Genomic DNA, 144,179 nt, shown 5'->3' with positions numbered 1-144,179 from the left:
CAGTGTCCCGCGATCGTGTCACAAAGCTGCAGAACGGGGGAATGGCGGTGTAAGCAAGGCCTCTCCCTGTTATGCTTAGTGACAGGACACTGATCTACTGCTCCCTCTCATCAGGAGCAGTGATCACTGTTGTGTCAATTGTAGCCCAGCCCCCACACAGTTAGAATCACTCCCTAGGACACACTTAACCCCTCCTTCTACCCCATAGTGTTTAAACATTCCCCTGCCAGTGTCATTTACACAGTAATCAGTGACCCTGTCGCAAGCTCCGTGACCGTGCCCGCGGGACCTGCGGACTCGATGTCTGCCAGTGTCCCGCGGTCACAGAGCTGAAGAACAGGGAGCTGTCAGTGTAAACACAACATCTCCCCGTTCTTCCTAGTGACATGTCACTGATCGTCTGTTCCCTGTCATCAGGAACAGCGATCAGTGATGTGTCACTCATAGCCACACCCCATAACAGTTAGAATCAATCCCTGGGACACACTTAACCCCTTCACTGCCAGTGTCATTTTTACACTAATCAGGGCATTTTTATAGCACTGATCGCTGTATAAATGACAATGGTCCCAAAATAGCGTCAAAAGTGTCCGATGTGTCCGCCATAATGTCGCAGTCACGATAAAAATCGCTGATCGCCGCCATTTCTAATAAAAAGAAAAAATATATTAATAAAAATGCCATAAGACTATCCCCTATTTTGTAGACGCTATAACTTTTGCGTAAACCAATCAATAAACGTTTATTGCGATTTTTTTTACCAAAATAGGTAGAAGAATACGTATCGGCCTAAAATGAGGAAAAAAAACTTTTTTTTTATATATATATATATATATATTTTTTTTTGGGGGGGGGGATATTTATTATAGCAAAAAGTTAAAAATATTGCTTTTTTTTTTTAAAATTGTCGCTCTATTTTTATTTATAGCGCAAAAAATAGGGTTAGGGAAGTGAGCTGAGCTGTATGTAGAAGCGTTCGGCCACGTTACGTTAATTTGATTCCTTTTTTTATAGTTACAAATTAACGTCTTTGCTTTTTATGGATTTAGCCTAAATGAGCGAGGTTCGTTGGGGTTGGGTTAGAGGGTTAGGGTTAGGGTTGGGGTTAGGGTTGGGGTTGAGGTTGGAGTTAGGATTTAGGGTTAGCTAAGTGACCTAAGCTGTAATGTAGAAGACTATTCAGCGTTCGGCCACGTTACGTTCATTTGATTCCTTTTTATAGTTACAATCTTCTTACGGATTTAGCCTAAATGAGTGAGGTTCGTTAGGATTAGGGGTAGGGTTAGGGTTGGGGTGAGGGTTAGGGTTGGGTTAGGAGGTTAGGGTTGGGTTAGGAGGTTAGGGTTGGGGGTTAGGGTTAGGGTTGGGTTAGGAGGTTAGGGTTGGGGTTAGGGTTAGGGGTTAGGGTTGGGGTTAGGGTTAGGGGTTAAGGTTAGGGTTGGGGTTAGGGTTACGGTTAGGGGTTAGGGTTGGGGTTAGGGTTGGGTTAGGAGGTTAGGGTTGTGGTTGGGGGTTAGGGTTTAGGGTTAGGGGTTAGGGTTGGGGTTAGGGTTAGGGTTGGGTTAGGGTTGGGTTAGGAGGTTAGGGTTGTGGTTGGGGGTTAGGGTTAGCGAAGTGAGCTGAGCTGTAATGTAGAAGACTATTCAGCGTTCTGCCACATTACGTTCATTTGATTCCTTTTTATAGTTACAAATCAACGTCTTTATGGATTTAACCTTAACAAGTGAGGTTCGTTGGGGATGGGGTTAGGGTTAGGGTTGGGGTTAGGATTAGGGGTAGGGTTAGGGTTCGTGTGAGGGTTAGGGTTGGATTAGGAGGTTAGGGTTGGGGTTAGGGTTAGGGTTAGGGTTGGGTTAGGAGGTTAGGGTTGGGGTGAGGGTTAGGGTTGGGTTAGGAGGTTAGGGTTGTGGTTGGGGGTTAGGGTTAGGGGTTAGGGTTGGGGTTAGGGGTTAAGGTTAGGGTTAGGGGTTAGGGTTGGGGTTAGGATTGGGTTAGGAGGTTAGGGTTGTGGTTGGGGGTTAGGGTTAGGGGTTAGGGGTTAGGGTTGGGGTTAGGGTTAGGGTTGGGTTAGGGTTGGGTTAGGAGGTTAGGGTTGTGGTTGGGGGTTAGGGTTAGCAAAGTGAGCTGAGCTGTAATGTAGAAGACTATTCAGCGTTCTGCCACATTACGTTCATTTGATTCCTTTTTATAGTTACAAATCAACGTCTTTTTATGGATTTAGCCTTAACAAGTGAGGTTCGTTGGGGATGAGGTTAGGGTTAGGGGTTAGGATTAGGGGTAGGGTTAGGGTTCGTGTGAGGGTTAGGGTTGGATTAGGAGGTTAGGGTTGGGGTTAGGGTTGGGTTAGGAGGTTAGGGTTGGGGTGAGGGTTAGGGTTGGGTTAGGAGGTTGGGGTTGGGAGGTTAGGGTTAGCGAAGTGAGCTGAGCTGTATGTACAAGACTATTCAGCGTTCGGCCACATTACGTTCATTTGATTCCTTTTTATAGTTACAAATCAACGTCTTTACCGATTTAGCCTAAACTAGCGAGGTTCATTGGGGTTGGGGTTAGGGTTGGGGATAGGGTTGGAGTTGGGGATAGGGTTGGAGTTGGGGTTAGGGTTAGAGTTGGGGTTGGGGTTAGGTTTGATGTTAAGGGGTTAGGGTTAGGAGTTAAGGTTAGGAGTTGGGGTTAGGGTTGGGTTAGGGGGTTATGGTTAGGAGTTAGAGTTAGGGTTTAGCGAAGTGAGCTGTAATGTAGAAGACTATTCAGCGTTCTGCCACATTACGTTCATTTGATTCCTTTTTATAGTTACAAATCAACTTATTTTTATGGATTTAGCCTTAACGAGTGAGGTTCGTTGGGGTTGGGGTTAGGGTTAGGAGTTAGGGTTAGTGTTCAGTTAGGGGGTATAGGGTTGGGGTTAGGGTTGGGTTAGGGGGTTAGGGTTAGGGTTGGGGTTGGCGTTAGGGGTTAGGGTTAGTGTTCAATTAGGGGGGTTAGGGTTGGAGTTGGGGTTAGAGTTTGGGTTGGGGTTAGAGTTAGGGTTGGGTTAGGGGGTTAGGGGGTTAGGGTTAGAGTTAGGGTTTGGGTTAGGGTTGGGGGTTAGGGTTTGGGTTTAGGGTTGGGGGTTAGGGTTAGGGTTGGGTTAGGGGGTTAGGGTTAGAGTTAGGGTTAGGGTTGGGGTTAGGTTCTGGGGTTAGGGTTGGGGTTAGGGTTGGGGTTAGGGTTAGGGTTAGCAAAGTGAGCTGTAATGTAGAACATTATTCAGTGTTCGGTCACGTTACGTTCGTTTGATTCCTTTTAGGGTTAGGTTAGGGTTAGGGTTGAGTTAAGGGTTAGGCTTTCCCCTTGAAGAATAAGGCAAGGACTCAGGAATTTGAACAGGGACCTCCCCCAGAGGTCAACGGTCAGAAGGCCTAAACCTAACCCTAACCCCCTAACCTAACCTTAATCCTAACCCCCTAACCCAACCCTAACCCCCTAACCAAACCCTAACCCTAACCCCTAACCCCAACCAGAAGGCGGGTTCCCAAAGTTCAAAGGTCACAAGGCTGACCCACCCCCACCAAAGTGTATCGCCTATCCCAAGTCGGGAATAAAACATGTCGAGGAATGAACAAGTCGGGGGAAAGTGCCCAACGAACCTTCGCCAGAATTCACATTTCAAACAAATACTAATCAAAAATCACACAACGTCATTGGTCTGATCCATTAATTGGGTCAAAAAAAAAAAAAAAAGTATCCTTTTTCTTCCCCCCGTTGAAATGACTGATATTCTTGGCCGGTCTTCAAAACAAATCCCGTCTTACCGGAGAAAGCGGCGGACGCGATTATGAATCCTCGTGATGGGGAATAAAACGCTTGGCTGATTTTTAGAATTTCCAGATGTAATGCAGAAGTGTGTTCTTGTCGAGAGCGATTAAACATTTTTCCAGCGGATGAAAGTAGACGCGGAAATTATAAAAAAAAAAAAAAATCTATTTATTTTTGTAACTGATTCATTTTAAATGTTTTTTTTTTTTTTTTTTCATTTCCATGTAAAATGTTCACATTGGATGGAATTAGAGCGTCATCATCACTTGGGAGGGAAGGGGTTAACCTAAATCCAGATTTAAGGTCGCGGCTCAGACGCCGATCCGAAGTACAAAGAGGCCTCGTTGCGATCACTGAACCCGTTTTATAAATACCCGGTATGATTTAATTGATTTAATTAGGCGAGCGCGGTGAAATATTAGCTTTTCCTCTCCGCAACGCGCGGGGGGTGGAGGAGGGGGGGGGGCTCTTCGCACAGCAGAAAATGTAACGCGCTCGTTGGTTCGCATGGTTTCCCCGTCAAAGTTTTCATAATTAAGGTGACACGTTGTCTGCAGCTGTAGAGAACTTTTTGACGGATAGTTTAACATGAAAGACGGATTTTTTTTTTTTTTTTTACAACTTCAAAAAGATTTTTTTTTTTTTTCACAACCGCGATGAACAAATCTGTCACCTGCGCTTCAACAACAGCAAGTACGTACGTAGATGATGTGAGCTCAGAGATCTTATCAGCCATCGGAAGGGGGAGGGGGGCCTGCACTCTCCTCAACCTCTTCGGCAGCCAGAGGGCCGAGTCGTCCCGCCGCGGGCCTAGCCGGCAGCGAAGCTTCTTTTACGTAGGTGGGTGTGTGCGCCGTACAGGTGACGAGGTGGGAAGATTTACTCATCTTCAAGTTCCTCCTAATGACACCAATGATGAGGCACAATTCCTACAAATAACACAAATGATGGGGCACAATTGCTACCAATGATGGGGTACAATTCCTTTAACTGACATCAAAGATCGGACACAATTCCTACCAAAAACACAAATGATGGGGCACAATTCCTACAAATGACACCAATGACAACAACAATGGGGCACAATTCCTTCCAATGACACAAACAATTGGGCACAATTCCTACAAATGACTCCAATGGTGGGGCACAATTCCTACGAATGACAGCAATGATGGAGTACAGTTTCTACCATTGATGCCAATGATGGGGCACAATTCCTACAAATGACACCAATGAAGGGGTACAATTCCTACAAATGACACAAAACGATTGGGCACAATTGCTACCAATGATGCCAATGATGGAGCACAATTCCTCTCACTGACATCAAAGATGGGGCACAATTCATACAAATGACACCAACAATAGGGCCCAATGACAACAACAATGGGGCACAATTCCTCCCAATGACACCAATGATGAGGCACAATTCCTACCGATGACACCAATGATGGGGCACAATTCATACAAATGACACCAATGATGGGGCACAACTCCTACCCAATGGCACAAAGGATGGGGCACAATTCCTACAAATGACTCCAATGGTGGGGCACAATTTCTCCCAATGACACAAACAATTGGGCACAATTCCTACCAATGACACCAATGGTAGGGTACAATTCCTTATACTGACATTAAAGATGGGGCACAACTCCTACCAATAACACCAATGATGGGGGCCAATGACAACAACAATGGGGCACAATTCCTCCCAATGACACAAACAATTGGGCACAATTCCTACCAGTGACACCAATGATGGGGCACAATTCCTCTCACTGACATCAAAGATGGGGCATTGTTTACTCCAACTGATGCCGGGACATTTTCTGATCTAGATGGCCCCAGTCCGGCCCCCACTTAAGTCTGAAGGACAATAATCTGGCCCCTTTTTATAGAAAGTTTGGAGACAGCCGGAGGCAGCAGTAGTGCCTCCTGGATACCTGAAAGCTGCTGCAATCAGAGGCGTTGCTAGGGGGGTTCGGGGGGGTGTGGTCCGCACCGGGTGACACCCGCTAGAGGGGTGACACCATCCCATTTTTTATTTTTTTTTAGCTGTCATGCCCAGCCTGCCCTGTGCAAACCCAGCCTGCCCTGTAACACCCCAGCCTGCCCTGTACCACCCAGCCTGCCCTGTACCACCCCAAACAGCCCTGTACCACCCCAGCCTGCCCTGTACCACCCAGCCTGCCCTGGACCACCCAGCCTGCCTGTACCACCCCAAACTTTCCCATGCCACCCCAACTTGCCCTGTGCCACCCTAACTTGCCCTGTACCACCCCAATCTGCCCTATGCCACCATAACTTGCCCTATACCACCCCAATCTGCCCAATGCCACCCTAACTTGCCCTGTACCACCCCAACCTTTCCCATGCCATCCCAACTTGCCCTATGCCACCCTGACTTGCACTATACCACCCCAACCTGCCCTGTACCACCCTAACTTGCCCTATATCACCCCAACCTGCCCTATGCAAGCCTAACTTGCCCTATACCACCCCAAACTACCCTATATCACCCCAACATGCCCTATACCACCCCACTACACCAACCTCCAACTATACCACTTTATACTACCCTAACCTGCCACTATACCGCCCTATACTATCATTTACAGGGGCTGGTTTGGGGTGCGCCCCGTGCCCGTGCGCTGCCTGCTTGGTGCTGGGCAGCCTACACAGAGGGGGGTACACCATGTTTTACCGCACCGGGTGACACCAACCCTAGTGACGCCACTGGCTGCAATGGTGCCCTCTGAAAAGCAATCCACAGCGGATCGCTTTTCAAAGAGCGGTAAGCTTACTGCCTGTCTGAAAGAACCTAGCTTTACATTTTCCTGCCACGTGATTGGCTTTTCCTTTCCGAAGTGAATTTTTTCTCACCGGGTGAAAATTCTCCCGCAAAGCCCTTTTTGCTTTTAGTCCTCCACACCTGACCTCGTCTGCTCCCGGTGGTCCCACCTGTGGGGGGCGAGGGGGAGGCGATTCCCGGCCGCTTCAAGGCTTCTACAGTACAGTCACATCTACACGTCGGCACCTCTCATTTAAATCACCGCGATCTGTCACTGCGATCTGCTTACACGGCGTCCGCGACTCACATGAATCATTTGTAATAAAATTGACGGATGTGACATAAATGTCACACGAAAATTGCTATTGCATTTTAAATGGCGTTTCCTGTAGAAGCGACGAGAGCGCACGTTACCCTGCCGGGGTGAACGCGGCCCCCGGACCGCATTCTGCTTTCATTACTGCGACACGCCCGGCGCCGCGTGTGCTTTCCACCATTCTTCTCTGCTACGGTAATGCAAGTCAGATTGTCTGCGCCCCCCCTCCCCTCACCATGACACCCCCCTCCCCCATCCCGTCCCGTCTCTAATCCCTCTCATTTCCACGTCACTGACTTCCTTTCATTTTTCAAACCATTTTATTTCCCTCTGAATGATAAATGGATCTTCACTCAGCCTCAATATGACTAATTAACTTTGAAATATTACAGCCAGATGTGGGAGCCGGGGAGGTGTCTGAAATTGGGCCAAGAATTTTTTTTTTCTTTCTACTCATTCTCTCTGTTTATTGTTTCACAAATCCCTTTATTTGGAAGATGTTACATATTTAACCTCCAATGAGCCAACGGGGTCACAGTGAGATTTTTGGATTAAAACAAAAGCACTTGGTGATGGAGCACCTTGATTTCCAGATATCATCTCGTATTGAGGAATGCCAACCGAGAGAAGACTTTGTACTGAATGTCCTTCAGCCAATTCATCCAACGCTTCACCAACACCAACTGGGGACAAAACAGAACCCAACGGTCATAAAAAGATGGCAGCCCTTCATTTCCAGATATCATCTCGTATTGAGGAATGCCAACCGAGAGAAGACTTTGTACTGAATGCCCTTCAGCCAATTCATCCAATGCTTCACCAACACCAACTGGGGACAAAACAGAACCCAACGGTCATAAAAAGATGGCAGCCCTTCATTTCCAGATATCATCTCGTATTGAGGAATGCCAACCGAGAGAAGACTTTGTACTGAATGCCCTTCAGCCAATTCATCCAACGCTTCACCAACACCAACTGGAGACAAAACAGAACCCAACGGTCATAAAAAGATGGCAGCCCTTCATTTCCAGATATCATCTCGTATTGAGGAATGCCAACTGAGAAAAGACTTTGTACTAAACTTTCTTCACCCAACTCATTCAACTCTTCACCAACACCAACCGGAGACACAACAGAACACTACAGTCATATACAAAGATGGCAGCCCTTCCCTTCCAGATATCCTCTCGTATTGAGGAATGCCAACCGAGAGAAGACTTTGTACTGAATGCCCTCAACCCAACTCATTCAACTCTTCACCAACACCAACTGGAGACAAAACAGAACCCGACGGTCATAAAAAGATGGCAGCCCTTCATTTCCAGATATCATCTCGTATTGAGGAATGCCAACCAAGAGAAGACTTTGTACTGAATGTCCTTCAGCCAATTCATCCAACGCTTCACCAACACCAACTGGGGACAAAACAGAACCCAACGGTCATAAAAAGATGGAAGCCCTTCCATTCCAGATATCATCTCGTATTGAGGAATGCCAATGAGAGAAGACTTTGCACTGAATGTCCTCCACTCAATTCTTCCAATGCTTCACCAACACCAACTGGGGACAAAACAGAACCCGACGGTCATAAAAAGATGGCAGGCCTTCATTTCCAGATATCATCTCGTATTGAGGAATGCCAACTGAGAAAAGACTTTGTACTAAACTTTCTTCACCCAACTCATTCAACTCTTCACCAACACCAACCGGAGACAAAAGAGGACACTTCAGTCATATACAAAGATGGCAGCCTTTCCTTTCCAGATATCATCTCGTATTGAGGAATGCCAACCGAGAGAAGACTTTGTACTGAATGCCCTCAACCCAACTCATTCAACTCTTCACCAACACCAACTGGAGACAGAACAGAACCCTACTGTCATATTTAACCTCCAATGAGCAAACGGGGTCACAGTGAGCTTTTTGGATTAAAACAAAGGCACTTGGTGATGGAGCATCTTGATTTCCAGATATCATCTCGTATTGAGGAATGCCAACCAAGAGAAGACTTTGTACTGAATGTCCTTCAGCCAATTCATCCAACGCTTCACCAACACCAACTGGAAACAAAACAGAACCTGACGGTCATAAAAAGATGGCAGCCCTTCATTTCCAGATATCATCTCGTATTGAGGAATGCCAACTGAGAGAAGACTTCGTACTAAATGTCCTTCAGCCAATTCATCCAACGCTTCACCAACACCAACTGGAGACAAAACAGAACCAGACGGTCATAAAAAGATGGCAGCCCTTCCATTCCAGATATCATCTCGTATTGAGGAATGCCAACCGAGAGAAGACTTTGTACTGAATGTCCTTCAGCCAATTCATCCAATGCTTTACCAACACCAACTGTAGACAAAACAGAACCCTACTGTCATATAAAAAGATGGCAGACCTTCCCTTTCCAGATATCATCTCATATTGAGGAATGCCAACCGAGAGAAGACTTTGTATTGAATGCCCTCAACCCAACTCATTCAACTCTTCACCAACACCAACTGGAGACAGAACAGAACCCTACTGTCATATTTAACCTCCAATGAGCAAACAGGATCACAGTGAGCTTTTTGGATTAAAACAAAAGCACTTGGTGATGGAGCACCTTGATTTCCAGATATCATCTCGTATTGAGGAATGCCAACCGAGAGAAGACTTTGTACTGAATGCCCTCAACCCAACTCATTCAACTCTTCACCAACACCAACTGGAGACAAAACAGAACCCGACAGTCAGAAAAAGATGGCAGCCCTTCATTTCCAGATATCATCTCGTATTGAGGAATTCCAACCGAGAGAAGACTTTGTACTGAATGCCCTTCAGCCAATTCATCCAACGCTTCACCAACACCAACTGGAGACAAAACAGAACCCGACGGTCATAAAAAGATGGCAGCCCTTCATTTCCAGATATCATCTCGTATTGAGGAATGCCAACCGAGAGAAGACTTTGTACTGAATGTCCTTCAGCCAATTCATCCAACGCTTTACCAACACCAACTGGAGACAAAACAGAACCCAACGGTCATAAAAAGATGGCAGCCCTTCCTTTCCAGATATCATCTCGTATTGAGGAATGCCAACCGAGAGAAGACTTTGTACTGAATGCCCTTCAGCCAATTCATCCAACGCTTCACCAACAACTGGGGACAAAAGAGAACCCAACGGTCATAAAAAGATGGCAGCCCTTCCCTTCCAGATATCATCTCGTATTGAGGAATGCCAACTGAGAGAAGACTTTGTACTGAATGCCCTTCAGCCAATTCATCCAACGCTTCACCAACACCAACAGTAGACAAAACAGAACCCGACGGTCCTAAAAAGATGGCAGCCCTTCCATTCCAGATATCATCTCGTATTGAGGAATGCCAACTGAGAGAAGGCTTTGTGCTGAATTCCCTCAACCCAACTCATTCAACTCTTCACCAACACCAACCGGAGACAAAACAGAACCCAACGGTTATAAAAAGATGGAAGCCCTTCCATTCCAGATATCATCTCGTATTGAGGAATGCCAACCGAGAGAAGACTTTGTACTGAATTCCCTCAACCCAACTCATTCAACTCTTCACCAACACCAACTGGAGACAGAACAGAACCCTACTGTCATATTTAACCTCCGATGAGCCAACGGGGTCACAGTGAGCTTTTTGGATTAAAACAAAAGCACGTGGTGATGGAGCACCTTGATTTCCAGATATCATCTCGTTTTGAGGAATGCCAAACGAGAGAAGACTTTTTACTGAATGTCCTTCAGCCAATTCATCCAACGCTTCACCAACACCAACTGGAGACAAAACAGAACCCAACGGTCATAAAAAGATGGCAGCCCCTCATTTCCAGATATCATCTCGTATTGAGGAATGCCAACCGAGAGAAGACTTTGTACTGAATCTCCTTCAGCCAATTCATCCAATGCTTTACCAACACCAACTGGAGACAAAACAGAACCCAACGGTCATAAAAAGATGGCAGCCCTTCATTTCCAGATATCATCTCGTATTGAGGAATGCCAACTAAGAGAAGACTTTGTACTAAACTTTCTTCACCCGACTCATTCAACTCTTCACCAACACCAACCAGAGACAAAACAGAACACTACAGTCATATAAAAAGATGGCAGCCCTTCCTTTCCAGATATCATCTCGTATTGAGGAATGCCAACCGAGAGAAGACTTTGTACTGAATGCCCTCAACCCAACTCATTCAACTCTTCACCAACACCAACTGGAGACAGAACAGAACCCTACAACCATAAAAAGATGGCAGCCAGCCCTTCATTTCCAGATATTATCTCGTATTGAGGAATGCCAACTGAGAGAAGATTTTGTACTAAACTTTCTTCACCTAAAGAGGGCAGCCCTTTATTTCCAAATATCATCTCATATTGAGGAATGCCAACTGAAAGAAAATTTTGTACTAGACTTTCTTCACCCAACTCATTTAACTCTTCACCAACACGAACTGGAGAAAAAACAGAACCCTACGGTGATAAAAAAAATGTCAGCCCTTAATTTCCAGATATAATCTCGTATTGAGGAATGCCAACTGAGAGAAGATTTTATGCTAAACTTTCTTGTACTGAATGCCCTCCACCCAATTCATCCAATGCTTCACCAACACCAACTGGAGACACAACAGAACCCTATGGCCATAAAAAGATGACAGCCCTTCATTTCCAGATATCATCTCACATTGAGGAATGCCAACTGAGAGAAGATTTTATGCTAAACTTTCTTCACCCGACTCATTAAACTCTTCACCAATACTAACTGCAGACAGAACAGAACCCGACTGTCATATTTAACCTCCAATGAGCCAACAGGATCACAGTGAGATTTTTGGATTAACAAAAAAGCAATTGGTGATGGAGCGCCTTAATTTCTTAATTTCCAGATATCATCTCGTATTGAGGAATGCCAACTGAGAGTAGACTTTGTACTGAATGCCCCCCACCCAATTCATCCAACGCTTCACCAACACCAACTGGAGACAAAACAGAACCCTACAGCCATAAAAAGATGGCAGCCCTTCATTTCTCCTCCATGCTCTTGAGACTGTGCTGGGAGACACTGCAATCCTTCTGGCAATGACACGTATTGATGTGCCATCCTGGAGGAGTTGGACTGCCTGTGCAACCTTTACAGGGTCCAAGTATCGCCTCGTGCTACCAGTAGTGACACTGACTCTTGCCAAATGCAAAACTAGTAAAAAGCAGTCTGAAAAGATGAGTAGGGAAAAAAAATGTCAGACACCTCCACCTGAAAAACCCTTCCTGTTTTGGAGGTCGTCTAATTGTTGCAAAGCAGCTGAAACTGATTAAAAACCCCCTCTGTATACACCCCTCCCCCATCTGTATACACCCCTCCCCCCTCTGTATACACCCCTCCCCCTCTGTATACACCCTTCCCCCTCTGTATACACCCCTCCCCCTCTGCTACTTAACTGACCAGATCAATATCCCAGGAGTTCTGATTCAAAAGTGTTCCTTAAAGCGGAGGTTCACCCATAGAGAACACATTTTCCCCTTAGATTAATGCTCGTTTTGTCTAGGGGAATCGGCTAGTTGTTTTAAAATATGAGCCGTACTTACCGTTTTCGAGATGCATCATCTCCGTCGGCTTCCGGGTATGGGTCTTCGGGACTGGGCGTTCCTTCTTGATTGACAGTCTTCCGAGAGGCTTCCGACGGTCGCATCCATCGCGTCACGATTTTCCGAAAGAAGCCGAACGTCGGTGCGCAGGCACAGTATAGAGCCGGACCGATGTTCGGCTTCTTTCGGCTACGAGTGACGCGATGGATGCGACCGTCGGAAGCCTCTCGGAAGACTGTCAATCAAGAAGGAACGCCCGCTCCCGAAGACCCATACCCGGAAGCCGACGGAGAAGATGCATCTCGAAAACGGTAAGTACGGCTCATATTTTAAAACAAATAGCCGATTCCCCTAGACAAAACGAGCATGAAGCTAAGGGGAAAAGAGAAAAAAAAACGAATTGAGTGAACTCCCGCTTTAAATTTTTTTGAGCAGTGTATATATATATATATATATATATTTACAATCCAATGAGCCAAAAGGGTCACAGTGTGCTTTTCGGATTAAAGAAAAGCACTTGTTTATGGAACATCTTTATTTGCAGATGTCATCTAGTAATAAGGGGTTGCCAACTAAAAGTAGACTTTGTACTGAATGTCCTCCACCCAACTCCCCAAATGCTTTAAAAACCACAACTGGAGGTAATGACAAAGCACACGTGAAGTGTGCGAAACGCGTCTACCCAGCATTTTGATTCTTGTCGTTTTTGGGATGTCCAAATAAATTTTGATCTACAGTGGTGTGCGGCCAGTTCTTCTAATTTAATTGAAGAATGCTAACTGAAAAAAAAATTCTAAACTTCATTCACCTGACTCATTCAATGCTTTACCAACACTAACTGCAAACACAACATAATCCTACTGCCATATATATATATTTACCCTACAATGAGCCAACAGGGTCACAGTGTGCTTTTTGGATTAAAACAAAAGCACTTGATGATGGAGCACCTTTATTGGCAGATGACATCTAGTAATGAGGGGTTGCCAACTGAAAGTAGACTTTGTACTAAATGTTCTCCACCCAACTAATCCAACGCGTCAACAACAACCACAACTGGAGACACAACAGAATCACACTTTCATATAAAAGGATGGCAGCCCTTTCCAGGTATTATTAAATATTGAGGAATGCCAACTTAAAGAAGACTTTGTACTGAATGCCCTCCACCCAACTCATCCAATGCTTTACCAACACCAACTGGAGACACAACAGAACCTTACAGTCATATGCAAAGATGGCAGCCCTTCATTTCCAGATATCGTCTCATATTGAGGAATGCCAACAGAAAGAAGATTTTGTACTAAACTTTCTTCACCCAACGTATTCAATTCTTCACCAACACCAACTGGAGACAGAACCCTACTGTCATATTTAACCTCCAATGAGCCAACTGGGTCACAGTGAGCTTTTTGGATTGAAACAAAAGCACCTGGTGATGGAGCACCTTAATTTCCAGTTATCACCTCGTATTGAGGAATGCCAACTGAGAGAAGACTTTGTACTGAATGCCCTCCACCCAACTCATTCAATTCTTCACCAACACCAACTGGAGACAGAACAGAACCTACTGTCATATTTAACCTCCAATGAGCCAACGGGGCCACAGTGTGCTTTTTGGATTAAAACAAAAGCACTTGGTGATGGAGTGCCTTCATTTGCAGATGTCATCTAGTAATTAGTGGTTGCCAACTGAAGGTAGACTTTGTACTGAATGTTCTGTACTCAACTTCACCAACACCAACTGGAGATACAACAAAACCCTACAGTCATATAAAAATATAGCAAGCCTTAATTTACAGATATCATCTCATATTGAGGAATGCCAACTTAAAGTAGACTTGTTACAGAATATCATCCACCCAACTCATCCAATGCTTCACCAACCCTACTGGAAACACAACAGAACCCTACAGTCATATAAAAAAATGGCAGCCCTTCCTTTCCCGATATCACCTCGTATTGAGGAATGCCAACTGAAAGAAGATTTTGTACTAAACTTTCTTCACCCGACTCATTCAATTCTTTACCAACACCAACTAGAGACAAAACAGAACCCTACTCTCATATAAAAAGATGGCAGCCCTCTATTTTCAGATATAATCTCGTACTGAAGAATGCCAACTGAAATAAGATTTTGAATTGAACTTCCTCCACCCAAGTTATCCAAAGCTTTATCAACCACAACTGCAAGCACAACATATTCCTGCTCTCATATATAAAAAGGCAGCAGCCCTTCATTTCCAGATATCACCTAGTAATGAGGGATGCCAACTGAAAGTATACTTTGTACTGAACGTCCTCCACCCAACTAATCCAATGCTTCACCAACACCAACTGGAGACACAAGAGAACCCTACTGTCATATATAAAGATGGCAGCCCTTAATTTCCAGATATCATCTCGTATTGAGGAATGCCAACTGAAAGAAGACTTTGTACTGAATGTCCTCCACCCATCTCATCCACCGCTTCACTAACCCTACTGGAGACACAACAGAACCCTCCAGTCATATATAAAGATGGCAGCCCTTAATTTACAGATATCATCTCATATTGAGAAATGCCAACTGAAAGAAGACTTTGTACTGAATGTCCTCCACCCAACTCATCCACCGCTTCACTAACCCTACTGGAGACAGAGCAGAACCCCACAGTCATATATAAAGATGGCAGCCCTTCATTTCCAGATATCATCTCGTATTGAGGAATGCCAACTGAAAGTATACGTTGTACTGAACGTCCTCCACCCAACTAATCCAATGCTTCACCAACACCAACTGGAGACACAACAGAACCCTACTGTCATATATAAAGATGGCAGTCTTTAATTTCCAGATATCATCTCATATTGAGGAATGCCAACTGAAAGAAGACTTTGTACTGAATGTCCTCCACCCAACTCATCCACCGCTTCACTAACCCTACTGGAGACACAACAGAACCCTACAGTCATATATAAAAATGGCAGTCTTTAATTTCCAGATATCATCTCATATTGAGGAATGCCAACTGAAAAAAGACTTTGTACTGAATGTCCTCCACCCAACTCATCCACCGCTTCACTAACCCTACTGGAGACAGAGCAGAACCCCACAGTCATATAAAAAGATGGCAGCTCTTCATTTCCAGATATCATCTCGTATTGAGGAATGGCAACTGAAAGAAGACTTTGTACTAAACTTTCTTCACCCGACTAATTTAATGCTTCACCAACACCAACTGTAGATACGATAGAACTTACTGTCTTATAAAAATATGGCAGCCCTTCATTTCCATATATCATCTAGTATTGAGGAATACCAACTGAAAGCAAACCTCGTACTGAACCCCCTCCACCCAACTCATCCAATACTTCACCAAACCTACTGTAATTAATTATTTAAATAACAGACCTTTAAATAACTTGAAGTGCCACTTATCCTCTACTTTTCCGCAGGCCCTAATTTTCAATTATTTTTATTTCAGGAAAAGCATACCTTTTTTGACAGGTACCCATTCCCACTCCCTCAATCCTTGCCTAGGTGAGGATGACATCAGTTTGGCCCCTCCCTCCCCTTGCAGCCTCCTGGGACACACAATGTGTGTAGGCAGGTGGAACTTAGCGTTCCCCTTTAGCTAGTGGGCACTCCCTTAGTAGGCGGCGTCCTTTAGGGTTGGCCGTAGTGAGGGGGCTTGCTCTCTCCTTGGTGAATTTCTTATTTATTTTGTATCACGGTAAAGGGAACCCGGGTCAGAGACTTTTTGGGCCTGATCCTCAAAAGGCATACGCCGGCGTATCTACTGATACGCCGTCGTATCCCTGTTTCTATCTATGGAACTGATCCACAGAATCAGTTTCACATAGATAGGCAGAAGATCCAACATGTGTAAGGGACTTACACTGTCGGATCTTAGGATGCAGTACCGCAGCCGCCACTGGGGGCATTTCTCGTCGAAATCCAGCTTCGGGTATGCAAATTAGCACTTACGGAGATCCACAAAGCTTTTACCCTTCGTTTTTTCTCCGTAAGTATTAGTTTGCTGTCGCAAAATTAGGGCTACTTTTACAAGGCCTAAATTGTTTACACCTTGTAAAAGTAGACCCTTCTACCCCACGTCACTATCTTTTTTTTTTAAATTTTACCCGCCGCAACTCGTTTTTTTTTTTACGCCTGTCGCGATTCTCGAAACCCCGCGCAACGTAAAACCGTGCAAAGCACGTCGGGAAAAAGACGTCGGGAGCATGTGCAGTACGTCTGGCGCGGGAGCGCGCCTAATTTAAATGGGACTCGCCCCATTAAATTAGGAACGCCTTGCGCCGGATGGATTTAAGTTACACCGCTCAAAATTTCTAGGTAAGTGCTTTGTGGATCGGGCACTTAGGTAAAGATTTTGCGGCGGTGTAACTTAAATAGGAAAAAATATGTTGCGCCGGGTTTTTGTGGATTAGGCCCTTTGTCTTTATGTTTCTATACACATTATTAACGTGGCCTAATGTGACATTGATGTATCTTTCACACGGCTGTTGGAAACATCTTGACTCTTCTACAGCGTTGGCTTCAGGACACGTAGAAAGTATGAGGATTTCTTCATTTTATTTCAGGCCCAAAGGTATCATGACAAACACAAACTAGCACGAACATGCAACCCATCAGCAGACCAGTAGACGCACACTGGGGGTTATTTGCATATCATCAGAGTTTGTTATGTACAGCGTCGTTTAGAAATGTTGTGTTTACAAAGTGATGCCGCGATTTTCCACGTGTGGAACCCAGTAGAATGTATGGGAATAATCATGCCTAGTGATTGTGTCTTTGTGAGCAGAGCAAAAAAAAAAAATGATATCTGATGAAGATAATAAAGACACACATTGAAATAAAGACATTTAAAGTATGTGTAGACAGATTTTGGACAACATCAATATATAAAACAGGGGTGTCAAACTCAATTTCATCACGGGCCATATCAGCTTTATGGTGGCCTTCAAAGGGCCGGTTGTAAGGCTGTAAGACTAGATGTCTAGATGTCCCCAACACCCCTTCCCCCCCTACATCAGATGTCAAGAGCCCCCACCCCGCCACTATCAGAAGTCTGGAGTCCTCCACACTCCCTTATATCACAATGCACCCCCCTTACCTTGTGCTGCCGGGAAGAATCTGGGGGAAGGGTTGAAATTTAAGTGCCACGCCACTGCTAAGAGGTCCAGATACAACTTTATTCCATTTCTCTATATATCAGGGGTACAGTTTAAGAAATATCCAACGTGTTTCGAGGGTCCATGTACCCCCTTCATCAGGACCTGAAAGTACATAGATATAGAAAGAATGTCGAACCCTTGAAACGCGTTGGACATTTCTTGATATGGTATCCCTGACCTGTAAGGAAATAAAGTTGTATCTGGACCTCTTAGCAGTGGCGTGGCACTTCAATTTCAACCCTTATTACATTACTCTACTAACCAAGGACACTGTGGAGATCTTCTGGGGTGTAGAAACCGCTGTGCCCAGGAACCAGTTAATTTACACCAACATTAAAGGGGTTGTAAAGGTAAACGTTTTTTCACCTTAATGCATTCCATTCTCCCATTGCATGAATCCATCTGTTGTCGCCAGACTCGCCACTGCCACCCACTATTCAGGTGTCCGGCCCCTTGTTGAGCGCCGGCCATCTGAATAACAATGGTGGGGTGTTTTGGAAGTGCCTATTAGAGCCATAGGCTTCATTTGATGGGGCAAACTGGCATCCCTTGATGAGGCAAACTGGCATCATTTGATGGGGCAAACTGGCGGCTTTTGAGGGGGCAAACTGGCAGCGTTTGATGGGGCAAACTGGTATCATTTGATGGGAAAAACTGGCGGCTTTTGAGGGGGCAAACTGGCAGGGTTTTATGGGGCAAACTGGCATCCTTTGATGGGGCAAACTGGTGGCTTTTGATGGGGCAAATTGGCGGCATTTGATGAGGCAAACTAGCATCATTTGATTGGGCAAACTGGTGGCCTTTGAGGGGGCAAACTGGTGGCATTTAATGGGGCAAACTGGCATATTTTGATGGGGCAAACTGGCGGCATTTGATGGGGCAAACTAGCAGCATTTGATGGGGCAAACTGGCGGCATTTGATGTGGCAAACATGCATCATTTGATGGGGCAAACTGGCGGCGTTTGATGGGGCAAACTGGCGGCATTTAATGGGGCAATCTGGCATTGTTTGATGGGGAAAACTGGCGGCATTTGATGGGGAAAACTAGCATCATTTGATGGGGCAAACTGGCTGCGTTTGATGGGGCAAACTGGTGGCAATTGATGGGGAAAACTGGCGGCAATTGATGGGTACAGTGGCTGCATTTGATGGGTCAAACTGGTGGCAATTGATGGGCAAACTGGTGGCAATTGATGGGCAAACTGGCGGCAATTGATGGGGCAAACTGGCGGCAATTGATGGGGCAAACTGGCGGCAATTGATGGGGCAATCTGGCATTGTTTGATGGGGAAAACTGGCGGCATTTGATGGGGAAAACTAGCATCATTTGATGGGGCAAACTGGCTGCGTTTGATGGGGCAAACTGGTGGCAATTGATGGGGAAAACTGGCGGCAATTGATGGGTACAGTGGCTGCATTTGATGGGTCAAACTGGTGGCAATTGATGGGCAAACTGGCGGCAATTGATGGGGCAAACTGGCGGCATTTGATGGGGCAAACTGGTGTAATTTGATGGGAAAAACTGGCGGCAATTGATGGACACAGTGGCTGCATTTGATGCGGCAAACTGGTGGCAATTGATGCGGCAAACTGGTGGCAATTGATGGGGCAAACTGGCGGCAATTAATGGGCACAGTGGCTGCATTTGATGGGGCAAACTGGTGGCATTTAATAGTGCAAACTTGCGGCATTTGATGGGCACAGTGGCTGCATTTGATGGGTCAAACTGGTGGCAATTGATGGGCAAACTGGCAGCAATTGATGGGGCAAACTGAGGGCATTTGATGGCGCAAACTGGTGTCATTTGATGGGGCAAACACTGGTGGCAATTGATGGGCACAGTGGCTGCATTTGATGCGGCAAACTGGTGGCAATTGATGCGGCAAACTGGTGGCAATTGATGGGGCAAACTGGCGGCAATTAATGGGCACAGTGGGTGCATTTGATGGGGCAAACTGGTGGCATTTAATAGGGCAAACTCGCGGCATTTGATGGGCACAGTGGCTGCATTTGATGGGTCAAACTGGTGGCAATTGATGGGCAAACTGGCAGCAATTGATGGGGCAAACTGAGGGCATTTGATGGGGCAAACTAGCAGCATTTGATGGGGCAAACTGGCGGCATTTCATGTGGCAAACATGCATCATTTGATGGGGCAAACTGGCGGCGTTTGATGGGGCAAACTGGCGGCATTTAATGGGGCAATCTGGCATTGTTTGATGGGGAAAACTGGCGGCATTTGATGGGGAAAACTAGCATCATTTGATGGGGCAAACTGGCTGCGTTTGATGGGGCAAACTGGTGGCAATTGATGGGGCAAACTGGCGGAAATTGATGGGTACAGTGGCTGCATTTGATGGGTCAAACTGGTGGCAATTGATGGGCAAACTGGCGGCAATTGATGGGGCAAACTGGTGTAATTTGATGGGAAAAACTGGCGGCAATTGATGGACACAGTGGCTGCATTTGATGCGGCAAACTGGTGGCAATTGATGCGGCAAACTGGTGGCAATTGATGGGGCAAACTGGCGGCAATTAATGGGCACAGTGGCTGCATTTGATGGGGCAAACTGGTGGCATTTAATAGGGCAAACTTGCGGCATTTGATGGGCACAGTGGCTGCATTAGATGGGTCAAACTGGTGGCAATTGATGGGCAAACTGGCAGCAATTGATGGGGCAAACTGAGGGCATTTGATGGCGCAAACTGGTGTCATTTGATGGGGCAAACACTGGTGGCAATTGATGGGCACAGTGGCTGCATTTGATGCGGCAAACTGGTGGCAATTGATGCGGCAAACTGGTGGCAATTGATGGGGCAAACTGGCGGCAATTAATGGGCACAGTGGGTGCATTTGATGGGGCAAACTGGTGGCATTTAATAGGGCAAACTCGCGGCATTTGATGGGCACAGTGGCTGCATTTGATGGGTCAAACTGGTGGCAATTGATGGGCAAACTGGCAGCAATTGAAGGGGGAAACTGAGGGCATTTGATGGCGCAAACTGGTGTCATTTGATGGGGCAAACACTGGTGGCAATTGATGGGCACAGTGGCTGCATTTGATGCGGCAAACTGGTGGCAATTGATGCGGCAAACTGGTGGCAATTGATGGGGCAAACTGGCGGCAATTAATGGGCACAGTGGGTGCATTTGATGGGGCAAACTGGTGGCATTTAATAGGGCAAACTCGCAGCATTTGATGGGCACAGTGGCTGCATTTGATGGGTCAAACTGGTGGCAATTGATGGGCAAACTGGCAGCAATTGATGGGGCAAACTGAGGGCATTTGATGGGGCAAACTGGTGTCATTTGATGGGGCAAACACTGGCGGCAATTGATGGGCACAGTGGCTGCATTTGATGGGGCAAACTGGTGGCATTTGTTAGGGCAAACTGGCGGCATTTGATGGGGCAAACTGGCGGCAATTGATGGGCACAGTGGCTGCATTTGATGGGGCAAACTGGTGGCATTTGATAGGGCAAACTGGTGCCATTTGATGGGCAAACTGACCCGAGTAAGGTAAGTGCCGGGCGGGGGGGGGGGGAACTGGCAGCATTTGATGGGGCAAACTGGCATCATTTGATGGGGCAACCTGGCATCATTTAATAGGGGAAAATGGGCGCATTTGATGGGGCAATCTGGCAACATTTGATGGGGCAAACTGGCGGCGTTTGATGGGGCAAACTGGCGGCATTTGATGGGGCAAACTGGCATCATTTGATGGGGCAAACTGGCGGCATTTGATGGGGCAAAATGGCATCATTTGATGGGGCAAACTGGCGGCGTTTGATGGGGCAAACTGGTGGCAATTGATGGGGCACACTGGTGGCAATTGATGGGCACAGTGGCGACAATTATTGTCTGTTTGTTTTTTCAGTTTGTTTGCGCCCCCCCCCCCCCCCCCCAAAAAAAAAACTTTGAGCACCAGCCTCCACTGCCCTCCAATCTGAAGAATGTATCATAGATAATGGAAAGTAGAATTGCAGAATTTTCTTGGTTACGAGGAAATTGAATCATCTGTCTGTCTCCAGTTAATAATGGGCCAGCAAAATTGAGAAGTGGAGGTCAGACGTCGTTCGGTGAAGAACATTCGGCGAATGGAGGCAAAGCCTTCACATTGCGGTAATTAACACCACCTGTTGAGAGGTTTACAGGTTTATCTTGACAGGTATTAAAAGACTCCGTTTCTGTCAAAGATAAGCCCGACTCCCACCGCAGGTGCTGCTAATTTATCTGTGATGTGAAGGTCTGCTGGAGATGGTGTCACCATGTCTGGGGCCCATCAAACCCCCATTCCCTGGTAGAGTCACAGATCCTACACTCAGCTACTATGTAATCAGTCCCTCGGAGGGAACATTCTGCTTTGGTTTGGATGGAGGCCGAGCCGCGTCTGGCCTCTTTTTTTTTTGTGTGTCAGGAATTGTGGAGGAGGCCGGAGATTACACCCCTCAATACCACACTTCTCAAGGACGACTGACCCTGACCTCTGTGTGAGATAGTCAGCCACAAAAAGATTCCATTAGTCTTCTAAGGGCATCTGCATCCCATCACTCCACCGCCACATAAATCTCACTACGTCAGGCTGCGAGTGAGATAAATCTCAGCAAATTACACCGAGCCAATCAGACGAGACACGTCACCGCGATGTAGACCAAACATCAGACTCGGTCAGACATACAATGGGGGGAAAATAAAGTTTTGCTTCCCTACAGATAAAGTCTAAGGCCCCGTACACACGACCGAGTTTCTCGGCAGAATCCAGCAAGAAACTCGATGGGAGACGTATTCTGCCGAGAAAACCGGTCGTGTGTACACTTTTCGCCGAGAAACCCGTCGGGAAACTCGTCGAGCCAAATAGAGAGCATGTTCTCTATTTCCTCGTTGGGCAATGGGAAAATTTGGCTCGACCAATTTTCTGACAGCCGAACAAGAAACTCGACGAGAAAAATGATGTGTTTTGCCTGTCGAGTTTCTTGGTCATGTGTACGGGGCCTAAGGATTCACAGAGTGTGGGCGCACATTATGCCGCCGTAGCGCAAACGCCGTACGCTGCACCAACGTAGCGCTGAGAGGCAATCATTGCGTCAGCGCGGCGTAGGTTTCGAGGGCGCAGGCCGGCGTAGGTGAAAGTGGGCGTGACCCATGCAAATGAGGCTTGACCCCATGCAAATGATGGGCCAAGCGCCAGACAGATACGTATCACGAACTGCGTCGGAACAACTGCCTAAACTACGCTGGATCACTGCGTATGGCGTGAACGTAACCTACGCCCAGCCAGACACACGTCCAACGTAAAATACCCCGCCTTGTGTTCCCTGGTGCAGACCTTTGCATGTCTGTTGCCGGGTTGCACCTCCTTTATGGGGAATAACTTTACGCCGGACGTACAACTTATGCGCACCTCGCGTAGCCTGCGTCGGGGCGCACGCAGGTTCGTGAATCGCCGTATTTCCCTCATTTGCATGTTTGAATGGCTAATCAATGGGAGCGGCACCATGCTCCCAGCCTAAATGTGCGCCCACCCTACGCCGGCGTAAGCAAGATACGTCGGCGGGGTGTAGTCTGGTTTTAGGCGCATATCTGTTTGTGGGTCGGGCGCACAGATACGACGGCGCACATTTGCACTTACGTTGGCGTAACGTGTTATACGTCGGCGTAAGTGCTTTGTGAGTCTGGGCCTTTATTTTTTTATCATAGGTGTATTTTATATGATAGAGACAGAATATCGACCAAAAATCCAGAGAAATCACACGATACAAATGTTATAAATGGAGGAAAATTCGTATTTGACCCCCTTAGTAGTTGGGGGAGGTCCCTTAGTAGTTGGGGGAGGTTCCTTAGTAGTTGGGGGAGGTTCCTTGTTGGGAAGCACAGAGGTCAGACGTTTCTTGTAGTTGGTGATCAGGTCTCCACACATCTCAGGAGGGGTTTTCTCTTCTTTACAGATCTTCTCTAAATCCTGAAGGTTTCTTGGCAATTCAAAGCTTCAGCTCCCTCCATAAATTTTCTATAGGATTAAGGTCTGGAGACCGGCTAGGCCACTCCATGACCTTCATGTGCTTCTTCTTGAGCCCCTCCTTTGTTGCCTTGGCAGTATGTTTTGGGTGATTGTCATGCTGGAAGACCCATCCATGACCCATCTTCAGTGTTCTGTCTGAGGGAAGAAGGTTCTCCTCCAAGTTCTTACAATACGTGGCCCCGCCCATTTGCCCCTCAATGCAGCAAAGTCGACCTGGACCTTTATCAGCGAAACCCCCAAAATCCTCATGTTTCCCCCTCCGTGTGACTGTAGGAATGGGGTTATTGGGGTCATAGTCACCATTTTTCTTCCTCCAAACACGGCGAGTCGAGTTGATGCCAAAGAGATGAATTTTGGTCTCATCTGACCTCAGAACTTTCTCCCGATCTTCTCTGACCTCAGAACTTTCCCCCGATCTTCTCTGACCTCAGAACTTTCCCCCGATCTTCTCTGACCTCAGAACTTTCCCCCGATCTTCTCTGACCTCAGAACTTTCTCCCGATCTTCTCTGACCTCAGAACTTTCTCCCGATCTTCTCTGACCTCAGAACTTTCTCCCGATCTTCTCTGACCTCAGAACTTTCTCCCGATCTTCTCTGACCTCAGAACTTTCTCCCGATCTTCTCTGACCTCAGAACTTCCCCCCGATCTTCTCTGACCTCAGAACTTTCTCCCGATCTTCTCTGACCCCAGAACTTTCTCCTGATCTTCTCTGACCTCAGAACTTTCTCCCGATCTTCTCTGAATCATTTAGATGATCGTTGGGAGACGTCAGACGTTCTATACTTGTGTTTTCCTGAGGCGGGGGCCTTGCGGGGGCTGCAGGATTTTAATCCATGGCGGTGTATTGTGTCACCAATGGTGTGTTTGGTGACTGAGGTCCCAACTGCCTTGAGATCCTTCACAAGCTCCTCCCATGTAGTTTTGGGCGGATCCCTCACTTTTCTCATGACCATCCTCACCCCATGAGGAGAAATCCTGCATGGAGCTCCAGACCGAGGACCAATGATGGTCATTTTGTATTTCTTCCATTTGTGAATAATCGTTCCAACAGTTGTCTCCTTCTCACCAAGCTTCTTGCTGATGGTCTTGTAGCCCATTCCAGCCTTGTGCCGATCTCCGATCTTCTCCCCGACATCCTCTGACAGATCTTCGGTCTCCCCCATGATGGAGAGATGTGATTGGAGGAAAGAGATTCTGTGGACGGGTGTCTTTTATACACATAACGAGTTGTCGTTAGGAGAACCTTCTTACATTGACTGGACTGATCTGTGGACCACATGAGCGCCCCCTGTAGCCAGTCTGTGGGGGGAGAATTATTGTTGGTCTGGGATCAAATACTTATTTTACTCCATGTATAACATTTGTATTATATGTGTTTTCTGAATTTTTGGTTGATATTCTGTCTCTTTTATATAAAATACACCTATGATAAAAATTATAGACCCTTCATTTCTATGTAAGTGGGCGAACATCCAACATCTGCAGGGGAGACAATCAGTATTTTCTTCCACTCTATGTAAAAATAATTTGTTTACTGATATTATAGAGTTACAATGTATTTAAAAGGGAAAAATCTGAGTCTCCATCAGGGCTTCCCCCTACATCAGGGTCCTCATTAGGTTGGGGCAATAATTTTTTTATATTGTTTTATAGTATTTTTGTGTAGCGGGATGCCCCTTCTGTCAGGGGGGCCCACGGCACCCCTTGTGTCCCTTCACCAAAAAATATAAAATAATGTGTGTTTGTAAAAAATGAGAGCTGCACAACGCAGCTAAAAACGATTATAAATAAAATTATATAAAAATTAAATGTAATCAAATAAAAAAAAATATATATAAATATATATATACATATATATATATATATATATATATATATATATATGTATATATATATATATATATATATATATATATATATATATATATATATATATATATATATATATATATTATTAAATTAAGTTAAATAAAGTTAAATTAAATACACACATGTATAAATGTAATCAAATAAAAAAATATATATATATATATATATATATATATATATATATATTATTAAATTAAGTTAAATAAAGTTAAATTAAATACACACATATATAAATGTAATCAAATTAAAAAAAAATAATATATATATATATATATATATATATATATATATATATATATATATATATATATATATATATATATATATATATATTATTAAATTAAGTTAAATAAAGTTAAATTAAATACACACATATATAAATGTAATCAAATAAAAAAAATATATATATATATATATTATTAAATTAAGTTAAATAAAGTTAAATTAAATACACATATATATATATATATATATATATATATATATATATATATATATATATATATATATATATATATATATATATATATATATATATTTTTTTTTTTTTATTTGATTACATTTAATTTTTATATATCTTTATTTATAATTGTTTTTAGCTGCGTTGTGCAGCTCTCCTTATTTACAAACACACATAATGTATGTATATAGATATATATCTATATCTATATCTATAAATTATGTGTGTTTGTAAATAAGGAGAGCTGCACAAACACAGCTAAGGAATTAATAAATAAATTAAATTAAATTAAATACAATTAAATATATTTATTAAATATACATATAATAAAATGATGTGTGTTTTTAAAGAACGAGAGCTGCAGCTAAAATAAATAAAATAAAATAAAATTAATATATATATATATATATATATATATATATATATATATATATATATATATATATATATATATATATAAAAAAAATTATGTGTGTTTGTAAAGAAAGAGAGCTGCAAAACACAGTGAAAAACTATTATAAATAAAATAATATTAAATAAACTGTAATCAAATGTTATATATATTATAAATGATGTGTGTTTGTAAAGAAGGAGAGCTAAATAAAAAAATATTACAAAATTAAGTTAAATAAAGTTAAATTAAATAAAAAAAAATGTTTCAATAAATATAATTTTATATATATATATATATATATATATATATATATATATATATATATATATATATATATATATATATATATATATATATATATAGTAAAACGATGTGTGTTTGTAAAGAATGAGAGCTGCACAATGCAGCTAAAATAAATAAAAATAAATACAATTTAATTAAATGTAATTAAAATATATATATATATAGATAAAAAAATCTGTGTGTTTGTAAAGAAGGAGAGCTGCACAAACACAACTGATTTTTTTTTTATAAATAAATAAATTTAAATAAGATGAAAGAACAATAAATAAAATTAAATACAAAATAATACCTATATAAAAAATCATGTGTGTTTGTAAAGAATGAGAGCTGCACAATGCAGCTAAACAAATAAATAAAATTAAATTAAATTCAATAATATATATATATATATAAAAGAAATGATGTGTGTTTGTAAAGAAGGAGAGCTGAACAATGCAGCTAAATAAATAAATAATAGAAAATTAAATTAAATTAAAATAAAATATATATATATATATAAAAAATAAATGTTGTGTGTTTGCAAAGAAGATGAGCTGCACAAATGCAGCTGAAAAATTAATAAATAAATTAAGTAAAATAAAATGAAAAAACAATAAATAAAATGAAATAAAAAATAATACACATATAAAAAATTATGTGTGTTTGTAAAGAATGAGAGCTGCACAATGCAGCTAAAAAATAAAATAAAATAATAAAATAAATTAAATAGAAAATATATATATATATATATATATATATATATATATATATATATATATATATATATATATATATATATATATATATATATATATATATATATATTAAACAAAACGGATGTGTGTTTGTAAAAAAGGAGAGCTGTATTTATATATAATAAAAAAATGATAAATAAATAAAATTTAATACAATTTAAAAACAATAAATAAAATTAAATAAAAAATAATACACATATAAAAAGTGTAATTGTAAAAAAGGAGAGCTGCACATTGCAGCTAAATAAATAAATAGAAGAAATTGTAATTAAATTAAATAAAAATATATATATTTATATATATATATATATATATATATATATATATATATATATATATATATATATATATATATATATATATATATATATATATATATATATATATATAAAATAAATTGTAAATTGTAAAGAAGGCAAGCTGCACAATGCAGCTAAAAAAATTTTAATAAATACAATTAAATTAAATTAAATAGAAAAAATATATATATATATTAAAAAAAAAAACTGATGTGTGTTTGTAAAAAAGGAGAGCTGCACAATGCAGCTAAAAAAATAAATAAAATTTAATTAAATTCAATAAAAATATATATATATATATATATATAAAAAACTGATGTGTGTTTGTAAAGAAGGAGAGCTGCACAATGCAGCTAAATAAATAAATAGAAGAAAATGTAATTAAATTAAATATATATATATATATATATATAAAAGAAATGTGTGTTTGTAAAGTAGGCGAGTAAGAAATGGTGTCGCCAGCGCTGTGTATTGGCGCGGCTCCCGCCCCGACACTTGATAATTACAGCTGAGATGAAGCAGTTGAGATCGCAGGAGTGAGCGCAGGAGTGAGCGCAGGGGGAGGAAATAAAATGATATTTCTCCAGGCTGCGTTCTGCTTCTTTATAGAGAGAGAGACGGCGGCGGCGGCGGCGGCGGGCTGGAAAGGCTTTTAATGCGAGATCTCCTCGGCTCTCCTCGGCTCTCCTCGGCTCTCCTCTGCTTGACGTTTTGACAGCTTTCCTGCGACGTGACGTGTGATTTTTGTACAAATTTCAAAACTAATAAATCCAGCTGTCAGGGCGGAAACTTTGAAAGGAGCCGGGCCCAGCGGGTAAGGGATTAACAGAACTCAAGTTGATGAGGCTGTAGGATGGAGAATTATGTCTGTCACAATCCTCCCACATTATTTTCACACAAATGTTTGGCAACTGAGACATAAACGTCTCTCACATTAAAAAGAAAAAAAAGAGAGAAAAAAAAAGGAAAGGAAAGAAAAAGAAAAGCGCCGACTGCTAATAATTCTACCATTAAATCTCCAGACTGTTTGTCACAATCCGCGCCATTCCGTGTCCCGGGAATAAGAAGATCGTTTTATACAGACCATCCCTCGCTGTTATTGTTTATTTTTTTATTTTTTTTGAGACGGGTTTTAAATGCAACAGAAACGCGTTAAATTGTAGAGGCGGCCAATCGTTCCATACATGGACGGATTTCCAGGTCCCAGAGAAGAGATTCCCCCATCGGAGATGTATGGACCGCCGGGCCGCAACCCCCCCCTCCCCCACCGACAATCGTGTTCCGACAGGACTCCCAAACAGTGACTGCATCTGATTGGATGATGCCTCTGATTGGGTGATGCCTCTGATTGGGTGATGCCTCTGATTGGGTGATGCCTCTGATTGGATGATGCCCCTGATTGGATGATGCCTCTGATTGAATGATGCATCTAATTGGATGATTCCCCTGATTGGATGATGCCTCTGATTGGGTGATGCCTCTGATTGGGTGATGCCTCTGATTGGGTGATGCCTCTGATTGGATGATGCCTCTGATTGAATGATGCATCTGATTGAATGATGCATCTAATTGGATGATTCCCCTGATTGGATGATGCCTCTGATTGGGTGATGCCTCTGATTGGCTGATGCCGCTGATTGGATGATGCCTCTGATTGGATGATGCCTCTGATTGGATGATCCCCTGATTGGATGATGCCTCTGATTTGATGATGCCCCTGATTGAATGATGCCGCTGATTGAATGATGCCGCTGATTGGATGATGCCTCTGATTGGATGATCCCCATGATTGAATGATGCCGCTGATTGGATGATCCCCATGATTGAATGATGCCTCTGATTGGGTGATGCCCCTGATTGGATGATCCCCCTGATTGGATGATGCCACTGATTGGACGATGCCTCTGGATGATGCCCCTGATTGGGTGATGCCTCTGATTGGATGATGCCCCTGATTGGATGATGCCTCTGATTGGATGATGCCTTTGATTGGGTGATGCCTCTGATTGGATGATGCCTCTGATTGGCTGATGCCCCTAATTGGATGATCCCCCTGATTGGATGATGCCGCTGATTGGATGATGCCTCTGATTGGATGATTCCTCTGATTGGATGATGCCTCTGATTGGATGATGCCCCTGATTGAATGATGCCTCTGATTGGATGATGCCTCTGATTGGATGATGCCCCTGATTGAATGATGCCTCTGATTGGGTGATGCCTCTGATTGGATGATGCCCCTGATTGGATGATGCCCCTGATTGGATGATGCCTCTGATTGGGTGATGCCTCTGATTGGATGATGCCTCTGATTGGATGATGCCTCTGATTGGGTGATGCCTCTGATTGGATGATGCCTCTGATTGGATGATGCCTCTGATTGGATGATTCCGCTGATTGGGTGATGCCTCTGATTGAATGATGCCCCTGATCGGATGATGCCCCTGATTGGATGATGCTTCTGATTGGATGATGCCCCTGATTGGATGATGCCCCTGATTGGGTGATGCCTCTGATTGGGTGATGCCTCTGATTGGATGATGCCTCTGATTGGGTGATGTGAGGTTGTATTGAGGGTTTAATACACCGATACTTACATTTTATCTGCCTCGGAGGGGACAGGGAGGGGGCGGGACGAGCGTCATCAGATTACATACAGGAGAATCTCTTGTTTACTCGGCAGCCTCTGTAATAGGAAGTCCCTTCTCCTGGGCCACCATTGGCTGAATGTTCTGTCAATCATAGGAGGCGGGACTTTGTATTAATGGATCCGCTGAGTAAACAGGAGATTCTGCTGTATGTAATCTGTTGGCGCTCGTCCCGCCCCCTCCCTGTCCCCTCCGAGGATGCAGTAATCTGATGTGAGGCTCTATTAATGGCAATGGCGAGGCTGCATTGAGGGCAATGGCAAGGCTTCATTAAAGGCAATGGCGTAGCTGCATTAATGGCACTGGTGAGGCTGCATTGAGGGCAATGGCGAGGCTGCATTGAGGGCAATGGTGAGGCTGCATTAATGGCACTGGTGAGGCTGCATTGAGGGAAATGGCAAGGCTGTATTTAGGGCAATGGCGAAGCTATATTGAAGGCAATGGTGAGGCTGCATTAAGGCAATGGTGAGGCTGTATTAAGAACAATGGCGGGGCTGCATTAATGGCAATGGCAAGGCTGTATTGAAAGCAATGGCGAGGCTGTATTGAGGGCAATGGCGAGGCTGCATTAATAGCACTGGTGAGGCTGCATTGAGGGCAATGGTGAGGCTGTATTGAGGGAAATGGCGAAGCTGCATTGAGGGCACTGACAAGGCTGCATTAATGTCACTGGTGAGGCTGCATTGAGGGCAATGGCAAGGCTGTATTGAGGGCAATGGTGAGGCTGCATTAATGGCAATGGTGAGGCTGCATTGAGGGCAATGTCGAGGCTGTATTGAGGGAAATGGCGAGGCTGTATTGAGAGCAATGACGAGGCTGCATTAATGGCACTGGTGAGGCTGCATTGAGGGCAATGTTGAGGTTGTATTGAGGGCAATGCCGAGGCTGCATCGAGGGCAATGGCGAGGCTGCAGATGGACACTGACCCTTATTTTGCTTTAACGTTCTTTCTTTAAAATTTCAGTGAGTTTTTTTCCTGCATCTTCCCTCTTAAATTGAAGGTGCGTGTTACACGCCGATAAAACCGGCGGTCATTTTCGTTTTTTGTTTTTTTTGATTTTCGAATCTTACGAATATTCGGAAAAATTTGTTAAACGTGTTTTCATTAATCCCGATATCTCTCGCGTCTATTTGTGACTGCCGGTGTCTTCCTCTCACCTTCCTCGTATGATCAAAGAATAGAATGTTTATTAATTTTTTTCCTCTTCAGATGTCGCGCTGCGGCGGCACACAAATACGCGGCGGCAACACGTTTCAAGAATCCAGGAAGCATTTTGACACCAAAGCACTAATGTGCGCAAACGAAGCCACATCTAATTAAGTCTCATGTACGGCGCTATATTAAGCCGCAGCCTCGCGTGTAGCGCGCCGTGTACTTACATCGTGAGTGACAATCGCACAACGACACCGAGGGCCTCGTTATCAGGAGATGCCAAGACGCCATTTATCAGGAAACAAGGACTCCGGGAGAAAGAGATGTCATTGCTGGGAGGCTCTGCGGATGACAAGCGCTCTGAATTAACATCTTGTAAAAGCTAATTAAAAATAATCAATTAAAGTGAACCTGTCACTCGTATGGAGGGGGGAAAAAAACTCACCGAACCATTGGAGGGGCCCACAGCTCCGAAGTGTCTCCAGGAACCCCCGCCGGACCATTAGAGGGGCCCACAGCTCCGAAGTGTCTCCAGGAATAGATTCCCCCCCCCGCCGGACCATTAGAGGGGCCCACCGCTCCGAAGTGTCTCCAGGAATGGAATCCCCCCCGCCGAACCATTGGAGGGGCCCACAGCTCCGAAGTGTCTCCAGGAATCCCCGCCGAACCATTAGAGGGGCCCACCGCTGCGAAGTGTCTCAAGGATTGCCCCCCCCCCCCCGCTGAACCATTAGAGGGGCCCACCGCTCCGAAGTGTCTCCAGGGACCCCCGCCGGACCATTAGAGGGGCCCACAGCGCCGAAGTGTCTCCAGGAATCCCCGCCGGACCATTAGAGGGGCCCACCGCTCCGAAGTGTCTCCAGGAATCCCCGCCGAACCATTAGAGGGGCCCACCGCTCCGAAGTGTCTCCAGGAATCCCCGCCGAACCATTAGAGGGGCCCACCGCTCCGAAGTGTCTCCAGGAATGGAATCCCCCCCGCCGGACCATTAGAGGGGCCCACCGCTCCGAAGTGTCTCCAGGAATCCCCGCCGAACCGTTAGAAGGGCCCACAGCTCCGAAGTGTCTCTAGGAATCCCCGCCGAACCATTAGAGGGGCCCACAGCTCCGAAGTGTCTCCAGGAATCCCCGCCGGACCATTAGAGGGGCCCACCGCTCCGAAGTCTCTCCAGGAATGGGATCCCCGCCGAACCATTAGAGGGGCCCACAGCTCCGAAGTGTCTCCAGGAATCCCCGCCGAACCATTAGAGGGGCCCACCGCTCCGAAGTGTCTCCAGGAATGGAATCCCCCCCGCCGGACCATTAGAGGGGCCCACAGCTCCGAAGTGTCTCCAGGAATCCCCGCCGGACCATTAGAGGGGCCCACCGCTCCGAAGTCTCTCCAGGAATGGGATCCCCGCCGAACCATTAGAGGGGCCCACAGCTCCGAAGTGTCTCCAGGAATCCCCGACGAACCATTAGAGGGGCCCACCGCTCCGAAGTGTCTCCAGGAATCCCCGCCGGACCATTAGAGGGGCCCACCGCTCCGAAGTGTCTCCAGGAATCCCCGCCGGACCATTAGAGGGGCCCACAGCTCCGAAGTGTCTCCAGGAATCCCCGCCGGACCATTAGAGGGGCCCACCACTCCGAAGTGTCTCCAGGAATCCCCGCCGGACCATTAGAGGGGCCCACCGCTCCGAAGTGTCTCCAGGAATCCCCGCCAAACCATTAGAGGGGCCCACCGCTCCGAAGTGTCTCCAGGAATGGAATCCCCGCCGGACCATTAGAGGGGCCCACCGCTCCGAAGTGTCTCCAGGAATCCCCGCCGAACCATTAGGCCCCGTACACACGACAGAGTTTCTCGGCAGAATTCACATAGAAACTCGTTCAAAACCCGGATTCTGCCGAGAAACTCTGTCGTCTGTACACTTTTGGCTCGATGGAGCCGCCGAGGAGCTCGACGAGAAAATAGAGAACATGTTCTCTATTTTCTCGTTGTTCTATGGGAGAAGGCGGCTCGCCGAGCTCCTCGGCGGCTTCATCCCAGAACTCGACGAGGAACTCGACGTGCTTGGCACGTCGAGTTCCTCGGCCGTGTGTACGGGGCCTTAGAGGGGCCCACAGCTCCGAAGTGTCTCCAGGAATCCCCGCCGAACCATTAGAGGGGCCCACCGCTCCGAAGTGTCTCCAGGGATCCCCGCCGGACCATTAGAGGGGCCCACCGCTCCGAAGTGTCTCCAGGAATCCCCGCCGGACCATTAGAGGGGCCCACCGCTCCGAAGTGTCTCCAGGAATCCCCGCCGGACCATTAGAGGGGCCCACCGCTCCGAAGTGTCTCCAGGAATGGAATCCCCGCCGAACCATTAGAGGGGCCCACCGCTCCGAAGTGTCTCCAGGAATCCCCGCCGAACCATTAGAGGGGCCCACAGCTCCGAAGTGTCTCCAGGAATCCCCGCCGGACCATTAGAGGGGCCCACAGCTCCGAAGTGTCTCCAGGAATCCCCGCCGAACCATTAGAGGGGCCACAGCTCCGAAGTGTCTCCAGGAATCTCCGCCGAACCATTAGAGGGGCCCATAGCGCCGAAGTGTCTCCAGGAATCCCCGCCGGACCATTAGAGGGGCCCACCGCTCTGAAGTGTCTCCAGGAATCCCCGCCGGACCATTAGAGGGGCCCACAGCTCCGAAGTGTCTCCAGGAATCCCCGCCGGACCATTAAAGGGGGCCCACCGCTCCGAATGTGTCGCCAGGAATGGAATCCCCGCCGGACCATTAGAGGGGCCCACAGCTCCGAAGTGTCTCCAGGAATGGAACCCCCCCCCCCTCGCCGGACCATTAGAGGGGCCCACAGCTCCGAAGTGTCTCCAGGAATGGAACAGCCCCCCCCGCCGGACAATTAGAGGGGTCCACAGCTCCGAAGTGTCTCCAGGAATCCCCGCCGGACCATTAGAGGGGCCCACAGCTCCGAAGTGTCTCCAGGAATGGAACCCCCCCCCCCCCCCCCGCCGGACCATTAGAGGGGCCCACAGCTCCGAAGTGTCTCCAGGAATCCCTGCCGGACCATTAGAGGGGCCCACAGCTCCGAAGTGTCTCCAGGAATCCCTGCCGGACCATTAGAGGGGCCCACAGCTCCGAAGTGTCTCCAGGAATCCCTGCCGGACCATTAGAGGGGCCCACATCTCCGAAGTGTCTCCAGGAATCCCTGCCGGACCATTAGAGGGGCCCACAGCTCCGAAGTGTCTCCAGGAATCCCTGCCGGACCATTAGAGGGGCCCACAGCTCCGAAGTGTCTCCAGGAATGGAACCCCCGCCGAACCATTAGAGGGGCCCACAGCTCCGAAGTGTCTCCAGGAACCCCCGCCGAACCATTAGAGGGGCCCACAGCTCCGAAGTGTCTCCAGAAATCCCTGCCGAACCATTAGAGGGGCCCACAGCTCCGAAGTGACTCCAGAAATCCCTGCCGAACCATTAGCGGGGCCCACAGCTCCGAAGTGTCTCCAGGAATAGAACCCCCCCCGCCGGACCAGATCGTCTCTTCACATCGCCAGAAAGTCCAATTTCCCAATTCGATATTTGTTACCGGAGTCTTTCCTATAAATAATTTCTGACATTTGGTGTTTACAAGTTAACCACTTCAGCCCCGGACCAAAATGCAGGTAAAGGACCAGGCCCCTTTTTGCGATTCGGCACTGCGTTGCTTTAACTGACAATTGCGCGGTCGTGCGACGTGGCTCCCAAACAAAATTGACGTCCTTTTTTTCCCTCCACAAATAGGGATTTATTTTCGTGGTATTTGATCATTTCTGCGGTCAGGGCCGCCATCAGGGGGGTACAGGCAGTACACCCTAGGGGGCCTGGAGGTCCCCAGGGCCCCCGGCTGGCAACCCCCCCTTTTAAAAAAAAAAATTATATATTTTTTTATATATTTTTTTTCTTGTTTTTATTAAAGGGCCCAGAGGTCCCCAGATCGGATGGCAACCCCCCCTTCTTTTTTAAGGGGCCCTGAGGTCCCCAGGGCCCCGGCTGGCAACCCCCCTTTTTAAAAAAAACAGATATTTTTTTATATATATTTTTTATATATTTTTTTATTTATTTTCTTATTTTTATTAAAGGGCCCAGAGGTCACCAGGGGCCGGGAGGTCCCCACGGCCCCAGATAGGATGGCAACCCCCCCCTTCTTTTTAAGGGGCCCTGAGGTCCCCAGGGCCCCCCGGCTGGCAATCCCCCTTTTTTAAAAACATTTTTTATTTTTTTTATATATATATTTTTTTATATATTTCTTGTTTTTATTAAAGGGCCCAGAGGTCCCCAGGGCCCCAGATCAGATGGCAACCCCCTCTTCTTTTTTAAGGGGCCTTGAGGTCCCCAGGGCCCCGGCTGGCAACCCCCCTTTTTTAAAAAAAATATATATATATTTTTTTTATATATATTTTTATTTATTTTCTTGTTTTTATTAAAGGGCCCGGAGGTCCCCAGATTGGATGGCAACCCCCCTTCTTTTTTAAGGGGCCCTGAGGTCCCCAGGGCCCCCGGCTGGCAACCCCCCTTTTTAAAAAAAAATATTATATATTTTTTATATATATTTATTTATTTATTTCTTGTTTTTATTAAAGGGCCCAGAGGTCCCTAGGGGCCCGGAGGTCCCCAGGGCCCCAGATCGGATGGAAACCCCCTCTTCTTTTTTAAGGGGCCCTGAGGTCCCCAGGCAACCTCCCTTTTTTTAAAGAAAATATATATATTTTTTTATATTTTTTTTAATTTATTTTCTTGTTTTTATTAAAGATGGCAACCCCCCCCCCCCTTTTTTTTTTATTACATTTTTTTATATATATATATATATTTTTTTTTTTTATTACGGTTTTTATTTTTTGGCTGGGCTCCTAAAGGGGACGTATATATACGTCCCTGTGCCCAGCCGTGCCATTCTGCCGACGTATATCGGCGTTAGGCGGTCCCTAAGTGGTTAAAATCCGTATTTTTTTGCTAGAAAATTACTTAGCACCTCCCAAACATTATATGTCATTTTTTTTTTTTTAGCAGAGACCCTACAGAATAAAACGGCGATTGTTGCAATATTTTATGTCACACAGTATTTGTGCAGCGTTTTTTTTTTCCGGACCGCCCGCCGCAGTTTTACGTCTTCTGTTTGAAGAGGAATACCGTTGCTAGGACAGCAGGTAGCTACCATGACCCCCGACATTCCTCTTCTTCAGCGGGCGGTCCGCTACAAGAAAATAATGGTCTCTGCGGCGGATACGCCAAGAGATCCTTTTTATTGGCGGCGGGAGAGGGGCCCCCCCTCCCGCTGCTCTTTTCCGGCGGAGGCGATCTGGTCCTCTCTGTTGCTGGGTATGGAGACGAGTGAGGGGAAGATGGCCCCCCACCTGCAGGGCCGCCATCAGGAATTTTTGGGCCTCTTACACAGCTTCAGGGATGGGCCCCCTGGAGCAGAAAACCGCGGACAGGGGGGGGGGGGGGTTCGCAAGCAAGTTGAGAAGCGGGGGGGGGGGGTGTTGCAAGTTAAGAGTTTTTCTTTGTAAAAAATAAAAGGGGGATGTCATCCGGGGCCCCCGGGGAACACCGGGCCCCTTAGAGATGGGGGGGGTTTTGGGTGCTGACGAAAATAATGAAAAAAGGAGGATGCCATCCGGGAACCTTAGAGGGAGGGGGGGCTTTGGGTGCTGACAAAAAAAAAAGGGGGATGGAGATTTTTAATGGTTAAAAGTTTGTCGCCATTCCACGAGCGGGGCGCAATTTTGAAGCGCGACATGTTGGGTATCAATTTACTCGGCGTAACATTATCTTTCACAATATAAAAAAAAATTGGGTTAACTTTACTGTTGTCTTATTTTTTTATTCAAAAAAGTGATTTTTTTCCCCCCCAAAAAATGCGCTTGTAAGACCGCTGCGCAAATACGGTGTGACATGAAAGTATTGCAATGACCGCCATTTTATTCTCTAGGGTGTTAGGGAAAAAAATGTATAATGTTTGGGGGTTCTAAGTACCGTAATTTTCTAGCAAAAAATATGTTTTTAACTTGTAAACAACATATCTGAAAAAGAGGCTCGGTCCTTAAGTGAACAGGAAGTGCAAAGGCGTGGCTTAAATAGGAAGTTCATGGGAGGAGCAAAGAGTTCAAGGTTTACTAGAAACTGCATCTCAGGTGGCTTAGCAAGAAGAGATACTGCCAGACACAGCGGAGGTTGCCGGTTCAGATCCGGGTCCGCGTTGCTTCTTCTTGCTCTGGCCTCCAGGTCTTTTGTTTTGGTCCTCCAGACCCATGTGCTCTTGTACCACCACTGTAACATTGTCTCTGGAGCGCGGCTCCCTACTGCTTTGGCCCCTCGCTCCAACCTCTGGGCAGGGGACCTTCATTCTCATGAGTGAGGCCTTAAACTACAGCCGTGCCCTTGATTATAAAGGCTGTGCATGCCTGAAACTTAGCCTGCTGATTATAGGCCTCATCCCTCCCAAGGCTCTTTGCAGCCTCCAAACTCCAAAATACAATCTGGGAGTTGCCAAATCCCGGGGGGGGGGGACTGAAAACCCAATTATTTCTTAGGGTTAGAGATTTTATCCCTCCCAGGACTCTTTAAAGCCTCCAAACTACAGAACCCAAAACGGGAGTTGCCAAATTCGGAGAAAACCGAAAACCAATTTTTTCCCAGGGTTAGAGATTTCATCCCTCCCAAGACTCCTTGAAGTCTCCAAACTCCAGAACCCAATCTGGGAGTTGCCAATCATGGAGAAAACTGAAAATCCAATTTTCTCACAGGGTTAGAGATTTCATCCCTCCCAAGACTCCTTGAAGTCTCCAAACTCCAAAACCCAAATTTGGGAGTTGCCAATACTGGCGAAAACTGAAAACCCATTTTTTTCACAGGGTTGGAGATTTTATCCCTCCCAGGACTCTTTGAAGTCTCCAAACTCCAAAACCCAATTTGGGAGTTGCCAATCCTGGGGGGAAAACTGAAAACCCATTTTTTTCACAGAGTTAGAGATTTTATCCCTCCCACGACTCTTTAAAGTCTCCAAACTACAGAACCCAAACAGGAGTTGCCAAACTCAGAGAAAACCGAAAACCCATTTTTTTCACAGTGTTAGAGATTTCATCCCTCCCAAGACTCCTTGTAGTCTCCAAACTCCAGAACTCAACCTGGGAGTTGCCAATCCCGGGAAAAAACTGAAAACCACATTTTTTCACAGGGTTGGAGATTTTATCCTTTCCAAGACTCTTTAAAGCCTCCAAACTACAGAACTCAATTCAGGAGTTGCCAATCCCGGGAAAAAACTGAAAACCACATTTTTTCACAGGGTTAGAGATTTCATCCCTTCCAAGACTCTTTAAAGCCTCCAAGCTACAGAACTCAATTCGGGAGTTGCCAATCTCTGAGAAAACTGAAAACCTATTTTTTTCCACAGGGTTAGAGATTTCATCTCTTCCAAGACTCTTTGAAGTCTCCAAACTCCAGAACCCAATCCGGAAGTTGCCCTTTTATGGAGAATACTGAAAACCCAATTTTCTTACATGATTAGAGATTTCCTCCCTTCCAAGACTCTTTGAAGTCTCCAAACTCCAAAACCCAATCTGAGAGTTGCCAATCCTGGAGAAAACTGGAAACCTGTTTTTTTCACAGGGTTACAGATTTTATCCCTCCTAGGACTCTTTAAAGTCTCCAAACTACAGAACCCAATTCGGGAAATGCCAATCTCTGAGGAAACTGAAAACCAATTTTTTTCACAGGGTTAGAGATTTCATCCCTCCCAAGACTCTTTAAAGCCTCCAAAACCCAATCTGGGAGTTGCCAATCCTGAAGAAAACTGAAAACCCATTTTTTTTCACATGGTTAGAGATTTTATCCCTCCCAGGACTCTTTAAAGCCTCCAAACTATAGAACACAAAACAGGAGTTGCCAAACTTTAAGAAAACTGAAAACCCAATCTTTTAACAGGGTTAGAGATTTCATCCCTTCCAAGACTCTTTGAAGTCTCGAAACTCCAAAACCCAATCTGGGAGTTGCCAATCCTGGAGAAAACTGAAACCCCATTTTTTCTCAGGGTTAGAGATTGTATCCCTCCCAGGACTCTTTAAAGTCTCCAAACTACAGAACCCAATCTGGAAGTTGCCAATCCTGGAGAAAACTGAAACCCCATTTTTTCACAGGGTTAGAGACTTTATCCCTCCCAGGACTCTTTAAAGTCTGGAAGTTGCCCTTTTGTGGAGAAAACTGTAAACACAATTTTCTCACAGGGTTATAGATTTCATGACTCTTTGAAGTCTCCATACTACAGAACCCAATCTGGTAGTTACCAATCCCAGAGAAAACTGAAAACCCAATTCCCTCTGCTTAAAACAGACATTCTGGAGCCCCTCGGTCTGCATCCCTGAGAACCTTCTGCACTTTTTAACTCCTCTAACAGCATGGCAGAGCCCAAGGAGCACACTGTCACACCACCAATCACCAAAATATGAGTTTTGGCTGGACAGACCCTTTGAACGTCGATCTTGCGCTTAGCTTTAATGCTCCCGGGGTCGGGTTTGTTCCTTCGCTATAGATTTTCATGTATTTTTTGCCGTGTTATTCTACCGCTTAAAAGTCAGTTTCTGCTGCTGGAACAAGCAAGGCAGCGAAAAAAAAAAAAATCCCCCGGAATTAGATTTGCTTCTTATTTCACGCATCTGGAAATCACAAAGTAACAGGGAGATTATCCCATAAGAACTTAACTTGCTTTGAGACGTGCTAAACTCAACTTTGGGCGATTATTGGTTTTTATCCAGCAGATAAATCTCCTCCATACGGCATAACCGGCTGAATGAGATTATGAAATGATTAACCCCGCACATCCCGGCGACAAAAGAGAGAGAGAAGAGCCGCCAGTGGCCTGAACGGAGCGTAATTTACATGTTCTGGCCAAAAACATTACCGCATTAGCGTGACAAATATCCGACTTCAACCCAAGGAGCTCAATAATTGCGCAAAAAGACGAGCTCAAACAAGGGCCGTGTGTGTTTTGGCCGCGGCTTCCGTATTATTAGTGCCATTTTTTTTTTTTTTTAAGACGAATGCGAGAGAAAGCCCTCAAGTTGTGTTGTGTTTTTCCGGGGAGGAGGAGAGGTGATAAGCCAGGCAGCACAATAATGATTCACTGTTTAGCCGGATAATTAAATATAGAATAAACATTATGATAACCGCGGTGTCAATCATACCGACGGCAAGGAAGAGGAAGCAACACCTAGAAAATAACAGATTGCCAATAGATCTCCATAATGGTGATTGATGGGCGAGCCGGCACCTTGCAGGAGACCAAGCCCAGGGAATGCTGAGAGAACGTTCTTCTACCTCTCAATCCATAGATGTCTATTACCGAGGTGATTCACATCTTATTTATGAACGATCAAACGCTTGGTGTGCTCTTATGATCTGCCAGACTCGAAATTTCAGCACCTGAGGGAGATGCAATGGAATGTCAGAAGATGGAGGTCTACACTTCTATACAGGGCTGGGACTTCTGGAAAGGAAAGAGACGGACCTACAGAACGCCAGTACAGATAAAATAGGAACAGCCCATTAAAATGAAATAGGCTTTTTCTCTGCAGTACTCTTTTCTGCCACTAGATGTCCTCAGTCTGATGGCCAGCTTCATGCAACCCACTTCCTTAGAGCCCAGGCAGCCCTGGACTGTGAAAGGAGATGCAATGGAATGTCAGAAGATGGAGGTCTACACTTCTATACGGGGGCTGGGACTTCTGGAAAGGAAAGAGACAGACCTTCAGAACGCCAGTACAGATAAAATAGGAACAGCCCATTAAAATAAAATAGGCTTTTGCTGCAATATTCACCTTCAATCCAGAGATTCCTCCTGCAGTATTCTTTTCGGCCACCAGATGTCCTCAGTCTGATGGCCAGCCACTAGATGTCCTCAGTCTGATGGCCAGACACTAGATGTCCTCAGTCTCATGGCCAACCACTAGATGTCCTCAGTCTGATGGCCAGCCACTAGATGTCCTCAGTCTCATGGCCAGCCACTACATGTCCTCAGTCTGATGGCCAGCCACTAGATGTCCTCAGTCTCATGGCCAGCCACTACATGTCCTCAGTCTCATGGCCAGCCACTAGATGTCCTCAGTCTGATGGCCAGCCACTAGATGTCCTCAGTCTGATGGCCAGCCACTAGATGTCCTCAGTATGATGGCTAGCCACTAGATGTCCTCAGTCTGATGGCCTGCCACTAGATGCCCTCAGTCTCATGGCCAGCCACTACATGTCCTCAGTCTGATGGCCAGCCACTAGATGTCCTCAGTCTGATGGCCAGCCACTACATGTCCTCAGTCTGATGGCCAGCCACTTGATGTCCTCAGTCTCATGGCCAGCCACTACATGTCCTCAGTCTCATGGCCAGCCACTAGATGTCCTCAGTCTGATGGCGAGCCACTAGATGTCCTCAGTCTGATGGCCTGCCACTAGATGTCCTCAGTCTGATGGCCAACCACTAGATGTCCTCAGTCTGATGGCCAGCCACTAGATGTCCTCAGTCTGATGGCCAGCCACTAGATGTCCTCAGTCTGATGGCCAGCCACTAGATGTCCTCAGTCTGATGGCCAGCCACTAGATGTCCTCAGTCTGATGGCCAGCCACTAGATGTCCTCAGTCTGATGGCCAGCCACTAGATGTCCTCAGTCTGATGACCAGCCACTAGATGTCCTCAGTCTGATGGCCAGCCACTAGATGTCCTCAGTCTGATGACCAGGCACTAGATGTCCTCAGTCTGATGGCCAGAAACTAGATGTCCTCAGTCTGATGGCCAGCCACTAGATGTCCTCAGTCTGATGGCCAGCCACTAGATGTCCTCAGTCTGATGGCCAGCCACTAGATGTCCTCAGTCTGATGGCCAGCCACTAGATGTCCTCAGTCTGATGGCCAGCCACTAGATGTCCTCAGTCTGATGGCCAGCCACTAGATGTCCTCAGTATGATGGCTAGCCACTAGATGTCCTCAGTCTGATGGCCTGCCACTAGATGCCCTCAGTCTCATGGCCAGCCACTACATGTCCTCAGTCTGATGGCCAGCCACTAGATGTCCTCAGTCTGATGGCCAGCCACTACATGTCCTCAGTCTGATGGCCAGCCACTTGATGTCCTCAGTCTCATGGCCAGCCACTACATGTCCTCAGTCTCATGGCCAGCCACTAGATGTCCTCAGTCTGATGGCCAGCCACTAGATGTCCTCAGTCTGATGGCCTGCCACTAGATGTCCTCAGTCTGATGGCCAACCACTAGATGTCCTCAGTCTGATGGCCAGCCACTAGATGTCCTCAGTCTGATGGCCAGCCACTAGATGTCCTCAGTCTGATGGCCAGCCACTAGATGTCCTCAGTCTGATGGCCAGCCACTAGATGTCCTCAGTCTGATGGCCAGCCACTAGATGTCCTCAGTCTGATGACCAGCCACTAGATGTCCTCAGTCTGATGGCCAGCCACTAGATGTCCTCAGTCTGATGACCAGGCACTAGATGTCCTCAGTCTGATGGCCAGAAACTAGATGTCCTCAGTCTGATGGCCAGCCACTAGATGTCCTCAGTCTGATGGCCAGCCACTAGATGTCCTCAGTCTGATGGCCAGCCACTAGATGTCCTCAGTCTGATGGCCAGCCACTAGATGTCCTCAGTCTGATGGCCAGCCACTAGATGTCCTCAGTCTGATGGCCAGCCACTAGATGTCCTCAGTCTGATGACCAGCCACTAGATGTCCTCAGTCTGATGGCCACCCACTACATGTCCTCAGTCTGATGGCCAGCCACTAGATGTCCTCAGTCTGATGACCAGCCACTAGATGTCCTCAGTCTGATGGCCAGCCACTAGATGTCCTCAGTCTGATGACCAGGCACTAGATGTCCTCAGTCTGATGGCCAGAAACTAGATGTCCTCAGTCTGATGGCCAGCCACTAGATGTCCTCAGTCTCATGGCCAGCCACTACATGTCCTCAGTCTGATGGCCAGCCACTAGATGTCCTCAGTCTGATGGCTAGCCACTAGATGTCCTCAGTCTGATGGCCTGCCACTAGATGTCCTCAGTCTGATGGCCAACCACTAGATGTCCTCAGTCTGATGGCCAGCCACTAGATGTCCTCAGTCTGATGGCCAGCCACTAGATGTCCTTAGTCTGATGACCAGCCACTAGATGTCCTCAGTCTGATGGCCAGCCACTAGATGTCCTCAGTCTGATGGCCAGCCACTAGATGTCCTCAGTCTGATGGCCACCCACTAGATGTCCTCAGTCTGATGGCCAGCCACTAGATGTCCTCAGTCTGATGGCCAGCCACTAGATGTCCTCAGTCTGATGGCCAGCCACTAGATGTCCTCAGTCTGATGGCCAGCCACTAGATGTCCTCAGTCTGATGGCCAGCCACTAGATGTCCTCAGTCTGATGGCCAGCCAATAGATGCCCTCAGTCTGATGGCCAGCCACTAGATGTCCTCAGTCTGATGGCCAGCCACTAGATGTCCTCAGTCTGATGGCCAGCCACTAGATGTCCTCAGTCTGATGGCCACCCACTACATGTCCTCAGTCTGATGGCCAGCCACTTGATGTCCTCAGTCTGATGGCCAGCCACTTGATGTCCTCAGTCTGATGGCCAGCATCATGGGTTGCATAATGATGGCCATCAGACTGAGGACATCTAGTGGCAGAAAAGAGAACTCCTTTCACTGTCCAGGGCTGCCTGGGCTCTAAGGAAGTGAGTTGCACTTCCTTAGAGCCCAGGTAGCCTTGGACTGTGAAAGGAGAAGCAATGGAATGTCAGTAGACGGAGGTCTACACTTCTATACGGGGGCTGCAACTTCTGGAAAGGAAAGAGACGGACCTACAGAACCCCAGTACAGATAAAATAGGAACAGCCCATTAAAAGAAAATAGGGTTTTGCCGCAATACTCACCTTCAAACCAGAGATTCCTGCTGCAGTACTCTTTTCTACCAATAGATGTCCGCAGTCTGATGGCCAGCATCATGCAACCCACTTCTTTAGAGCCCAGGCAGCCCTGGACCGTGAAAGGAGATGCAATGGAATGTCAGTAGATGGAGGTCTACACTTCAATACGGGGGCTGGGACTTCTGGAAAGGAAAGAGACGGACCTACAGAACCCCAGTACAGATAAAATAGGAACAGCCCATTAAAAGAAAATAGGCCCTTGCCGCAATATTCACCTTCAATCCAGAGATTCCTCCTGCAGTACTCTTTTCTGCCACTAGATGTCCTCCGTCTGATGGCCAGCCACTAGATGTCCTCAGTCTGATGGCCAGCATCATCCAAACCACTTCCTTTGAGCCCAAGTTGGACAGTGAATGTTAGTAGTCGGGGGTCTACGCTTCTATATGGGGGCTGGGACTTCTGGAAAGGAAAGAGACGGACCTACAGAACCCCAGTACAGATAAAATAGGAACAGCCCATTAAAAGAAAATAGGCCCTTGCTGCAATATTCACGTTCAATCCAGAGATTCCTCCTGCAGTACTCATTCCTGCCACTAGAAGTCCGCAGTCTGATGGCCACCATCATGCAACGCACTTCCTTTGAGCCCAGGTTGGATGGTGAATGTAAGTAGTTGGGGGTCTACACTTGGAAATTCCTGGAAATAAAAGAGCGGGACCAACAGAACTCCAGTAAAGATTAAAATGAAGGGCCCATTAAAGATTACAAAGCCAGTTTTTGCTGCGATATTCACCTTCAATCCAGAGATTATCTCTGCAGTACTCGATTTCTGCCACTAGATGTCCTCAGTCTGATGGACAGTATCATGCAACCCACTTTCTTTGAGCCCAGGTTGGACAGTGAAAGGAGAAGCAACGGAACGTCGGCAGATGGGGGGGGGGGGGTCCTCTCCTTATATTCAGGTGCTGAGACATTAAAGATTGCAAAGCTAATTTTTGCTGCGATATTCACCTTCAATCTAGAGATTTACCCCCACAGTACTCTTTTCTGCCACTAGATGTCCTCAGTCTGATGGCCAACCTCATGCAACCCACTTCCTTTGAGCCCAGGTCACCCCAGCATGTGACTGGACAGTAAAAGAATAAGCAGCGCAGCGATGAGCTCATCTCTTTGCTCTCTCCTCCTACCAGCAGGCTTCTTGTCCAGAACACGGACCAATTGGCTTCTTCCTCTCACACTCCAGCCCAGCTGTACAGGGACTGCCATAGGCGGATACCAGGTGGGCACGTCCACTGAAATACAATTCATGGGGTGTTGATGATGACTGATCTGCACTACAAAAAGGCAAAACACGAGCAAGGGGCGGGTTGTAACCCCTGTCAGGCTTTTTTCCCTCATCTGAGAGATTTCCCTTCACTTCCTGTCTCAGAGCAACAACAGGAAGTGAGAACAAGTGACAGAATCCCTCGAGTGTCCCCATAGGAAGATTTCTCCTCTGTTCCTGTTCTGGTGACAACCCAAACATTTGGGATATTCTCTCGTTCTTGGTGATCGTGGTCACCAAATATATTTGATGCTCGTAGTCGATGAGGGCGGGGCCGGTACTACCACTAGGCAAACTAGGAAGCCGCCTAGGGCGCACTGCTGCCTAGGGAGCTTGGCTGCTGGTGTTCCTACTCTCTTCTCTCTGCCCCCCTTCCCTCCTTGGTGAGGCTTTATTGATGGGCGCTGGTGAGGCTGCATTTGATGGGCGCTGGTGAGGCTGCATTTGATGGGCGCTGGTGAGGCTGCATTTGATGGGCGCTTCATTAAAAAGGTGGGGTATACATGGCAGGGCAAAGGGGTGGAGCCAATGGGGGGGGTAGTGGGGGCACCAGCCCTGTATGGGGGGTGCAGTGAGAGGCGGAGACTCACATTCATGCACTTATTAGAGCCCATTCACACCTAGGCGTTTTGTCGCCTGTAGCGCGACGCTCACAAACGCCAGAGGGACCAAAATACATGAAAGTCTATGGAGATGGTTCACATCTGAACGCTGATGCGCCTGACGCCCATCTCCTGTAGCCAAAAAAAGTTCCGGACCCTTTTTTGTCGCGCGTATCGGGCGGTTTGGGCGTATTTGAGCGTTTCCATTTCCCATAGAAAGTAATGGAAACGCTCGATTCAAGCGACTTGCGCGACAACGGGCGTTTGCTACGGGCGTTTCGTCGCTTTAATGAATAGAACTTGTCGCCCAAGCAGAAGATTAAAAAAATCTACCAACACAGCAACAAGTGATGAAAAGATGATAGTTTTTCCTATTGGCTAAAATAAAAAACGTCAAAGTACAAAAAAGTCAGACGACGCTGTATGCAAACGCGCAAATAAGCATGAAAACGCCGGAAAAAACGCTGAACGACCGACGCTCAGGTGTGAATGCAGCCTAAAGAGGAAGCAGAACCTTCACATGTAATGAAATGTCATCTCATGTTTACAAACAGAAACAAAGTTACAATTGACACAAAAACAAAGAGTAACATGAACTGGAGAGATTTGTTACATCAACATCCTGACATTTATATCATAAAAACAGCAAAGATTGATGGTGACAGAGAAGCACAACCAACAATAAGGAGGAAGTAAAACAAAATCTATATTACCAAATCGGTAAGTGTGACACACACTATATTACCAAAAGTATTGGGACGCCGGCCTTTACACACACATGAACTTTAATGGCATCCCAGTCTTAGTCCGGAGGGTTCAATATTGAGTTGGCTCCGCCCTTTGCAGCTATAACACCTTTACTTCTTCTGGGAAGGCCGCCCACAAGGTTTAGGGGTGTGTCTATGGGAATGTCTGACCGTTCTTCCAGAAGAGCATTTGTGAGGTCAGGCACTGATGTTGGACGAGAAGGCCTGGTTCATAGTCTCTAATTCATCCCAACAGTGTTCTATCAGATTGAGGTCAGGACTCTGTGCAGGCCAGTCAACTTCCTCCACCCCAAACTCGCTCCTCCATGTCTTTATGGACCTTGCTTTGTGCACTGGTGGGCAGTCATGTTGGAACAGGAAAGGGCCGTCCCCAAACCCCTCCCACAAAGTTGGGAGCGTGAAATTGTCCAAAATGTCTTGGTATGCCGACGGGCGGATCTTCCCATAGACACACCCCTAAACCTTGTGGGCTGATCTTCCCATAGACACACCCCTAAACCTTGTGGGCCGATCTTCCCATAGACACACCCCTAAACCTTGTGGGCGGATCTTCCTATAGACACACCCCTAAACCTTGTGGACAGACCTTCCCATAGACACACCCCTAAACCTTGTGGGCTGATCTTCCCATAGACACACCCCTAAACCTTGTGGGCGGATCTTCCCATAGACACACCCCTAAACCTTGTGGGCAGATCGTCCCATAGACACACCCCTAAACCTTGTGGGCGGATCTTCCCATAGACACACCCCTAAACCTTGTGGGCGGATCTTCCCATAGACACACCCCTAAACCTTGTGGACGGATCTTCCCATAGACACACCCCTAAACCTTGTGGACGGATCTTCCCATAGACACACCCCTAAACCTTGTGGGCGGATCTTCCCATAGACACACCCCTAAACCTTGTGGACGGATCTTCCCATAGACACACCCCTAAACCTTGTGGGCGGATCTTCCCATAGACACCCTCCTAAACCTTGTGGACGGCCTTCCCAGAAGAGATGAAGCTGTTATAGCTGCAAAGGGGAGGAGCCAACTCAATATTGAACCCTCCGGAATAAGACTGGGAGGCCATTAAAGGTCATGGGCGTGTAAAGGCAGGCGTCCCAATACTTTTGGTCAGGGCCGCCATCAGGGGGGGTACAGGCATTACACCTGTAAGAGGCCCGATGGTCCACAGGGGCCCGGCCGGCCCCCCTCCCGTTTTTTTTTTTTTTTTTCATTTATTTTTTGCATTACACCTGTAAGGGGCCCCTATGGTCCTCAAGGGCCCCTTACAGGCCCGGCCAGCCCCCCTCCCTTTTTTTTTTGCATTACACTTGTAAGGGGCCCGATGGTCCCAAGGGCCCCTCCCCGCGCTTATTATTTCATGTCAGGAGAGAAGAGATTACACTTGTTCGTCAAACCCCCCCCCCCCCCCCCCCCCCCCCGTTCTCTGCTCCAGGGGGGGGCCCTGCCTAAAGCTGTGTAAGGGGCCCCAACATTTGTGATGGATATGCCCTGCTTTTATTATTAACATTTTTACAAACAGTTCTTAGAAACAAAGTAACAATTTCCATAAAGAGAAGATTGAGTGACGGGATCGATATATTGATATTTACATTCCAATCTAAAATCAAATCTCTGAGGGACGATCTCTGATATTTTGTATCTTTATCCGGAACATTCCGCCATCTTGATAAATCACAAGGGGGTAGATTCAGGAACGAATTACGCCGGCGTATCCATAGATACGCAGCGTAATTGCTAAGTAGCGCCGGCGTATCTATTTTCTGTATTCAGGAAGCTCGATACGCCGATTGTAGCCTAAGATACGACTGGCATAAGTCTCTTACGCCGTCGTATCTTAGGGTGCATTCTGACGCTGGCCGCTAGGTGGCGCTCCCGTAGTTGTGAGCGTAGAGTATGCAAATTGCATACTTACGCCGATTCACAAACGTACGTGCGGCCGGCGGTCGTTTTTTTACGTCGTTTGCGTACGCCGGTTTCGTCGTAAAGCTGCTCCTGCTATTAGGAGGCGCAGCCAATGGTAAGTATGGACGTCGTCGTGATTTTCAAATTTTACGTTGTTTGCGTAAGTCGTTCGTGAATGGCGCTGGACGCCATTTACGTTCACGTCGAAGCCAATGACGTCCTTGCGACGTCGTTTGCCGCAAGGCACGTCGGGAAATTTTAGGGACGGCGCATGCGCAGTACGTTCGGCGCGGGAACTCGCCTAATTTAAATGATCCACGCCCCCCTACGCGATCATTTGAATTACGCGCGCTTACGCCAGCCCCTTTTACGCCACGCCGCCGCAACTTTACAGGCAAGTGCTTTGTGAATCAAGCACTTGCCCGTGAAACTTGCGGCCGCGTAACGTAAATGTCATACGTTACGCGGCCGCAGTTTTGCGCGCCCCTACCTGAATCCACCCCAAAGATTCTGCCGCGTTTTTTTTTTCTTGGCGTGGATACGAGCGTCAGTCGTCCCCGGCGCCCCGTGCCTCCATCCCGCGCTCATGTCGTTAATGTCGGCCTCATTAATAAATTACAATGATAATGGAGAACTTGGTTTCTTTTTCCGATCTTTTTTTTTTGGACGCATGGAGAGGGATCGGCGTCTTTTATGAGCTGGCGGGGAATTGCCGAGCTCCTGTGGCCCCATCCTTCACTCTCCCCTGTCACAGGAACATTTTGAGCTGGAAATAAATGGAGCTTTATCACGAGCTTTATGATGGAGCATTGATTACTTCTGGCCATCCTTCTTACTCCATGACTGTCTGCCAAGGCTTGATGCGGGAATGACACTACTCCATCAAATAATATATTGCTTAGCATTGTTCTATGGGCAGTAACTGACACCATCCATCACCTTGGATCAATAGCTTTCTTTTCCAGCCTCACCCGGGGAGCGGAGCGGTATGGACAGAGCAATTTGCTGAGAGCCGAGTCCCATCTGGGAAATTCCTCTCCTCCACCTTATATTGCCTGACCATTAGTCTTGTAGGTCATTCCCCCCCCCCCCCCCTTCGTTGGGCTCTCCGGATATCAGTTTCTTGAGGGAATTACAATCTAACTTTCCAGTAATGTGCAGAGAACGCGTCTTTGCGTCTTTGTGTCCTCCGTATGGCTCTTTACGCTGCATTCACACCTGAACGCGGTGTATTTTACCGCGATTTGCCGCAAAAAAATGCAGCGTTTTGTCCCGCGATTTGCCGCGGCGTTTTTTAAGCCTAACATACGCGGGGTGATCAACACTGTCGACTATGCCGAACGCCGAAAGCCGCCTGAAAAAAAGGGTCCGGGACTTGTTTTGAGCTTCAGGCGTACGGCGTTTCGGCGTTCGGCGTGGAGATGTGAACCATCTCCATAGTCGACAATGTTAAATCACCCCTCCAGCGTATTGCAGGCTGCAATAGCGTCACGCTACAGGCGACAAAACGCCTAGGTGTGAATGGAGCCTTAAGGAAGAACTCGGATCAATTCGAGGGCCGTGAATTACTAGACCTGCGCACACTGAAATATTTTGTTTTTCGTAATTTCGTTTTCGTCCGAAAAATACGTTTATTTAGTTACTCCCGAAATCCGTTTTTATTTATTTCGTTTTTCGTAAAAAAAAAAAAATGCATTCGTCCGAATATCCAAATTGAGGTCGAATCTGTCATTGAAGGCTTATGGTGTCTGTCGAATGTTATAAGAAGAAGAAGAAGAAAAGAAAAAGAGATTCGACAGAATCTTTATAAAAAAAAAAAATTGGACTCTTCATGTCCCTCTATGTCGAATCTTTTCTCTTTATGTAGAATAATATTGGACTAATGGAGTTAAGGTTAGGCACAATTAAGGTCAAATCTGTCATTGAAGGCTTTTGCTGTCTGTCGAATGTTCTAAGAAGAAAAAAAAGAAAATAAAAGAAGATTAGACTCCTATAGGTAGATTCAGTAACATTGCCGCAACTTTGCGGCGGCGTACCTTAAGGAATTTAAGCTACGTCGCTGTAAGTTAGCGAGGCAAGTACATGATTCACAATGTACTTGCCTGCTAAGTTACGGCGGCGTAGCCTAAAGCGGCGGGCGTAAGGGCGCCTAATTCAAATGTGTTTGAGGGGGGCGTGTTTTATGTTAATAGTGCTTGACCTTATGTTTTTTTTAAGTTTTTTTCGAACTGCGCATGCGCCAGGCACCTACATTTCCCATTGTGCATTGCGGCTAAGTACGCCGCACGGACGACTTACGCAAACAACATAAAAATTTCGAATTTCGACGCGGGAAAGGCGGCCATACTTAATATTACTATTCCAACTAGGGCCTAGCTCTAACTTTAGGTGGCCTATCTCTAACGTAAACGGCGTAAAAGTACTGCGTCAGCCGGACGTACGTTCGTGAATCGGCGTATCTACTCATTTACATATTCTACACCGACCGCAATGGAAGCGCCACCTAGCGGCCATCCAAAATATTGCAATCTAAGATAGGACGGTGCAAGCCATCGTATCTTAGATATTATTAAGTGTATCTCTGTTTGAGCATACGCTTAAACATAAGTCGGCGCAGATTCTGAGTTAGGCCGGCTTATCTACTGATAATCTACTGATACGCCGGCCTAACTCTTTCTGAATCTACATGTAAATGTCTCTCTATGTCGAATCTTTTCTCTTTATGTAGAATAATATTGGACTAATAGGCCCAGATTCTCAACCGAGATACGACGGCGTATCTCCAGATACGCCGTCGTATCTCTGCGTTGCGCCGTCGTATCTATGCGACTGATTCTTAGAATCAGTCGCATAGATATCCATTAGATCCGACAGGCGTAAGTCTCTTACGCCGTCGAATCGTAACTGCATTTTTTTTTTTTTTGAACGCTAGGTGGTGCTTCCGTCGAATTCCGCGTTGAGTATGCAAATTAGCTAGATACGCGAATTCCCGAACGTACGTGCGGCCGACGCAGTAAAGTTACGATGTTTACATTAGGCTTTTCCCGGCGTATAGTTGCCCCTGCTATATGAGGTGCAGCCAATGTTAAGTAATGAAAATTAAAAAAGTTACGTATTTTGCGTAAGTCGTCAGTGAATGGGGCTGGACGTTATTTACGTTCAAGTCGAAACCAATGACGTCCTTGCCACGTCATTTGGAGCAATGCACACTGGGATATTATACGGATGGCGCATGCGCAGTTCGTTCGGCGCAGGGACGCGCTTGATTTAAATGATACACGCCCCCTACCCGCCGAATTTGAATTCCGCCGGGTGATTTACGCTACGCCGCCGCAACTTACGGAGCAAGTGCTTTGAGAATACAGCACTTGCCCGTGTAAGTTGCGGCGGCGTAACGTAAATCAGATACGTTACGCCCGCACAATTTTACGCGGCTGTACGTGAATCTGCCCCATAGAGTTAAGGTTAGGCACATTCGACCGCAACGAAAACGAAAATAAAGCATTTGTTTATGTCGGATCTTTCAGTTTTTGTTTTCTGTGCTTTCATTATCGTTTGTTACAGTAAAACGATAACGAAAATACCTGAAATTCGGACGAAAACGAATGCACATGTCTATGAATTACTGTTGCATGGATTCCCATTGCATGACTTTCTGTGGATTATGCAGATCTGTAGGCAAGTATTTAGGTGAATGCAGTGGCGGCTGGTGCTCAAATTTTTTGGGGGGGTGCAAACAAACTGAAAAAAAAAAAAACACCAATTGCAGCCACTGTGCCAAACGCAACCACTGTGCCCATACATTGCTGTCACTGTGCCATCAAATGCAGCCACTGTACCCGTAAATTGCTGTCACTGTGCCATTAAATGCAGCCACTTTACCCATCAATTGCTGCCAGTGTACCCATCAAATGCTGCCAGTGTGCCCATCAAATGCAGCCCCTGTACCCATCAAATGCTGCCAGTGTGCCCATCAAATGCAGCCACTGTACCCATCAAATGCTGCCAGTGTGCCCATCAAATGCTGCCAGTGTGCCCATCAAATGCAGCCACTGTACCCATCAAATGCTGCCAGTGTGCCCATCAAATGCTGCCAGTGTGCCCATCAAATGCTGCCAGTGTGCCCATCAAGTGCTGCCAGTGTGCCCATCAATTGTCGCTACTGTGCCCCATTAATTGCTGCCAGTGTGCCGATCAATTTCCACTACTGTGCCCCATCAGATGCTGCCAGTGTGCCCGTCAATTGCCGGTAGTTCACGGAACACAGCGGCGGGTTTTAGAGTTGGGTCTGCAGTAACAAATATCGGTTAACCCTTTACTGTCCAGGAAATTGCCCACCATCACATCCAGCCAGGGCCGTCTTACTGTAATAGCATCATGGGCCCCTGGGCAAAGTAATGCGCTGGGGCCCCCTACTATCTTGCCCCAATTTACACACCTACTTTCAAGGGATCGGGATCAGAAGGGCTCAGTATAGATTTCTGGGACGCTTCCCGGGACACCACCATATCGGGACTGTTTAGTAAAAAGTGTGACTGTCCCGGCAAATCCGGGACAGTTGGCAAGCATGATGTAATGCAAGATTATTGTGGGGGCCCCCCCCCATGTACCTGGGGCCCCTGGGCAGTGCCCAGGAGTGCCCTTGCATTAAGATGGCCCTGCATCCAGCATGTTTTCATCTTTTTAGGAAGGAAGCCAACGGGTTTTGCATCTCTTGACGACTTTCATACGATACCGGAGGACGGGACCTTTCTGACACCCCTGACTAAGGAATTATTCATTAGAGTTGCCTGGGGCGGGACCTACGGAAAGTCCTGAAAGATCGCATTTTTTAATTACTTTAGGTATTGTTATACCCTCCAGTGTTTTCACATAAATACATTCTTAGCAACATTTTATTCCTCGCCCAGTCCGTAATTTCATTAATATGAGGCCATAGTACATTACAAGCCCGCCGGCTCCAGGTCCACAGCGCCACTTCACCCAACGGCCGCACATGCGCAGTGTACTAAAGACAGCGCAGTCTCCAACTGCCAATAACCTGGGGGGCAAAGTGGCAGTAGCAACCGCACACAGGGTCGGCACTACCACTAGGCAAACTAGGCAGCCGCCACAGCCGCTAGGGGTGTTGAAATAATCGACAGAGCAGCTGAATCGCAATGGCGTGCCCTGCCCCCTCCTGGCATCTTCCTGTCCCCCTCCTTCAGTCAGGGGCACCCCCACCTGTATACCGTACAACCCCACCCCCGACCTGTATACTGTGCACCCCCGACCTGTATACTGTACACCCCCGACCTGTATACTGTACAACCCCACCCCTGCTCTGCTGGGGTTTTTTGCCTTCCTCTGGATCAACTGTGGGTATGGAGTTGGGTGTATGGGATTGTATTGTGTTTTTTATTTTGTTTGTTTATTTTTTTGAGGTTGAACTGGATGGACTTGTGTCTTTTTTCAACCTGACTAACTATGTGACTATGTGACTATGTGACCCCTGACCTGTATACTGTACACCCCCGACCTGTATGCTGTACACCTCACCTGTATACTGTACACCCCCGGCCTGTATGCTGTACACCCCTACCCCCGACCTGTATACTGTGCACCTCACCTGTATACTGTACACCCCCACCTGTATACTGTACACCCCCGACCTGTATACTGTACACCCCCGACCTGTATACTGTGCACCTCACCTGTATACTGTGCACCCCCACCCCCGACCTGTATACTGTGCACCTCACCTGTATACTGTACACCCCACCTGTATAATGTACAGCTCACCTGTATACTGTACACCCCCACCCCTGACCTGTATACTGTACACCCCTGCTGTATACTGTACACCCCCGACCTGTATACTGTACACCCCCACCCCCGACCTGTATACTGTACACCCCCACCCCTGACCTGTATACTGTACACCCCCACCCCTGACCTGTATACTGTACACCCCCACCCCCGACCTGTATACTGTACACCCCCACCCCTGACCTGTATACAGTACACCCCTGCTGTATACTGTACACCCCTACCCCCGACCTGTATACTGTACACCCCCACCCCTGACCTGTATACTGTACACCCCTACCCCCGACCTGTATACTGTACACCCCTACCCCTGACCTGTATACTGTACACCCCTGACCTGTATAATATTTTATTCTGTGCATGGTACAAGAGTCTACGTTTTATTTTGCTTCTAGTCCGACCAACCATTGATAACGGTGACCATTGGACACCGTTGTGCTGTGATACCAGGATTCACCAGCAGATGGCACAGATGAAGTCTGTCTCCCTTGGATGTAGAATTGTAGTGCTAGGGGGGGGGGGGGGGGGGGGGGGGGGGGGCTTTCTAGCCACTTTGCGCCCAGAGGCCGTCATATGACATCCTCGGCTTCGTGGTGATATATCTGAATGGTTGGGCAGCTGCAGGCATCAGTCAGATATCGTCATTTTCAGACGGCGATTCCCTACACCATAAGAACGATCATAGCGGCTGTTCCGCCGCTTGATCGTTCTTACGGGCGGCAAAAAGGGACGTAGCCCTAGACCTCCTCTGTAACTCAAAACATGTAACCAGTAAAAAAAAATGAAAGCGTCGCCTAGGGGATTTTTGAGTACCGAAGTTTGGCGCCATTCCACGAGCGTGTGCAATTTTGAAGCGTGACATGTTAGGTATCTATTTACTCGGCGTAACATCATCTTTCACACTATGCAAAACAAATTGGGCCAACTTTTAATGTTTTTTTTTTTTTAAAGCATGAAACATTTTTTTCCCCCCAAAAAAACATGTTTGAAAAATTGCTGCGCAAATACCGTGCGAGGCAAAAATTTGTAATTACCGCCATTGTATTCTCTAGGGTCTCTGCATATATACAGGCCCAGATTCACAGAGAGTAAGGCGCACATTACGCCGCCGTAGAGCAAACACTGTACACCACGCCAACGCAGTGCAGAGAGGCAAGCATTGCATTCAGCAAGCTATTGCTCACAACGCTGCGCCAGGGTGGCGTGGGTTTCAAAGGCGTACGCCGGCGTAGGTTGAAGTGGGCATGACCCATGCAAATGAAGCGTGACCCCATGCAAATGATAAGCCGAGCGCCAGACAAGTACGTATCACGAACTGCGTATGCGCCATGACGTGGACGCATCCCCCTGCGCCTGCTCATAACCACGCCGCCACAACTGCCTAAGCTACGCCGGATCACTGCGTATGCCGTGAACATAACGTACGCCCAGCCAGACACACGTCCAACGCACAATACGCTGGCTTGTATTCCCTGGTGCAGACCTGTGCATGTCTGTTGCCGGGTTGCACCTCATTTATGGGGAATAACTTTACGCCGGACGTACAACTTACGCGCATCTCGCCGTGAATCGCCGTATTTCCCTAATTTGCATGTTTGCATGGCTAATCAATGGGAGCGGCACCATGCGCCCAGCCTAAATGTACACCCACCCTACGCCGGCGTAAGCAAGCTATGTCGGCAGGGTGTAGCCTGTTTTCAGGTGCATATTAGTTTGTGGGTCTGCCGCACAGATACGATGCCGCACATTTGCACTTACATCAGCGTAACTTGTATGACGTCGGCATAAGTGCTTTGTGAATCTGGGCCTTAGTGTTTGGGGTTTTTATGTAATTTTCTAGCAAAAAAATGATGATTTTTACACATAGGAGAGAAGTGCCGGTGATCTGACAAGATGGTTCCTGTAAGGACTGCGCAGGCGTAATCCTTGCCGACGGAAATCACCGAACCTCCAGGGCGACGTGGAATTTGAGGTAAGTAGCCAGTTGGCCTCACGTCCTTGCTTCGCTCGGACGGCTCACTATGCTCGCTCGGCCTCCTGGCTCTTTTTTTATCATCCTCTAATCCACGGGGATGTTAAGGAATGAGCCTGGATGCCAGCCGAGGTTCAGAGATTTCCGTCAGCAAGGATTGCGCCTGCGCAGTCCTTACAGGAACCATCTTGATAGGGGAACCATACTGACAAGTCACCGGTTGGCCTGGGCGCCAAGCGGTTAGAGAAAACAGTTGGACTTTCTCTCTTCCTTTGCTAACCATCGTTTCCCGAGCTCATTTCTCAATGGTTGTGGATATGAAAACCTCTAGGGTTGGGATTATGTGGGCAACAGCAATAATCAAAAAAATATATAAAAAATAATTGATTTATTATACAAAATAGTAGAAAAATTCATGACGATAAATATCCAAGCCACTTTTCCATTCTACCCTCGTCGGAGAATTTTGCATTGTGGCTTTGTGTCTTTTTGTTTTTTACATGCCTGTATTTTTCATCTATGTGATATTTATTGTCATGATTTTTTCTACTATTTTGTATAATAAATCAATTATTATTTTTATATATTTTTTTGATTATTACTGTTGCCCGCATAATCCCAACCCTAGAGGTTTTCATATCCACAATTTTCAAGGGATGATGGCCACCACATGGTCATTTGTACAGGCTGGTTTATTCACATTTCTCAATGGTTCGATTCAAGGTCTGGCCCAACGGCCCGGGATGGACCAGCGAAACGCCAACCCTACCCCAGTATACTGAATGAGAAGTGCCGAGCCGTTTCTAGAACATGAAATCCTGTCCTGCCGTTTTCAGTCCTTACATGTCAGTCATGTGAAAACTGTCAATTCAGATTCCTGCTGGAAACTATGATGGGAATGTGGACATCAAAGCCGCCCGCCCGCCCGCCATGCGGTACTTTCTGCATTTGTGAGTGAAGTATTTGTATTAATGACTGTAATGCATTATGCTGCTGACAAGTTCAACTATTTAACATTCCTTATTGTTTCCCTTTGGCAAGAAGAGAACTTTGTGTAGCCGGGGACACATGCGAAACGAGCCGCTCCTGACAGGCCTATTTCACAACACACATATACAGCATGGGAAACGACTCCTGTGCTGCCAGGTATGGATGGACGCCCCCCCCCCCCCCCCCCCGTTCTTACCTGAACTTAGTCATTGTACCCCCAGAATAAAAAATTTCATTTTGTGTTCATAGAAAACTTTGAACGTTAAAATTGAATAAAAAAGGCCCCTTTCACACCAGGGCGGTTTGCAGGCGCTATTGCGCTCAACATAGAGCCTGCAAACCGACCTGAAACAGCGGCTGCTGCAGCATCTTCGGAACGGTGAAGGTGCGGCGTGTTTACCGCTCTCCTCCACCGCTCCTTCCCATTGAAAGCAATGGGAAACCGCGGCATTGCCGGTCGGAATTAACCCTTTTTCGGCCTCTAGCGGGGGTGGGGGGGTAAAACTGCACCGCTAGCAGCTGAATACCGCTGCAATTCCGACGGTAGGATCCAAAACCACCAGAGAGACCCGGAGTGACAGGACAGAAAAGAAGATAACGGAGGGCCGGGCATGACTGGAGTGCAGGATGGGCAACAGAGAGTTAATGGGGGTAGGAGGCGGTTCAGGGGAGTGGCCATAGGTTAATGTGTGGAGAGGGGTGGAGCCCTATATATAGGGGGCGGGGGGCGCATTGCGGGAAGGTTACACACAGGGAGGCAGGGTTTCCCACCCACCCTCCCCGTTTTTGTTGTGTGTTTGGTGTTTGTGCGTTTCTTTTCTTTTCTTTCAGGTTCGGCGGAAGGGGGTTGTCATGACAGCGTTGGCGGTGTCCTTGGTCTTTGATGGTGACAGTTAACAGATGGAATGGGAATGGTGGTGGGCTCATCGGTGGGATGGGCCCCTTATGGGGTTATTCCAGTGGAACGGTGTTCGCTGGAATACGGTTACGGTGCACTGTGGGTTAAAAGGGGGGTGTCTCCGAGCTGGAGTCGGCTGGAGGCCGGGTATGGTAATGGTACCGCAGTGTGGTGGTGGTGGAAAGAAAGGTTAATGTGGGGCTGCTGTCAAAGACCAACTAGACTGGTGTTAATAAAGTTGTTTGGTTAAAATGTTAATGAATAAAGTTTTGGAATTATTTAGATTTATTTAAATATTTAATTTGTGAGTTTTAAATAAAAAAGGCTGTTGTGGCCAATTTACTCCAACTTCTGTGTCTCTATCGCTAATGGGTAAAAATGGTGGCGGTTGTAAAATAAAAGGGGGTAAAAGGAATTGGGGAAGGTTGGGCTATCTGATCTACACTAGTCATGAGCTCACCCATTATGTGGACACTTGTGATGAACGTATCATGGAGCACTGACGGCTTTCTGATGAGATAGCTCAGGTGGGTTTGGACTAGGATCTGAACATGCCTTTGCTCACCCCTGATGGACAGGTGTAGACACTTATGGACTTATCATGGAGCAGTGATGGCTTTCTGTTGGAATAGCACAGGTAGGTTCGGACTAAGATCTGAAAATCTTAATGGCCCCTGATGGCCATGTGTGGAAACCTATCATGGACGTATCTTGGAGCAGTGATGGCTGTCTGGTGGGGTAGCTCAGGTGGGTTCGGATGAGGATCTGAACATGTACGAGCTCACCCCTGATGGCCTTGTGTGGACACTTGGACGTATCTTGGAGCAGTGATGGCTTTCTGGTGGTTTAGCTCAGGTGGGTTTGGACCAGGATCTGAACATGACTTTGTGTAACGCTATCAGCGTTAATTCTCTCAATACGAGCGCAGCTGTATCTCTCACTAACAGCTGCGCTCCTTTCAGTAAGACGTCCGCGTCACTTCCGGTGCGCGGACGTCTGCGATTCACGCTGGAACGCGGAAGTGCGTTCCAGCGTACGGCGCCCGGCTCCTTCCACGAGCCCGGGCTATTTAAAGCCTCAGGTACGGCGGCAGGGTGTTCGGATATTCTCGTTGGACCCTGCCGCCACCTGGAACCCGGAACCAAGCTACAGATTGCCCTGTAGCAGCCCTTGTCCCCGGAGCCTGAACCCTGGTCTCTGTAACCTGGAGCCTCCACTCTGCTCACTCCTATTCTGAAGTCCTCACCTTATCCATACTCCTGCATGTCTACCTACTGGGTCTTCCCATCATCTGCAGTACAGGAGAAGGATTACTTACTGGATCAACAACCTGCTTGTGCCATATTGAAAATAGGAACATCACCTCCACCTAAACAGTGTATCCAGCTTCAATCTAAAACTGCTAACCGCAAGTATTTCATAGCCATGATGTTTTGCTTATATTGAATACAAAAACGCTATCCAGGACTGTAAACCTATTATCTTGTGACATTCACATACATCCATCAGTTATAGCAGTACTACTTTATGACATTAATATTGTGAGGTGATATTCAATAAGAGACTGCAACACTTGATTATTCTGATCTATGACCTCAGATTAAGTAGATCTTTCTTTTGTAACATCAGGACTGTTTATACATATATATCGGTTACTCAGTTAAGCTTAAGAGTTATTAAGCTATTACTTATGGTTTGCTCTCATTGGAGGATGTGATGTTGTAAACCCCAAACTCTTATTTATACTGTGAGAGTGAACTGGTGGTTGAAATCTGAGAGGCCTCCTCAGCTGAGATCCAATTCCATAAACACCATATTCAGTATATTGCGGAGTCATAACACTTTGTTCCTCCCTGATGGTCATGTGTGGACAGTTATAATGGACTTATCTTGGATCATTGATGGCTCTAGTGAGGATCTGAACATGTACAAGCTCACCCTTGATGGCCTTGTGTGGACACTTATCATCGACGTATCTTGGAGCAGTGATGGCTTTCTGATGGTTTAGCTCAGCTGGGTTTGGACCAGGATCTGAACATGACTTTGCTCCTCCCTGATGGTCATGTGTGGACAGTTATAATGGACTTATCTTGGAGCATTGATGGCTCTAGTGGGGTAGCTCAGGTGGGTTCGGATGAGGATCTGAACATGTACGAGCTCACCCCTGATGGCCTTGTGTGGACACTTGGACGTATCTTGGAGCAGTGATGGCTTTCTGGTGGTTTAGCTCAGGTGGGTTCGGATGAGGATCTGAACATGACTTTGCTCCTCCCTGATGGTCATGTGTGGACAGTTATAATGGACTTATCTTCGATCATTGATGGCTCTAGTAAGGATCTGAACATGTACAAGCTCACCCTTGATGGCCTTGTGTGGACACTTATCATCGACGTATCTTGGAGCAGTGATGGCTTTCTGATGGTTTAGCTCAGCTGGGTTTGGACCAGGATCTGAACATGACTTTGCTCCTCCCTGATGGTCATGTGTGGACAGTTATAATGGACTTATCTTGGAGCATTGATGGCTCTAGTGGGGTAGCTCAGGTGGGTTCGGATGAGGATCTGAACATGTACGAGCTCACCCCTGATGGTCATGTGTGGACACTTATCATGGACGTATCTTGGAGCAGTGATGGCTTTCTGGTGGGTTAGCTCAGCTGGGTTTGGACCAGGATCCGAACATGACTTTGCTCCTCCCTGATGGTCATGTGTGGACACTTATCATGGACGTATCTTGGAGCATTGATGGCTCTAGTGGGGTAGCTCAGGTGGGTTCGGACTTGGATCTGAACAAGCCTTTGCTTACTCCTGACGGCCATTTGTGGACACCTATTATGGACGTATCATGGAACACTGATGGCTGTCTGGTGGGCTCGCCTTGAGGCGATTTAGTTCGCATTTGTAGAGCTATACAAGTCACTCATAGCTCAGGTGGGTTCGAACTAGGATCTAAACATGCTTGAGCTCACCCCTAATGGCCACGTGTGGACACTTATGGACTTATTTTGGAGCAATGACGGCTTTCTGGTAGGATAGCTCAGGTGGGTTCGAACTTGGATCTAAACATGCTTGAGCTCACCCCTAATGGCCACGTGTGGACACTTATGGACTTATTATGGAGCAATGACGGCTTTCTGGTAGGATAGCTCAGGTGGGTTGGAACTAGGATCTGAACATGCCTTTGCTTACCCCTGATGGCCCTAGGTGGACACTTATCATGGACTTATCTTGGAGCATTGATGGCTCTGGTGGGATAGCTCAGGTAGGTTGAGACGAGAATCTGAACACTCCGGTGCTTACCCCTGATGGCCCTAGGTGGACACTTATCATGGACTTATCTTGGAGCATTGATGGCTCTGGTAGGATAGCTCAGGTAGGTTGAGACGAGGATCTGAACACTCCGGTGCTCACCCCTGATGGCCTTAGGTGGACACTTTTCATGGACTTATCTTGGAGCATTGATGGCTCTGGTGGGATAGCTCAGGTAGGTTGAGACGAGGATCTGAACACTCCGGTGCTCACCCCTGATGGCCATAGGTGGACACTTATCATGGACTTATCTTGGCTCTGGTGGGTTGAGACGAGGATCTGAACACTCCGGTGCTCACCCCTGATGATAGCCATACATATAATTGAAGTTTCTATATACCAGTTCCATGTACAGGTTGTATAGACCATGGCTTCCCGATAAATCCTGATTGTCACTTTCCAGAAGCAACAGCCTGACCTCTGGCCTCGGAGTGAACTCCAAGAAACAATTTATTGGAGAGAAGGAGGACTGTTTTCCCTCCTCTCCCCCCTCACAAAGGACAAGGCAAGAGACACATGAGAGCCGGCCTCACTCTCTCACAGAGAACATCAAAGCTCTCAGCAGGAGACTGAGGATTAGACAGGCAGGTGTCCATCCTCCACAGCCAGCCTGTGATTAATGACACAGACAGATCACAGCGGACCCCCGCCGATCACAGCAGACCCCCGCCGGCTGCCGCTCAGCTCCCAAATCCTGTTTATTATTAGCAGTTTGGTGCTCGGTGCTTTACACATCACACACAGGGATGGAAATACAATAGGGGCATGGAGGCCGCAGAGAAACCTGCAGACAGAACACTGACAGTATGAGCCGGGCCTGACCCCGCATGTCCCCCACTCAGGCCTGACCCCGCATGCCCCCCACTCAGGCCTGATTCCGCATGCCCCCCACTCACGCCTGCCCCCGCATGCCCCCCACTCAAGCCTGACCCCGCATGCCCCCCACTCAGGCCTGATTCCGCATGCCCCCCACTCACGCCTGCCCCCGCATGCCCCCCACTCAGGCCTGACCCCGCATGTCCCCCACTCAGCCCTGACCCCGCATGCCCCCCACTCAGGCCTGACCCCGCATGCCCCCCACTTGTTCATCAGCCACTCAGGCCTGACCCCGCATGCCCCCCACTCAGGCCTGACCCCGCATGCCCCCCACTCAGGCCTGACCCCGCATGTCCCCCACTCAGCCCTGACCCCGCATGCCCCCCACTCAGGCCTGACCCCGCATGCCCCCCACTCAGGCCTGACCCCGCATGCCCCACACTCAGGCCTGACCCCGCATGCCCCACACTCAGGCCTGACCCCGCATGCCCCCCACTCAGGCCTGACCCCGCATGCCCCCCACTCAGGCCTGACCCCGCATGCCCCCCACTCAGGCCTGACCCCGCATGCCCCCCACTCAGGCCTGACCCCGCATGCCCCCCACTCAGGCCTGACCCCGCATGCCCCCCTCTCAGGCCTGACCCCGCATGCCCCCCACTCAGGCCTGACCCCGCATGCCCCCCACTCAGGCCTGACTCTGCATGCCCCCCACTCCGGCCTGACCCCGCATGCCCCCCACTCAGGCCTGACCCCGCATGTCCCCCACTCAGGCCTCACCCCGCATGCCCCCCACTCAGGCCTGACCCCGCATGCCCCCCACTCAGGCCTGACCCCGCATGCCCCCCACTCAGGCCTGACCCCGCATGCCCCCCACTCAGGCCTGACTCCGCATGTCCCCCACTCACGCCTGACCCCGCATGCCCCCCACTCAGCCCTGACCCCGCATGCCCCCCACTCAGGCCTGACCCCGCATGCCCCCCACTCAGGCCTGACCCCGCATGCCCCACACTCAGGCCTGACCCCGCATGCCCCACACTCAGGCCTGACCCCGCATGCCCCCCACTCAGGCCTGACCCCGCATGCCCCCCACTCAGGCCTGACCCCGCATGCCCCCCACTCAGGCCTGACCCCGCATGCCCCCCTCTCAGGCCTGACCCCGCATGCCCCCCACTCAGGCCTGACCCCGCATGCCCCCCACTCAGGCCTGACTCTGCATGCCCCCCACTCCGGCCTGACCCCGCATGCCCCCCACTCAGGCCTGACCCCGCATGTCCCCCACTCAGGCCTCACCCCGCATGCCCCCCACTCAGGCCTGACCCCGCATGCCCCCCACTCAGGCCTGACCCCGCATGCCCCCCACTCAGACCTGACCCCGCTTGCACCCCACTCAGGCCTGACCCCGCATGCCCCCCACTCAGGCCTGACCCCGCATGCCCCCCACTTATTCATCAGCCACTCAAACAGCTGCTGTGTATGGGAAGGCCGGGGATACCAAGAGTTTGGTTTCAGTATATGGAGCCAATCGTTGGGCCTGGGAGCGCCCCCAACCCAAATCTCCAAAACTCATCATTAATGAAAACTTTTCCTGGAATGTAACCCGTCGCCCTTGCTAAAGGCCGGACATACACCGGAGTTGGATTTTGAACCGGTTCCCACTGATGCACAACAATCACTCTGGAGCATTTGTCGCACCAGAAGTCAGACCCCATTCTGTGCAATGGAACCGTTCTAATCAGTGCAACTCGAGTCGCTCCGACTTAGAAAAATGTTCCCGCGCTGACTTTGGTTAAGGGGGGGGGGGGTGTGCCTCTATTACCTCTTCCTCCCAGGGCCGTCTTAATAGCATCATGGGCCCCTGGGCAAAGTAATGCTCTGGGGCCCCTACAATGAGGACAGTGCAGGTAAACAGACATCAAGTAGGTAGGTGGCAGACTGCCTTCCCTGTTTATCCATCACTCTCAGTGCCATCATGGGGCCCCCCAATTTCAGGGCAGCGTGGGCTCAAGAACCAGCTGATTTTGGGAAAGTGCAGGGCCCCCCCCCCTGCAGCTCGGGCCCCTGGGCAGTGCCCAGGTGTGCCCTCTTTTTAAGACAGCCCTGCTTCCTCCTCCTGCAGCGAGCAAAGAGTTGAGAACCTGGGGGAGAGGTGCTGCCGAAAATGTCAAAGCTGAGACATGATTACGGGGGGCGGGCGATCGCGTGCGGACAATTCCGACGCACAAAATTCCATGCATGCTCTGTATCAAGTACGAGACGGAAGCGATTGGTCTGGTAAAACTGGCGTTCGTAATGGAGATCGCACATTCGCCACGTTGTAACGGACTGAAAAGCACGAAGGCTGAAAAACGCGAATCGTCTCTCACCAAACTTCTACTAACACGACTGGCATTGAACTTCCCTTTAATAGTGCCGTCGTACGTCTTGTACGTGACCGCGTTCTTGGCGATCGGAACTTCGGACAACATTTGTGCGACCGTGTGTATGCAAGACAAGTTTGAGCCAACATTTTCAGAAACGCACTACAGTCCATTTATCAATCCTTCCTTTGGGTCATGTTCAGATCTATGCAGTTTCTACCAGAGGGGTTTTCTGGAAAGGTGAAGGGACTTTTTTGAAGGTAGCACAGAGCCCATGTAGACTCAATGTCCCCATCACAGTTGTGCTCTTGTAGACTCAATAAAAATGCATCAAAAACGTGCAAAAAAAACGCATCTTCATGCATTTTTAGTGAGTTTTGCTGCATGACAACACATCCCAAAAACGCAAGATGCATTAAATGTTCCCATCACAGTTGTGCTCTTGTAGACCAAATGTCCCCATCACACTTGTGCCCTTGTAGACCCAATGTCCCCTTCACAGTTGTGCCCTTGTAGACCTAATGTCCCCATCACAGTTGTGCCCTTGTGGACCCAATGCCCCCTTCACAGTTGTGCCCTTGTAGACCTAATGTCCCCATCACAGTTGTGCTCTTGTAGACCCAATGTCCCCATCACAGTTGTGCCCTTGTAGACCTAATGTCCCCATCACAGTTGTGCCCTCGTAGACCTAATGTCCCCATCACAGTTGTGCCCTTGTAGACCTAATGTCCCCATCACAGTTGTGCCCTTGTGGACCTAATGTCCCACCACTGTTGTGCCATTGTGAACCCATTGTCACCATCACAGCTGTACCCTTGTAGACCCAATGTCCCCATCACAGTTGTGCCCTTGTAGACCTAATGTCCCCATCACAGTTGTGCCCTTGTAGACCCAATGTCCTCATCACAGTTGTGCCCTTGTAGACCTATTGTCCCCATCACAGTTGTGCCCTTGTAGACCTAATGTCCCCATCACAGTTGTGCTCTTGTGGACCCAATGTCCCCATCACACTTGTGCCCTTGTAGACCTAATGTCCCCATCACAGTTGTGCCCTTGTAGACCTAATGTCCCCATCACAGTTGTGACCTTGTGGACCCAATATCCCCATCACAGTTGAGCCCTTGTAGACATAATGTCCCCATCACTTTTGTGCCATTGTGAACCCATTGTCTCCATCACAGTTGTGCCCTTGTAAAACCAATGTCCCTATCACAGTTGTGCCCTTGTAGACCTCATGTTCCCATCACAGTTGTGCCCTTGTAGACCCATTATCCCCATCACAGTTGTAGCCTTGTAGACCCAATGTCCTCATCACAGTTGTGCCATTGTGGACCTAATGTCCCTATCACAGTTGTGCCCTCGTAGACACAATTTTCCCATCACAGTTGTGCCCTTGTGGACCCAATATCCCCATCACAGTTGTGCTCTTGTAGACCCAATATCCTCATCACAGTTGTGCCCTTGTGGACCTAATGTCCCCATCACAGTTGTGCCCTTGTAGACCTAATGTCCCCATCACAGTTGTGCCCTTGTAGACCTAATGTCCCCATCACAGTTGTGCCCTTGTAGACCTAATGTTCCCATCACAGTTGTGCTCTTGTGGACCCAATGTCCCCATCACAGTTGTGCCCTTGTAGATCCAATGCCCCATAACAGTTGTGACCTTGTGGACCTAATGTCCCACCACTGTTGTGCCATTGTGAACCCATTGTCACCATCACAGCTGTACCCTTGTAGACCCAATGTCCCCATCACAGTTGTGCCCTTGTAGACCTCATGTTCCTATCACAGTTGTGCCCTTGTAGACCTCATGTTCCTATCACAGTTGTGCCCTTGTAGACCCATTATCCCCATCACAGTTATGCTCTTGTGGACCCAATGTCCCCATCACAGTTGTGCCATTGTGGACCCATTGTCCCCATCACAGTTGTGACCTTGTGGACCTAATGTCCTAATCACAGTTGTGCCCTTGTAGACCTAATGTCCCCATCACTGTTGTGCCCTTGTAGTCCTAATGTCCCCAACACAGTTGTGCCCTTGTGGACCTAATGTCCCCATCACAGTTGTGCCCTTGTAGATCCAATGCCCCATAACAGTTGTGATCTTGTGGACCCAATATCCCCATCACAGTTGTGCCCTTGTAGACATAATGTCCCCATCACTGTTGTGCCATTGTGAACCCATTGTCACCATCACAGCTGTGCCCTTGTAGACCCAATGTCCCCATCACAGTTGTGCCCTTGTAGACCTCATGTTCCCATCACAGTTGTGCCCTTGTAGACACATTATCCCCATCACAGTTATGCTCTTGTGGACCCAATGTCCTCATCACAGTTGTGACCTTGTGGACCCAATATCCCCATCACAGTTGTGACCTTGTGGACCCAATATCCCCATCACAGTTGTGCCCTTGTAGACCTAATGTCCCATCACTGTTGTGCCCTTGTAGACCCAATGTCCCATCACTGTTGTGCCATTGTGAACCCATTGTCACCATCACAGCTGTGCCCTTGTAGACCTCATGTTCCCATCACAGTTGTGCCCTTGTAGACCCATTATCCCCATCACAGTTATACTCTTGTGGACCCAATGTCCCCATCACAGTTGTGCCCTTGTGGACTCATTGTCCCCATCACAGTTGTGACCTTGTGGACCTAATGTCCCCATCACAGTTGTGCCCTTGTAGACCCAATGTCCCCATCACAGTTGTGCTCTTGTAGACCCAATGTTCCCATCACAGTTGTGCCCTTGTAGACCTAATGTCCCCTTTACAGTTGTTCCCTCGTGGACCCAATGTTCCCCATCACAGTTGTGCCCTTGTGTACCCATTCAGACTGGTCATAAGCAGGTCTTTGGAGCCACCGCCCCTCAGAGAAACCCATGAAAGTGCGGAGGGAACTTACAAACTCCATGCAGATAGTATCCCTTCCGGTAAGGGCCCCAATGCTGTAAAGCAGTTAAGCCAACCTAACCAAAGTACTGCCAAACCGCTGCACCTTCTGGGCAGTTGCACCATCTTCCATGCTCTCCTCATAGAAAAACGTACTAGAAGAACCTACACAGTCAAGGCCCAATATTATTTAAAGGCGGGTCCGACCTCAGCCAGCCAACGCCAAGTCCCCGCAGAGTTTAATTGTTTATGCAGAAAGCTGGAGGTTTTATGAACAACTTTTTGTGAATTCGATTGGAAAAGAAAAAACCTCAAATTTTGTGGGCCCAGATGTTCCCACATCGCAGTATTCCTTTCTTATTAAAAAGGCGTTACCACCCAGCTAATGAAACGATGAAAACCATGCGGTATGTCAGCGCGGTGCTGGAACCATTTATTTCACTTGGTTAGAACTGATGTTTTTATAAATGATTCCCCCCCCCCCCCCCCTCAATATTTTCTCTGCTGTATATGCAAACCAGATGGCTTGTCCATAACACAGCCCCCGTCTGATTAGCATGACTATGGGGCACAGGATGCCCCCGGGGTGACATTACCTGTCCCTGCACTTGGCTCAGGAAACCTAGAAAGTGAACAAAAGCTTCAAAGACTTGTCTTTGGTCTGGTCATGTACAAATGTTTCCGAAAGTTCAAACACCCGAGAGACATCTTCCCCACCCATACTGCACAAGTTCTGTTCAATAGGTCAGCTGACCCCATAGCCCAACCTATTCATTTATGGATGGTCATTGTACCCATGGACACCATTGTACCTATGGACACCATTGTACCTATGGACACCATTGTACCTATGGACACCATTGTACCTAGGGTCCCAATACTTTTGACACCATATTGTCAAAAGTATTGGGACGCCGGCCTTCACACTCACATGAACTTTAACCACTTCAGATCCGTAGGACGTCCTCCACTTTGTGCGGTGATATCTGAATGATGGGGGCAGCTGCAGGCATCATTCAGATATCGCCGTCTTCAGCCGGCGATTCTGCGCACCAGAAGAACGATTAAAGCGGCAGTTCCACCGCTCGATCGTTCTTCTAGGCAGCGGGAGGGGACGTCCCCCCTCCCGCCGCCATCCGGTGCTTCTCCGGGCTCTCCCGTGCCATCGGGGGCCCGGAGAGCGAATCGGCCGGCGCTCGTTGGTGTACCATAGAGATGACTGGTGACCAGACGGTCACAGTCATCTCTAAGACCGTCGGAGGACCGGGCGCGAAGTTATGACGTCACGCCCGGGTACCCGGAAGTAAACAAAGCCGCAATCGCGGCTGTCGGCATGTGATCGGTGATTTTTTTTCACAATCTCATGCTTGTAAGCCTGGAGGAGAGATGTGGGGGATGGGGAGGTCTTATTGACCCCGCCTCTCTCCATAAAGAGGACCTGTCACAGTGATTCCTATTACAAGGGATGTGTACATTCCTTGTAATAGGAATAAAAGTGATCAAAAAAAAAAATGTCAAAAAAAGTGTAAAAAAAAAAAAATTAAGTAAAAAAAAAAAAAAAAAAAAAAATTTTTTTTTTAAAACGCCCCTGTCCCGGTCGCTCGCGTGCAGAAGCGAACGCGCATGCAAGTCCCGCCCACATATGTAAACACCGTTCAAACCTCACATGTGAGGTATCGCCGCGTGCGTTAGAGCGTGTGCAACAATTCTAGCACTAGACCTCCTCTGTGACTCGAAAATAGTAACCTGTAAAAAAAAATTAAAGCGTCGCCTATGGAGATTTTTAAGTACCGAAGTTTGGCGCCATTCCATGAGTGTGCGCAATTTTAAAGCGTGACGTGTTAGGTATCTATTTACTCGGCGTAACATCGTCTTTCACATTATACAAAAAAAATCGGCTAACTTTACTGTTTTGTTATTTTTTAATTCATGAAACTGTTTTTTTCCCTAAAAAAAGGCGTTTGAAAAATTATTGCGCAAATACCGTGCGAGAAAAAAAGTTGCAATGACCGCCATTTTATTCCCTAGGGTGTTTTCTAAAAAAAAATATATAATGTTTGGGGGGTTCTGATTAATTTTCTAGCAAAAAAATTGTGATTTTTACATGAAGGAGAGAAGTGCCAAAATAGGCCCGGTAACGAAGCAGCTCCGTAAATTGCGTGGGCGCGCCGGCAAAATGCCCGGCGTAAGCGCGCGCAATTTAAATGATCCCGCGCCGAGCGTAGAGCGCATGCTCCGTCGGGAAACTTTCCCGACGTGCATTGCGGCAAATGACCTCGCAAGGACGTCATTTGCTTCAAAGTGAACGTGAATGGCGTCCAGCACCATTCACGAATCACTTACGCAAACTACGTCAATTTGAAATTTTGCGACGCGGGAACGACGGGTATACGTAACATTGGCTGCCCCTACTAATAGCAGGGGCAGCCTTACGCGAAAACCGCCGTACGGAAACGACGTAAACTGCGTACGCAGGGCTCGCGTAACATTGTGAATCGGCGTTAGTATGCAATTTGCATACTATACGCTGAGCACAACGGGAACGCCACCTAGCGGCCATCGCAAGAATGCAGCCTAAGATATGCACGGCATAAGAGCCTTATGCCGCGCATATCTTAGGCTGCAGTCGGCGTAACTAGGTTCCTGAATCAGGAGCATTCGTTACGCCGGGGCAAGTAAGCAATTGCGCTGCGTAACTATGGTTACGCAGGCGCAATTGCTTCTTGAATCCAGCCCTATATTACCAAAAGTATTGGGACACCTGCCTTTTTCATGCACATGAACTTTATTGGCATCCCAGTCTTATAGCTAGATTCAGAAAGCTTTACGCCGGCGTATCAGTAGATACGCCGACGTAACTCTGAATCTACGCCGTCCTAAATTTAAGCGTATTCTGGAAACCATATACGCTTAAATTCGGCTAAGATACGAGCGGCGTAAGTCTCCTACGCCGTCGTATCTTAGGGTGCAATATTTACGCTGGCCGCTAGGTGGCGCTTCCGTTGAGTTCGGTGTAGAATATGCAAATGACTAGATACGCCGATTCAGAAACGTACGTGCGCCCGGCGCATTTTTTTTTTACGTCGTTTACGTATGGCTTTTTCCGGCGTAAAGTTAGTCGAACAAATAGCTGGCCTAGCCAATGTTAAGTATGGCCGTCGTTCCCGCGTCGAAATTTGAAAATTTTACGTTGTTTGCGTCCGTGAATGGGGGCTGGACGTAATTTACGTCGAAGCCAATACGTCCTTGCGGCGTACTTTGGAGCAATGCACACTGGGATATGTCCACGGACGGCGCATGCGCCGTTTGTAAAAAAACGTCAATCACGTCGGGTCACCAATCATTTACATAAAACACGCCCCCCTCATCCTCATTTGAATTAGGCGCGCTTACGCCGGGCCCCATTTACGCTACGCCCATTTACGCTTGCACACTTGTAGAGAATGAGTGGGGGCTACATGTGTGCCAAGTTTGGCCGGTACCGGGTCCCCAAAGTCCGGGAGATCAGGCGCAAAAAGGTGACTCGAGAATAAGCCGAGGGGGGGGGGGGGGGGTGGGGCGGGGGCATTTTCAGCACAAAAAAAAATGTGCTGAAAAACTCGGCTTATACTCGAGTATATACGGTAATTCAAAAAGAAAAAAAACAATTAAAAAGAAGGTTCTGTAAACTTTAAATTAAAAAAAGGCCAAGCCTATTAACCACTTCCCGACCTCCTCATGTACATTTACGTTGGCAGAATGGCACGTACAGGCACATTGGCGTACCTGTACGTCCTCTGCTAGACGTGGGTGGGGGGTTCGACCGGGACCCCCCCCGGTACATGCGGAGGTCGGGTCCGCTCGGGGAGCGATCCGGGACAACGGCGCGGCTATTTGTTTATAGCCGCTCCGTCGCGATCGCTCCCCGGAGCTGAAGAACGGGGAGTGCCGTATGTAAACACGGTTTCCCCGTGCTTCACTGTGGCGGCTGCATCGATCGGGTGATCCCCTTTATAGGGAGACTCGATCGATGACGTCACACCTACAGCCACACCCCCCTACACTAGTAAACACATACACAGTGATCCCTAAATGTTACAGCGCCCCCTGTGTTTAACTCCCAAACTGCAACTGTAATTTTCACAATAAACAATGGCCCAGATTCAAGAAGCTATTGCGCCCGCGCAACCCGATTCAGGAACATCGCTACGCGGACTGCAGCCTAAGATATGACAGACATAAGCCTCCTTATGCCTTCATATCTCAGGCTGCATTCTTGCGTTGGCCGCTAGGGGGCGCGGCCATTGTGATCGGCGTATAGTATGCAAATTGCATACTACCACCGATTCACAAAAGTTGCGCGGGCCCTGCGCACGCAAGGTACGGAGTTTCCGTACGGCGACTTTAGCGCAAGGTTGCTCCTGCTAATAGCAGGGGCAGCCAATGCTAAAGTATAGCCGCCCTTCCCGCTCGTGAAATTTAAATTTCACGTCGTTTACGTAAGTGATTCGTGAATGGCGCTGGACGGCATTCACGTTCACTTAGAAGCAAATGACGTCCTTGCGACGTCATTTGCCGCAATGCACGTCGGGAAAGTTTCCCGACGGAGCATGCGCTGTTCGCTCGGCGCGGGAGCGCGCCTAATTTAAATGATTCCCGCCCCCGGCGGGATCATTTACATTAGGCGCCCTTACGCTGGGCTAATTAGCATAGCGCCCGCGCAATTTACGGAGCTACTGCTCCGTGAATCGCGGGCAAATCGAAATATTTGCGTGGGCGCAGAGCAAAAATCGTTGCCCTTTGCCCACGCAAATATTGCGCGGATCTACCTGAATCTGGGCCAATGCAATTTAAATGCATTTTTTGCTGTGAAAATGACAATGGTCCCAAAAATGTGTCAAAATTGTCCGAAGTGTCCGCCATAATGTCGCAGTCACGAAAAAAATCGCTGATCGCCGCCATTACTAGTAAAAAAAAAAAAAAAAAAAAAAATGCAAAAAAACTATCCCCTATTTTGTAAACGCTATAAATTTTGCGCAAACCAACCGATAAACGATTAGTGCGATTTTTTTTACCAAAAATGGGTAGAAGAATACGTATCGGCCTAAACTGAGGAAATTTTTTTTTTTTATATATATATGTTTTTGGGGGATATTTATTACAGCAAAAAGTAAAAAATATTGCATTTTTTTCAAAATTGTCGCTCTATTTTTGTTTAATTTATAGCGCAAAAAATAAAAACCTCAGAGGTGATCAAATACCACCAAAAGAAAGCTCTATTTCTGGGGAAAAAAGGACGCCAATTTTGTTTGGGAGCCACGTCGCACGACCGCGCAATTGTCTGTTAAAGCGACGCAGTCCCGAACTGTAAAAACCCCTTGGGTCTTTAGCACTATATTGGTCCGGGGCTTAAGTGGTTAAAATTAAAAAAAGGCCGAGCCTATTAATGGAGGACCGGGGGGGGGGGGGGGGGCACCGAAAATTCCGGCGTGCTGCACCCGTTTAATAAAAATTACCGCTGTCACTTTTGCTCGCCAAGGCTGACTCATCGGATCTGAACATTTTCACACTCTATTAAAAGGCAATAAAACATTTTCTTCCAAGACACGGCTCGGAACAGACAGATTCCCTTTAAAAGGTTGTGTTCTGCTGTTCTCAATAAAGTCGGACCCAGGGGAGGGCGAGGAAGGAGGGATGGATCGCGCAGATGGTTGATGTCAGACTGAAATATTCCCTTCTTCTTCTTCTTCTTCCTTTTTCCTCCTCCCACTCTTCACCCCATCCTTCTTCTTCTTCCTTTTTCCTCCTCCCACTCTTCACCCCATCCTTCTTCTTTTTTTTCTGTTGGCGGAATATAAATCAAAGTCAGCGGCCTCCCTTTTTTTCTCACCTGTGAAGGCCAATGAAAGGGCCAATGGTGGGAGAAGAAGGAAGGCTCCATCAGTCAAGTGTCCTGGGAGGGGGGAGGAGGACAGAGGGAGTCACTGTGGAGAGAGACAGGGTCACCCGGGGGCCACGTGGTCAGGAGGTAAATTACCGACGATTCAGCTGTCTGCCGCCCTTTGATTGATTGTAATCAACAAACCTTCAATCACTGAGCTGATTTGTCTTCAAATTGGCCGAGCTCGGCAAAAAAAAAAAAAAAAAAAGTTGGGCCTTTCCCCTTCTTTTCCAAAAAAAAAAGCAGCGGCCCCCGTCCTTCAAAACTCTGCCCGAAAAACGACCCTTTCATTTTTTTTTTTTTTTCCGCTGAAAAGAAAAGTCTCTTTCTGGAAATCTTTGAAAGGAATGTTATTAATTCTGGCCGGGGACGCGGTACAGTAAAGGCTATTGGAGGGGTGAGAAGAAGGGGGGGGGGGAAGGAGCCCCGCGCCGCTGCCAAGATACTGTCAACCTGAAAACGCACTTTATTGCACGCGCATTAGGCGAACCTTTAACCCTCCCCGGGAACGAGAAGGAAATGTTGCGTCTTTTCTGTGGACGTTACGTCTGGGCCTGGTTAACTCCTTTCTGGACGTTGAGCGCTTTTCGGAGGAGATCCTCGGCGCTCGGAGGGGGATCCTTGGCTGCCTCTGAGCGTGGCGGAGGCGGCCATATTGCGGGCTGAGATGAAGTTCGGGGACGGAGTTCCGTGCAGCTGCCCCCCTCAGCTGTTCACCCCAATCAGAAGGACAAGAACATGGGGGGGCTTCATCTGCGTGTGGGGGGGGGGGTTAGGGGGCCTCCATGTCCATTTTGCTTGGGGCCCCCAAATTCCTTCAAACGGTCCTGGACACACCCACTCTCTCACCTTCTCCCCCAAAAAATTAAGGTGGGGCAGGGGGGGAAATGTAGTCTCAGGGTTAATGGGGAATTTGGCGGCAGGTTATTTGTCAGGTGAATGTGCCACTTGCCACCCATAGCCTGCCACCAGATACAGTGCCGCTTGCCACCCATAGCCTGCCACCAGATACAGTGCCGCTTGCCACCCATAGCCTGCCACCAGATGCAGTGCCACTTGCCACCCATAGCCTGCCACCAGATACAGTGCCACTTGCCACCCATAGCCTGCCACCAGATGCAGTGCCGCTTGCCACCCATAGCCTGCCACCAGATACAGTGCCGCTTGCCACCCATAGCCTGCCACCAGATACAGTGCCGCTTGCCACCCATAGCCTGCCACCAGATGCAGTGCCGCTTACCACCCATAGCCTGCCACCAGATGCAGTGCCGCTTGCCACCCATAGCCTGCCACCAGATACAGTGCCACTTGCCACCCATAGCCTGCCACCAGATGCAGTGCCGCTTGCCACCCATAGCCTGCCACCAGATACAGTGCCACTTGCCACCCATAGCCTGCCACCAGATACAGTGCCGCTTGCCACCCATAGCCTGCCACCAGATACAGTGCCACTTGCCACCCATAGCCTGCCACCAGATGCAGTGCCACTTGCCACCCATAGCCTGCCACCAGATACAGTGCCACTTGCCACCCATAGCCTGCCACCAGATGCAGTGCCACTTGCCACCCATAGCCTGCCACCAGATGCAGTGCCGCTTGCCACCCATAGCCTGCCACCAGATACAGTGCCACTTGCCACCCATAGCCTGCCACCAGATGCAGTGCCGCTTGCCACCCATAGCCTGCCACCAGATACAGTGCCACTTGCCACCCATAGACTGCCACCAGATACAGTGCCACTTGCCACCCATAGCCTGCCACCAGATACAGTGCCACTTGCCTGGTTAACTCCTCTTTGGACGTTGAGCGCTTTTCGGAGGAGATCCTTGGCGCTCGGAGGGGGATCCTTGGCGTGGCTCGATGCCTCTGAGCGTGGCGGAGGCGGCCATATTGCGGGCTGAGATGAAGTTCGGGGACGGAGTTCCGTGCAGCTGCCCCCCCCCCCATCAGCTGTTCACCCCAATCAGAAGGACAAGTCAGGATTAGACTGAGAACAAAGAAAAACACATAAGAGACCCAATGAAGGTCCTCCAGGGGCCGGGAGAATGGCGTAGGGTGGCCACATTTCCAAACTGCCATTCGGGGACATACCCAGACCCGTCGCTACTGCTTGGGGCCCCCGAGCTGGCCTGGGGCCCAAAGCAGGGCCCTTGACATGCTTCCTGTATGCTGCAGCCGTCTGAGTCAGGCCTGAGCACAGCAACGTTAAGGTCCCCTGTCCCTCAAAACTGGGGTAATGCCTCGGGCAAGTTAGGCGGCCGCGAGGCCCCTCTGAGCGCTTGTCAAACTTGCCTTTTGAGTTCCATGGGCAGAGGCGGCTCTAGGCTTTCTGAGGCCTTAGGCAAAACTTGACACGGGGCCCCACTCAGGCCCATGATGGGAAAAATAATTCAAGGACAAGGGCCTCTTCCCGACAACCCTGGCAGGGGGGCTTATCGGAATCTGGAAGCCCCCCTTTAACAAGGAAGCCCTCAGATCCTGCTCTTTAATAACTAAGGGGCGTGGCCACTCATGATGTCACCTGGTGAACCCGCCCCTTGTGACGACGTTGACTGAGGGCATGCTGGGTCATTGACGTCACAAGGGGGTGGTGTCACCGATATTCACTGGTTGTTAGGGACGCTGGCGGCCCCCGCTCCTGAGTCAGGGCTGAGCACAGCAGCGTTAAGGTCCCCTGTCCCTCAAAACTGGGGTAATGCATTGGGCAAGTTAGGCGGCCGCGAGGCCCCTGTGAGCGCGAGGCCATAGGCGACCATTTAATTTGCCTAATTAAAGAGCCGCCTCTGTCCATGGGGCCATGTTAATGGGGCCACGCCACAACTACTACCAGTGGCACTTGTCAATCTTGCCCATCAAATTCCATGGAGCCATGCCCCAACCAGCACCAGTGCCGCTTGTCAAACTCACCTATGGAGTTCACACTGCAGAGTGAATGAACAGGAAGCGCTCTGTACAGAGGCTCCCTGTTCATTCACACACTAAAGCACTGTAAACACAGGAAGGGCCACAAAGGGATTGGTTCCAGTAATTGCACCCACTCCTGCTGCTCTGTGCCCCCCTGTTGAACCTTTGGGCCCCGTACAGGCTCTACCCCCTTATCAGTGGTACTGTATGGAGGCACCATCAGATGGAAGGTCAGCTAGCCACAGCTCGGGGAATCCTTTGCCACCTTTGGAGGAACCCTACTAGGGTTGAAAATGGCTCCTTTAATCCCTTCCCGCCGGCCGCTATATCCCAAATATGGCTACAGTACGGGATTACCTTGCCAGGAATAAGTCCTTCAGACTCAGCTGATGACAGATCGGGGTAAAGGGCCAATCACAGAGGTCGTTTACCATGTGATCAGTTGTGTCCAATGACAGCTGATCGTGATGGCAACACAAGCCGGTTATCGACATTCCTCTCCTCACAGTGCCCATAAGTGCCTCCTATCAGCGCAGTCTCATCAGTGCACACCAGTGCCAACTATCAGTTACTGGTGCCTATCAGTGCCCCTATAAGTGGTGCCCATCAGTGCCGCCTATCAGTGCAGCCTCATTGGTGCTGCCTAATCAGTGCCCATCAGTGCAGGATGTCAGTGCCCATCAGTGCTGCCTATTAGTGCCCATCAGGGCTGCACTTAGTGCCCATAAGTGCCTCCTATCAGCGCAGTCTCATCAGTGCACACCAGTGCTGCCTCATCAGTGCCCATCAGTGCCACCTATCAATGCAGCCTCATCAACGCACACCAGTGCTGCCTCATCAGTGCCACCTATCAGTGCCACCTATTAGTCACCTTCAGTGCCACCTATCAGTGCCACCTATTAGTCACTTTTCGTGCCCTCTATCAGTGCCCATCAGTGCCACCTATTAGTCACTTTCAGTGCCCTCTATCAGTGCCCATCAGTGTACAATTACGGCCTTTTTTCATTTGTTTAGTAAAAAATAAAATGTGATTAAATGCCATCAAAAGAAAGCTCTACCTGTGTGAATAAAATGATATAAATGTCCTATGTGTACAATGTTACATGACCGCGTAATTGTCATTCAAAGTGTGAGAATTGGCCTGGGCAGGAAGGGGGGTAAAAGTTCCCGGTATTGAGGTGGTAAATCTCACGTAATTCTACAATTATAATAAATACATCCGCAAATAATAACATAATAACAGCCAACAAACCAGAAACGAATACACAGGCAATAAAGAGGACACTCTGATGTGAGAACTGCCTTCTGATTGGCCGCCCGATGTCACAGAACATTTAACATTTAAACTTGTTGGGGTGGATTCAGGTACCGCTGCGCACTTCTTACCGAGGCGCAGCATCCCGTTTTTGCCCTGCGCCCCTGCAAATTATCTGCGCTACGCTTCATTCACGAAGCAGTAGCCACGTAATTTGCGTGGGCGCTTCTCAAAAATGCCCGGCGTAAGCGCGCGTAATTTAAATGATCCCGTAGGGGGGGCGTGGATCATTTAAATTAGGCGCGTTCCCGCACCGAAAGTAGTGCGCATGCTCCGTCGGGAAACTTTCCCGACGTGCATTGCGGCAAATGACGTCGCAAGGACGTCATTTGCTTCAAAGTGAACGTGAATGGCGTCCAGCGCCATTCACGATTCACTTACGCAAACGACGTAAAATTTAAACTTCGCGACGCGGGAACGACAGGTATACGTAGCATTGGCCGCCCCTGCTAATAGCAGGAGCAGCCTTACGCAAAAACCGACGTACGCAAACGACGTAAACTGCGTACGCAAGGCTCGCGTAGGGTAGTGAATCGGCGTTAGTATGCAATTTGCATACTATACGCTGAGCACAACGGGAACGCCACCTAGCGGCCAACGTAAGAATGCAGCCTACGATACGACGGCATAAGAGCCTTATGCCGCGCATATCTTAGGCTGCAGTCGGCGTATCGAGCTTTCTGAATCAGGAGCATTCTATACGCCGGGGCAAGTAAGCAATTGCGCTGCGTAACTATGGTTACACAGGCGCAATTGCTCTCTGAATCTGGGCCGTTATTGAAAAGTCTAAAAAAAAAAAAAAAAACACCACATAGTAGCGTTTCTCCGCCCCCCCCCCGGCCGCCCCCCTTCCCCACAAAGAGCGAAGTCGCCGTTAAAGGGATTCATAAAACGGGATTAGACGCTGGAACGCCGTCAAGTCCTGCAGCTGCGCGCAAAACGGAATCGCAGATCGTGGCGCGCAACAAAAAGAGCGTCGTTTATATTTTACGGCGTTTGTGGTCATTTTTTTTTATAGCGAAAACCTGAAACAAATCTGGTGAAGAAATAACATTGGCCGAGGAGTTCCGGCGCGGGGATCCGGGGCCCGAGGACTGCGCCTTGAAGGACCTCCCTCCCCCTCCCCCGTGAGAGGTGAATTATGATAGAATTTACGGCTTCGTTTAAATAGGAAAACTTGCAGCTAATATCTCAAGCCGGCCCGAGCCCATCAGTCCGCCCGTCATCCCGCTGACACAGCTGCTTTCTATTAGCACTTTGAAGTCCCGTCCATGCCGTGTACAACTTAACAGGTTTATGTCAAATATTTGCAGTTCTCCTAAACGCCTCCGAATTCCAGATCCCCCCATCCCCCCCCATCCTTACCCCCCCCCCCGTCCTCCGCCCCCCCATCCCCCCCATCCCCTCCATCCCCACCTCGATTTTCTTCCTTTGCTTGAACGCCACCAAAGTCAGAAGTCGTATTCCCAGGACCGGCTTATTTTTTTTTACAGAGGCCATAAAACCGAACAGATGCCCCCAGATGGCCGAGAACGGCGCAGCTAGGCCCCCGGGTTTATGAGAAGTCCTGGCATGGAGGGCGTGTGCGGGGGTTTAATGGTATGGTCCGTGGAGTGGCGGCTGGTGCTCACATTTTTTTTTTAAGGGGGGGGCAAACAAACTGAAAAAGAACAAACATAATTTGCAGCCACTGTGCCCATCAATTTCCACTACTGTGCCAATCAATTGCTGCCACTGTGCCCATCAATTTCCACTGCTGTGCCAATCAATTGCTGCCACTGTGCCATAAAATGCAGCTACTGTGCCCATCAATTGCTGCCACTGTGCCCATCAATTGCCGCCAGTGTGCCCATCAATTGCCGCTACTGTGCCCATCAATTGCTTCCACTGTGCCATCAAATGCAGCTACTTTACCCAGCAATTGCTGCCAGTGTGCCCATCAATTGCCACCAGTGTGCCCATCAATTTCCGCTACTGTGCGAATCAATTGCTGCCAGTGTGCCCATCAATTGCCGCTACTGTGCCTATCAATTGCTGCCAGTGTGCCCATCAATTGCCGCTACTGTGCCCATCAATTGCTGACAGTGTGCATCCCCCGCCCGCCCGGCACTTACTTGTCTCGGTGGGGCAGCGGGTCATGGCCTGCGATGTCCTCCACGCTCCTCGATGTTTTCTCCTGTCCTCTTTTCCCCTCCTCTGCTATGATTGGACACCTGATAACTATGTAACTATGAAACTATGTAACTATGAAACTATGTAACTATGTAACTATGTAACTATATAACTATGTAACTATGTAACTATATAACTATGTAACTATGTAACTATATAACTATGTAACTATGTAACTATATAACTATGTAACTATGTAACTATATAACTATGTAACTATGTAACTATATAACTATGTAACTATGTAACTATGTAACTATGTAACTATATAACTATGTAACTATGTAACTATATAACTATATAACTATGTAACTATATATCTATGTAACTATATAAATACAGAATGTAACTGTATAACTATATAACTACTATGCAACTAAGTAACTATACAACTAACTATATAACTATGTAACTATATAACTATGTAACTATGTAACTATGTAACTATATAACTATGTAACTATATAACTATGTAACTATGTAACTATATAACTATGTAACTATGTAACTATATAACTATGTAACTATGTAACTATATAACTATGTAACTATGTAACTATGTAACTATGTAACTATATAACTATGTAACTATGTAACTATATAACTATATAACTATGTAACTATATATCTATGTAACTATATAAATACAGAATGTAACTGTATAACTATATAACTACTATGCAACTAAGTAACTATACAACTAACTATATAACTATGTAACTATATAAATAACTCTGGGCCAGATTCACAGTGGAGATACTCCGTCGTATCTCTGTTTCTATCTATGCGGCTGGTTCATAGAATTCATAGAATCAGTTACGCATAGATATCCCTAAGATCCAACAGGTGTAATTGTTTTACACTGTCGGATCTTAGGATGCAGTACCGCGGCCGCCGCTGGGGGCATTTCTCGTCGTAATCCAGCGTCGGGTATGCAAATTAGCACTTACGGAGATCCACAAAGCTTTTTCCCGGCGCAACTCTTTTTTCCCCGACGCAACTTTTTTTTACCCGTCACGATTCACAAAACTCGGCGCAACGTAACTTCGCGCAAAGCACGTTGGGAAAATAGCGTCGGGAGCATGCGCAGTACGTCCGGCGCGGGAGCGCGCCTAATTTAAATGGTACCCGCCCCATTTGAATTGGCCCGCCTTGCGCCGGACGGATTTAGGATACACCGCCGCAAATTTCCAGATAAGTGCTTTGTGGATCGGGCACTTAGACAGAAAAATTGCGGCGGTGTAACCTAAATCCGTCGTATCTCTCAGAGTATCTATGCGGCTGGTTCATAGAATCAGTTACGCATAGATATCCCTAAGATCCGACAGGTGTAATTGTTTTACACTGTCGGATCTTAGGATGCAATACCGCGGCCGCCGCTGGGGGGGAGTTCGTGTCGTAAACCAGCATCGGGTATGCAAATTAGTAGTTACGGCGATCCACGACGGTTTTTCGCGTTCGCTACGTCGCTGCTAGTCTAGTTTCCCGTCGCAAAGTTAGTCGTCGTTTTAGGTGCCCTAACTTTAGACAGCACACGAATGTGCTGTTTAAAGTATGGCCGTCGTTCCCGCATCGAAATTTAAAATTTTTTTCTTCTTGCGTAAAACGTCCGGGAATATGAAAGTACGCTACGCACGTCGCACGTCGTCACCGTTCGAAAAAATGACGTCACTTCGCGCAAAGCACGGCGGGAAATTTAAAATAGAGCATGCGCAGTAGATCCGGCGCGGGAGCGCGCCTAATTTAAATGGCACACGCCCCTTTGAATTACGCGGGCTTGGTGAATCAGGCACTTGCGATGAAAACTTGCGGCGGTGTAACGTATCTACGATACGTTACGCCGCCGCTAGTCTACGTGAATCTGGCCCTATGTAACTATACAACTAACTATATAACTATATAAGTAACTATATAAATTAACTATGTAACTATGTCATCAAGCTGGTCCAATGTAAGAATGTATAACGCCTCCATACTTGGAATTCTTCTGCATTCCATGGAGGAACATGAAGATGAAATCACAGGAAGTACGACATGAAGACCTCCTTCTCCTACACCTGCAATGGTGGAGTCCAGTGGAACGAAGACCTCCCCACTCCTCGGCCATGGCCCATGCTAGAGGAAATCCACAGACCTTGTCCACCTCAATGAAACAAGGGCACAGAATCATGTGACAAGAGCATACAGTCCAACCAAAGGCCTGTGCAGGGTCCCATGCTTGAGACAGAATCCATGACGGAGTCCACAGGCCTTGTCCACCTTAATGGTGGAGCCCAATGGACCCAAGACCTCCCCATTCCTCAGCCATGTATAATGGACCCAAGACCTCCCCATTCCTCAGCCATGTATCATGGACCCAAGACTTCCCCATTCCTCAGCCATGTATCATGGACTATAGCAGTGATGGAGAACCTCGGCACCCCACACGTTTTGGAACTACACTGCAGAGTGCCTGAGCATCATGGGAAATGTAGTTCCAAAGCACCGGGGTGCCGAGGTTCCCCTTCACTGGACTATAGGCATTAACGGGGAGCGGCGTGGTCCTCGTTCTCCCGTGACCCGCGGCCCGCATTTCTCCGGTTCCACGTTGGCATTGGAAATACACAAAGATGACTTTGAGATAGAACAGAGATCGCAAAATATGCATGAGGCAACTTTTTCTTCTTTTTTTGGCCGGTTTTCTCGCAGACGTTCTCATCTGGTCCCCATATTCTCCCCCGGCACGCTATTATTCATCGGACTCAAATGCCATCGCTACTTTTAACGCCGTCCGTTCTACGACTGATTTCTTTTTTTTCTTTTTTAGTTCTTTAACCACTTCAGCACCGGACCATTTGGCTTCCCAATGACCGGGACACTTTTTGCGATTCGGCACTGCGTCGATTTAACTGACAATTGCGCGGTCGCGCGACATGGCTCCCAAACAAAATTGACGTCCTTTTTTTCCTCCACAAATAGAGCTTTCTTTTGGTGGTGTTTGATCACCTCTGCGGTCAGGGCCGCCATCAGGGGGGTACAGGCAGTACACCTGCAGGGGGCCTGGAGATCCCCAGGGGCCCGGATGGCAACCCCCCTTTTTTTTATAATTTTTTTTTTATTATAATTTTTTTTGTAAGGGGCCCGGAGGTCCCCATGGCCCCAGATGGCAACCCCCCTTTTTTTTATATATTTTTTTTATTATTATTTTTTTGTAAGGGGCCAGGAGGTCCCCAGGGGCCCGGGTGGCAACCCCCCTTTTTTTATATATTTTTTTTATTATTATTTTTTTGTAAGGGGCCCGGAGATCCCCAGGGGCCCGGATGGCAACCCCCCTTTTTTTTATAATTTTTTTTATTATTATTTTTTTTGTAAGGGGCCCAGAGGTCCCCAGGGGCCCGGGTGGCAACCCCCCTTTTTTTATAATTATTTTTTTTGTAAGGGGCCCGGAGGTCCCCAGGGGCCCAGGTGGCAACCCTCCTTTTTTTTATAATTTTTTTATTATTATTTTTTTTGTAAGGGGCGCAGAGGTCCCCAGGGGCCCTGGATGGCAACCCCCCTTTTTTATAATTTTTTTTATTATTTTTTTTTTGTAAAGGGACCCGCACAATCCCCACCCCCCTGCTTGTGATTGGACGCAAGAGGGCGGGATTTATGATTTCTCCAATCACTGTGCTGTGCTTCGTTACAGCACAAGCTGATTTTTTGGGAAGGGAGGGGGGGTGTCCCTGAATGGTAGTTTGGAATTGTGGTCACCCTACCGGGCGCCCCTAGGCAGAAGTGCGCCCTAGGCGGCTTCCTAGCTTGCCTAGTGGTAGAACTGCCCCCCAGACGTATATACCGTATTTATTGGGGTATAGCGCGCTGCCGGATTTGCCCTGAAATTCCTGTGGAAAAAAAGATTTTTGTACCTCGTCGGGTCCGGCGTCCGTCTGCGGCGTCCTCCCCGCTCGTTTCCCGCTTTCCCGCGCCGAGTTTGAATACTGTGCCGGCACATACCGAGCGCAGTACACTCGTGTATAGTCGGGCAGGCTCGGCTACTCTCGCGCTGATGTCCTGTACGTCCAGGACGTGAGCGTTAGAGGAGCCGAGACTGCCCGACTATACACGAGTGTACTGCGCTCTGTATATGGAAAGCGGGTATCGGCGTATATCGCGCACCCATGATTTTGCCCTGATTTTCAAAAAATAAATGAAAAAAAAAAAGCCACCGGTTTTTTTTTGACGAAACAGCCGTCGCGTGACTTAACCCCTTCTTACAAAGCTTGTCGTTTTCTAATTAACCGCTTGCCGACCGCCGCGCGGCTTAATGGCACGGCTGCGCAAATGGGTGTGTATACCGTATTTATATGGTATACACACCCATTTGCGCAGCCGTGCCATTAAGCCACGCGGCGGTCGGCAAGCGGTTAATTAGAAAACGACAAGCTTTGTAAGAAGGGGTTAAGTCACGCGACGGCTGTTTCGTCAAAAAAAAAAAAAAACGCTGGCTTTTTTTTTTTTCATTTATTTTTTCGTCTTCTTTTCTTTTCTGCAGACCACACAAAGAAACCCCGCTCAGCGCTTTTTAAATCTCCCCGTGAAATATTGAAAGTGCTTTTACAGAGACGGTAACATGTTGAGGCAACAAAAAGAATAAAAAAGAAAAAAAAGAAAAAAGAATTCTATTGAAGATGTCAAATAAGCATAAAAAAAATAAAATAAAAAAAGGGAAATGAAAGCACTAATTCTATTAAGGATCTGAGCTAATGAATCAAAAAGCGGCAAGAAAAGCGTTATAATCCCGAAAAGCGTTAGTGACAGACGCGCTTCAAACCCGCCATAAAACTGTCACACTGCTTACCTAACAACATGATTAATCTGCGCCGCGTACAATAGCATTTTTATAAACATCTAATCGAAATGATATTTCTCTTGGCTGCCTTCGGAGGCAAGCTGTTTATGATTAAGCGGAATTCTTTTCTGCGCACACGCGGCGCGGCGAAGGAGAGTGTGGGGGGGGGGGGAGAGGAACAGACTGTGAGGGAGCTCTCTGTTCGCCCCATGAAGGCAGGAAGCTGATAGGGGGGGGGGCAAAACCGGACTGCCAGGGTGAAAAGAGAAGCAGCCAGCGCCGCCGCCTCGTTCCTTTGGAAGGAAGAACGCGAAAGATGGAGTTTTGACGTTTTTTTGGGAATGGCGATTGGTGACATTTTGAAAAAGAAGAAAAGGCCGATCTGTGATGGGGGGGGGGGGGTTCTGGGAGTTTTTTTTTTTTTTCTGTATTCAGCGAGAATAATTATTTTTAAGATTTAGGAACAAACAATGGTGGGAATCAGGCCTATGCCCGGTGGGCCGCGGCGGTCCGCGGGCAGCATGTCACGTTTTCCCCCCCAGCAGTGTCTGTGCTGTATTCTGGGGGTTTTTTCAGTTGCTCCTGTTCACACCTGATCCATCGAAACTCGAAGCTTAATCATCTACATGAGCTTCTTCTGACCTTTAATGCTCCGAGCATTTTCGACCCCCATAGACTTCAATGGAAGGAGTCCTTAAAAATGAGCAGACAGGTGCAGGGCTTGGCTGGGAAAAGCCGGTCTTCTAATACCTGAGTACCTGAGAGTACAAAACCTCCGGGGACAACGTGACTCCTGATCGACTGATTGTGTGATGGACAGCCGAGCTCCGGGTCAGCTCAGCCATGAGAAAGACAGACAGAGGTCAACGAGTCGGCAGAACGAGCCTTTGATGTTTTCTGCAGGTCCCTTCCGTGAGAACGCCAAACCCTTTACTGGTTTCTAATGGTTCATTGAAATGGTAATGGTGTGTTTTCAGTGGTTGCTGCATCAGAAGTACACTATGGCCCAGATTCACAAAGAGATACTCCGGTGTATTATCTCCTGATATCTCCTGATCCCCCATCGTATCTCTGACTTACACTGGTCCTATCTATGTGCCTGGTTCATAGAATCACATACACATAGATAGGGCTAAGATCTGACAGTGTTACACTGTGTTACACCGTCGGATCTTTTTTTCAATTTAAAAATGGCGCCGGGGGCGTTCCCGCTGATTTACGATAAATAATATGTAAATCAGCGAGATACGCAAATTCACGAACGTACACGGACCCGTCGCAGTGTTCTTACGTCGTTTCCGTAGCGGTTTTCCGTCGTATACTTACCCCTTCTTTTATCAGGCGCAGCCAATGTTAAGTATAGCCGGCGTTCCCGCGTCAAATTTGAATTTTCCTACGTCGTTTGCGTACACCGATTCACGAACACGCGCGTCGCAAGTCCCGCTCACGTCGCAACCACTGACGTCCTAGTGACGTCAGTGGGAGCAATGCACGCCGGGAAATTCCATGGACGACGCATGCGCATTTAAATCGGCGCGGGAACGCGCCTGATTTAAATATGACACTCCCCTAGCCGCGGAATTTGAATTCCGCCGGGGGATTTAGGATCCGCCGTCGCAAGTTTGGAGGTAAGTTGTTTGTGAATTAGCCACTTGCCTCCTAAACTTGCGGGAGCGGATCTTAATTCACGTAGATCGAGCGGATCTATAGATCCGCTGAGCTACGTGAATCTGGCCCTATATTTCCAACAGTGGCGGCTGGTGCTCAAAATTTTTGGGGGGGGGGGTACAAACAAAAACAAAAACAAAACAAAAAAACAATTGCAGTCTCACTGTGCCCATCAAATGAAGCCACTGGGCCCATCAAACGCAGCCACTGGGCCCATCAATTGTCACCACTGTGCCATGCCATCAAACGCAGCAACTGTGCCCATCAATTGTCGCCACTGTGCCATGCCATCAAACGCAGCCACTGTGCCCATCAATTGTCGCCACTGTGCCATGCCATCAAATGCAGCCACTGTGCCATCAATTGTCACCACTGTGCCATGACATAAAACGCAGCCACTGTGCCCATCAATTGTCGCCACTGTGCCATGCCATCAAACGCAGCCACTGTGCCATCAATTATCACCATTGTGCCATGCCATCAAACGCAGCCACTGTGCCCATCAATTGTTGCCACTGTGCCAATTGTCGCCACTGTGCCCTTTAATTGTCGCCACTGTGCCCTTTAATTGTCGCCACTGAGCCAATTGATGCCACTGTGCCCTTTAAATGTCGCCACTGTGCCCATTGTCGCCACTGTGCCAATTGATGCCACTGTCAATGTGCCAAATGTCGCCACTGTGCCCATTGTCGCCACTGTCACTGTGCCAATTGTCGCCGCTGTGCCATGCCATCAAACGCAGCCACTGTGCCATGCCATCAAACGCAGCCACTGTGCCCTTTAATTGTCGTCACTGTGCCAATTGATGCCACTGTGCCCTTTAAATGTCGCCACTGTGCCCATTGTCGCCACTGTGCCAATTGTCGCCACTGTCACTGTGCCAATTGTCGCCGCTGTGCCATAATTCCTGATGGCGACCCTGACGACTAGGGACCCTCTACGGATGGTATCCTGGACGTGTGGGGGGGACTCAGAGCTCACAAGGTGTCCACACTGTTTTCAGATGGTGTCTGGACAGCTTCAGATGGGTAAACCCCTTAAGGGTCAATGTAAGGCACAATGGAGACGTTCAAAAAACGTAATCCGCCCGGAGACACGGAAGGAGAAAGGAAAAGCGGCGCTCCAGTGGTGCGGGTCAAACAAATTGAGGGTTTTAATTAATAGGGAATTGGAGGCTGAAGTGGACTTTGATGGTACCGTATGTGTAACTGATTACCAGTCAAGGTTACAAAGATAAACAACGTTAATCTGCGCATTTATAGAATAAATGACGTTGTGACAACCACGCTATAACTCATATTTTACATTCTTTAATTGATTTAATTAATAAAAACCAACAAAACATTAAAAGTGATCACAATAACAGAATAAAAGCAATATGGGGGGTGGTGTGCAGAGCCCAACGCGTTTCGTCCGAATAGGACTTCTACTGATGTATGTAGACGAGAAGGCCTGGCTCGCAGTCTCCCCTCCCAAAGGTGTTCCATGGGGGGTTGAGGTCAGGACTCTGCGCAGGACAGTAAAGTTCCTCCACCCCCAAACTCGCTCACCCATGTCTTTATGGACCGTGCACTGGTGGGCAGTCATGGGGCCGTCCCCTGACACCAATGCTGGGGGTTGTTATTGTATCCACCGACTCCAGCTCTCCTTTCAGGGTGCGTTGCTGTAGTGCAGCAAAAAGTGCAGCAGGACTGAAATTTTTGGGCGTTGATGGATTGAGGAGGGTGTCTATGGGACAGAACGTTTATTATGAATGGGCTGCCTAGCGTCACCTCAACACACAAAAGCCCACTAGTATTGTGTGGCCCTCTGGAAGCGTTGGGGGGGGGGGGATGCAGAGCCGGTGCAAGGATTTTTGCCAACTCAGGCGAAGGTGCATTTTGGCAACCCCCCCCCCCCCCCGGCATGCACACGCGCACACCAGTTATAGAGGAACTACAAATCCCAGCAATAATACATTATACAGCGCAATGAAGAATACCAGGAGCTATAGAGGAACAACAAATCCCAGCAATACATTATATAAAACACAATGCGGAATACCAGCAGTTACAGAGGACTACAAATCCCAGCAGTGCAGTGTGCCATTTTTTTCTTACAGGAAACTTTAAAACGGGTCGGTCCCCCTTACCTGTTTCTGACCAATCTGTGGCGGCTCCCGTCCCGAGTCCCTCAACAGGTCACCGTCGCCTCCAGGCTGCACTGCCTGCTGCTGCGGATCCGGTCCGTTCGTTGCTCCGCCTCCTGCACCCCCCGCTCCTTCACATCATGCGGCTGAGCTGAGCAGGGGAGGGGAACCAGGGGCGGGGCCACTTACGTCACTCGCTGACGTAGGACGTAGGCGCCCCCGCCGCGTAGCCAAGGACCAGACAGACAGTGAGACTGTCTGACAGAGGCAGCCCACACAGACACACTCTACGCAGGATTCCTGACAAGGCCAGGCCTCGGGGCGGCAGTGGGTGCAGGGGCGGCGCCGGCTGCAGCGCTCTCCTCCCTCTGTCCTCCGGCGCTTGGATGTCATGGAGCTGGGTCTGCGTGTGCAAGGTCCCGCCCCCCCCTAGACCAGCTCGTGTGATAGCTGTAGATAGTGTAGATTGAATCAGTGTTCCGCCTATCACACGAGCTGGTCTAGGGGGGCGGGACCTTGCACACACAGACCCAGCTCCATGACATCCAAGCGCCGGAGGACAGAGGGAGGAGAGCGCTGCGTGTTATCCAGGAAATGGTGAGGCTGCAATCAGTGGGCACAGAGGCTGTAATTAGTGGGCACAGAGGCTGCATTCATGGGCACAGAGGTTTTTACTGTACGGTTGCACGTCTTTTATCGAACAAGTAGGCCTGAAAAACCCACCGAGAATCATACGATTAGGGAGGAGAGCACTGCGTGTTATCCAGGAAATGGTGAGGCTGTAATTAGTGGGCACAGCGGCTGTAATTAGTGGGCACAGAGGCTGCAATTAGTGGGCACAGAGGCTGCAATTAGTGGGCACAGAGGCTGCAATTAGTGGGAACAGAGGCTGTAATTAGTGGGCACAGAGGCTGCAATTAGTGGGCACAGAGGCTGCAATTAGTGGGCACAGAGGCTGCATTCATGGGCACAGAGGCTGCATTCAGGGGCACAGAGGCTGCAATTAGTGGGCACAGAGGCTGCATTCATGGGCACAGAGGCTGCAATTAGTGGGCACAGAAGCTGCAATTAGTGGGCACAGAGGCTGCATTCAGGGGCACAGAGGCTGTAATTAGTGGGCACAGAGGCTGCATTCAGGGGCACAGAGGCTGCAATTAGTGGGCACAGAGGCTGCAATTAGTGGGCACAGAGGCTGCATTCAGGGGAACATAGGTTGCATTCAGGGGCACAGAGGCTGCATTCAGGGGCACAGAGGCTGCAATTAGTGGGCACATAGGATGCATTCATGGGCACAGAGGCTGCAATTAGTGGGCACAGAGGCTGCATTCAGGGGCACAGAGGCTGCATTCAGGGGCACAGAGGCTGCAATTAGTGGGCACAGAGGCTGCAATTATTTGTCACAGAGGCTGCAATTAGTGGGCACAGAGGCTGCATTCAGGGGCACAGAGGCTGCAATTAGTGGGCACAGAGGCTGCAATTAGTGGGCACAGAGGCTGCAATCAGTGGGCACAGAGGCTGCAATTAGTGTGCACAGAGGCTGCATTCAGGGGCACAGAGGCTGCAATTAGTGATCACAGAGACTGCATTCAGGGGCACAGAGGCTGCAATTAGTGATCACAGAGACTGCATTCAGGGGCACAGAGGCTGCAATTAGTGATCACAGAGACTGCATTCAGGGGCACAGAGGCTGCAATTAGTGGGCACAGAGGCTGCAATTAGTGGGCACAGAGGCTGCAATCAGTGGGCACAGAGGCTGCAATTAGTGGGCACAGAGGCTGCAATCAGTGGGCACAGAGGCTGCAATTAGTGATCACAGAGGCTGCATTCAGGCCCTCTATTATTTTCGAAGACCACCACCATTGGTTTCGCTCTTCTGCCCTCCATTCAGAACTAAAGGAAAGATTTTTTCCCCGGGGTCTGGCTCTGATTCCACCACAGGCAATGCGTGTTTCCGGCGGTCACCAGTAATTCGGCGGCTCGTCTGTGGATTCCGGTAGGGAAGACAAATCATCGGCGTGCCAGGCCGCGTTTTATCTCTTTGTAAATCCAGTCGATTTTCCTTTTACCGGAAATATGATATATTGCAGACCATTAAGTAAACCTCGTCGCTCAATGTACTTTATTACTGATTTCCAGTTTGAGGGGCCACGCCGATTTCCCCAATGGCATCATTATCTAGGAGCGAGGAACGAGGAACATTTTTAATTCCTCAGACAATAATGATTTTTTTTTTTTTTTTTCCTGTAAATGCAACAAAAGGAAATAACAATAACCATTTTTTTCCTCCAGAGCGATGCCAACGAATCACAAAGAAAATTGATGTCACAAGAAAAGAAATGAGTTGGCCCGAGTATTGGAAGTTGACCCTGTGCCGCCATCTGCTTCGAATGCAAAGAGCGACTTCCGAAAAGAGCGACTTCCGAGGGCGAGTTTTCATTTTAACAATTTTATGAACGGAGATTTAAAGTGGAAGTAAACCCGCCTATCGTTTTCAGCCAAGGAAGCCGCCATCTTGGCCTCTGTTTAATCTGCAACTGCCATGATGCTGCACATGTGATCAGTTATGAAACCAGCCATTGGATGGTTTGACAGCTTGGTTGAGAGCACAAGCAAATGTGACAGCTAGCATTTCCGGCATGCCGGGAATGTTAACTGTTTTTTTCAAACTTTCAAATCGATGGGTTTACTTCCGCTTTAAATAGGTAGATTCACACACAATGGCACGGATTCAGAGAGCAATTGCGCCTGCGTAACCATAGTTACGCAGCGCAATTGCTGACTTGCGCTGGCGTTATGAATGCTCCTGATTCAGGAACCTCGTTACGCCGACTGCAGCCTAAAATCTGCGTGGCATAAGGCTCTTATTCCACGTATATATAGGCTGCATTCTTGCGATGACGGCTAGGGGGCGCTCCCATTGTGCTCAGTGTATAGTATGCAAATTGCATACTAACACCGATTCACAATGTTGCGCGAGCCCTGCCTACGCAAGTTACGGAGTTTCCGTACGGCGTCTTTAGCGTAAGGCTGCCCCTTCTAATAGTAGGGGCAGCCAATGCTAAAGTATACCCGCCGTTCCCGCGTCGTGAAATTTGAATTTCAAGTCGTTTGCGCTGGACGCCATTCACGTTCACTTTGAAGCAAATGACGTCCTTGCGACGTCATTTGCCGCAATGCACGTCGGGAAAGTTTCCCGACGGCGCATGCGCTTTACGATCGGCGCGGGAACGCACCTAATTTAAATGATTCCCGCCCCCTGCGGGATCATTTAAATTGCGCGCGCTTACGCCGGGCAATTTTGCCGGCGCGCCCTCGCAGTTTACGGAGCTACTGCTCCGTGAATCAAGGGCAGCGGCGCAAATTTGCGGGGGCACAGGGCAAAATCGTTGCCCTGTGCCTCCGTAATTAATGCGCAATTCTTACTGAAGCCTATGGGGCAGATTCATCAATAGATACGCCGGCGTATCTGTGAGACCCGACGGTCGGATCTGTGAGATCCCACCGTCGGAGCTATGCGACTGATTCATAAGAATCAGTTCCGCATAGATCTCCCTTGGATCCGACTGGTGTAAGTGACTTACACCAGTCGAATCTTAGGCTGTAATCTCCCGCCGGCCACTAGGTGTCGTCGCGATTTTTTACCCGTCGCATATGCAAATGAGGAAAACCGCCGATTCGCGTCCGTACGCCCGCTTAGCTAATGTTAAGTATGGCCGACGTTCCCGCGCCGATTTTTTAAATTTTCTACGTCGTTTGCGTACCGCGATCGGGAATACCGATGGGCGCAAACGACGTACCCGCCGCAAACAATGACGTCGTAGCGACGTCATTTGGAGCATGCGCACTGGGCTTTTTCGCCCCGGCGCATGCGCAGTTAAATCGGCGCGGGAACGCGCCTGATTTAAATTGTACACTCCCCATAGCCGCGGAATTTGCATTCCGCCGGGGGGAGTTAGGATCTGACGGTGCAGTTTGCGAGGTAAGTGCTTTATGAATCATGCACTAGCCTCGCAAAATTGCGCCGGCGGATCGTAAATCAGATAGATTACGTGGATCTAAAGATCCGCTAATCTATCTGAATCCGGCCCTATGTGTTTAACAGAATGGATTTCACCAAGAATCAGCTCTTCTTACAGACAAGAAATGATGGAAAGCGCGGAGTCCCTCCCGCCTCGGCGGCGCGATGTGAAAAGTTCATGGAATGAAAGCAGATTGACATAAGAAAGGTTACTGTCGCTGAACTCCGGTGTCAGCAATCAGTGACTGGCCGGGACAATGGGGCCGAACCCGGGTGACACCGTCTGGAGAGAACGTTGACCCAGGAACAAGATTTACGCTGATATCTCATTACGTTTTATGACTCCTCCATGAATGTGCACAGTAAGGGGTTTCCTATTGGAATCCCATCTTCACAAGTGATGGATCTGAGAGGTGGACAGGTCCTCTGAAGATGTGGAAAAAAGATAAGGTGACAGAACAAAAAAAAGAAAACTTGAAGGGGCAATAAACTTCTGGCTTTTTTTTTGCGGCTCATTGATCAAGGTGGCTGACAGGCAGTCTAAATCATTGCGGTGATTGACAGGAGAGAGTAGAAGGCAGACCTCTGGGTGAACCTCGGCTGACCTCGCTTGGGAAGTGACTCTGATCTTTTTGCTGATTTGTGGGAGGAACGGCCTTCTGAGGCCTGGTGGGCCTTTGACATGGAGAAGTTGGGCAGGTTTCCTGCCTCAGGTTCACTTGTAATTCCGAGAGGTCCTTGTGTGTCTATGCGAGGTCCCCCTGCTGAGGACACGTGCTCCCTATTGTAGGGTCCTTACAGCCAGCTCCTCAGGGGGCCCTTTCATCCTCTGATATGGCACTTCGGCACCTCCCTTCTCTTTTTGTAACACCACCAACAACAATGCCCTGGGAGAAAGGAACCTGTCCTGTTTTCAGAAGAAAGGCTGTTTGAAGTCGTATGCCCATCGCTACAGAAACCGAGACTGCTACTCCGTCAGGTCTCCGAGGGCAATGAGGGCCACCTATAAACGTATAATATTCAATAAACCGGGACTACTACTCCATCAGGTCTGATTCCCTCCACTCCGAGGGCAATGAGGGCCACCTATAAACGTATAATATTCAATAAACTGGGGCTACAACCCCGTCAGGTCTGAGGCCGTCCACTCCGAGGGCAATGAGGGCCACCTATAAACGTATAATATTCAATAAACCGGGACTACTACCCCATCAGGTCTGAGTCCGTCCACTCCGAGGGCAATGAGGGCCACCTATAAATGTATAATATTCAATAAACCGGGACTACTACCCCATCAGGTCTGAGTCCCTCCACTCCGAGGGCAATGAGGGTCACCTATAAACATATAATATTCAATAAACCGGGACTACCACTCCGACAGGTCTGGGTCCGTCCACTCAGAGGGCAATGAGGGCCACCTATAAATGTATAATATTCAATAAACCGGGACTACTACCCCATCAGGTCTGAGTCCGTCCATTCCGAGGGCAATGAGGGCCACCTATAAACGTATAATGTTCAATAAACCGGGACTACTACCCCATCAGGTCTGAGTCCGTCCACTCAGAGGGCAATGAGGGCCACCTATAAATGTATAATATTCAATAAACCGGGACTACTACCCCATCAGGTCTGAGTCCCTCCACTCCGAGGGCAATGAGGGCCACCTATAAATGTATAACAGAGTATAAACGTATAATATTCAATAGGAGCTACTACCAGGGCCGTCTTAAGCATGATGCAATGCAAGATTATTGTGGGCCACTATGTACCCTGGGGCCCCTGGGCCGTGACCTTTCATTAAGATGGCCCTGACTACTACTCCATCAGGTCTGGGTCTGTCCACTCCGAGGGCAATGAGGGCCACCTATAAATGTATAATATTCAATAAACCGGGACTACCACTCCGTCAGGTCTGAGTCCGTCCACTCAGAGGGCAATGAGGGCCACCTATAAATGTATAATATTCAATAAACCGGGACTACTACCCCATCAGGTCTGAGTCCCTCCACTCCGAGGGCAATGAGGGCCACCTATAAATGTATAACAGAGTATAAACGTATAATATTCAATAGGAGCTACTACCAGGGCCGTCTTAAGCATGATGCAATGCAAGATTATTGTGGGCCACTATGTACCCTGGGGCCCCTGGGCCGTGACCTTTCATTAAGATGGCCCTGACTACTACTCCATCAGGTCTGGGTCTGTCCACTCCGAGGGCAATGAGGGCCACCTATAAATGTATAATATTCAATAAACCGGGACTACTACCCCATCAGGTCTGGGTCCGTCCACTCCGAGGACAATGAGGGCCACCTATAAATGTATAATGTTCAATAAACCGGGACTACTACCCCATCAGGTCTGAGTCCCTCCACTCCGAGGGCAATGAGGGCCACCTATAAATGTATAATAGAGTATAAACGTATAATATTCAATAGGGGCTACTACCAGGGCCGTCTTAAGCATGATGCAATGCAAAATTATTGTGGGCCACTATGTACCCTGGGGCCCCTGGGCCGTGACCTTTCATTAAGATGGCCCTGACTACTACTCCATCAGGTCTGGGTCCGTCCACTCCGAGGGCAATGAGGGTCACCTATAAATGTATAATATTCAATAAATGGGGACTACCACTCCAGGACAGTTTAGTAAAAAGCGTGACTGTCCCAGCAAATCCGGGACAGTTGGCAAGCTTGATATAATGCAAGATTATTGTGGGGCCCCCATGTACCTGGGGTCCCTGGGCAGTGCCCAGGAGTGCCCTTGCATTAAGATGGCCCTGCCTGTACCATCCGCAGCCTCTGACCTCCCCTGTACCATCTGCAGCCTCTGACCATCTCTTGTCTTATATCAGGTCTGGAGAGGGGTTTGAGAGTGGGAGTGCTGCGGTATCTCAGACATATTTCCTGGCTCCAGGCTCCGCCCTCTGCGCAGATCTCAGGATAGGTACATTGGCGGAGCGGAGATTACACATGGCGGTATCTCAGACACGTTTCCTGGCTCTAAACCAGTCCCGAAAAGAAAACCAGTCCCAAACACAAACCCAGTCCCAACCTCTAAACCAGTTTAACGACTAAACCAATCCCAATCTCTAAACTAGTCTAAACTACTAAACCAGTCCCGAACACAAAACCAGTCCCGAACACAAAACCAGTCCCAACCACTAAACCAGTCTCAACCTCTAAACCAGTCCCAACCACTTAACCAGTTCTAACGACTAAACCAGTCCTGAACACAAAACCAGTCCCAACCATTAAACCAGTCCCAACCTCTAAACCAGTCCCGACCACTAAACCAGTTCCAACGAATAAACCAGTCCCAACCTCTTAACTAGTCCCAACTACTAAACCAGTCCTCAACACAAAACCAGTCCCAACCACTAAACCAGTCTCAACCTCTAAACCAGTCCCAACCACTAAACCAGTTCCAACGAATAAACCAGTCCCAACCTCTTAACTAGTCCCAACTACTAAACCAGTCCTCAACACAAAACCAGTCCCAACCTCTAAACTAGTCCCAACTACTAAACCAGTCCTGAAAACTAAACCAGTCCCAACCACTAAACCAGTCCCAGCCTCTAAACCAGTCCCAACTACAAAACCAGTTCCAACGACTAAACGGAGCCAGGCTCCGCCCTCTGTGCAGATCTCAGGATAGGTACATTGGCGGAGCGGAGATTACACATGGCGGTATCTCAGACACGTTTCCTGGCTCCAGGCTCCGCCCTCTGCGCAGATCTCAGGATAGGTATGTTGGTGGAGCGGAGATTACACATGGCGGTATCTCAGACACGTTTCCTGGCTCCAGGCTCCGCCCTCTGCGCAGATCTCAGGATAGGCACATTGGTGGAGCGGAGATTACACATGGCGGTATCTCAGACATGTTTCCTGGCTCCAGGCTCCGCCCTCTGCGCAGATCTCAGGATAGATACGTTGGCGGAGCGGAGATTACACATGGCGGTATCTCAGACACGTTTCCTGGCTCCAAGCTCCGCCCTCTGCGCAGATCTCAGGATAGGCACGTTGGTGGAGCGGAGATTACACATTGCGGTATCTAAGACACGTTTCCTGGCTCCAGGCTCCGCCCTCTGCGCAGATCTCAGGATAGGCACGTTGGTGGAGCGGAGATTACACATTGCGGTATCTCAGACACGTTTCCTGGCTCCAGGCTCCGCCCTCTGCGCAGATCTCAGGATCCGTACATTGGTGGAGCGAAGATTATACATGGCGGTATCTCAGACACGTTTCCTGGCTCTAAACCAGTCCCGAAAAACAAAACCAGTCCCAAACACAAACCCAGTCCCAACCTCTAAACCAGTTCCAACCACTAAACCAATCCCAATCTCTAAACTAGTCTAAACTACTAAACCAGTCCCAAACAGAAAACCAGTCCCGAACACAAAACCAGTCCCAACCACTAAACCAGTCCTGAACACAAAACCAGTCCCAACCACTAAACCAGTCCCAACCCCTAAACCAGTCCCAACCACTAAACCAGTTCCAACGACTAAACCAGTCCCAACCTCTAAACTAGTCCCAACTACTAAACCAGTCCTAAACACAAAACCAGTCCCAACCTCTAAACCAGTCCCAACTACTAAACCAGTTCCAACGACTAAAACAGAGCCAGGCTTCGCCCTCTGCACAGATCTCAGGATAGGTACGTTGGCGGAGCGGAGATTACACATGGCGGTATCTCAGACACGTTTCCTGGCTCCAGGCTCCGCCCTCTGCGCAGATCTCAGGATCCGTACATTGGTAGAGCGGAGATTACACATGGCGGTATCTCAGACATGTTTCCTGGCTCCAGGCTCCGCCCTCTGCGCAGATCTCAGGATAGGCACGTTGGCGGAGCGGAGATTACACATGGCGGTATCTCAGACTCGTTTCCTGGCTCCAGGCTCCGCCCTCTGCGCAGATCTCAGGATCCGTACATTGGTAGAGCGGAGATTACACGTGGCGGTATCTCAGACACGTTTCCTGGCTCCAGGCTCCGCCCTCTGCGCTGATCTCAGGATCCGTACATTGGTAGAGCGGAGATTACACATGGCGGTATCTCAGACATGTTTCCTGGCTCCAGGCTCCGCCCTCTGCGCAGATCTCAGGAATTTGTACATTGGTAGAGCAGAGATTACACATGGCGGTATCTCAGACTCGTTTCCTGGCTCCAGGCTCCGCCCTCTGCGCAGATCTCAGGATCCGTACATTGGTAGAGCGGAGATTACACATGGCGGTATCTCAGACACGTTTCCTGGCTCCAGGCTCCGTCCTCTGCGCAGATCTCAGGATGCGTACATTGGTAGAGCGGCGATTACACATGGCGGTATCTCAGACACGTTTCCTGGCTCCAGGCTCCGCCCTCTGCCCAGATCTCAGGATCCGTACATTGGTGGAGCAGAGATTACACATGGCGGTATCTCAGACACGTTTCCTGGCTCCGCCCTCTGCGCAGATTTCAGGATCCGTACATTGGTGGAGTGGAGATTACACATGGCGGTATCTCAGACACGTTTCCTGGCTCCAGGCTCCGCCCTCTGTGCAGATCTCAGGATAGATACATTGGCGGAGCGAAGATTATACATGGCGGTATCTCATACACGTTTCCTGGCTCTAAACCAGTCCCAAAAAACAAAACCAGTCCCAAACACAAACCCAGTCCCAACCTCTAAACCAGTTCCAACCACTAAACCAATCCCAATCTCTAAACTAGTCTAAACTACTAAACCAGTCCCGAACACAAAACCAGTCCCAACCACTAAACCAGTCCTGAACACAAAACCAGTCCCAACCACTAAGTCAGTCCCAACCTCTAAACCAGTTCCAACCACTAAACCAGTCCCAACCTCTAAACCAGTCCCAACTACTAAACCAGTTCCAACGACTAAAACAGAGCCAGGCTTCGCCCTCTGTGCAGATCTCAGGATAGGTACGTTGGCGGAGCGGAGATTACACATGGCGGTATCTCAGACACGTTTCCTGGCTCCAGGCTCCGCCCTCTGCGCAGATCTCAGGATAGGCACGTTGGTGGAGCGGAGATTACACATGACGGTATCTCAGACACGTTTCCTGGCTCCAGGCTCCGCCCTCTGCGCAGATCTCAGGATCCGTACATTGGTAGAGCGGAGATTACACATGGCGGTATCTCAGACACGTTTCCTGGCTCCAGGCTCCGCCCTCTGCGCAGATCTCAGGATAGGCACATTGGTAGAGCGGAGATTACACATGGCGGTATCACCGTCCTGCAGGTCTTTCGGTGTTTTTCTGTGACGGATAACAAAGGCGGTGAATAAAATGATTCATACGTTTCATCCCTATTCACTATTACCTCTATTACTCACACGCTACCTGCGGCGATTTCGGATTCGCATCCCAGCACAATTCAGTCGTTCCTTTTGTTTTATTTATATCCTCTCCCGCGTTTTGTCTGAGTGAACACAAACCCTTTCCCCCAGGCTTGGCAAGACCAACGTCCCGGGCTACATTTAATCAACAAAAAGCTAAACACTTCCAATCTGTAACGGCTCATCTGGAAGCGGGCCGCGGCCGCCTCTCTCTCTAGGCCACGTCTAATGACTCTCCCCGCGCTCCGCGCTCAGGCCTCGTTTATAATGCCGCCATCCCTCACTGTCAGGCCCGTCTTTTGAAGAATTTTTATTACACGTCCTTCTCCCGGGCAGGTTTTTCTTTTTTTTTTTTTTTTCTCCTAAATCCCCTTTGACTGAATAAAAAAGGAATGAAAAAGAACACGGGAAAAAAAAGAAGTGAAACTCGATCGCTCGTACGGAGTCTGGCGTGGACTGACAAGGTTTTCACGCACTTTTTGTCCGTCACCGCTGAGCGCGCCAGAAGACGGCGGCTTCCACACTAACTGGCTCAGGAACCGACCGCCGCTGTCAACAAAGTTTCCAAAAATGAAGATGAAGATTTTATTGTAACAAACAGTTACTTGTGGCATTGAAACAAACTGCTGACACGTTGTATTTGTAACGATGTAACTGCGAAATTCCTCCCTGACTTATTATTGGGGAAGTTTTTGCCGTGTTGATTGGACTTTGAAGACAAGAAATGGTAAAGCTGAACTCCAGAGTCATTTGCCTTTCCACACTCTTCAGTCTTGGATGGGGGTCTCCACAATCTTCAGTCTAGAACATGGGTCTCCATACTCTTTAGTCTAGAACATGGGTCTCCACACTCTTTAGTCTTGGATGGGGGTCTCCACACTCTTCAGTCTAGGATGACGGTCTCCACACTCTTCAGTCTAGGATGAGGGTCGCCACACTCTTCAGTCTAGGATGAGGGTCTCCAGACTCTTTAGTCTAGAACATGGGTCTCCACACTCTTTAGTCTTGGATGGGGGTCTCCACACTCTTTAGTCTTGGATAGGGGTCTCCACACTCTTTGGTCTACGACAGGAGTCTACATGTTCTTCAGTCTAGGATGAGAGTCTCCACACTCTTCAGTCTAGGATAGGGGTCTCCACACTTTTCAGTCTAGAACAGGGGCCTCCACACTCTTCAGTCTAGAACAGGGGCCTCCACACTCTTCAGTCTAGGATGAGAGGTCTCCACGCTCTTCAGTCTATTACAGGGGCCTCCACACTCTTGAGTCTAGGATGAGAGATCTCCACGCTCTTCAGTCTAGAACAGGGGCCTCACCAACTCTTCAGTCTAGGATGAGAGTCTCCACACTCTTCAGTCTTGGATAGGGGTCTCCACACTCTTCAGTCTAGAACAGGGGCCTCCACACTCTTCAGTCTAGGATGAGTGGTCTCCACACTCTTCAGTCTAGAACAGGGGCCTCCACACTCTTCAGTCTAGGATAGGGGTCTCCACACTCTTCAGTCTTGGATAGGGGTCTCCACACTCTTCAGTCTAGAACAGGGGCCTCCAGACTCTTCAGTCTAGGATGAGCGGTCTCCACACTCTTCAGTCTAGAACAGGGGCCTCCACACTCTTCAGTCTAGGATAGGGGTCTCCACACTCTTCAGTCTAGGATGACGGTCTCCACACTCTTCAGTCTAGGATGAGGGTCACTACACTCTTCAGACTAGGATGAGGGTCTCCACACTCTTCAGTCTAGGATGACGGTCTCCACACTCTTCAGACTAGGATGAGGGTCTCCACACTCTTCAGTCTAGGATAGGGGTCTCCACACTCTTCAGTCTAGGATTATGGTCTCCAAACTCTTCAGTCTACGATGAGGGTCTCCACACTCTTCAGTCTAGGATGAGGGTCTCCACACTCTTCAGACTAGGATGAGGGTCTCCACACTCTTCAGACTAGGATGAGGGTCTCCACACTCTTCAGTCTAGGATAGGGGTCTCCACACTCTTCAGTCTAGGATGACGGTCTCCACACTCTTCAGTCTAGGATGAGGGTCACTACACTCTTCAGACTAGGATGAGGGTCTCCACACTCTTCAGTCTAGGATGACGGTCTCCACACTCTTCAGACTAGGATGAGGGTCTCCACACTCTTCAGTCTAGGATAGGGGTCTCCACACTCTTCAGTCTAGGATGAGGGTCTCCACACTCTTCAGACTAGGATGAGGGTCTCCACACTCTTCAGACTAGGATGAGGGTCTCCACACTCTTCAGTCTAGGATAGGGGTCTCCACACTCTTCAGTCTAGGATGAGGGTCTCCACACTCTTCAGTCTAGGATGAGGGTCGCCACACTCTTCAGTCTAGGATGAGGGTCGCCACACTCTTCAGTCTAGGATGAGGGTCTCCAAACTCTTCAGTCTAGGATGAGGGTCTCCACACTCTTCAGTCTAGGATAGGGGTCTCCACACTCTTCAGTCTAGGATAGGGGTCTCCACACTCTTCAGTCTAGGATGAGGGTCTCCACACTCTTCAGTCTAGGATGAGGGTCTCCACACTCTTCAGTCTAGGATGAGGGTCGCCACACTCTTCAGTCTAGGATGAGGGTCGCCACACTCTTTAGTCTAGGATGAGGGTCTCCACACTCTTCAGTCTAGGATGAGGGTCTCCACACTCTTCAGTCTAGGATGAGGGTCTCCACACTCTTCAGTCTAGGATGAGGGTCGCCACACTCTTCAGTCTAGGATGAGGGTCGCCACACTCTTTAGTCTAGGATGAGGGTCTCCACACTCTTCAGTCTAGGATGAGGGTCTCCTCACTCTTCAGTCTAGGACAGGGGTCGCCACACTCTTCAGTCTAGGATGAGGGTCTCCACACTCTTCAGTCTACGATGAGGGTCGCCACACTCTTTAGTCTAGGATGAGGGTCTCCACACTCTTTAGTCTAGGATGAGGGTCGCCACACTCTTCAGTCTACGATGAGGGTCGCCACACTCTTTAGTCTAGGATGAGGGTCTCCACACTCTTTAGTCTAGGATAGGGGTCTCCACACTCTTTAGTCTAAAATAGGGATCTCCACACTATTCAGTATTTGAACCCTATTATATACACTATATTACTAAAGTGATTTAATGGTTGGGACTGGTTTTGTGGGTGGGACTGGTTTTGTGGTTGCGACTGGTTTAATGTTTGGCACTGAAAGACAAAGGACTTTAAAGCTGAACTACTGGTTTCCAATGACTTTAAATCATTTGCCTGCGGGAGGAGCGCAATATAAACTGTATGGAGCAGCCACTCACAGGAAACCTTGTATTTTTATGAATGAATACAAATCTTTCTCTAATTGGCTGCGGTGGAGAGGCAGGCATATGATGTAATGATCTCTACCTAAGCCAATCAGAGGAGGTCTCGTATTCATTGAGGAAATACAAGTCTTCCTGTGAATAGCTGAGCAGTGCTCAGTCCCAACTCATTTTTTTTTTCCAGCAATGGGATGGGAAGTCTCATAGTGCACAGTGATGTATACTGTATGTATAGCTGAGGTTCCATACAGTTTATACAGCGCCCCCAGCAGGTGCATGTGATCCAAACAAACTATTTAAAGCAGATCTAAACTGTATCTGAGCAGTGAGCACCACAAGCTGGGGCTCCATACAGTTTACACAGCGCTCACAGCAAACTATTTAAAGCAGAACTCAACTGAAGCACCATGTTATGTCGCCTTTACTTTCTGGAATCCATTTGCCCTTAGCTCAGGCATGCAGTCAGGTGGGTGTGCTTAGCTGAGAAAGCCCCTCCTCCCCCATGAAGACTCCTAGGATATATGACATCATTTTTGCCTAGGCTAGAAACCAGGAAGTAACTGAAAAATATATAAAAGAAAGTATGAACTATCTAGTTACTCCTGCTAGCAGCATAAGGATTACACAGAGCTCATGTGGATTGAGAGAGTTTAGTTCAGCTTTAAATTAGACAAAAATTTGTTTTATATTTGCACATTCGATTTCAGAGAAGTGTATATGCTCTTTCCCGGAGAGAACAGGCTTTTATTATTTATAACAATTTATTATATGCATGACCTCTTTATTACATTAATGCAAATAGGACTCTCCAATGAAATGGCCATAAACTTATTTTATGATGTATACGTTTTACAGGAATTCCAGGTATGTGCGCTTTATTAGCAGGCCGGTCTTGTATACAATGATCTGTATGATATGTGTGGTCATGTCGGTGTGCGTGCTTAAATGTTACTCGTTTCCGTTGGATTTTATTGGCCCCAACATACTAAAGGCGGCCACAGCCGGATGGGATTATGGGAGACTCTGACAGCGAGACGCCCGTCCCCCATGGGAATAATGACAAGATATGGCGAGTTTGGGGTCTGTTTGCTTCAGGAAAACATATTTTTGTTCCCCTCAATCTTATTACTGTAGTACCATCGCATTCTGCACACCACCAATCACCTGAATTAATGAATGGCCAGAACAAGGGTCTCCAATCTTTCTAAATAGAGGGCCAGTTTACTGTCCTTCAGGCTTTAGGGGTTCCTCAAGAAGCCAGAGCCAGTTTTCCTATCCAAGAAACCAGAGCCGGCTCCCCTATGCAGGAGGCCAGAGCTGGCTCCCCTATCCAAGATTACAGCGCCGGTTCCCCAATCCAAGAAGCCAGAGCCGGCTCTCCTATTCAAGAAGTCAAAGCCTCCTCCCCTATCCAGGAGGCCAGAGCTGGCTCCGCTATCCAAGATTAAAGCACCGGTTCCCCAATCCAAGAAACCAGAGCCGGCTCCCCTATGCAGGAGGCCAGACCCGGCTCCTCTATCCAAGATTACAGCACCGGTTCCCCAATCCAAGAAGCCAGAGCCGGCTCTCCTATTCAAGAAGTCAAAGCCTCCTCCCCTATCCAGGAGGCCAGAGCTGGCTCCGCTATCCAAGATTACAGCACCGGTTCCCCAATCCAAGAAGCCATAGCCGGCTCTCCTATTCAAGAAGTCAAAGCCTCCTCCCCTATCCAGGAGGCCAGAGCTGGCTCCACTATCCAAGATTACAAGCCCCTATCCAATAAGGCAAAGCCGGCTCACCTGTCCAAGAAGCCAGAGCTGGCTCCCCTATGCAAGAAGTCAGAGCCAGCTCCCCTATTCAAGAAGCCAGAGCCTCCTCCCCTATCCAGGAGCCCAGAGCTGGCTCCCCTATCCAAGATTACAGCGCTGTTCCCCAATCCAAGAAGCCAGAGCCGGCTCTCCTATTCAAGAAGTCAAAGCCTCCTCCCCTATCCAGGAGGCCAGAGCTGGCTCCCCTATCCAAGATTACAGTGCTGTTCCCCAATCCAAGAAGCCAGAGCTGGCTCCCCTATCCAAGAAGCCAAAACCTCCTCCCCTGTCCAAGAAACCAGAGCTGGCTGCCCTATCCAAGATTACAGAGCCGGTCCCCAATCCAAGAATCCAGAGCTGGCTCCCCTATCCAAGAAGCCAAAGCCTTCTCCCCTGTCCATGAGGCCAGAGCTGGCTCCCCTATCCAAGATTACAGCGCCTGTTCCCCTATCCAAGATTACAGCGCCGGCCTGGTTCCCTTATCCAAGATCTAAGTAGCCAGAGCTGGTTCCCCTATTCAAGAAGCCAGAGCCAGCTCCCCTATCCAAGATTACAGCGCCGGCTCCCCTATCTAAGAAGCCAGAGCCAGCTGCCCTATCCAAAAAGCAAAAGCTAACTACCCTATCCAAGAAGCCAGAGCCGGCTCCCCTATCCAAGAAGCCAAAACCTCCTCCCCTGTCCAAGAAACCAGATCCGGCTCCCCTATCCAAGATTACAGAGCCGGTCCCCAATCCAAGAAGCCAGAGCTGGCTCCCCTATCCAAGAAGCCAGAGCCTGCTCCCCTATCCAAGAAGCCAGAGCCTGCTCCCCTATCCAAGAAGTCAGAGCTGGCTCCCCTATCTAAGAAGTCAGAGATGGCTCCCCTATACAAGAAGTCAGAGCCTGCTCCCCTATCCAAGAAGCCAGAGCCGGCTCCCCTAGCCAAGAAGCCAAAGCTGGCTCCCCTATCCAAGAAGTCAAAGCCTGCTCCTCTATCCAAGAAGCCAGAGCCGGCTCCCCTAGTCAAGAAGCCAAAGCTGGCTCCCCTATCCAAGAAGTCAAAGCCTGCTCCTCTATCCAAGAAGCCAAAGCTGGCTCCCCTAGCCAAGAAGCTAGAGTAGACTCCCCTATCCAAGAAGTCATAGCCGGCTCCCCTTCCAAGATTACAGTGATGGCTCCCCTAACCAAGAAGCCAGAGGCAGCCTCCCTATCCTAGAAGCCATAGATGGCTCCCCTATGCAAGAAGTCAGAGCCGGCTCCCCTATCCAAAAAGCCAGAGTAGACTCCCCTGTCCAAGAAGCCATAGCCAGCTCCCCTATCCAAGAAGCCAGAGCCCTCTCCCCTATCCACCAAGCCAAAGCCGCTCCTCTATCCAAGAAGCCATAGCCGGCTCCCCTATCCAATAAGGCAAAGCCGGCCCACCTGTCCAAGAAGCCAGAGCTGGCTCCCCTATCCAAGAAGTCAGAGCCAGCTCCCCTATTCATGAAGCCAGAGCCCCCTCCCTCATCCAAGAGCCCAGAGCTGGCTCCACTATCCAAGATTACAGCGCTGTTCCCCAATCCTAGAAGCCAGAGCCTGCTCTCCTATTCAAGAAGCCAAAGCCACCTCCCCTGTCCAAGAAACCAGAGCCGGCTCCCCTATCCAAGATTACAGAGCCGGTTCCCCAATCCAAGAAGCCAGAGCTGGCTCCCCTATCCAAGAAGCCAGAGTCGGCTCCCCTATTCAAGAAGCCAAAGCCTCCTCCCCTATCCAAGAGGCCAGAGCTGGCTTCTCTATCCAAGATTACAGCGCTGTTCCCCAATCCAAGAAGCCAGAGTCGGCTCCCCTATCCAAGAAGCCAAAGCCTCCTCCCCTGTCCAAGAAACCAGAGCCGGCTCCCCTATCCAAGATTACAGAGCCGGTCCCCAATCCAAGAAGCCAGAGCTGGCTCCCCTATTCAAGAAGCCAGAGCTAGCTCCCCTATCCAAGATTACAGCACCGGCCCGGTTCCCTTATCCAAGATCTAAGAAGCCATAGCCGGCTCCCCTATCCAAGAAGCCAGAGCCAGCTCCCCTATCCAAGATTACAGCACCTGTTCCCCTATCCAAGATTACAGCGCCGGCTCCCCTATCCAAAAAGTAAAAGCTAGCTCCCCTATCCAAGAAGCCAGAGCCGGCTTCCCTATCCAAGAAGCAAGAGCCTGCTCCCCTGTTCAAGAAGCCAGAGATGGCTCCCCTATCCAAGAAGCCAGAGCCTGCTCCCCTATCCAAGTAGCCAGAGCCTGCTCCCCTATCCAAGAAGCCAGAGCTGGCTCCCCTATCCAAGAATCCAGAGCCGGCTCCCCTAGCCAAGAAGCCAAAGCTGGCTCCCCTATCCAAAAAGTCAAAGCCTGCTCCTCTATCCAAGAAGCCAAAGCTGGCTCCCCTAGCCAAGAAGCTAGAGTAGACTCCCCTATCCAAGAAGTCATAGCCGGCTCCCCTTCCAAGTTTACAGTGATGGCTCCCCTAACCAAGAAACCAGAGGCAGCCTCCCTATCCTAGAAGCCATAGATGGCTCCCCTATCCAAGAAGCCAGAGTAGACTCCCCTATCCAAGAAGTCATAGGCGGCTCCCCTATCCAAGATGACAGCGCCTGCTCCCCTATCCAAGAAGCCAGAGCCTGCTCCCCTATCCAACAAGCCAAAGCCGCTCCCCTATCCAAGAAGCCAGAGCTGGCTCCCCTTTTAAAGGTGACAGCGGTGGCTCCCTTATCCAAGAAGCCAGAGCCGCCTCCCCTGTCCAAGAAGCCAAAGCCGGCTCCCCTATCCAAGAAGCCAGAGCTGACTCCCCTAGCCAAGAAGCCAGAGGTGGCTCCCCTGTTCAAGAATCCAGAGCCAGCTCCCCTATCCAAGAATCCAGAGCCAGCTCCCCTATCCAAGAATCCAGAGCCAGCTCCCCTATCCAAGAATCCAGAGCCAGCTCCTCTATCCAAGAAGCCAGAGCCAGCTCCTCTATCCAAGAAGCCAGAGCCAGCTCCTCTATCCAATAAGGCAAAGCCGGCTCACCTGTCCAAGAAGCCAGAGCTGACAGCACTGGGGACCTGCAACAGTAGGAAGACCCAGCTGCAGGAGGACAGAGCTGGACTGGTAAGAACCTGTAAGTCAGCAACTACAGTATTTGTCCCGGCTGCAAGTAACAATATCTGCTCCAATTAGAGTTGCATTAATTAACCCCCCCCCCCCCAATCTTCGCGCCTCTCCCTTACCCCAAATATATGAGGCCACAACCAAGCACTTCACCTTTCATTTTACTCCCTTTCTAAAATTCAAAGGCCGGTCATACAGACCCGAAATTCTTCATCTAAAATTTGATAGTTGGACTGGAGACTTAAAGCGGCTTTACACAGAGCCGCCCTGATCCTCCTTTTCTGGAGTCCCCCATCGGCGCACCAAGCCCCACCTCTTCAGCGAGTGCCCCCATGAAAAGCCACTTTCCATGGGGGACACCTGTGCATGCTGGCTCTAAAGCCACCCAGTCTGAGTCTATCGACACAGACCGAGCGACTTGCCCCCCCCCCCCCCCCTGGCCCATAGCTGCCGCTGCTATCAATCTGCCCAATGAGGAGGGAGTAATCGTCAAGGGCCGTGGCTCTCGTGCATGTTGCTGGATGGGACCAGGCTCAGGGTAAGAATAGGGGGGGGGGCTCTGCAGAACCGGATTTTTTTTTTACCTTAATGCATAGAATGGTAAGATAAAAAACACTGGGGTGGATTCAGGTAGGGGCGCGCACTACTACGGAGGCGCAGCGTACCGTTTTTTACGCTACGCCTCCGTAAATTACCTGCGCTACGCTTCATTCACGAAGCAGTAGCTCCGTAATTTGCGTGTGCGCTCCGGAAAACTGCCCGGCGTAAGCGTGCGTAATTTAAATGATCCCGTAAGGGGGCGTGGATCATTTAAATTAGGCGCGTTCCCGCGCCGAACGTAGTGCGCATGCTCCGTCGGGAAACTTTCCCGACGTGCATTGCGGTAAATGACGTCGCAAGGACGTCATTTGTTTCAACGTGAACGTAAATGGCGTCCAGCGTCATTCACGATTCACTTACGTAATTTTTAAAAATCGCGACGCGGGAACGACGGGTATACTTAGCATTGACTGCCCCTGCTAATAGCAGGAGCAGCCTTACGCAGAAACCGACGAACGCAAACAACGTAAAATGCCAACGCAGGGCGCGCGTACGGTTGTGAATCGGCGTGAGTATGCAATTTGCATACTCTACGCTGACCACTACGGGAACGCCACCTAGCGGCCATCGTAAGAATGCAGCCTACGATACGACGGCATAAGAGCCTTATGCCATTCATATCTTAGGCTGCCGTCGGCGTAACGAGGTTCCTGAATCAGGAGCACTCGATACGCCGGCGCAACTAAGCAATTGTGCTGCGTATCTATGGATACGCAGATGCAATTGCTTACTGAATCTACCCCACTGAGGCTTTAGAACTACTTTAAGAACTTTACTGATCTCCATTAAAAATCAAACATTATATGAAGGTAGAATAAGAATATAAAAGGTCTATGAATACAAACAAACCTGAATCCTGGGCGTGGCTCCCGGAGGACGGAGACAATGGCAAAACCTGCTAATTAAATATTTGTACAAAGCAATGTTAGGATCCTCAAACGTTTCCGGTAATAAGGCAGAGACATCTGCCGGACGGTTCTCAGGGGCCAAAGTGCCAGCATAGGAGGCGTGGGACCCTCAGTGATCTAATGCACCTCTCCCCGGGATACCCCTTTACTTAGTATCTTCTTCAATACCAGCCCAAGCCTGACACTTCTCACATACGCTATATTACCAAAAGTATTGGGACGCCGGCCTTTACACGCACATGAACTTTAATGGCCTCCCAGTCTTACTCCGGAGGGTTCAATATTGAGTTGGCTCCGCCCTTTGCAGCTATAACAGCTTCACCTCTTCTGGGAAGGCCGTCCACAAGGTTTAGGAGGGTGTCTATGGGAATGTCTGACCATTCTTCCAGAAGCGCATTTGTGAGGTCAGGTACTGATGTTGGACGAGAAGTCCTGGCTCGCAGTTTCCCTGCAGCTCCTCCAGAGTTACCATGGGCCTCTTGGCTGCTTCTCTGATGAATGCTCTCCTGGCCCGGCCCAGTCAGTGCCCGTCAATTCTACATATCAGTGCCGCCTCAGTGCTGCCTCATCAGTGCCACCTATCAGTGCCCCTCAGTGCTGCATATCAGTGCCACCTATCAGTGCCCATCAATTCTACATATCAGTGCCTCCTCATCAGTGCCCATCAGCGCCACCTTATCAGTGCCAACTCATCAGTTCCGCCTCAGTGCCCATCAGTGCTGCATATCAGTAACGCCTATCAGTGCCCATCAATTCTACATATCAGTGCCTCCTCATCAGTGCCCATCAGTGCCACTTTATCAGTGCCAACTCATCAGTGCCGCCTCAGTGCCCAGCAGTGCTGCCTCATCAGTGCCCGTCAGTGAAGGAGAAAACAAAATGTTATAACCAATACGAAGAAACATTTTTTTTCTCAAATATTTCGGTCTTTTTTAGTTTGTTTAGCAAAAAAAAAAAAAACGAGAGGCGATCAAAAACCATTGAAAGAAGAAAATGATAAAAATGTCCCATGTGTACAATGTGACACGACCGCGCAATTGTGCGCCCCATCGGAGTTTTCCCATCGGATATTGCGAGGAATCCCATCGGAGTTTTCCCATCGGATATTCCGAGGAATTCCATCAGAGTTTTCCCATCGGATATTCCGAGGAATTCCATCAGAGTTTTCCCATCGGATATTGCGAGGAATTCCATCGGAGTTTTCCCATCGGATATTCCGAGGAATCCCATCAGAGTTTTCCCATCGGATATTGCGAGGAATTCCATCGGAGTTTTCCCATCAGATATTGCGAGGAATTCCATCGGAGTTTTCCCATCGGATATTGCGAGGAATTCCATCGGAGTTTTCCCATCGGATATTGCGAGGAATTCCATCAGAGTTTTCCCATCGGATATTGCGAGGAATTCCATCGGAGTTTTCCCATCGGATATTGCGAGGAATTCCATCGGAGTTTTCCCATCGGATATTGCGAGGAATTCCATCAGAGTTTTCCCATCGGATATTCCGAGGAATCCCATCAGAGTTTTCCCATCGGATATTCCGAGGAATCCCATCGGAGTTTTTCTATCGGATATTGCGAGGAATCCCATCTGAGTTTTCCCATCGGATATTGCGAGGAATTCCATCGGAGTTTTCCCATCGGATATTGCGAGGAATCCCATCGGAGTTTACACAGAGAACATGTTCTCCGAATTCCGCCGTGAGTTTGGCCGGGCGAAAAGGGCGATGGTGTGTACGGCGGACATAAGAGGTCTACATAGTCACCGCACACGGCGCAGATTAGAGCCGAAAATGAACAATATCGCCTTTAAATCCTCATCTGTGCTCTATAAGCGCCCCCCCCCCGCCCGCCGCGCTCCGCCGTACAATAACCGGCGTGATCAAGGTTCCTGCGTGTGGTTTGGCTCCCGATGTGCCCTTATTACAGGCGGATGATAAATAGCATTTCAATGCATTGAGTTCTAATGCTCTCTGTCAGAGCCAATCACTTCCAATTAACCCGACTCTGACAAGCGGGGGTGGGGAGGGGGGAGGGGCGTTTAGAGGCAAGAAAATAAAATTTCTCTCAAATACCACAAATTCCTTTCATTTCAAGCGAGCGCGACCCTCGAAAACAGGGGCCCGGATTCAAGTAGATTTGCGCATTTTTTACGGAGGCGCAGGGCAACGTTTTTGCCCTGCGCCCCCGCAAATTTACTGCGCTGCCCTTGATTCACGGAGCAGTAGCTCCGTAAATTGCGTGGGCGCGCCGGCAAAATGCCCGGCGTAAGCGCGTGCAATTTAAATGATCACGTAGGGGGCGGGAATCATTTAAATTAGGCGCGTTCCCGCGCCGAGCGTAGAGCGCATGCTCCGTCGGGAAACTTTCCCGACGTGCATTGCGGCAAATGACGTTGCAAGGACGTCATTTGCTTCAAAGTGAACGTGAATGGCGTCCAGCGCCATTCACGATTCACTTACGCAAACAACGTAAATTTCAAATTTCGCGACGCGGGAACGACGGGTATACGTAACATTGGCTGCCCCTGCTAATAGCAGGGGCAGCCTTACGCGAAAACCGCCGTACGGAAACGATGTAAATTGCGTACGCAGGGCTCGCGCAACGTTGTGAATCGGCGTTAGTATGCAATTTGCATACTATACGCTGAGCACAACGGGAACGCCACCTAGCGGCCATCGCAAGAATGCAGCCTAAGATATGCGGGCATAAGAGCCTTATGCCGCGCAGATTTTAGGCTGCAGTCGGCGTAACGAGGTTCCTGAATCAGGAGCATTCGTTACGCCGGGGCAAGTAAGCAATTGCGCTGTGTAACTTATGGTTACACAGGCGCAATTGCTTCTTGAATCCAGGCCAGGGTCTTCTATGTACGTAGATTTATTCCCAGGAGCAATGGAGGCTCGGCGGCCTTGATGGGTCCAACCGAGACATGCAGATCTCTTATTATTATTATTATACACCATTATATCTACAGTGCCTGGAAAAAGTATTCATACCCCTTGAAATTTCCCTCTGCAAAGATTGGCGCGGGTAAGAGAGCTCAGGCGTAGGGTGACCAGGTGTCCCGGATTGCCCGGGACAGTCCCGCATTTTGCAGGTCTGTCCCGGGCACCTTCATTCCAGGACAATACAGTGTCCCGGAATGAAACTGACACAGCCCCCCCCCCCCCCTGGGTCAATCTGATGCCCCCAAAAATGGCCGGCACATCACCGCTTTACTCACTGACAGTACTTGCCCTGCCCGGGAATGCCTGGAGGAGCACAATCCCCGCCCCCTGCTTGTGATTGGAGAAATCAGAAATCCCGCCTCTTGTGTCCAATCACTGTGCTGTGATTCGTTACACCACAAACTGATTTTTGGGCAGGGGGGTGTCCCTGACCTTTGGCGTGTTCTCGACTATCCCTGCCTGCTTGTGACCCTGACCTTTGGCGTGTTCTCGACTCTCCCTGCCTGCTTGTGACCCTGACCTTTGGCATGTTCTCGACTCTCCCTGCCTGCTTGTGACCCTGACCTTTGGCGTGTTCTCGACTCTCCCTGCCTGCTTGTGACCCTGACCTTTGGCGTGTTCTCGACTCTCCCTGCCTGCTTGTGACCCTGACCTTTGGCATGTTCTCGACTATCCCTGCCTGCTTGTGACCCTGACCTTTGGCGTGTTCTCGACTCTCCCTGCCTGCTTGTGACCCTGACCTTTGGCATGTTCTCGACTCTCCCTGCCTGCTTGTGACCCTGACCTTTGGCATGTTCTCGACTATCCCTGCCTGCTTGTGACCCTGACCTTTGGCATGTTCTCGACTCTCCCTGCCTGCTTGTGACCCTGACCTTTGGCGAGTTCTCGACTATCCCTGCCTGCTTGTGACCCTGACCTTTGGCATGTTCTCGACTCTCCCTGCCTGCTTGTGACCCTGACCTTTGGCATGTTCTCGACTATCCCTGCCTGCTTGTGACTCTGACCTTTGGCGTGTTCTCGACTATCCCTGCCTGCTTGTGACCCTGACCTTTGGCACGTTCTCGACTATCCCTGCCTGCTTGTGACCCTGACCTTTGGCGTGTTCTCGACTATCCCTGCCTGCTTGTGACCCTGACCTTTGGCACGTTCTCGACTATCCCTGCCTGGTTGTGACCCTGACCTTTGGCGAGTTCTCGACTATCCCTGCCTGCTTGTGTCCCTGACCTTTGGCGTGTTCTCGACTATCCCTGCCTGCTTGTGACCCTGACCTTTGGCGTGTTCTCGACTCTCCCTGCCTGCTTGTGACCCTGACCTTTGGCATGTTCTCGACTCTCCCTGCCTGCTTGTGACCCTGACCTTTGGCGTGTTCTCGACTCTCCCTGCCTGCTTGTGACCCTGACCTTTGGCGTGTTCTCGACTCTCCCTGCCTGCTTGTGACCCTGACCTTTGGCATGTTCTCGACTATCCCTGCCTGCTTGTGACCCTGACCTTTGGCGTGTTCTCGACTCTCCCTGCCTGCTTGTGACCCTGACCTTTGGCATGTTCTCGACTCTCCCTGCCTGCTTGTGACCCTGACCTTTGGCATGTTCTCGACTATCCCTGCCTGCTTGTGACCCTGACCTTTGGCATGTTCTCGACTCTCCCTGCCTGCTTGTGACCCTGACCTTTGGCGAGTTCTCGACTATCCCTGCCTGCTTGTGACCCTGACCTTTGGCATGTTCTCGACTCTCCCTGCCTGCTTGTGACCCTGACCTTTGGCATGTTCTCGACTATCCCTGCCTGCTTGTGACTCTGACCTTTGGCGTGTTCTCGACTATCCCTGCCTGCTTGTGACCCTGACCTTTGGCACGTTCTCGACTATCCCTGCCTGCTTGTGACCCTGACCTTTGGCGTGTTCTCGACTATCCCTGCCTGCTTGTGACCCTGACCTTTGGCACGTTCTCGACTATCCCTGCCTGGTTGTGACCCTGACCTTTGGCGAGTTCTCGACTATCCCTGCCTGCTTGTGACCCTGACCTTTGGCGTGTTCTCGACTATCCCTGCCTGCTTGTGACCCTGACCTTTGGCGTGTTCTCGACTATCCCTGCCTGCTTGTGACCCTGACCTTTGGCGTGTTCTCGACTATCCCTGCCTGCTTGTGACCCTGACCTTTGGCATGTTCTCGACTATCCCTGCCTGCTTGTGACCCTGACCTTTGGCGTGTTCTCGACTATCCCTGCCTGCTTGTGACCCTGACCTTTGGCGTGTTCTCGACTATCCCTGTCTGCTTGTGACCCTGACCTTTGGCGTGTTCTCGACTATCCCTGTCTGCTTGTGACCCTGACCTTTGGCGTGTTCTCGACTATCCCTGCCTGCTTGTGACCCTGACCTTTGGCGTGTTCTCGACTATCCCTGCCTGCTTGTGACCCTGACCTTTGGCGTGTTCTCGACTATCCCTGCCTGCTTGTGACCCTGACCTTTGGCGAGTTCTCGACTATTCCTGCCTGCTTGTGACTCTGACCTTTGGCGTGTTCTCGACTATCCCTGCCTGCTTGTGACTCTGACCTTTGGCACGTTCTCCACTATCTCTGCCTGCTTGTGACCCTGACCTTTGGTGTGTTCTCGACTATCCCTGCCTGCTTGTGACCCTGACCTTTGGCATGTTCTCGACTATCCCAGCCTGCTTGTGACCCTGACCTTTGGCGTGTTCTCGACTATCCCTGCCTGCTTGTGACCCTGACCTTTGGCGTGTTCTCGACTATCCCTGCCTGCTTGTGACCCTGACCTTTGGCGTGTTCTCGACTATCCCTGCCTGCTTGTGCCCCTGACCTTTGGCGTGTTCTCGACTATCCCTGCCTGCTTGTGACCCTGACCTTTGGCGTGTTCTCGACTATCCCTGCCTGCTTGTGACTCTGACCTTTGCCGTGTTCTCGACTATCCCTGCCTGCTTGTGACCCTGACCTTTGGCGTGTTCTCGACCATCCCTGCCTGCTTGTGACCCTGACCTTTGGCGTGTTCTCGACCATCCCTGCCTGCTTGTGACCCTGACCTTTGGCGTGTTCTCGACTATCCCTGCCTGCTTGTGACCCTGACCTTTGGCGTGTTCTCGACCATCCCTGCCTGCTTGTGACTCTGACCTTTGCCGTGTTCTCGACTATCCCTGCCTGCTTGTGACCCTGACCTTTGGCGTGTTCTCGACTATCCCTGCCTGCTTGTGACCCTGACCTTTGGCGTGTTCTCGACTATCCCTGCCTGCTTGAGACCCTGCAAAGATCGGTGCGGGTAGTGATTGTGCCAGGGAAGACCGATCAGGTGGGTCACGGAAAGCGCTGAGCGGCGCTGTGGGAAGGTAGGTGACGCGGTTGGATCGCAGAGACACGTACCTTTTGCTATGGTGGTGGATTCTGGCCGTTTGCAAGCACTGTCACGCTGTTCACACCGGGGATTCAATGGCAAGCCCTACCCCGAATATAAGCCCTACTGGTTACAAAAATGATTATAAGACCCGGGGGGGGGCTTATTTTCGGGGGAGTTCCAAAATATGGACAGTTGGGAGCTACGCTGGTACACATGGGCAGTTCAAGCAACCCGATGCTTCCCGTCCTCACCTACGCGTGTCGCAATATGCAACTTATCAGTTGGCCAAGAAGGGTGGGGGGCACACAAGCGCGCGGCTCCTCGTGGCATCATAGGTGCCATCCCGAAATAAACAGCAATCAACCAATGTGTACCTTGGATGACGGCGGTTTACATCCCAGGTGGTCAATGTCCAAGCAAATATTTGTCGGCCTTGTAGCCCATAAAAAGGGGCCATTGATGAGAAGAAGTCATCCGGCACAAGGGCTCTGGGTCAATGTGTAACGAGAGTAATAATGTTCTGCTGCAGCGTCCCCTTCTTCTCCAGACACCCAGCATCAGGAGCATGCCCCCCCCCCCATATTTCCAGGAACCCCTCTCCCTAGGGTGCCCACGTGTCTCGGATTACCCGGGACTGTCCCACAATTGACATGTAGGGTGCTCACGTGTCTCGGATTGCCCAGGACTGACCCGCAATTGACATGAAGGGTGCTCACGTGTCTCGGATTGCCCGGGACTGACCCGCAATTGACATGTAGGGTGCCCACGTGTCTCGGATTGCCCGGGACTGTCCTGCAATTGACATGTAGGGTGCCCACGTGTCTCGGATTGCCCGGGACTGTCCCGCAATTGACATGTAGGGTGCCCACGTGTCTCGGATTGCCCGGGACTGTCCCACAATTGTCATGAAGGGTGCTCACGTGTCCCGGATTGCCCGGAACTGTCCCGTAATTGTCATGAAGGGTGCCCACGTGTCTCGGATTGCCCGGGACTGTCTCGCAATTGTCATGAAGGGTGCTCACGTGTCCCGGATTGCCCGGGACTGTCCCGCAATTGACATGTAGGGTGCTCACGTGTCCTGGATTGGCCAGGACTGACCCGAAATTGACATGTAGGGTGCTCACGTGTCTCGGATTGCCCGGGACTGTCCCGCAATTGACATGTAGGGTGCCCACGTGTCTCGGATTGCCCGGGACTGTCCCGCAATTGACATGAAGGGTGCTCGCGTTTCTCGGATTGCCCGGGACTGTCCCGCAATTGTCATGAAGGGTGCTCACGTGTCCCGGATTGCCCGGGACTGTCCCGCAATTGACATGTAGGGTGCTCACGTGTCCCGGATTTCCCGGGACTGTCCCGCAATTGACATGTAGGGTGCTCACGTGTCCCGGATTGCCCGGGACTGTCCCGCAATTGACATGTAGGGTGCTCACGTGTCCTGGATTGCCCGGGACTGTCCCGCAATTGTCATGAAGGGTGCTCACGTGTCCCGGATTGCCCGGGACTGTCCCGCAATTGACATGTAGGGTGCTCACGTGTCCTGGATTGGCCAGGACTGACCCGAAATTGACATGTAGGGTGCTCACGTGTCTCGGATTGCCCGGGACTGTCCCGCAATTGACATGTAGGGTGCCCACGTGTCTCGGATTGCCCGGGACTGTCCCGCAATTGACATGTAGGGTGCTCACGTGTCCTGGATTGGCCAGGACTGACCCGAAATTGACATGTAGGGTGCCCACGTGTCTCGGATTGCCCGGGACTGTCCTGCAATTGACATGTAGGGTGCCCACGTGTCTCGGATTGCCCAGGACTGACCCGCAATTGACATGTAGGGTGCCCACGTGTCCCGAATTGCCCGGGACTGTCCTGCAATTGACATGTAGGGTGCCCACGTGTCTCGGATGGCCCGGGACTGTCCTGCAATTGACATGTAGGGTTCTCACGTGTCCCAGATTGCCCAGGACTGACCTGCAATTGACATGTAGGGTGATCACGTGTCTCGGATTGCCCGGGACTATCCCGCAATTGACATGAAGGGTGCCCACGTGTCCCGGATTTCCCGGGACTGTCCCGCAATTGACATGAAGGGTGCTCACATGTCTCGGATTAGCCAGGACTGTCCCGCAATTGACATTTAGGGTGTTCACGTGTCTCGGATTGCCTGGGACTGACCCACAATTGACATGTAGGGTGCTCACGTGTCTGGGATTGCCCGGGACTGTCCTGCAATTGATATGTAGGGTGCTCACGTGTCTCGGATTGCCAAGGACTGTCCTGTAATTGACATGTAGGGTGCCCACGTGTCTCGGATTGCCCGGGACTGTCCCGCAATTGACATGAAGGGTGCTCACGTTTCTCGGATTGCCCGGGACTGTCCTGCAATTGATATGTAGGGTGCTCACGTGTCCTGCATTGCCCGCGACTGTCCCGCAATTGACATGAAGGGTGCTCACGTGTCCCGGATTTCCCGGGACTGTCCCACAATTGACATGTAGGATGCTCACGTGTCTCGGATTGCCCGGGACTGTCCCACAATTGACATGTAGGATGCTCACGTGTCTCGGATTGCCCGGGACTGTCCTGCAATTGACAAGAAGAGTGCTCACGTGTCCCGAATTGCCCGGGACTGTCCCGCAATTGACATGTAGGGTGCCCACGTGTCTCGGATTGCCCGGGACTGTCCCGCAATTGACATGTAGGGTGCTCACGTGTCCTGGATTGCCTGGGACTGTCCCGCAATTGACATGTAGGGTGCTCACGTGTCTCGGATTGCCCGGGACTGTCCCGCAAATTGACATGTAGGGTGCTCACGTGTCTCGGATTGCCCGGGACTGTCCCGCAATTGACATGTAGGATGCTCACGTGTCCCGAATTGCCCGGGACTGTCCCGCAATTGACATGTAGGGTGCCCACGTGTCCTGGATTGCCCGGGACTGTCCCGCAATTGTCATGAAGGGTGCTCACGTGTCCCGGATTGCCCGGGACTGTCCCGCAATTGACATGTAGGGTGCTCACGTGTCCCGGATTGCCCGGGACTGTCCCGCAACTGACATGTGTGGTTTGAACACCGTTTTTATATGCGGGCGCCTCTCACGTATGCTTTTGCTTCTGTGCACGAGCTCGACGGGACAGGCGCGTGTGTTAAAAAAAAAAAAAATCGTATTTATTTTACCTTTTATTTTTTATTTTTACACTGTTCTTTAAAAATAAAAATAGTGTCATTTTTATTCCTATGACAAGAAATGTAAACTTCCCTTGTAATAGAAAGAAGCATGACAGGTCCTCTTATATATGAGATCTGGGGGTCAAAAAGACGTCACGTCTCATATTTGGACTAAAATGCAATAAAGATAAAATGAAAATACAAATAAATTTGTCATTTGAAAAAAAAATAAAAAGTCCTACGCGTTTCGTGAATGACATTTTTCCCCATCGCTTCTGAGGAATTCTTGGTCAGTGACTATCACCCCACAATGATACAAGGCCCAGTGCCTTCCCTTCTTCACACTGACCACAGGGGGGTTAGAACCGCCACCATTCACAGAACACCTTGCATTTTTCTCAATCAATACAAGGCTTGCTATGGTTGGATGAGGTGGAGAGGAGGGATGGTGAGGTCACAGTCTCTGCCTCATCCAGTCAGAGAATGCCTTGCATTCATTAAATAGATACAATGTGTTCTGTGAATGGCAGCAGTGCCGAGTGAGCAACCCCCTGTGGTCAAGTCCAAGTTCGTCATTTCAATAAAAGACAACCCTAGACTGTCCCTTCGAGCCAGTGGAAGGGTGAAGAAAACGATGTGTGCCTGGCTGTGTGTGTTGTAACTTAGGGGAAAAGGAAACACGTTCCCCAGCGCAGGGCCGGGACAAGGGGTGGGTGGAAAGGGTGGTTGTCCCGGGGCGCAGGGCCGGGACAAGGGGTGGGTGGAATGGATGGTTTCCCCGGGGCGCAGGGCCAGGACAAGGGGTGGGTGGAAAGGGTGGTTGTCCCGGGGCACAGGGCCGGGACAAGGGGTGGGTGGAATGGATGGTTTCCCCGGGGCGCAGGGCCAGGACAAGGGGTGGGTGGAAAGGGTGGTTGTCCCGGGGCACAGGGCCGGGACAAGGGGTGGGTGGAAAGGATGGTTGCCCCGGGGGGCAGGGCCGGGACAAGGGGTGGGTGGAAAGGGTGGTTGTCCTGGGGGGCAGGGCCGGGACAAGGGGTGGGTGGAAAGGGTGGTTGTCCTGGGGGGCAGGGCCGGGACAAGAGGTGGGTGGAAAGGATGGTTTCCCCGGGGCGCAGGGCCAGGACAAGGGGTGGGTGGAAAGGGTGGTTGCCCCGGGGCGCAGGGCCGGGACAAGGGGTGGGTGGAAAGGGTGGTTGCCCCGGGACGCAGGGCCGGGACAAGGGGTGGGTGGAAAGGGTGGTTGCCCCGGGGCACAGGGCCGGGACAAGGGGTGGGTGGAAAGGGTGGTTGCCCCGGGGCGCAGGGCCGGGACAAGGGGTGGGTGGAAAGGGTGGTTGCCCCGGGGCGCAGGGCCTGGACAAGGGGTGGGTGGAAAGGGTGGTTGCCCCGGGGCACAGAGCCGGGACAAGGGGTGGGTGGAAAGGATGGTCGCCCCGGGGGGAAGGGCCGGGATAATGGGTGGGTGTAAAGGGTGGTTGCCCCGGGGCGCAATGGTTTACTGTAGGGATGGTGACACCTTTCTTCTGTTACAAGGCTGACAGCACTAGTGACAGTGACAATGATTTTGAAAAGAAAGTGACTGATGGGCATAGTATTCCCTAAGCTTGCACGGCATGAACGGGGGAGGGGTGGGGCGGGATTCACAGTTTAGCATCTTTGCCCCGGGGACTGGATGACCTGGCCCCGGCCAGGGCTGGTGCTACTACTAGGCAAACTAGACAGATTTGATGGGCACTGGTGAGGCTGCATTGATGGGCGCTGGTGAGGCTGCATTTGATTGGCGCTGGTGAGGCTGCATTTGGTGGGTGCTGGTGAGGCTGCATTTGATGGGCGCTGGTGAGGCTGCATTTGATGGGCGCTGGTGAGGCTGCATTTGATGGGCGCTGGTGAGGCAGCATTTGATGGGCACTGGTGACGCTGCATTTGATGGGCGCTGGTGAGGCAGCATTTGATGGGCACTGGTGACGCTGCATTTGATGGGCGCTGGTGAGGCTGCATTTGATGGGCGCTGGTGAGGCTGCATTTGATGGGCGCTGGTGACTCTGCATTTGATGGGCGCTGGTGAGGCTTCATTAAAAAGGTGGGGTATACATGGGCAGGGCAAAAAGGGGACGGAGTCAGGGGTGGAGCCAATGGGGAGTGGCAAAATTAGGTTCCGCGTAGGGTGTCAGAAATCCTGTCACCACCCCTGGCTCCGCCCCCGCGGATCTCTCATGGTCGCTCTACAGAAGTGATGACCTCTCTGAAGAAGCCATACTTCTTTTTCCGCGTGTAGCGCTACCCCCGCAGGAGTCGCTGATTTGTTGTTGGGATCGGCATATTAACCACTTCCTTACTGGGCACATAAACCCCCCTCGTTCCCAGGCGAAATTTCAGCTTACGGCACTGCGTCGCTTTAACTGACATTTGCGCGGTCGTGCGACGTGGCTCCCAAACAAAATTGACTTTCTTTTTTTCCCACAAATGGAGCTTTATTTTGGTGGTATTTGATCACCTCTGCGGTTTTTATTTTTTGCGCTATAAACAAAAAAAGAGCGACAATTTTAAAAAAATATATATTTTTTTTACTTGTTGCTATAATAAATATCCCATTTTTAAAAAAAATAAAAATATTTCTTATCTCAGTTAAGGCCGATACGCATTTTTCGACGTATTTCGACCCCCCAATCGAACGGCACCCAGCCTGGGATCCTCTCAATAGAACCGGGGACCCAGCCAGTCACTGGATTCCCCTTTTACCTCCGGATGAGGTTCTGTGTAGCCTGCAGTATCGCCCAGGTGGGCCGCGCCGGCGGGGTCCATGGATGCGCGCACCCTGAAGGTGGATGCCGCACCTGGAACCGGGACCCCGCGAAGAAGAACACAAATCAATGGCGTCTGTCACAGGTATACCCCTCCCCCAGCATGCCCAGTGAGGGAAAAACTCCTCTAATTGGCTGCTGGGGAAAAGTGGCTCTGTCAGAACCCCTCTAGCGCCAACTGTCGCCCAGGGGTGGGATCGCACCCCTGGAACGCAGACTGACCCACAGGACAGTTCTGAAAGGACAGAAGCCCAAATTTAGCAAATCATGAATGGGAGCAAAATAACTCTCCCATTCCCCACTAACTTTAGCGTAGTGCCCATACCGAAAGTAAGGGGGCGCTACACGCAGATGCCAATCTTCTTCATAGAAGTTCAGATTCTATTGAATAAAATAAAAAAGTGATATTCCGCCCGACACTCCCGTTGGATTTCCTCCCAGGATGAAGTGCGGCTCCCCAAACGGGTTCTGTAGGAAAATTCAATGTGGATGGAAACCACTTCCCACCGAAGAGATCCGGTGATGAAACCTTCTCCTCTCCTGCCAAAGCAAATCCTCCTCCCGGCCCATCTCTTGAAGTGACCGCGGCGGTTTAGCGTTTTGATTTAAGGGGCTCTGGGGGTCTTTTGAAGACGGTCTCCCATCATTTCCTTGCCCCTTCGACCCGCCATCAGTCTTGTGGAGTTTGGCTCTTTGGCTGGGACCTCCAGAACCCCCCCCCCCCCCCCCCCAATCCCTTCCCCCCTCCGCCTTCCCCCCTATAATCCCACAGAGATGTGAAAGAAAATCGCTTCAGAACTCTTTGGTTAGATTTATTTTCCATGCTTGAAGTGGCCCAAAACTGCGTCTAATAAATAAGCCTGCTGCGTGATTTACGAGCGCCGGGGTCTGATTTAGAGGCGGGAGGGGAATGGATTCTGCCTTTGGGAGTTCTGAGATCTGACTTGTAAGTGAGACCAGATGGTTTTATCCTGATGGTGAAAAAAACAAAAAAAAATGGGGAAAGTGAAGGAGTTTCAAGAAGAGAGCGAAAGAGACAAAAAGAGGATAAAAAAAGGAAAAATAAAGGTAAAAGGAGGACGGGGCGAAAGCGTAAAAAAAAAGGTGTTTTTCTTGGGCAGCAAAGACCTCCGTTGACTAATCACCAGACTTTGTTGGGTTCCTTGGCCCAGATTCTCAAAGGGCTTACGACGGCGCAACGCCATGTACGCCGTCGTAAGTCCTAATCTGGGCCGTCGTATCTATGCGCCTGATTCTTACAATCAGTTACGCATTGATATCCATGAGATCCGACAGGCGTAAGTCTCTTACACTGTCGGATCTTAAATGCAATTTTTTTTTTCGCCGCTAGGTGTCGCCTCCGTCGTTTTCCCCGTCGAGTATGCAAATTAGCAAAATACGCGAATTCCCGAACGTACGTGCGGTCGACGCAGTGAAGTTACGACGTTTACGTTAGATTTGCGACGCGTAAAGTTGCCCTCTGCTATATGAGGGGCAACCAATGTTAAGTATGGCCGTCGTTCCCGCGTCGAAATTTAAAAATTTACGTTGTTTGCGTAAGTCGTCCGTGAATGGGGCTGGACGCAATTTACGTTCACGTCGAAACCAATGACGTCCTTGCGACGTCATTTAGCGCAATGCACGCCGGGAAATTTTAGGGACGGCGCATGCGCAGTACGTTCGGCGCGGGAACACGCCTAATTTAAATGCTCTACGCCCCCTACCCGGCTCATTTGAATTAGGCGGGCTTGCGCCGGGGGGATTTACGCTACGCCGCCACAACTTTACAGGCAAGTTCTTTGTGAATAAAGCACTTGCCCGTAAAACTTGCGACGGTGTAACGTAAATGACATATGTTACGCCGCCGCAGTTTTACGCCCAGATACGAGAATCTGGGCCCTTGTGTTCACCGTGTTGAACTGTCTATACACGAGCCGATCCAGATATCCATTGGTTATTATTAGAGGTCCACCGAAATGGAAATTTCAGAACCGAAACGAAACCGAAATAAAAAAAATGTCAGGCCGAAACCGAAACCGAAAATTACTTTTCTTTTTTTTTATAATTGTATGTTAAAACGCCACCCCCACGTCCTGCCACCATCACCTCCTGCCCCTCAACCTCCTGCCACAGTACCACCATCACCTCCTGCCCCACAACCTCCTGCCACAGTGCCACCATCACCTCCTGCCCCTCAACCCTCTGCCACAGTACCACCATCACCTCCTGCCCCTCAACCTCCTGCCACAGTACCACCATCACCTCCTGCCCCACAACCTCCTGCCACAGTGCCACCATCACCTCCTGCCCCACAACCTCCTGCCACAGTGCCACCATCACCTCCTGCCCCTCAACCTCCTGCCACAGTACCACCATCACCTCCTGCCCCACAACCTCCTGCCACAGTGCCACCATCACCTCCTGCCCCTCAACCCTCTGCCACAGTACCACCATCACCTCCTGCCCCTCAACCTCCTGCCACAGTACCACCATCACCTCCTGCCCCACAACCTCCTGCCACAGTGCCACCATCACCTCCTGCCCCTCAACCCCCTGCCACAGTGCCACCATCACCTCCTGCCCCTCAACCTTCTGCCACAGTGCCACCATCACCTCCTGCCCCACAACCTTCTGCCACAGTGCCACCATCACCTCCTTCCCCTCAACCCCCTGCCACAGTGCCACCATCACCTCCTGCCCCACAACCTTCTGCCACAGTGCCACCATCACCTCCTGCCCCACAACCTCCTGCCACAGTGCCACCATTACCTCCTGCCCCTCAACCCCCTGCCACAGTGCCACCATCACCTCCTGCCCCACAACCTCCTGCCACAGTGCCACCATCACCTCCTGCCCCTCAACCTCCTGCCACAGTGCCACCATCACCTCCTGCCCCACAACCTCCTGCCACAGTGCCACCGTCACCTCCTGCCCCACAACCTCCTGCCACAGTGCCACCGTCACCTCCTGCCCCTCAACCTCCTGCCACAGTGCCACCATCACCTCCTGCCCCACAACCTCCTGCCACAGTGCCACCATCACCTCCTGCCACACAACCTCCTGCCACAGTGCCACCATCACCTCCTGCCCCACAACCTCTTGCCACAGTGCCACCATCACCTCCTGCCCCACAACCTCCTGCCACAGTGCCACCATCACCTCCTGCCCCTCAAACTCCTGCCACAGTGCCACCATCACCTCCTGCCCCACAACCTCCTGCCACAGTGCCACCATCACCTCCTGCCCCACAACCTCCTGCCACAGTGCCACCATCACCTCCTGCCCCACAACCTCCTGACACAGTGCCACCATCACCTCCTGCCCCTCAACCTCCTGCCACAATACCACCATCACCTCCTGCCCCTCAACCCCCTGCCACAGTGCCAACATCACCTCCTGCCCCTCAACCTCCTGCCACAGTGCCACCATCACCTCCTGCCCCACAACCTCCTGCCACAATACCACCATCACCTCCTGCCCCTCAACCCCCTGCCACAGTGCCAACATCACCTCCTGCCCCTCAACCTCCTGCCACAGTGCCACCATCACCTCCTGCCCCACAACCTCCTGCCACAGTGCCACCATCACCTCCTGCCCCACAACCTCCTGACACAGTGCCACCATCACCTCCTGCCCCACAACCTCCTGCTACAGTGCCACCATCACCTTCTGCCCCACAACCTCCTGCCACAGTGCCACCATCACCTCCTGCCCCACAACCTCCTGCCACAGTGACACCATCACCTCCTGCCCCTCAACCCCCTGCCACAGTGCCACCATCACCTCCTGTCCCACAACCTCCTGCCACAGTGCCACCATCACCTCCTGCCCCACAACCTCCTGCCACAGTACCACCATCACCTCCTGCCCCTCAACCCCCTGCCACAGTGCCACCATCACCTCCTGCCCCACAACCTCCTGCCACAGTGCCACCATCACCTCCTGCCCCACAACCTCCTGCCACAGTGCCACCATCACCTCCTGCCCCTCAACCTCCTGCCACAGTGCCACCATCACCTCCTGCCCCACAACCTCCTGCCACAGTGCCACCGTCACCTTCTGCCCCACAACCTCATGCCACAGTGCCACCGTCACCTCCTGCCCCTCAACCTCCTGCCACAGTGCCACCATCACCTCCTGCCCCACAACCTCCTGCCACAGTGCCACCATCACCTCCTGCCCCACAACCTCCTGCCACAGTGCCACCATCACCTCCTGCCCCACAACCTCCTGCCACAGTGCCACCATCACCTCCTGCCCCACAACCTCCTGCCACAGTGCCACCATCACCTCCTGCCCCTCAAACTCCTGCCACAGTGCCACCATCACCTCCTGCCCCACAACCTCCTGCCACAGTGCCACCATCACCTCCTGCCCCACAACCTCCTGCCACAGTGCCACCATCACCTCCTGCCCCTCAAACTCCTGCCACAGTGCCACCATCACCTCCTGCCCCACAACCTCCTGCCACAATACCACCATCACCTCCTGCCCCTCAACCCCCTGCCACAGTGCCAACATCACCTCCTGCCACAGTGCCACCATCACCTCCTGCCCCACAACCTCCTGCCACAGTGCCACCATCACCTCCTGCCCCACAACCTCCTGCCACAGTGCCACCATCACCTCCTGCCCCACAACCTCCTGCTACAGTGCCACCATCACTTCCTGCCCCACAACCTCCTGCCACAGTGCCACCATCACCTCCTGCCCCACAACCTCCTGCCACAGTGCCACCATCACCTTCTGCCCCACAACCTCCTGCCACAGTGCCACCATCACCTCCTGCCCCACAACCTCCTGCCACAGTGCCACCATCACCTTCTGCCACCATCTTCTTTATTACCTTGAAGCAGGGCTGGACTGGGCTGGACTCTGGGCTGTGCTGTCAAAATGGCAGGCATGGATAGAGCATGGGGGGTGATGGCCGTGGATAGAGGGGTTGGCGCTCCAGCGCCCCCTAATGGACGGGGCGCTGTCTCTCTTGCTAGATGCACTTGTGATTGGGCAGATAATGTCGTCCATAATATACAGAAATCCTGGATTATTGCAATTTGTACATCGCCACTGCTCTTTGCACCGCCATATGAAAATTCCCCCCCCCCCCCCCGAAAAGCAAACCTTCCATAAGAACGAGGGTGGAAAAAAAGGATATAAACCTTTGAAATGTAATAGTGTAAAGTGCAAGAAAGTAAAAAATGAGTGTTGTAGGGGCGGCGCGGCCTCTCGGCGTGATCTATTCCTCTCCTGAGCTGTCTCTCACACTCTCTCTCCTTTTACCTTCTCTCTCTTACACACACTCTGTCTCCTGTGAGCAGGTCTGTTTGATAAATACGATACTTAGAAATATTCCTCCCGCTAGACAGCAAAGCCTCGCAGTAAAAATGATATAATCTTTCACCAGACTCCTCTGAATCAAGGTTGAAATAGAGCCCAGGATTCCGCGAGACAGCGGAGGGACGTGGGAAATGTTTAACCCTTTCGCCCGGCAGCTTCCGTTGCGGGCCGATCGTTTAGGACGTGTATTCGGAGAGGTGGAACATTGTATGCAACCCGTTCTTTCATGCATGGGCGCGCCGTCAAAATGCCCGGCGTAAGCGCGCGCAATTTAAATTATCCCGTAGGGGGCGGGAATCATTTAAATTATCCCCTATTTTGTAAACGCTATAAATTTTGCGCAAACCAATCGATAAACGCTTATTGCGATTTTTTTTTACCAAAAATAGGTAGAAGAATACGTATCGGCCTAAACTGAGGAAAAAAAAATGTTTTTTTATATATTTTTGGGGGATATTTATTATAGCAAAAAGTAAAAAATATTGAATTTTTTTCAAAATTGGCGCTCTATTTTTGTTTATAGCGCAAAAAATAAAAAACGCAGAGGTGATCAAATACCACCAAAAGAAATCTCTATTTGTGGGGAAAAAAGGACGCCAATTTTGTTTGGGAGCCACGTCGCACGACCGCGCAATTGTCAGTTAAAGCGACGCAGTGCCGAATCGCAAAAACTGGCCGGGGTCATTTAGCTGCCTAAAGGTCCGGGTCTTAAGTGGTTAATATATCTGGGATTTCATTCAAGTAGAAGGTCTGGATGAAATTTGAAAGCCTTGTGCCGCGTACACACGGTCGGAATTTCCGACAACAAATGTTCGATGGGAACTTGTTTTCGGGGTTTTAAGTGGTTAAAGAGAAGGATCTGGGGGCCACCTTGTTAAAGGGGGCTTCCAGATTCCGCTAAGCCCCCCTGCCCGCAGACCCCCCCACAACCACCTGCCAGGGTTGTGGGGAAGAGGCTCTTGTCCTTGAATCATTTTTCCCATCATGGGTGTGAGTGGGCCCCGTGTCAAGTTTTGCCTAAGGCTAGAGCCGCCTCTGCATTTCCCCCAATGAAGGAAAGCGAAGGACTGTGGGGTAGTTGGGTTCTCAAGCGTCAAAGCCAATGGGCTGCCTAGTTTGCCTAGTGGTAGCACCGGCCCCCGCCTGAACACAAGGGAGCCCCGCCGATCACCTCTGGCCACAGGTCTACGTTGCTCGGTGCAGTTTAATTACACAGCAAACCGAAGGTTTAAAATAAACGATGAACTTTAAAAAAAACAAATCCGCGTCAGCTGAGTAATCGTTTCGCGGCGCTCTTTGACCGAGCGCGGAGATATTTGGGTGAGAGGGTCAGCAGGATCCGCAGCCAACTGCTTAGTGATCCACGAGGAGACATCTGTGTTTACTCTGTACAAACAAGAGTTCAGACAATGGGGTTAGCGCCTATCCCAAGCACCGTACCGCCGGCCAACGCCGTGTTTATGATGTGCAAGGAAATGCGAGACGATTGACACAAAGACTTAATTAGGAACATAAAGCATTGTGCGGCCGGAGTGTCCAGAAGGAGACAAGAAACAAACACAAGGCAGCCGGAGTGACACGCAGGAGGGCCGCCATGAATGGGAATCACTCGCCCGATAATAATAACAGCCTGAGATTCTTCATTATATTACACATGTTCTATAAACCTGACGACAGACAACATATGGGGTATAAAACACCAAACCCCAGCACATCGTACGTCACCCGGGTGTTTTCTTGGTAAAAGATGGTAAACTATGTCAAGGAACTAAAGCCACGGATTTCTGAGCTGATGTAATGTGGAAGAAAGTTCATCAGTTCACTAATAGCCGAAACAAAAATGGGGCAGGGGGCATGGAGCATGGAGCATGGGGCATGGGGCATGGAGCATGGGGCATAGGCTATGGGGCATGGGGCATGGAGCATAGGGCATTGAGCATGGGGCATGGAGCATAGGGCATTGAGCATGGGGCATAGGGCATGGGGCATGGAGCATGGAGCATTGAGCATGGGGCATGGAGCATGGGGCATTGGGCATGGAGCATGGGGCATGGAGTATGGGGCATGGGGCATGGAGTATGGGGCATGGAGCATAGGGCATGGAGCATGGGGCATGGAGCACAGGGCATGGAGCATGGGGCATGGAGCATGGGGCATGGGGCATGGAGCATGGGGCATGGAGCATAGGGCATTGAGCATGGGGCATGGGGTATGGGGCATGGAGCATGGGGCATGGAGCATGGAGCATGGGGCATGGAGCATGGGGCATTGGGCATGGAGCATGGGGCATGGAGTATGGGGCATGGAGCATGGGGCATGGAGCATGGGGCATGGAGCATGGGGCATGGAGCATGGGGCATAGGCCATGGGGCATGGAGCATGGGGCATAGGCCATGGGGCATAGAGCATGGAGCATGGGGCATGGAGCATGGGGCATGGAGCATGGGGCATAGGCCATGGGGCATGGAGCATGGGGCATTGGGCATGGAGCATGGGGCATGGAGCATGGGGCATGGAGCATGGGGCATGGAGCATGGGGCATGGGGCATGGAGCATGGGGCATAGGCCATGGGGCATAGAGCATGGAGCATGGGGCATGGAGCATGGGGCATGGAGCATGGGGCATAGGCCATGGGGCATGGAGCATGGAGCATGGGGCATGGAGCATGGAGCATGGGGCATAGGGCATGGAGCATAGGGCATGGGGCATGGAGCATGGAGCATAGGGCATGGGGTATGGGGCATTGGGCAAGGGGTATGGAGCACGGAGCATGGGGCATGGTACCTGCATCGGCCAAATGGGGTATGTCCGGCTTCTAATTCTCTCCCTGGTTATCTCTTGCCTTGACTATTGCAACTCTCTCCCTGTTGGCCTTCTACAGAATATCCCCCTTTGAGACCATCCATTTTATCAACCGCTCAGTGTCCTCCACCCCTCTCTGCCAATCCCTCCACTGGTCTCCGCTCAGTGTCCTCCACCCCTCTCTGCCAATCCCTCCACTGGTCTCCGCTCAGTGTCCTCCACCCCTCTCTGCCAATCCCTCCACTGGTCTCCGCTCAGTGTCCGCCACCCCTCTCCTCCAATCCCTCCACTGGTCTCCGCTCAGTGTCCTCCACACCTCTCTACCAATCCCTCCACTGGTCTCCGCTTAGTGTCCTCCACCCCTCTCTACCAATCCCTCCACTGGTCTCCGCTCAGTGTCCTCCACCCCTCTCTGCCAATCCCTCCACTGGTCTCCGCTCAGTGTCCTCCACCCCTCTCTGCCAATCCCTCCACTGGTCTCCGCTCAGTGTCCTCCACCCCCTCTCTACCAATCCCTGCACTGGTCTCCGCTCAGTGTCCTCCACCCCCTCTCTACCAATCCCTCCACTGTCCTTTGCTTAGTGTCCTCCACACCTCTCTGCCAATCCCTCCTCTGGCCTCCATTCAGTGTCCTCAACCCCTCTCTACCAATCTATCCAATGGCTTCTGCTCAGTGTCCTCCACCCTTCCCTGCCAATCCCTCCTCTGGCTACTGTCCAGGGGTGTCCACCGCCCCTCACTGTCAATCCCTCAACTTGTCTCCCCTCAGTGTCCTCCACATCCCTCCTCTGGCCTAGCTCACTGCCCTCCACCACTCTTTGCCAATCCCTGCTCTGTCCTCCATTCAGTGTCTTCCACCCCACTCTGCCAATCCCTCTACTGACCTAGCTCAGTGTCCTCCACCCCTCCCTGCCAATCCCTCCACTGGCTTCTGTCCAAGGGTGTCCTCCACCCCCTCTGCCAACCCCTCCACGGGCCTTTGCTCAGTGTCCAAATGCTGCTGCTCACTGTCCTCCACCCCTTTCTGCCAATCACTCCTCTGGCATCCCCTCTTTAACAATCACTGCTCTGGCCTCTGCTAGGTGTCCTCCACCCCTCTCTGCAGATCCATCCTCTGGCCTAGCTCAGTGTCCGCCACCTCTCTCTGCCAATCCATCCAATGGCTTCTGCTCAGTGTCCTCCACCCCTTTCTGCCAATCACTCCGCTGGCATCCCCTCTTTAACAATCACTGCTCTGGCCTCTGCTAGGTGTCCTCCACCCCTCTCTGCCAATCTATCCAATGGCTTCTGCTCATTGTCCTCCACCTCTCTCTGCCAATCCCTCCACTGGCTACTGTCCAGGGGTGTCCACCGCCCCTCACTGTCAATCCTTCAACTTGTCTCCCCTCAGTATCCTCCACCCCTTTCGGCCGATCCCTCCTCTGGCCTAGCTCAGTGTCCATCCCCTCGCTCTGCCAATCCTTCTAATGGCTTTTCCTCAACCCCTCTGTGCCAATCACTCTACTGGCCTCCACTTAGTGTCCTCCACCCCTCTCTGCTGATCCCTCCACTGGCTTCCACTCACTTAAAAAAAAAAAATACAAACAACAACCTACAAAGCCATCCACAACTCTGCCCCGAGCTACATTACCAACCTCATCCCAAAATACCAACCAAACTGGTGGCATTTGATGGGGCAAACTGGTGGCATTTGATGGGGCAAACTGGCGGCAATTGATGTGTCAAACTGGTGGCATTTGATGAGGCAAACTGGTGGCATTTGATGAGGCAAACTGGCAGTATTCGATGGGGTAAACTGGCGGTATTCGATGGGGCAAACTGGCGGCATTCGATGGGGCAAACTGACGGCTATTGATGGGGCAAACTGGCGGCAATTCATGGTGCAAACTGGCGGCAATTGATGTGTCAATCTGGCGGCAATTGATGTGTCAATCTGGCGGCATTTGATGGGGCAAACTGGTGGCAATTTATGGGGCAAACTGGCAGCAATTGATGGGGCAAACTGGCGGCATTTGATGGGGCAAACTGGCGGTGTTTGATGGGGCAAACTGGCGGCTATTGATGGGCACAGTGGCGGCATTTGATGGGCACAGTGGCTGCGTTTGATGGCACAGTGGCGGCAATTGATGGGCACAGTGGCTGCGTTTGATGGCACAGTGGCGGCAATTGATGGGCACAGTGAGGCTGCAATTGATGGGGTTTTTTTTTTCAGTTTGTTTGCCCCCCCCAAAATTTAAAGAAGATCAAAGAGCGCCATATTATGGATGGTTTGAGGGCCTCCAATCACGTTGCTCCATTCATATCACACGGCCCGGCGAGCCTAGCGAGAACTCATCGGCGATTCCCTTTGTGGTTTGGTAAAGCCGTGAAATGACTAAATGGAAGAAGAGCGATTTTGAAGAGCGGGCCGCGTTTAACGTTTCCTGTCCGATCTTCACATGACTTCCCATAATAGCCGCCGGCGTGAGGATTCATCGCTTTATGGGGGGGGGGCGGGGTTCTACAAAGCCTTTACATCTCGCCGCGGCTCCACAATGAACAATGGCATCACACGCACGCCGCGCCGCCATTAATGTCAGAAGAAGAAGCAGGACACACGGAAACTTCCTGCCGCCGAGCTCCGTTTCCTCACCATGTGGAATTTTTCACATTCTTCCTTTAAACATCGCCGTGGAAAACAAAAGCGCGTCCTGTTGGTTCCGTCATCTGCTTTTTTTTTTGCTCCCCCCTCCTCCCCAGTTAAAGGACTTTAGGAAAAGAAGAAAGAGGAGGCGGAGCTTTGCGTACAGTCCATCCATCATGTGCGGTGGCCTTTTCGGGAGCGTTCGCTCTTTTCCTGCGCGTTTATATCGCTTCCTTACGCCGAAAAGGCCGAATTCATCACCAGCAAATCACGAGCCAGGTCGCTTTCTCCTCCTGCGCGAGGCCCATCGTGGCGAAGGGCTGTCCTGGGCTGGAAATAGTGGCCTGGATTCAAGAAGCAATTGCGCCTGTGTAACCATAGTTACGCAGCGCAATTGCTTACTTGCCCCGGCGTAACGACTTCTCCTGATTCAGGAACCTCGTTACGCCGACTGCAGCCTAAGATATGCGCGGCATAAGGCTCTTATGCCACGCATATCTTAGGCTGCATTCTTGCGATGGCCGCTAGGTGGCGTTCCCGTTGTGCCCAGCGTATAGTATGCAAATTGCATACTAACGCCGATTCACAACGTTACGCGAGCCCTGCGTACGCAGTTTACGTCGTTTGCGTACGGCGTTTTCCGCGTAAGGCTGCCCCTGCTATTAGGGGGCAGCCAATGCTACGTATACCCGTCATTCCCGCGTCGCGAAATTTCAAATTTACGTAGTTTGCGTAAGTGATTCGTGAATGCCGCTGGACGCCATTCACGTTCACTTTGAAGCAAATGACATCCTTGCGACGTCATTTGGCGCAATGCACGTCGGGAAAGTTTCCCGACGGAGCATGCGCTCTACGATCGGCGCGGGAACGCGCCTAATTTAAATGATTCCCGCCCCCTACGGGATCATTTAAATTGCGCGCTCTTACGCCGGCGCGCCCACGCAATTTACGGAGCTACTGCTCCGTGAATCAAGGGCAGCGTAGTAAATTTGCGGGGGCGTTGCCCTGCGCCTCCATAAAAAAAGCGCAAATCTACCTGAATCCAGCCCAGTGATATTAACCCCATTCAGTGCCGGGAACTTTCACCCCCTCCTGCCCAGGCCAATTCTCAGCTTTCAGCGCTGTCACACTTTGAATGACAATGACGCGGTCATGTGACACTGCACACATGTGAGATATTTGTTATTTTGTTCAGACAAATAAAGCTTTCTTTTGGTGGCATTTAATCACCACGGAGGGTTTATTTTTATTTTTTTGCCAAACAAACAAAAAAAGGCTGTAAATTCAGAAAAAAAAAAATGAAATCATTTTTTTATAGTTTGTTATAAAATTTTGCAAACAGGTCATTTTTTTTGCCTTCACTGACGGGCACTTATGATGTCGGCACTGATGGGCACCGATGAGGTGGCGCTGATAGGTGACACTGTAGGGCACTGATAGGAGTTGCTGATGGGCACTGATAGGCGGCACTGAAGGGCAATGATAAGCAGCACTAATAGGTGGCGTTGATGGGCACTGATGAGGTGGCACAGATAGGCACTGGTGAGGTGGTACTGATGGGCACTGATAGGCGACACTGTAGGGCACTGGAAGGTGTTGCTGATGGGCACTGGTGAGGTGGCACTGATAGGCGACACTATAGCGCACTGATAGGTGTTACTGATGGGCACTGATAGGTGGCACTGATGGGCACTGGTGAGGTGGCACTAATAGGCACTGATAAGGTGGCACTGATAGGCGACACTGTAGGACACTGGTAGGTGTTGCTGATGGGCACTGATGAGGTGGCACTGATAGGCAACACTGATGGGCACTGATAGGTGTCGCTGATGGGCACTGCTAGCCGAAACTGATGGTCACTGAGAGGTGTCGCTGATGGGCACTGATAAGCGGTACTTATAAGGTGGCACTGATAGGTGGCGCTGGTGGGCACTGATGAGGTGGCACTGATGGCCACTGGTGAGGTGGCACTGAAGGCAAATAGATGATTCACTTTGCTGGGGGAATTTTCCGCAGAGCTTAGTGAATGAGGTGAATCTCCGCTGACCTTCATCATCCAATCGCGTGACAGAAAAAAATGCTGTTTTTTTTTCCCTTGCAGTGATTGGCTATTCTCTGCCAGGTGAAATTTCACCCCATCCCCCGAACGAAGAGAAAATCCCCTCAGGAAGGGATCCGTCTGTTTGCCTTGATTCATTCTCTTTCTTTTTTTTTCTTCTATTTCCATCTTTTTGTTTCTTTCTTCCATTTTCTCTGTGGGGATAATTCCCTCGCTGAGTGGGAAGACACTTTAGTAAATGAACTCCTGTGAGAGATTCAATCAGCCCGCCTCCGTTTAAAGGTTAGGTTGAGGTTAAGAGTCCCATTAGGAGGTCAGATTCAGGTTATGGCTGGTTGGAGATCTCTTCCTGGGAACACTTTCTTCTAATTACTTGTTTGGATCTGATACTTTCCTCTCCTTACTGTGTGCCATGACAGGACAAAACCACGAGGACGAAACCAGGAGGACGCACCCACGAGGACGCACCCACGAGGACGCACCCATGAGGAAAAAAACAGGAGGACGCACCCACAAGGACAAAACCACGAGGGCGCACCTATGAGCACGCACCCACAAGGACGAAACCACGAGGACGCACCCACAAGGACAAAATCACGAGGACGCACCCACAAGGACAAAACCAAGAGGACGCACCCACAAGGACATAACCATGAGGAAGCACCTACGAGGACACACCCACAAGGACAAAACCACAAGGACAAAACCACGGGGATGCACCTACAAGGACGCACGCACAAGGACGAAACCACGAGGACGCACCCACGAGGACGCACCCCCGAAGATGCACCCATGAGGACGCACACACCCAGACGCACCCACGAGGACGAAACCACAAGGACGCACCCATGAGGAAAAAAAACACGAGGACGCACCCACAAGGACAAAACTACGAGGACGCTCCTACGAGCACGCACCCACAAGGACGAAAACACGAGGACGAAACCACGAGGACGCACACACGAGGACGCACCCACAAGGACAAAACCACGAGGACGCACCCACAAGGACGAAACCACGAGGACGCACCCACAAGGACAAAACCACGAGGACGCACCTACGAGGACGCACCCACAACAACAAAACCAAGAGGACGCACCCACAAGGACAAAACCACGAGGACGCACCTACGGAACACACCCACAAAGACAAAACCACGAGGACGCACCCACAAGGACAAAACCACAAGGACGCACCTATGAGCATGCACCCACAAGGACGAAAACACGAGGACGAAACCACGAGGACGCACACACGAGGATGCACCCATGAGGAAAAAAACACGAGGACGCACTCACAAGGACAAAACCACGAGGACGCACCTACGAGGACGCACCCACAACAACAAAACCAAGAGGACGCACCTACGAGGATGCACCCACAACAACAAAACCAAGAGGACGCACCTACGAGGACGCACCCACAAGGACAAAACCACGAGGACGCAACCACAAGGACGCACCCCCGAAGATGCACCCATGAGGACGCACACACCCAGACGCACCCACGAGGACGAAACCACAAGGACGCACCCATGAGGAAAAAAAACACGAGGACGCACCCACAAGGACAAAACTACGAGGACGCACCTACGAGCACGCACCCACAAGGACGAAAACACGAGGACGAAACCACGAGGACGCACACACGAGGACGCACCCACGAGGACGCACCCACAAGGACAAAACCACGAGGACGCACCCACAAGGACAAAACCACGAGGACGCACCTACGGAACACACCCACAAAGACAAAACCACGAGGACGCACCCACAAGGACGCACCCATGTGGACGCACACCACGAAGACGCACCCATGAAGACGCACCCACGAAGATGCACCAACAAGGACGCACCCACCAAGATGCACAAGGGATTTGGATGTAATTGTTGATGACTCTAATTGGTTGAACTGGATGGATTTGTGTCTTTTTATCAACCTGACTAACTATGTAACTGTGCATGTAATGGGGTCCCTGATGTAAGGGGGCCTCTGATGGGGTCTCTGATGTAAGGGGGTCTCTGATGGGGACTCGGACATAAGGGGGGACTCTGATGGGGTCCTTGATGTAAAGAGGTCTCTGATGGGGAGGCGGGGACTCTGATGGAGATCCTAACATGGGTGGGTAACTCTAAAGGGTTCCCTGACATAAGTGGGGACTGTGATGGAAACCCTGATGTGGGGAGAGCACTCCAACAGGGTGTCTGATGTAAAGGGACTCTGATGGAGACTCTTACATTAAGTGGGGACTTTATTGTAGGGAGACGCTGATGGGGACTTGGGCATAAAGGGGCCTCTGATGAGGACTCTGATGAAGACCCTAACGTGAGGGAAACTCTTATGGGGACTATGATAGGAACCCTGATATGGGGGGGGGTCACTCCAATAGGGACTCTGATGTAAGGGGGCACTCTGATGGGGGACCCTGATATAAGGGGGACTTTGGAGGGGACTAAGACATGAGGAGGGAATCTGATATAAGGGGGACTTTGAAGAGGACTCTAACATAAGGTGGGACTATGATAGGAACCCTGATATGAGTTGGACTCTGATGGGGACCCTGATGTTAGGGGGGACTCTGATGGGGACCCTGATGTTAGGGGGGACTCTGATGGAGATTCTGATATAAGGGGGGGGCTTTAAAGGGGACTCTGACATAAGGTGGGAGTATTATAGGAACCCTGATATGAGTTGGACTCTGATGGGGACCCTGATGTGAGCGAGGACTCTGATATAAGTGGGACTTTGAAGGGGACTCTAACATAAGGTGGGACTATGATAGGAACCCTAATATGAGTTGGACTCTGATGGGGACCCTGAGGTAAGGGGGATTCTGATATGAAGGGGACTATTATAAGAGGAGGACTCTGATAAAAGGGAAACTTTGAAGGGTGACCCTGGCTTTGGGTGAAAGATAAACAGGAGTATCTAAGTCCAAAAGATTGACCATGCGCTCCATCTATGCGCTCCATTCGCGCGTTCCATCCACATGCTCCATCCACGCGCTCCATCTGTGCGCTCTATCCGCGCGCTCCATCCACGCGCTCCATCCACGCGCTCCATCCGCGCGCTCCATCCACGCGCTCCATCCGCGCGCTCCATCCACATGCTCCATCCACGCGCTCCATCCACGCGCTCCATCCACATGCTCCATCCATGCACTCCATCCACACGCTCCACCCACGAGCTCCACCCACGAGCTCCATCCAGCGCTCTATCCACACGCTCCATCCACACGCTCCATCCAGCGCTCCATCCACACGTTCCATCCACGCGCTCCATCCACGCGCTCCATCCACGCGCTCCATCCGCACGCTCCATCCGCTCGCTCCATCAACGCGCGCTCCATCCATGCACTCCATCCACATGCTCCATCCACATGCTCCATCCACATGCTCCATCCACGCGCTCCACCCATCCCGGCTCTGTTTGCTCCTTCCGTCCCTCTACAGATCATCGCTTCCCCTGGAATTGTCTGTCATCTGATTGGTATCTGGATCTTCGTTCTTGTCACAGGGTGGAACGTTGGATCCCAGAATCCCTCTCCTGTGATTGGCTCTTGTTGTTGTTCTGTAGGAATCCTCCAGCGCGTCTTTCGTCGCGTCGAGTTCATGGGACTCTATTTCAGGACGCGCCGGTCACGTGACCCGTGACTATGGCTGCTGGCAGCGCGGGTGAACACGTCACATGATATAACACACGCTGTTGAAAGGGAATTTTTGACCCTGTCAGCGCCCTTTCCATTCCTGAACCCGGCTGCACTTTACATCGATTGGCTGGAAAACACAACCATTGCGATCTGTATGGAGAGGAAGATATAAAGTCACAAAAATGCTAAACAAACACCCGAGTTCTCCAAAACCTCAATGTATAGAAAATGTCACCGCTACTCCTGAAAATCTACATACAGGAAAGTATTCATAGAGCTTCACTTCTTCCACATTTTGTTATGTTACAGCCTTATTCCAAAATGGATCAATTTCATTATTTTCCTCAAAATTCTACAAACAATCTCCCATAATGACATCGTGAGAGAAGTTTGTTTGAAATGTTTCCAAATTTATAAAAAAAAAAAAAAAAACTCCCATGTAAATAGGTATCATAGGCTCCTCCCATGTACACAAGTATCACAGGCTCCTCCCATGTACACGAGTATCACAGGCTCCTCCCATGTACACGAGTATCACAGACTCCTCCCATGTACACAAGTATCACAGGCTCCTCCCATGTACACAAGTATCACAGGCTCCTCCCATGTACACGAGTATCACAGGCTCCTCCCATGTACACGAGTATCACAGACTCCTCCCATGTACACAAGTATCACAGGCTCCTCCCATGTACACAAGTATCACAGGCTCCTCCCATGTACATAAGTATCACAGACTCCTCCCATGTACATAAGTATCACAGGCTCCTCCCATGTACATAAGTATCACAGGCTCCTCCCATGTACATAAGTATCACAGGCTCCTCCCATGTACATAACGCACCCACAAGGACAAAACCACGAGGACGCACCTACAAGGACGCACCCACAACAACAAAACCAAGAGGACGCACCCACAAGGACAAAACCACGAGGACGCACCTACGGAACACACCCACAAAGACAAAACCACGAGGACGCACCCACAAGGACAAAACCACAAGGACGCACCTATGAGCATGCACCCACAAGGACGAAAACACGAGGACGAAACCACGAGGACGCACACACGAGGATGCACCCATGAGGAAAAAAACACGAGGACGCACTCACAAGGACAAAACCACGAGGACGCACCTACGAGGACGCACCCACAACAACAAAACCAAGAGGACGCACCTACGAGGATGCACCCACAACAACAAAACCAAGAGGACGCACCTACGAGGACGCACCCACAAGGACAAAACCACGAGGACGCAACCACAAGGACGCACCCCCGAAGATGCACCCATGAGGACGCACACACCCAGACGCACCCACGAGGACGAAACCACAAGGACGCACCCATGAGGAAAAAAAACACGAGGACGCACCCACAAGGACAAAACTACGAGGACGCACCTACGAGCACGCACCCACAAGGACAAAAACACGAGGACGAAACCACGAGGACGCACACACGAGGACGCACCCACAAGGACAAAACCACGAGGACGCACCCACAAGGACAAAACCACGAGGACGCACCTACGGAACACACCCACAAAGACAAAACCACGAGGACGCACCCACAAGGACGCACCCATGTGGACGCACACCACGAAGACGCACCCATGAAGACGCACCCACGAAGATGCACCAACAAGGACGCACCCACCAAGATGCACAAGGGATTTGGATGTAATTGTTGATGACTCTAATTGGTTGAACTGGATGGATTTGTGTCTTTTTATCAACCTGACTAACTATGTAACTGTGCATGTAATGGGATCCCTGATGTAAGGGGGCCTCTGATGGGGTCTCTGATGTAAGGGGGTCTCTGATGGGGACTCGGACATAAGGGGGGACTCTGATGGGGTCCTTGATGTAAAGAGGTCTCTGATGGGGAGGCGGGGACTCTGATGGAGATCCTAACATGGGTGGGTAACTCTAAAGGGTTCCCTGACATAAGTGGGGACTGTGATGGAAACCCTGATGTGGGGAGAGCACTCCAACAGGGTGTCTGATGTAAAGGGACTCTGATGGAGACTCTTACATTAAGTGGGGACTTTATTGTAGGGAGACGCTGATGGGGACTTGGGCATAAAGGGGCCTCTGATGAGGACTCTGATGAAGACCCTAACGTGAGGGAAACTCTTATGGGGACTATGATAGGAACCCTGATATGGGGGGGGGGGTCACTCCAATAGGGACTCTGATGTAAGGGGGCACTCTGATGGGGGACCCTGATATAAGGGGGACTTTGGAGGGGACTAAGACATGAGGAGGGAATCTGATATAAGGGGGACTTTGAAGAGGACTCTAACATAAGGTGGGACTATGATAGGAACCCTGATATGAGTTGGACTCTGATGGGGACCCTGATGTTAGGGGGGACTCTGATGGGGACCCTGATGTTAGGGGGGACTCTGATGGGGACCCTGATGTTAGGGGGGACTCTGATGGAGATTCTGATATAAGGGGGGGGCTTTAAAGGGGACTCTGACATAAGGTGGGAGTATTATAGGAACCCTGATATGAGTTGGACTCTGATGGGGACCCTGATGTGAGCGAGGACTCTGATATAAGTGGGACTTTGAAGGGGACTCTAACATAAGGTGGGACTATGATAGGAACCCTAATATGAGTTGGACTCTGATGGGGACCCTGAGGTAAGGGGGATTCTGATATGAAGGGGACTATTATAAGAGGAGGACTCTGATAAAAGGGAAACTTTGAAGGGTGACCCTGGCTTTGGGTGAAAGATAAACAGGAGTATCTAAGTCCAAAAGATTGACCATGCGCTCCATCTATGCGCTCCATTCGCGCGTTCCATCCACATGCTCCATCCACGCGCTCCATCTGTGCGCTCTATCCGCGCGCTCCATCCACGCGCTCCATCCACGCGCTCCATCCGCGCGCTCCATCCACATGCTCCATCCACACGCTCCATCCACGCGCTCCATCCACATGCTCCATCCATGCACTCCATCCACACGCTCCACCCACGAGCTCCACCCACAAGCTCCATCCAGCGCTCTATCCACACGCTCCATCCACACGCTCCATCCAGCGCTCCATCCACACGTTCCATCCACGCGCTCCATCCACACGTTCCATCCACGCGCTCCATCCACGCGCTCCATCCACACGCTCCATCCACACGCTCCATCCACATGCTCCATCCACATGCTCCATCCACATGCTCCATCCGCGCGCTCCACCCATCCCGGCTCTGTTTGCTCCTTCCGTCCCTCTACAGATCATCGCTTCCCCTGGAATTGTCTGTCATCTGATTGGTATCTGGATCTTCGTTCTTGTCACAGGGTGGAACGTTGGATCCCAGAATCCCTCTCCTGTGATTGGCTCTTGTTGTTGTTCTGTAGGAATCCTCCAGCGCGTCTTTCGTCGCGTCGAGTTCATGGGACTCTATTTCAGGACGCGCCGGTCACGTGACCCGTGACTATGGCTGCTGGCAGCGCGGGTGAACACGTCACATGATATAACACACGCTGTTGAAAGGGAACTTTTGACCCTGTCAGCGCCCTTTCCATTCCTGAACCCGGCTGCACTTTACATCGATTGGCTGGAAAACACAACCATTGCGATCTGTATGGAGAGGAAGATATAAAGTCACAAAAATGCTAAACAAACACCCGAGTTCTCCAAAACCTCAATGTATAGAAAATGTCACCGCTACTCCTGAAAATCTACATACAGGACAGTATTCATAGAGCTTCACTTCTTCCACATGTTGTTATGTTACGGCCTTATTCCAAAATGGATCAATTTCATGATTTTCCTCAAAATTCTACAAACAATCTCCCATAATGACATCGTGAGAGAAGTTTGTTTGAAATGTTTCCAAATTTATAAAAAAAAAAAAAAAAACTCCCATGTAAATAGGTATCATAGGCTCCTCCCATGTACACAAGTATCACAGGCTCCTCCCATGTACACGAGTATCACAGGCTCCTCCCATGTACATGAGTATCACAGACTCCTCCCATGTACATAAGTATCACAGACTCCTCCCATGTACATAAATATCACAGACTCCTCCCATGTACATAAGTATCACAATCTCCTCCCATGTACATAAGTATCACAGGCTCCTCCCATGTACATAAGTATCACAGGCTCCTCCCATGTACACGAGTATCACAGGCTCCTCCCATGTACACGAGTATCACAGACTCCTCCCATGTACACAAGTATCACAGGCTCCTCCCATGTACACAAGTATCACAGGCTCCTCCCATGTACACGAGTATCACAGGCTCCTCCCATGTACACGAGTATCACAGACTCCTCCCATGTACACAAGTATCACAGGCTCCTCCCATGTACACAAGTATCACAGGCTCCTCCCATGTACATAAGTATCACAGACTCCTCCCATGTACATAAGTATCACAGGCTCCTCCCATGTACATAAGTATCACAGGCTCCTCCCATGTACATAAGTATCACAGGCTCCTCCCATGTACATAATTATTGCAGGCTCCTTCCATGTACATAAGTATCACAGACTCCTCCCATGTACATAAGAATCACAGGCTCCTCCCATGTACATAAGAATCACGGGCTCCTCCCATGTACATAAGTATCACAGGCTCCTCCCATGTACATAAGTATCACAGGCTCCTCCCATGTACATAAGTATCCCAGGCTCCTCCCATGTACATAAGTATCACAGGCTCCTCCCATGTACACAAGTATCACAGGCTCCTCCCATGTACATAAGTATCCCAGGCTCCTCCCATGTACATAAGTATCCCAGGCTCCTCCCATGTACATAAGTATCACAGGCTCCTCCCATGTACACAAGTATCACAGGCTCCTCCCATGTACATAAGTATCCCAGGCTCCTCCCATGTACATAAGTATCCCAGGCTCCTCCCATGTACATAAGTATCACAGGCTCCTCCCATGTATATATGTAAGGGAAGAAGGTTCTCATCCAAAAAATGTTTACAATACTTGGCCCCTCAATGCGGCAAAGTCGGCCTGTTGGGAACCACTGCTCTATATTAAGCTCTGGATGCAATAAGGCAGCCAGGGCTTCATATAAAGAAGTGGTAGATACTCTCAGTCTTCAAGTGGGTGGGCTCCAATATGGCAGCTGGGGCTTAATGTAGAGCAGTGGTGCTCAGCCAAAGCTGCCACCTTGGAACCTACTTGAAGACCGAGGTTGGGAACCTTTGCTCTACATTAAGCCCTGCATGCAATATGACAGCCAGGGCATCATGTAAAGCAGTGATTCCCAACCTTGGTCTTTAAGGGGGGTCCAATATGGGCTCCAGTCTTCAGGTGGGCACCAATATGACAGCCAGGGCTTAATGTAGAGCAGTGTTTCTCAACCACAGCTGCCGTATTGGAGCCTACTCGAAGACCGAGGTTGGGAACCACTGCTCTACATTAAGCCCTGGATGCAGTATTGGAGCTTAGTTAAAGATCAAGGTCGGGAACCACTGCTCTATATTAAGCCCTGGCTGCCATGTTGCATCCAGGGCTTAATGTAGAGCAGTGGTTCCCAACCTTGGTCTTCAAGTGGTCTCCAATATGGGCTCCAGTCTTCAAGTGGTCTCCAATATGGCAGTTAGGGCTTAATGTAGAGCAGTGCTTCCCAAATACAGCTGCCGTATTGGAGCCTACTCGAAGACCAAGGTTGGGAACCACTGCTCTACATTAAGCCCTGGATGCAACATGGCAGCCAGGGCTAAATGTACAGCAGTGGTTACCAACCTCAGTCTTTAAGTATCCCCAACAGTTCATGTTTTCAGGGTTTCCTTTGCCTTGCACTGGTACTTTAAATCAATATCAGAAATAAAATGACAATGTTTCATTATTATTTCAGCGTCAATGTAAATCCCTCCCGTAGTGCTAGACCTGGGACATAAAGCTTCACTGGTTCTACGCACCTGAGGAAAAAGTAAGTGACCCCAATGAGGTACAAACAAAGGGCCAGATTCCCGTACATCCTGCGGCGGCGTCGCGTAAGCTATTTACACTACGCCGCCACTACTTACAGGAGCAAGTGCCGTATTCTCCAAGCACTTGCTCCGTAATTTGCGGCGGCGTAGTGTAAATGGCCCGGCGTATGGCCGCGTAATTCAAAGGGGGCGGCTTGTATTCAAATTAAGAGCGCCCCCGCGCCGATCGAACTGCGCATGCGCCGGGCGGAAAAATAGCCCAGTGCGCATGCTCCAGCTCACAACGGAAAACGTCAATGACGCCGACGTGAGCGTCATTGACGTAAAGTCGTATTCGCGGACGACTTAGTAAAACGACGGAAAAAGACGACGCTGACCCAACGCCATACTTAACATGGCATACGGCGGACTGGCGTAAGGTTACCCCTCATATAGCAGGGGTAACCTTATGCTTACGAAAACGACGTAAACGACGACGACGCGGCGCAACTTCGTTCAGGA

This window comes from Rana temporaria, chromosome 3 (genome assembly GCF_905171775.1).
Source record: "Rana temporaria chromosome 3, aRanTem1.1, whole genome shotgun sequence".
Taxonomy (NCBI): Eukaryota; Metazoa; Chordata; class Amphibia; order Anura; family Ranidae; genus Rana; species Rana temporaria.
This window is presented reverse-complemented; position numbering follows the sequence as displayed.